The 144,179-nt window shown below is 42.5% G+C and overlaps 2 protein-coding genes across 6 annotated transcripts in view; both read right to left on the bottom strand.

Annotated features, from left to right (window-relative positions):
* Window positions 1–20,969: 20,969 nt before the first annotated feature.
* sema5a (sema domain, seven thrombospondin repeats (type 1 and type 1-like), transmembrane domain (TM) and short cytoplasmic domain, (semaphorin) 5A) lies at window positions 20,970–115,961 on the bottom strand. Of its 2 annotated transcripts, none has more exons than XM_048976480.1 (22): window positions 115,719–115,961; window positions 93,224–93,439; window positions 85,115–85,214; window positions 80,339–80,384; window positions 69,605–69,667; window positions 67,487–67,585; window positions 64,646–64,859; window positions 63,851–64,136; window positions 63,072–63,207; window positions 60,467–60,671; window positions 58,029–58,236; window positions 56,714–56,831; window positions 50,904–51,085; window positions 50,628–50,771; window positions 45,444–45,591; window positions 39,090–39,315; window positions 31,586–31,795; window positions 28,304–28,474; window positions 27,004–27,159; window positions 26,392–26,436; window positions 26,058–26,266; window positions 20,970–22,590 (listed from the first exon to the last, which is right to left on the bottom strand). In XM_048976480.1, exons 2-22 carry the CDS (start codon window positions 93,372–93,374, stop codon window positions 22,471–22,473), a joined length of 3,237 nt encoding a protein of 1,078 aa, XP_048832437.1. In that variant the 5' UTR covers window positions 93,375–93,439; window positions 115,719–115,961; the 3' UTR covers window positions 20,970–22,470. The 2 variants fall into 2 exon arrangements, with proteins under 2 accessions (XP_048832437.1, XP_048832438.1); XM_048976481.1 differs by lacking the exon at window positions 20,970–22,590 and adding an exon at window positions 23,377–24,086.
* A 13,228-nt stretch (window positions 115,962–129,189) lies between these two features.
* Window positions 129,190–144,179, bottom strand: part of atpsckmt (fATP synthase c subunit lysine N-methyltransferase) — a 22,171-nt gene continuing 7,181 nt past the window's right edge. For 2 of the 4 annotated variants that reach the window (XM_048976496.1, XM_048976498.1), the window contains 9 exons: window positions 142,592–142,651; window positions 141,992–142,151; window positions 139,272–139,401; window positions 134,570–138,002; window positions 133,858–133,966; window positions 131,677–133,771; window positions 131,112–131,249; window positions 130,097–130,147; window positions 129,190–129,833 (listed from right to left, as the gene is read on the bottom strand). In XM_048976496.1, coding sequence (XP_048832453.1) covers window positions 129,630–129,833; window positions 130,097–130,147; window positions 131,112–131,249; window positions 131,677–131,997 — 714 coding nt within the window. In that variant the 5' untranslated portion in view covers window positions 131,998–133,771; window positions 133,858–133,966; window positions 134,570–138,002; ... (1 more) ...; window positions 141,992–142,151; window positions 142,592–142,651 and the 3' untranslated portion in view covers window positions 129,190–129,629. The other 2 variants (XM_048976497.1, XM_048976499.1) reach the window with 2 other exon arrangements.

Genomic DNA, 144,179 nt, shown 5'->3' on the forward strand with positions numbered 1-144,179 from the left:
ATCTGCAGCCTGAATATGTTTGGGCATCTCGATTCAGTTCATTCAGGGAAAGATACGGTGTTCAAAAGAAACACTGGACCAGTCTCCCTAAGACACAACACCTACATCATACAACGGAAGCATTTCCACTCAAATATTTAAGGGTGCTTTTCCACTGCACCAGGTACAGTACAGTAAGTGCATTACTTCTTTGTGCTAGTTTCTCCCTGGTGTAAAAACTGGTACAGGCACTGAATGACATCACAGCGCAAGGAGGGGTATTTTGTACTGAATTCTAAAAATGGCTGTAGTATATTATATGGCTGGCAGACGTATGATATTAATACCAACATTGCGTATTATGCATAAATGCAGTTTATACATTGCAAAGATTGCAATAGTCAGCTTGGTTGATATCAGGGTCTTTTTATACCTTCATACTGTACAGACCTTATAGCGCGGTGGGGGGGTGGGGGGTGGTGTTTAAGTTACTTGGGTTTCTTGTCCACTTATCCATTGTTATTTTTATAGCTGTTTCCTGACTTTGTAACCTTTTTCAAGATGGTAGTTGTACTGTGGTTCAGAAACAGACTATTTCCATAACCAATCCTCAAGAAAGCGTTTTCATGTCCCACCCCGAAGAACTGAAAAAGTACCTGAAAAAGCTTGTTTGGTACTTTTGGTACTGGCAATGGACTGGAAGTCAGTGGAAAAGGGAAAGTACAGTGCATGAGTTTTTGGCCCATCTCTGGCACTTAACCATCTCTCTATTTGACTCTCCCTGCCGGCCCCTGGAGGATGGGCTCCCCCTTTGAGTCTGGTCCCTCCCAAGGTTTCTTCCTTCTAGGGAGTTTTTCCTTGCCACTGTCGCCTATGGCTTACTCACTGGGGGCTCTGGGTGAGGATGCTGTAAAGCGCTTTGAGACAATGTAATGTTGTGATAATGCGCTATATAAAAATAAATTTGTTTGTTGTTTGTTGTACAGAAATGTTAGTTCCGAAAATAGAGTAACTGATGCAATGAAAAAGCACCCTGAGATTCAGCCCTAGATTAACATAAGGATTAACATTCTCATTTTTGAAATTATTATAACTGCCTAAATTATATGTATTGAAATGTCCCCCCGCCCCTCAATTCAAGACCCAGAAAAAATTCTTTTCATTTTGGGATTTTATATATCAAAATAGTAAGTACATACCCCAAATATCCGATGTGTTTTGGTGACATTTGGAGCTTATATTGTACAGAGGGTATTAGGTGTTTAGGGACACGTATGAAGCACCAGAAATACATTATGATGACATGGTACAGAATAATGACATTTTATTAGAATTCTGTGGTGGTGGGCATGGAATGTGCATAAAAAACACTTTAACATGAGGTACCTGGGAACCATGGCAAAAAGACTGTATAATGCTGTATGTCCTGGATGCCAAAATGAAAAAAAGACCTGCAGAGCTACCTGCTAGTCACAAGCGGAGGAACTGTTCAGCCTGGTGCGCAGGTTCTCCTACTGTGAGATAGTTCTGGTAACTATCCCCCCAGCACTCATACGTACACACAAATATGAACAGGATATTCTGGATAAGGAACATGAATGAATAAGGCAAATGTATATAAGGAAAACGGAATAAGTTACATGGTTTGGCACTAACTATAACAGCCAAAATGTAAGCTCTTTAAAAACAAAAAATTAGAATTTTTATGCAAAATCGGATGTTAATTCCCTAAAGGCAACAACACAGGAATTTGCTTTATCTATAATCTTATTAAAAGCGACTTCTGGTTTAAACCATAACAATGTACTTTGTAACTCCGTAAACGTGTCATCATCCAAGGTCATGCTTATGAATTATAACCAATATATACCTGGGGACGTATGACATTTTTTGCCAATTGTTTCTTGTATAATAAAAAGGATTCCCTTTCTGGTTGGCCTGTATCTTTTCAGGCCAAAATATGTGCATTGCAGCATAAACAATACAAATAAATTTGAAATTTTGCTCATGCACATTGATGGAAGTACATTTAGCGAAGATCTTATCGCGTCCACCAGTCATCATCACTAAAGTAAAATGTTATGCTGAACCACAGAGAACTGTAGCTATTCAGAAGACAACCATATGTCAGTTTTATTTGGACTATTCGGCTATTAGTACAGTTGTATATGTAGTAGAGATGTTCCTCTGAATGTTTTTGTTTTTTATTGTTCCGAATATAAACTAGATAGTAACCTATTAACTCTGGAATAATCTGGCTGTCAAATAGCACAGAACTATGCAAAATAGCTAAGGTGCAATGTTTATCCTAATCACATTAACCCATTTGCCTAGATTTATTTTAATTTTGTGATTAAAGGAAAGTAATTTGTCCTGTACAGTAGTCTATGGTCAGGACTGACACCGACTAGCCATAACATTAAAATCACTGACAGATGAAATGAATAGCATTGACTATCTTGTTATAATGGCACCTGTCAAGGTTGCCATTATATATTAGACAAGCGAACAGTCAGTTGTTGAAGTTGATGTGTTGGAAGCAGGAAAAATGGGCAAGTGTGAGGATCTCAGTGACTATGATAAGTGCCGAAGTGTGATGGCTAGTTGACTGGGTCAGAGATTTTCCAAAATGGCAGGTGTTGTGGAGTGTTCCCTGTATGCAGTGGTCAGTACCTACTAAAAATGGCTTGAGGAAGACCAATCGGTCAACTGGCAGTGGGCTCTTGGGCGCCCAAGGCTCAGTGATGTACGTAGAGAATTAAGGCTAGCCCATCTGGTTCGATCTACTGTAGCAGAAATTGCTGAAAAAGTGAATGCTGACTATGATAGGAAGGTGTGTGGACACATAGCGCATCACAGCTTTCTGGGGCTGCAAAGGTGCAGGCTGGTCAGGGTGCCCATGCTGATCAAAAGTGCCTACAATGTAAGCATCAGAACTGGACCACGGAGCCATGGAAGAAGGTGGCCTGGTCTGAAGAGTCACATTCTCTGTCATCATGTGGACAGCCAGGTGCATGAGTCTTTTCTACCGGGTAAAGAGAAGGCACCACGATCCACTAAAGGAAGAAGGCAAGCTGGCAAAGGCAGTTTGATGTTCGGAACAAGGTTCTCCTGGGAAACCTTGGGTCCTGGCATTCATTTGGATGTTACTTTGACACATACCACCTACCTAAATATTGTTGCAGACCAAGTACACCCCTTCAAGGCAGTGACCTCTTTTAAGAGGATAATCCGCCCAGTCACACTTTTCAGGGATGGTTTGAAAAACATGAAAAAGAGTTCAAGGTTCATGTCAACAAGTCAGGCTTCCAAATTTCCCAGATCTTAATCCAATCAAGCATCTGTGGGATGTGCTGGACAATCCATGCATGCCCCAACTCACAACTTACAGGGCATTTGGGATCTGCTGCTGTCTTAGTACCAGGTACCACTGGACACCTTCAGAGGTCTTGTGGGGTTCATGTCTCAATGTGTCAGAGCTGTTTTGGTGGCATGAGGGGGACCTATAAAACATTAAGCGTTTGGTTTTAATGTTATATCTGATCGGTGTATAAACTAATATTAGTTAGTTGAAAATGAGACTGTACTGCAAGGAATAATCATCTGCACTGCCACAGATTCGTCTATATTAATTTTGTATTCCTGAAGTTTGCTGCATAGAGGAAATACTATATATGGCTAAAAGTATGTGGACATCCCTATTAATTAAGGGAATTGCCTAATTAAGCCAAACACGTTTTTGACACATGTGTATAACTATGCTCAGATCTTTGCATACCTGGCTGACATGGCAGCCTGCATGAGTGACCATTACCTCCATCTTCATTTCTCCAAGGCTTTTCATCTTCCCTGCCAGCCCCATCTTCATCAACAGACTCCTGAAGACCTTTGTATCTTCTCAGTTCCTTCACTCATCAAATAAACATCGCTTGGAGCTCCCTCCGCCACATAAGAAGTGTCACTCCAAGCCAGGGGCAGGCACCCTGATCCTGGGATGGTAGACCTACTGGATACCGACACGCCACAATCAGTGTTACCTACCCCTGCTCCAGACAGATCTTGTGTGGTTTTCCGATGGTGGAATAAGCCATCAAATCTTGTCTGGTCATCAGACTTCCTCTCCATCTTCAAGAAACACCTCAAGACCCATTTCTTCCGGGAATTCCTCTACTAACCTAATGCCTTTTCATGTTCTTTGAAAGTTGCCCTTCTGGCACTTATATAGTCTTATAAGGTTCTTATTTGTTAAAAGTTGTTGTATAATTGTGTTGTTGTGTAGCTGCAACACTGCTTACCTGGGCACTCAATGGAAGCTTAGCCTACCTCCACTTAATGTCAGATTTATGCGAAGTTTGTAGTTTGACATCAAAGTATAGACATTGCAAAATGCAGTTTGGAACACTTGCAGAAACATTATATAAATACATAGTAAGCAATGGTGGCAGTTTGTTTTGATCCCAGATATCTGATCACCAAAGTCTTGACTACATGAAGATGACTAAATGGTGTAGTTGCAACATTCAGCCTGATAAATAAATAAGAAAAACTTAACTCATGTCACTATTTCTGGCTCCTTTCATTGAATATGTAGCAACTTTCATGTGTATGCATGAGCCATTCACACCTGGCCACACCCCCCCCCCCCCTTTTATGGCGCTGATGGGGATGTATCTGGATCGCGTTTCACCGTTGCGTTGTTCATCAAATTACCATGCGAATGCGATTTGAATATGCGGAAGTATAACTATTTGCGAATAGTGATCTTCAAGGTGAGGCCGGTACTACACGCCCCCGATGGAGGTAAAATAAAGAAAGGTTTACTTTTTTGTCAATTTAACATCATTTAAAAAACTTTAATACTTCTGACAATGGACATTTTCAAAAGAAAACAGATTATGAATTTAGTCAGTGTTTTTTCATGTTTTACAATAAGATTTCAGCTAGTTATGAACTGAAATATACAAGAAAGATACGCGGCATTGCGGCGATGCCCTCGACCCCAGAGCGTTAAGCCTAATCGACTCCTGTGCAGCATGAATGTTTGCAATGTACTATTGGGCCTCACTTGTGGCAGCATAGCTAGAATTTTTGGGCCCCCGGACAAAATGCCACCATGGCCCCCCCTATAAATGCTTACATAGATCTTACACATTCAAGGGCTCCTGTACGGTGCCGGAACCCCCTGGATCTGCCAGGGTATTCATGTCCCTCCAAAACCTCTGCTTACTTATACCTTGCTTTGGACAAAAGCGTTTGCAAATACGTAAAAATATAAATACAACATCATTAGACACACAGTCACACAAGCTCCTGCAACAAACATTATCAGCAGAATACAGTACGTGGTTGTACAGAAGAGGTTAGTGACTTTCCATATGGTACCATCATAGGACGCCGTCTTTCTGACAAGTACATTTACCACATTTCTGCCCTGCTAGAGCTGCCTTGGTAAACCGTAAGTGAAGTGATTTTGAAGGTTAAAAAATATCTGGGAGTAGTGTGAAGTGGCAGGAGACAAAATCACAGAAAGGGATCCGATCACGGGGCGGCATGGTGGTGCAGTGGTTAGCACTGTTGTCTCACACCTTTAGGACCCGGGTTCAAATCTCCTCCTGGGTCACATGGGTGCGGAGTTTGCATGTTCTCCCCATGTCGTTGTGGGGTTTCCTCCAGGTTCTCTGGTTTCCCCCCACAGTTCAAAAACACACTGAGGCTAATTGGAGTTGCTAAATTGTGCATGTGTGAGTGAATGGTGTGTGAGTGTGCCCTGTGATGGGCTGGCCCCCCATCCCTACCTCATGTTATTGCTTTCAGGATAGGCTCCGGACCCCCCGCGTCGTATGACTGACTTCATTTTCCTTTGCGCCACATATTTATTGTCATTTCCTATATTGTCTTATCTCTTATTGCAATGTTGTTTGTCCTATTGTCCCTCTGTACTGTTTCCTGCCCTGTAATTCTATAAGCATTTCATTGAGTGCCTTGGACAACACATGAGAATAAAACTTGATAGTATTTAAATTATATATATATAATATATACAATAATATAACAATAGACAAAGAACAGTACCATAACAATATTAAAAATATTATACATAATACATTTATATATATAAATAATACATTTTATCAAAGGATGATCACAGAAGGACTAACAATGATTACTGCTTATGTAATCCAGCCAGCAGGGAAATGAAAGAAAGAATGTTAACCTTATCAGTTAAAGCCCAATGAGGACAGATAATCAGCCCAGGGCTAAGAGGCACCGTAGCTAATGAGATGCAGCTGGTCCCGAATAGGCTTCTGCTCTCTCCGGGATTTAGATGGGGTCAGCTGGGCAGAGTTCATGATGTGGGCCTGCTCCCGGCAAGGTGACACGCTCACAGGATTCTGGGGGACGTCACGCTCGCGGATCATGTTGGTTCTGTTATAGGGACTCTGTGTGATTTACCGCTATTTTTTCACTGTGATGATCGTTTCACTCAAACCACAATCCAGCACTCAAGTGTCACATTAGTATTCCGATACTTTTAAGGTATATCATCAATATTCTAAGGTGTTTTCAGTGAATTGAGGTGTTTTTTTGCTGGCATTTAATTTTAAATAAATGTATCCTCTGCAGGATGGATAGTGTAATAATCTGTCATTAGTGTTTTCCTCGTTCTTCATATTTGCATTAATGTACTAAACAGGTGATTAATGTGAAAAGTGTTATGTTAATATTAAAATGATATTGACCTAAATCAGTGCTAAAAGCCATAAGCTTTGGTGTAGTCAGTGCTTGGGTTTTTTTCTTCTTATTTCAATTTTTGGTTTAAACATTAAATGTGGAAAAATATAATTATGAGCTGTGATGCAGAAATTAGTCTTAAGTACTTGATTAAAATATTACTTATTCTGCCTGCCATATTTATAATTTTTGCATTTTTTTATTTTCCATGGCAAGTGGCGAGTGCTGCCTCACAGCTCCAGTGTTGGGGTTTGAAATCCCGCCTACGCCTTGTATGGGGTGGGTCTGTATGGGGAGGGTCTGCATGGGGTGAGTTTGTATGGGGAGGGTCTGTATGGGGTGGGTCTGCATGGGGTGGGTTTGTATGGGGAGGGTCTGCATGGGGTGGGTCTGTATGGGGAGGGTCTGCATGGGGTGAGTTTGTATGGGGAGGGTCTGTATGGGGTGGGTCTGTATGGGGAGGGTCTGCATGGGGTGAGTTTGTATGGGGAGGGTCTGTATGGGGTGGGTCTGCATGGGGTGGGTTTGTATGGGGAGGGTCTGCATGGGGTGGGTTTGTATGGGGAGTGTCTGCATGGGGTGGGTCTGCATGGGGGGGAGTTTGCGTACGCTTCCGTTTCTTGTGGGTTTCTTCGGATACTCGGTTTTCCATCCACAGTCCAAACACAAACACTTAGCCTAACGAGCATTTGGTGAGTGGCTAAGCAGCTCGGTCATTACGCCTGTGGGTGGAAGGTTCTTGGTTCAGTTTCCAGGGTGGGTAGCACAATTTTGCCATTTGAGCCCTTCAGCAAGACCTTGAATCCCCAGGTACCCCCAACACTGGCTGACCCTGCCTTATCAAAAATGTATGTTTGGATGAAGGCATCTGTTAAATTAATAAAAATGTAAAAAATATATAAATTGCCGCTAGAGTGTGGATTTGTGCATACACCTTGCAATGGACGAGCATCCCATCCTGTGCTTTCTGGGTTAAGCCCCTGGGCTCCTCTATGACCCTAACCAAGATAAGTGGTTAGAAGATGGATGGGTGGAGACACGGATGGATTGTTCATGGCTCCATTCCCGACAACAATATTAGCATTTACACAATATGACATGCATATTTTTTCAGGATGGTTTAGTGTTTTTTATCATTAAATAATTATACTGAGCTGTCAGTATAGTGTTTTTCTTTTTGGAGCTGAATAAAAAGTTACTCCGCACTCCCACGAGGAGTAATGCTGATCTGTTGCTGGCCAGGCTGCCGTGTCCTTGGATTCTGAGTTATAATAAGGCCGGAAGTCAAATGTTTCTCCCAGCTGAAACCGTCGAAAAGCATTTGGCAGGCCGGTGAAAAGTGGAAACTGAACGGCACACACAGGAGGAAAAAAATAAATCACATCCTTTTAGCAAAATTACTGGTGAAGACTCTGCTTCAGCTCTGCTTTCGGTGTATGTCCTTTGTGGCTATCAAAGGTAATTCCTACTAATTCTCTTTGCACCCCTCCCCCCAGCTCATATATTAAGAAAAGCCTTAGGAGTCTTCAGTCTTCAGAGCCCCTTGATTTTTTATAAACAGACTTTGAAGCTCGTCTACATTTCATACTCAGCATGCTGCATGCAATTCAACAGATATTTTAATTTATTTAGGAGATCCTCTTACACCCAGCCGCTGAGCTCAAAGGTGAAGGCAGTGATAGGAGAAGAGGCGTTATGGAAGGTCACAGTGGATGGGTTATGATTAAGTATGATGGAAAATACCAAGTGGAAATGTTTCCATTGGAACCTGCATTGCGCCCATCACTAACGGAATTTTGTGAAACTGATTTTTTTTATATATAAACACAGGATGCAATATGTATGATACGGGCAAGTTTAGTGGGAATGTACAACTGAAAACAGCCGTACCTAGAAATAAACACCCACAGAAAGATTAAAGCTCGTGGGAGAACATGAAAGCTAATTTTTCCACGCTATTTTGACAAAGTGTTAATGCAGAAAAATGATGATTATGTCATGCAGTATTAACTCAGTCACTTGGTTAACCCAATATATGTAGCACTTTGTTTTATTCATTTACTGCAATGTTTTGTCATATGGGAAATTAATTCCAGCAGAATAATTTTGCTTCTGAGCCAAAATGATAAAGTATAACATTTCAATAATGCAGTATGAGGTTTCATCTCTGAGCTACAATATATTGCACTGAGTCCACACAAAATAACAGAATTTTTCCATAGGACCAAATAAGGATTGTATTTATTCAAGAATTCTTATATAGTTCTTTTAGGTTTTATATAATGTGCAAATAGATTAGGGATCGGTAACTTTTTAGTTCTTATTTTAGATTTTAGAACATTACCTGCATGTACAGAATCAAAACCATTTCAATATTTAGACTTCAACCTTTAGTAATCTTACACTAAAGTGACCTTACATGATTGAAATATCGGATTTCTCAGCATCTCTAAGACCAAAAAAATGCTTCAAAACACTCCTGAATAAAATGCACGGCCCATAAGTGCATACAAACTTGGCTTTCTTATACAGGGTCATTTTTAAATCTGGCCTGTTGTGTTCCTCTTTTCATTTTCATACTTATTCATGAAGCATAGCGAAGAATTTCAAAACACTCTCACACAAGAGAATACTTTTTTGACTCTTCATTTCCTAGGGTAAAACATTGCCAGTTGCAAGAAGACCCTGTCCAGCCCCAAACCCTACCCTGAAATCTGTATTTCAGATTTTTTTTGCTATATTGTAAGTCAGTGGACATTCATCTAATCCAATAGGCAAGAGAAAGTATTTTACTGCAATAAATATAAGGCTGTTGGGAGCCCATAATATGCAACATTAGCAGTAAAAAAGTGCAAAAAGTTGCCGTTTGTGATTTAAATTTCTTTAGTTTCATTGTAGGGACTGATTTTATCTCATTCGAGAATGTTTATAATTTCACATATTTATTACAGTAATTTGTTGGTGAAGGATTAAGAGTTTTCAGTAGATGTCTCTCCTTAACATATGAACCTACTCCATTTTGATCAGCAGTCTTGTTACTCAGCCTGGTACCAAATTTTTACAAACCTTGGCAACTGAATACATGGTTCTGTGCGAGTAACAGCCTCTGAGTATAGGAACTGTGTGAGTACCAGTACTCATGTATACTGAATTGTTCAGGTAACAGTTCCTGAGTATACAGAATTGTGTAAGTGACAAAAGGCAGACTTTAAAACCAGCACTCCATCCTTACTGTTTTGTGGACAAATACAGGACAGAATGCTCATGACTCGGTGAGCAGAATCGTGGGATTGAGTTTTCTTTTATACAGTACAGGATTTCCTGATTCAGGGACAGATGGGACTAGAATTACAAGAGGAAAACAAAAAAGCTACAAGGAACTTGGGACAGGTGGAACAAACCGGGATGAATTGTCACGATCACCTGACTCCCTTTGGAGCCTAAAATACTGCTGTGTTATTGTATAATAGATACCCATGTAAAATTTTATAAACGTTCTAAGCACCCCTGATATTTTTTTATTGCCAATTTCACGCTTATCATTCTCTTGAGGTTTATTTGACCTCATCTGCAGGAAGAGGGCTCAGGTAATACAAAAATTACATTTTCTGATGTATGAACATAAAGAAGTGTGCCATTTTTGACAGGCAAGTGTAAAACCATAGTAAAAGAGGTCCACATATGAATGAACTTGAGACATTATCAAAGAGTAAATAATTGCATATAAATATCCTGGTTGGGGTCATAGCTGGAACTTATCCCAGGCAAGGGCACATGGCTGGGGTGCCTACCCATCACAGAGCCATAGTAATGCATTATGGGTAATGTAGAGGCACCAATTAGCTCATATTTGGACAGCAGGGGGAAATATGTGGCACAGAGAGAACATGCAACTCCACATGCAGAGCGAAGGCATTAGTCAATCCCCTAAACATCGAGGTTTGTGGTAACAGTGTCACCCACCAAGCCACTGTGCTGCTTCATATTAGTCCAGAATTTCATAAACTGAATCAGGCTTATGATACAGTATTATGCTACAATAAATAAATAAATCATGCAAAAATGGTTTAATGGTCAGTCTTTGAGAGTAAATAATGTGCATATCTCTAATTTAAGGTAAATGGTGCAAAGAGAGACCCAATTAAAAAGTGTCTTTTGAAGTGGGACCAAATGCAAGGCAGCCTTAGGCTATAAGCGCTGAGCATAAGATGCAGAGCATGCTGGCATCAGAGCCTGCTTTGGATATTAGTGATGATGACAGGCCCAGTTATCGCACCAGCCGGTCTTTCGTTATCTTGGCCCAGTTTACGCTGTCATTCCCACACTGGGCACTGTGAAACGGGGGTTTCCTGGTGGGGCGTATGACTGGCCGTGTGAATGCCGCTGTACCGAAGAAGCCTTATGGAAGATGGACTGATTGCTCAGTTCTTCCAGGCAAAGCTGAAAGCAACGGAGAAATCAATCAGCTAGTGCGACCACTCCCCAGTGCCGAAATCTACTACAATGGTTCACAACCTTTTTGCATTGCCACCCAATTTTTATCATGTCATTTCAGTCACAAACCTATGTCAAGTATTGGTTTAAATTAACACTGTGATCAAGCACGCAGTGCACCCTGCAATTTACGCCAATCAATGCCTATCACACAAATCTGATTGGATGTGCCAGTGAATTTTAAATTAAGCATCTGTGGTTCGCCTTCTTGGATTGGTTGAGTGTTCACTAATATTGCGATAAGCATTTGCAGACCCAAGACCCATTTATATAGGTTAATTCTAGGATGGGGGCTGGGAAATCTGATTGTGGATCAGCATAGGAGCTTGCTAGTTTTAAAATGGTGAAATTTCCAAAGTTGGGTCACGACCCATGGGTTGGGAATCGCTCATGTACAGCACACTATATTTACATTTTACTTATTTAGCAGATGCTTTTGTTAGGAGATAAAGGCATTTGAGAGATCAGGGTCAAATTTGGCTTTAAGTGCCTTGCTCAAGGGCCCAATGGTGAAATGACTCTGCCAGCCTGGGATTTGAAGTGGCGATCTCCTGATCATATAGGTCCACACACTGCCTCTTTGCTTGTATCTTTATATACCATTGTCAATAGTCCTGTACTTTGTACGAGACATCAAGTCAGTACTCTTTTAGTGGAAAAGAGAGGCTGAGTTATGTTGAATATATTGGGAATCACTGCTCTCACTCTCCAATCCAAAAGGCCACGTCTACCAATTGAGGTGTATCTAGAAATTATGAGCCCCCCTAATGAAATGTCATCTTGGGACCCCTTGCCCAATTTTACATAGAATTTTACATATTCAAGGGCCCCATTTGACTCCTGGATCCCCTGAGTCTTCCAGGATATCCATGACCCTCCAAAGCACCTATCTGGCTAATATTTATATTTTGTTTTGTTTTGTATTGAATTTTTTGTATTATTTTGTATTGCGTCTTATGTTTGATCTGTGTGAACTGTGCCCAGGATTTTCATTGTCTAGAATAACTGACTGTGCAGATGACTATACACTTCTTCATCTTAATTTTATCTCAGTGTCCAGTAAGTAATCTCATTCCACCTACTGAAAAGAGAAGCTTATTCGCAGGTGTGCGGATTTTACAAATTAATGTCTGTAGATTATTAACGGATTTTATGTGAGGTTTTTAGCACACAATGACTTTGACATCTTGCCCGCTACACCTATATCAGATAAACTTATTGTGTCTGTATACCAGGAAGACCGTAACAGCCATCGCACTACTTTCTCAGTATATTTTGTGTGACGTGAGATTGAAAAGAAACATACAAGAAGTCGACAGACTGCTGGTAAGAAATAGTGAGGAACCCAACAATTTTAAATATAGAGTGAAAACATTCAATATTTACCCAGTCTACAAATTCTACATGCAGATATTAAATATTTGTAAATACTACTGAGATCAAAAATGCTGGTGCTGCAGGTCCACACTGAGTGAGAGAGAAGCAGTATCTGTATTCCTAATTTAACTGAATGAATCGCAGTGTAAAACTGTTGGGTCTCATGTAAGGAGGAGAGCTTTGGTCTCAAAACATGCAAGCATTATCTTCAAAGCATCCCTTCCTGGAAAATTTACTTAATGTAAACCATCAAGTGATAATGCACTGGATCATTCATCAAGGCCCCCCCCACCCCCCCACACCCTTTTCGGTAAAGGACATCAGTCTGAGGATGCCAGCAAGCTTTCGGTTTTGTCCTCCACCTTTTCCCTAATGACCTTAAACCAGACGTGTGCCTTTTATTTTTAGTGCCAATAACTTCTCTTTTTCTGTTTGTTCCTGTTTTGAGGAACTAACACTTTCCCTGGACTTCTGATGTGACAAAGACCATGGAAGGATGAATCGCTCTTAATTTACCTCCGCCCCGATAAACTTGTTTACCGATGTAACGTTTTTGTGTCCCATTTAACAAGGAATGCATGCGATTCCGGTGAATTACCTGCCTTGCCGTTTTATAACTATATAAGACAAAAAAGAATGACTTCCACTCTTATTTATTAGATAACACTCTGATCATTTGTGTAGCTCACATTTTAGTTTAATCACCATTTTAATGCAGGGTCACGGGGTCTGGAGCCTATCCCAGAATCTATGGGTGCAAGGAGAGAGAGAGTGCCAAGCCATTGCACTCACACCTGCAGGCAACACCTTAGCATGTTTTTGGACTGTGGGGGGGCTACCAACGACCCCACAATTAGACAGAGAGGCAGAGACTGAGATGCAGAGACACAACCTCAATTTGCAGTCATTATCTTTACAATTTGTTAATTTCACAATTTCCCAAGCATGTATGAACATCAATGCCCCAAATGTACCAAAGTCAGCAAAAATACATCTTGCCCAGTATGAGAATTGTTTAAATAGTTTATAATAAGTCTTGTTGCCTTTATCTGCTATATTTTACATATAAGTTGAGCCAAAAAGGTTTTTTTGTTTGTTTCAAACATTAGCATGCTGAGATGGAAAAAACATCAGGACAGCTTAACGTTTGCTTGAAATCTTTTCTGGTTCCCAATTAGAATATGGCAGAAATAAGAAATGAATTTGGAATTCAGTGAAAAAAGGTTCATATTCCTGAATCTGCTTCATCTTCAGTTTACTGGGGGAGTGTTAGTGATGTCGACACCATTGTTTCATAACCCAGTCCTCAGGGACCCCCCAGACAGTCCACATTTTTCCTCCCTCCTAGCTCCCAACTCATAATTCCTGAGGGATTCTGTGTTCTTGACTGACTGGGAGCTGGGAGCGAACAAAAATCTGGACTGTCGGGGAGTCCCGGAGGACTGGGTTGGGAAACACTGGTCTACACCATAAGACTGATCTTTTGCTTTGCTGGAGATGGACAGTTCAAGAGAAGAAGAAGCGTGTAAGTGTGTGTGTTTATGATTTCAGGCGGGGAGTGTTTATGCTCTTGGTTTCTCTTTGCGACTGTGTGTGTTTCCACTGGGTGTGATGCAAATGGAAACAGCTCTTAAGTACAGACAGGCGATGTAATGAGAGTGAAATGGATAGTTTGAAAATATGAGTTTGTTTCAGTAGCCAGGAGATGGAGATTTCAGATAACTCATTCCAAAGTGACAACAGCGATTAAAAATTACTCCATACTACGAACCTAAAGCAAATGTTCATGGGAAATAGAAGCCATTACAAACTTTTGCTTGGCAGCAGTAGGTTACTAAATTCATGCTTACCATGGCATTCCATGTGATTCCCCCCCCCCACCCCGGAACAATTTGTCCTAATTTTCCTTGTGTTGTCATCTGATACCTGAGTTGCTGCTGATGGCGTCTGGAAGCTATACTTTGTGTCTGAGGAAATTCATCTTGCGTGGAATGAAGTGCCACGCAAATGAATACAGATGGGGGGGGCAGCCAGGCAACACCTTAACCCCCCCCCCCCCTTATTGGGCTGACTGGAAGCGAGTGACATACAAGACAATTCATTTTCTGCCCTGCGCCCATTTTGCTTCAGCCGGTCTCTGTGTGACTGAGCGCCATCACGGTCATCACTGTATCCATGGATACTTTGCTTTCAGATCACATTCCAAACACCCCGGTGAGTTTCTGTTCCTATGAGGGAAAATGCAGTGCTAATGACAGGTGTCCCACATACATACTGTAATCCCAGGGTCTGGACCATTTACCCATTTATTGATAATTATTGATAACGCATATGATGAATTACAACCATAAGCAATCTGTGCAGTAAGTCATTATCCAAAAACTCCAGTCCCCATTTAACTTAATATTCACAGCCGCATTGTGAGTGCTGTGGGAGTGAATACTAATGTATAATTGCTATAAAATGCCTTCTGAAGTGCGGCAGTATTTTGATAAGTCTGGGGACCAGAAAAGAGTTAATTGCTGGCAGTGTCAGAAGAGTTTTCCCTTTCAATGCAACACAGCAAACTTTCACTTGGAAATATGGCAGCATCCATTCTCACAAGCAAAGGGGAAGATTTAATGTTGGTGACACAACTGCTTATTGTGGGATAGAAATGACTCATGTCATGCTAAATACATGACAAATGAGATTGTTTGGTGTGGTGGATGGGTCATTTAGCTCACTCATAGTCGAGAGTGAGTCATTTAATAAATTAATCACAACATTAACCCCAGGATCCACCTAGACAGACAATAATAATAATTATCCAAGCTTCAACTCTAAAGGTAACACTGTTGAGTCAATCCTTTTAAATTATTTGTTATTCAAAGTATCGTGTTTGTTAGCTACATTAAGTATTACTCCATAAAACGTTTTTCTCAATCTAAGAACAGTGCATTGTGAGGCTTATTGTGGTGTAGTGTCATAGTCTATTTCACTGGTTGATCGGTACGTAAGGGAATCATGTGATATTCTGGTTCCAGTGGAAAATACGTCAATAAAATGCAGAAGATGGCTGGACAGAGTAGTTGCATATGTCCTCTGTGAGTCACTCAAGGCCTTGTTACAGTTTGAGGCAGAAGTTGATTTTGAAAATCTCAGATTACTCCACTGACCCTAATACTAGCTTCAACCTCAAAGGCAGCCCTAAGCACTGACGTGCACAGACTTTTTTTGAGGGCCAAGTGTATAATTACCTGGCTGGTAAATTTTCATGATCAGGAGAGCGGGGGGGAGGGGGGGGGTTTGGGCGGGGAATGGGCACTACGAATCTCAAAGGGAGGCACTACAGAGTTAGGGGGCAGCATGAGCAAGCCACTGTGCCTGTGATCAGAAGGTCATTGGTTCAAGCATCGCCTTGGCACGTCTGCGGATCCCTTAGCCCCCTGGGCGCCGTAACAGCTGGCTGCCTTTTGTGGCCAGCATGTTCTCACCTACAAAGAGCAAGATGAGGGAGGCATTTCCCCATGAGGATCAATAAAGTGACATTTATTATTGATAATAACCCTAACCCAAGATCTAAGCCTCTTCCCGCCCGTACATTCCTGACCCTAACCCTAAAGGCAACCCTAACCCTAACTACACTCCTCTGCCTACCACCAGTTATTGCCCTAATGGCAGCCCCCACTTTTAATTGGAGTTACCAAATGGCCCATATGTCTGCATGTGTGAGTGAGGGGTGTGTCAGTGTGCCCTGCCATGGGGTGGCGCCCCATCCTGGGTTGTTCCCTCCTTGCTCTGAATAGGACAAGCAGTTAGAAAATATGGATGGATGGACAACACGCACATCAATTCCGAAGGGATCAGAAGACACACACTGCAGCACTATATGCCAGAAAGGCTCCAGAAAATAAATGAAGAATCTCAGGATTTTGCCAGGCAAACAAGATATCAATCAACAGTTATTTGCACTCAGAATGAATAATCTTTAGAAATTTTTCACTACCTACATTAAAATTCTGATCACTACAGAAGTGATACATACATTTCAATACAAGTAGAATACAAATGAAAAATCACATATTTTATAAAAGAATATAACTGAAATAACAGCATTAAAGAAACAAGCGTCTGCAAGACTGCACAGCTGTTCCGTGTACCCCTCCCTATGCTTCAGCCTGTGATTTTGGGTCACATGACATACCTGCCTGCCAGAGGTCTGCTACCTGGCTGCTTTCCACAGATGGGGGGGGGGGGTGCTAATTAAGGCATCTCCCACAGACCTGTCAAGCACCTGCGGTTGTCAGTTTCCAGCAGTGATGGACTCGTAATGTGCAAAAAGCAGCAAACATATTTTTTCCCAGTTAGTAGAGGCCATAGCAATAGCACAACTGCCGAAACTGTAAACTTCCCGACCAGATGCAACAGTGTTGAACACTAGTGGGACCCTGGCTGCCGTGTTTTAGACTTGAGGGCTTCTCTTAACCGTGACGCATGCGAGTGTCTTACACGTGAATATGAAACAGATCGCCGGTGCCTGTAGTCGCACAAAAAACGTGAGTGAGACTCAAAACAGGTGCTCAGCTTCCGCATAGCCGCTGGGCATATTCAAATGCATGTTATGCCCCTATGCACACCAGCATCTAAAGGCATGCAAGCTCATGACCAGAGAAATACTATCATCATAACAGGCAGTATCCACTATATCTCTCTGTTTAAGGTATTTATTACAGTGGACAGAGATTACCTATAATTATAACAGAAGGAATTCCCTTTAATAATATGGTTCCTTTGTTGTGCATATTGCCGAAAAAGATGATGAACAGCAGCTGAATCTAAATGCAGCCGGAAGGTTCTATCCTCCAGGAGACAGATTTGCAGGCTCCCCGTGTGGTCTCGTTCAAAGGATTTTTCCTGAAAGTCAACGCTTGAGCTCAAGTCGCTGGACTGTGTTCTTCGTTGATCCCGCTATTAATGGCGCCACATAAATATACACTGGTTCATTGCTCGTGTTCCACCGTTGCGTTATTTTTCAAACGGAACGTTCAGACGAGGCCTCATACTTCAGCGAACTGCCAAGATGATCAATTAGGTAAATCAGAATGTTTTCACTTAAATGGGCTGTCGGTTCCGACCCGTTGTCGTTTGAAAAATTCTTCTTAAATGTACGTTTTGAGTTGTAGAATATTGGCCAGTGTACACAATGGGAAACAGGCTATTTTGTTTGCTTTCTTTTGGGTGAGATGGCGCCTCATTAAAACTAACTTTTATCCTCAGGGTCCAGGTCTCAGGTGGTAGTATGATGTAGATACATTTAACGAGAAATAATTAAGGCCAAGAAAACAAAGATGATTTAATTCAAATGTACATAGTTAATCTAAAGCTGAACTAAAACTATGCATAATGAAAGTCAGAGTACATCCCGTGTATGACAGATTATGTCCATGTAATTGAAACATTTTAATATTCGTATACATTTGTGTCAAGCCCCAAAGTATTGAGCTACATTTCATCCACTATCAGGCCACTTAGAAAACATGATGGTGAATTAGAGTTCAGTCCCTAAAAGGGGAAACCAGGCTTTAGAAACATTTTAAACATGCATCCTATCTAATTATTGCTGCTTTAACATGATTAAAATCATTTAATAGCCCTTTTAGATTCTTGTTTAAGTATTTCCCGCTGTCAAATGACTCATTTAGAGATATACAAGTGACACTTAATAACAATGTATCTTGGGGCTTAGACTTCTGATCTCCAGCCGTTCAGAATATGGATATTTTCAACAACTAATTTCTAATAATCCATCCACCTTCCAGCTACTGATCCTTGTTAGGCTTGCAGTGGCCGTGAGCCAATCCGAGGCAGCAGAGGGCACAAGGCTGGGGTAACACAGAATGCAATGCCAGTCCATCACAGGACACTTTACTTGGCAATTTAGAGATGGCAGTTAGCTGAACTGCATGCATTTGGACTGCGGGAGGAACCCAGAGTACCAGGATGACACCCACACGTCACGGAAAACTCCACATATACAGAGCCGAGGCCAGGATCAAATCCCCATCAATGTTTCAAAAGTGCTTCCCACTGTGCTACTGTCCCACCAAATAGTAATTTGAATGATACAACACTAAAATCCATCGCATTTTCTCAGACATAAGTATAACATATAGCAAAAAAATATACAGGCAATTCCAGTTTTATGCATGTGACATTTAGACTCATGTCAGCAAACAAATTGCCTCAGTGCTTGGACAAGCTTAATATCAATGAGCCGACCTCTTGGTCTGAATATGGACAAATCCACAAAATTCATATATTAATTTATATGTTAGAAATACATAATGCTGATAAAATGTTTTGTACGTGGCAACAGAGAGACCTGTATACTTTTTGGCTATAGTCTATAGACTTTTTGGCTTACAGCCTATTTCAATGGATCCAAGAGTGTTTTTCCACTGCAACAGGGATCATACTTTTGGTACTTCAAAACAGTACCAAAGTACTTGTTACTTTATGCTTTCCATTGGTGATTAACTGGTACCAAAGCAAGATGACATCATTTGCTATTATTTGTTTCTTGCGATTCTATCCAAGTCTTATTGAATCTTTTCTTCCGACCAGACCGCAATTAAATCTTGGGCCTCTTCATCCGTCCACACATCCATTATTATTTTTCTTTTTTTCTTCATTTATCGTCGTTTTCTGTGTTTGAAACTACAGTTTTTCCAACATGGTAATTGCATTTTGTGTAACCAAACTGACAAACATATTTTCATGTTTTCTGGTTTAAAGTATCGAACCAGTACCCCAGCTGGTTTCAGACTGCTTCTGGGATGCTAATCAATGAAAAAGGGCAGTACTGATTTTTTAGTAGCAAAAACTCGGAACCTGGTGCAGTGGAAAAGTGCCTTAACCAAACTGCACAATGTTGAAAACCGAGTCTAGAGAGTGCCGTGTGCCCCCCTATGCCCGTCCCTTAGCCAATATGGGCTTCCCCGTCCTCCCCCTCCTCCACAGCGGGGCGGCCAATCAGAGTGAGGAAGAGGGATCATTCACCCAGACGAGAACTGGATCACACTGGCCCCGTGATAAATGGACAATCTTAGTGGAGTTGTTGATGCTGGTCGGCCCAAAGTCACCCCTCTAATTCAGTGGCTTGATATACGAAGCTCTGGTTTAATTACACTACCTAATTACTCTCTCTGATACACACAATACAGGCCCGCAAGCCTCTCTCTGTAGCTCCCCAATTAAAAATTCTGAGAATGTTACATATGTCAGACTTCTGTACGCATATTATGTACATTATTATTCTGCATGGATTACACTGTTTTGATGTTTGTGAAAGCGGCACAATTAAGGGGGGTTTTGGTTCAAAGCTGAAGTGGATCAGACTTACAGTTACAAAGCTTGATTTCCACTTTCCTAACTTAAGTGTGTTTTCCTGAATCAAATTTACATTTATAAAGTAATGCATAATAAGAGTACATAACTGGAATTATATATATATATATATATATATATATATATATTAGTTATGTAACCTGCCAGTATTTATAAAAATTGACATACCAATTTCTGTAGAATATTTCATTTTCAGTAAGTTGAGTGATCATACATGTTCCTGTTGTATAATAAAATAGCCAGACAGTAATTGTTGTATTTTGTCTATTTTCCCTTGCAGATTTTTCCAGATGGTTTTGTGGGAGAAACTGACCTGGTACCACTAATAAATGCGTCTGACAACCTGAGTGGCATTAGCAGAATAAACTAATTATAAAGTCGATACATGGCAATGTTTATTGAACATCAGCTATTTTCCCTACAGCCCCTCTCAAAAAAATTAGACAAATTGCAGAGGGAAAAAGTTTTAAAACTGGTACAGCTAGAATAGCAAAAAGATAAACCTTTATTTTGGGCCTAGTTTTGTGATTATTGTGTAAAAACAACATGCAATTAAGTCACAATCACTATCATGCAGGGGATGTGATGTTTTTTATAGAATGGTACAGTAATGTATGGTAGTTTCACAGACACAGCATACTCTGTGGATAGTGCGTAGCCTATTGACAACATTGGAACATACAATTTTACCTTGCAATGAATAAATCCACTTTCCATACCAGCACAGCAGACACAGGGCTGTGGGTGGACCTGGAGCCAATAGAAGGGAAGAGTTCAAGGCAGCGGACAGCCTGGCCTGGATGCCAGGCCATCACAGGAGAAAAACTGCACAAGTACAGATAGAACATGCAACTTCCACAAAGAGAATTATTGCAGGGACCAACCCATAGCCCTGAAAGTCACAGAACCCCCTACTGATACCACCCTTTTGCAATGAGGGAGTCATTTTTTTTTTAATTGTGCAGTTTAGCCCTCAGCATAAAAGAAACAATTGTGAAAACAGTTCAATGTAACATTTATTTAATCTGATTACAGTACATATTTCAAACAAAGCTTTATGTATGAACAGGTAGGTTTAATAATAATAATAATAATAATAATACACAGAAACAGTACCTCTTTTTCCCACACGCACGCACACACACGCTCGCACGGACAGCCAGCCAAAAAGTGTTCGGGACAAAAACATAAGGTCACCTCTGGCTGGACTTTAACTCAAACTTGTCACCTCCCCCTTTGCAAGATCAGCACTCTTTCACAGAGGGAAGCCTGTTATCGTTAATCGTCGAGACTGAAATACCATTTCGCATGGGCGGCCCACTAGGTTAAAGGTGATGGGGAACACTGCTGTGGTTATACCGACTAAACAATTTCATAAACTCAATATCTACCATAAGCTACAACAGCTGAAAGACGTGAGACTTTTTCTTTAATTTATGCAAAATATAACTGCCAATGTTGGTAATAAAAAAATGAAAATGATTACAATAAAACACATACATGTTACTAAAACACTTGAAGAGCTCACTTCATTACTGGATAAAAAAATACTGAAGACATTTTTCATACATCCTAGAAATTCACATATGCTCATATGAAAAACATGTTTTTCATGCCACGCTTGGTCATCTTAGCAGGTACCAAGGCAAGTCACTGCTTGTTTCACAACAGAAAAACCGTGTGGGGATTCGTTTTTGCCAGCAGCCAATTTTATTTCCCTCTTAGGTTTTACATTTGCTGGATTTAAGTGTAAACCAGAACACAGAAATGAATGTTTTTCCTCAAAAATAAAAAGCAAAGCAACATAGCTGCAAAATGAGTTTCGCTTAAAACAAAATACTAACAGACTCACTAATTGACTCACTAAATGACATTTTAGCTGCTGGAGGGGATCATGTAGTGAACAAAGAGGATCGCGTCGGCCCATTGACTAAATATGTACATTATGATTGTCTGGCTTTGCCTGACAGCCAATCAGCTATTTTCCCCTTGATGGTGTGCGGAATAGGGCCGTGTGATTGGTTCACCTCTCTTATAGGGCCGCTTGACCGGCACTGCAGACAAAGCTGTCTGGACACTGCGGATTTTGGAAGGCAGCAACCATGCAAAACAAACGAAGTGACAGACGACAAGTTCTGATTTAACGCCATGCATCCGCCCTCCCGCAGTTCCTCGAAAAAGGCAGTTATGCTTCATTGTCTCTTCAATATCACTCCTCCCTTGGAGTTGGTGCGTTTTGTTGAATTGTCCATCCATTTTCTCCCCCAGCCAATCTAAAAGTTAGGGACAGAGAATGAAGGGTCTTTCCAAGACTGGATTTGCAAAGGGATCTCCAGCCTCACAAAGCTGGCTTTGTTCTCTTTGTAGGTTGACAGTGGATGATGAACTGAACTGAGGAAGTCCCACACAGAATGTTACAAAATGTCTTTATAAACCAGTACTGAAAAAGGCAGATTTACTCAACATAGAAGTTCATTCTTCAACTCCATCCAAGGACAGTCAATAGTCATCATAGGCGTTGAGATCTGAGAAGTAGCCATTGGTATAAGTTTTCCCTGCAAGGTTTGGATTGAAGTATTTATTCCTTTCTTCCAAAATCAGGTTATTTTTATTGAATGCCTGCAAATGAGATAAAACACATCGCTGTCAGAGGAATGATGAACACTAGGTGGTGACTTATTTAATATGGTTTACAGATTTATTTGTTGCTACAGTAGTAGGGCTGCAGTAAACATAACACAATATTTCACAGAGATGAAAAGTCTTGTGCAAAGAGCTCAGATGTAGAATGGAGAATGAAGATGGTATTTTTTTCTAGCTGGCCCCAATGCATTACGATGCATTTTTTTTGTAAAAAAATTAAATAAAAAAAATCTGTGAATTATTTTGAATTACTATCCTCTAGCACATTGTGTTCATAAATAATCCCTAATCACAGAGGTAACATAACTTGAATTAAACAAGTAATTAATTTGCTTTCCTCAATACCATCTGGTATACATCTGTGAAGATATCCACAGACCTAGTAAATTAAGGTTCTCTTGGGCGCTAATCTGATCCACCATTCCAGATTATGTTAAAGGTTGGCCTCAACACAAAAACTGTTTACACATGGTTCTACTGTTTTATATTCAAAAGCAAAACTTCATGTGGCATAAGCATATCATTCAATCTACCCATTAAATGAAAGCTGCAATTGTGCAGCTTTCATGAATTTAAACCTTCTGTCAAAAAAAAGACATTAAAAAAACAAATTAACATTATATATATTATATACACCCAGTGGAAACTACTGCAGACAGAAAAAAATCTATGGTAATGCTTTGGTGTGACATGGTGAATAAAATGTTTGTGACAGTTTTTTTTTTTTAATAATGCATGTGGTGACTGTCAACCAGCATAGCTCCAAAAAAATGCACCCTGTGTCAATATCAATTTTTCTTTCGGTTCTTAAGGGTACAATTTTTTTTTACACGCACAATGGTATTTGCACATTTGATACTGTGTAGAATATAAATCCAAGTATGGGAATCCTTGTAAATGTCAGTGCAATTCTTAAATTAAAAAGTGCAGTCTTTTCTTTTGAAAATAACAGCCATTATACAATAAAAGTCCAGCTTCACTGAGAAGTGACATTTCTTACTTGGATACGATTTCAGCTGAACTTGGCATTTATTATTTTGGAAAACCGAGGGTGTAATTAGACATGTGACTATATAAGAGCCTCTCAATGTACTGCAACATGGGAAAATGACCGTAAAAACTCATGTTCAAAGCAGGAGATGAAATGTACATGGAGTGATTCAAAAGGGAAACTGAGAAATAAATGATAAAAATAACACTGCCTTCTCACAAGCGTACGGCTGGGCAGGGCCGGGCCGGGCCCGTGATATGGGACATGAAAGATGGAGCCTGGCGAGAGCGCAAGCTCGTCAGCGCCGACCTGCCGCAACCGCGGAGCGGGACTGATTTTCGGAGGAGGTCGAATAGTTGGGGAGGCGCAAAGTTGGCGAGTGTTAGCAGAGAACCTCGGAGCCCCGCGACATCCCGGTGTTAGGAGACAAAGGCGGGCGAGAGCCGTGGTCATCCAGGGGCAAGAGCACGGACACACCGGGCTGTGAAGAGGAATGAGGGAGAGGGAACCTCAGCGTGGGGGGACGGCGGAGGGGGGGGGGGGGTCATGCACAGCAGGGCTGAGAGAGAGCATGGGTGGGGGGGGGGTTGTACGGCATGCCTTTATTCCCTTGTAACGGGAGGCACTTAAGGAGAGCAGAGTAGATAACATCAGTGAATTAGCTGGAAGCCACGGTGTGCCTGTGTTTGAGCGTATTAAGCTACGTTGGGGAGAAATGACGAATCATGTGGTGTTATGTGGTTTGGGGTTAGGAGTTGTTCATCATGAGGAAGAACCCACAAACAGAGCTATACCTACACTGTGTGGTTACATTATCCGGTACACCTAGCTGATACCCGGCATAACCCACTTTTTCCTCCAGAATTGCTTCACGGTTAGACCAGTGGCGTGTTCAGAGAAGCCATTAGGCATGCAGCTATTGTGTTCAGCTGTTATTTTTGTACTTTTAGTCTTCCTGTTAGCTTTAACAAGCCTTGCTGTTCTTCTCAGGACTCTTTCATTAACAGAACTGCTGCTGACTGGATGCTGTGTATTTTTTGCACACTTCCCTGTAATCTCTATGACACTGCGGGGTGTGTAAATCCCAGAAGGGCGGCTGCTTCTGTGTGCGGCACCAAACTGTCTCCCCATGTTTAAAATGGCTTAGATCAGGCGTCTCACACATTCTTCTGCTTAATCGAACACTAACTTAACTGTACGCATTGAGTTGCAGCCATAGGTTTTTCTTCCAGGGGGTGCAAAGTAGGAGAGCCCCAAAAGAGCCGTTAATCCAGATAAATACATTTGAATTAACAATAAATTATTACACAGTGACATGACTAACACAACCCACATTTTCATTACCTTACAAAGTAATTTAATTTTATTGGACTTAAGATGTTCAAACATCATTTCCATCTGATGAGTAGGGGGCGTACTTGCACCCCCTGGTAAATATTGCCTATTGCTGCAGCCACAAGATTGGCTGTTTGAAGGAGCAGGCTGCTTGCCTTGGTTGTCCCTATTAAACTGGCCACTGACAGTATATTATCGGTGTGTGTCCTGTTGGCCCCAGTGCTACGTGAATCACATCCAGCCTGCCATTGGATGGTGCCCCGTTTCCACCTCGGACACATTGTCAGTCACCTCCAGATCTCCTGGGGTGGCTCAGCTGACACCCTGCCTTCCAGCAGGCATCACTGATCAGGTCTGGCTCCCTAGCCAGCCAGCGGGTGGGGGATTGGAGGATTGGTTCATAAAGTGGGCCAGGGGCTGCTGGACCTCATCTGCATGCTTATCCTGCCACACCGAATCGATTCTGCTGGATGGAGGAGGCTGCGGGCTCCACGCTCATCTGCAGAGCTTAACCATGGAAGCTGCTGGCGGCCGTCAGGCTGTACATCTCTGCTTAATGTGAATCAGCGGCCTGGTCGCCTCCTTCCCCACAAGCTTCTAAAGAGCCCATTTTCATTTGAGCTACTGCCCAGAAAAAGTGTCCAGAAAAATGTCTCAGGCTCTAAAGTCATAATAAATCGCGGATAATTACATCGACTTCTATTACAAGTAAATTTTTCATGATGCCATTCGTGAACCGGGCGCAAAGCCGTAAAAGAAGCCTCAAAATCCACACCCAGTTCAATTCTTAACTGGAAGTTAAGTGGTTTGTTGTTTTGTATGAAGAACCAACAGTCCAAAGATATCCTCCATTTAATTTTAAACGGTGCACCCTAATTCTACACACAAATTCTGTCACAAAATGCAGTTTACAGTCATTCACATAGCAGAAAAATGTGTATGTAATAATTATAATCCCACTGTTACAACCCACCTCGTTTTTTATGGGAGATCAAAAACACTCAATCACTTATGAGAAAGCAGTGTATGGCCACTCAGAGTATGTTTTGTTCAAATTGGAGGACTCGTTCAAGCAACGTCTTCTTATGTCATGCAGAAGACAAGGCCTAACACTAACCTTAATTGCCTCCACAGTATCATATTTGTCCAGCTTGTTGATGTGGTTGGTGACGCTGGTGTTGAGCGCAGTGGATACAGGGTGGATGACTGTTGCATCATGGGATTGCTGCTGGTACCTCTGACAGTACGTGTAGACTAACAGGGTGATCAGGCAGCCCAGGATGGAACTGCTCAGACCCACTGCAATCATGTGGAACAAGTTGAAATCTGCAGAAAAACAACTTCATCTTGTCAAATGGCAAAATACATCCGTTTAATTAATAATTTAAACAGAAATTAATGCAATATTACTACACACCACAGATAAGCCTATAAGCCGAATTAAATATTACCTCCACATCGCCTGTCATCATGACTGGAACGAGCAATTGATATTTCTAAAGGGAGGAAAAAACACATAGATGACAGGAATTTACAGCAATTTATAATAAAATTTAAACAGATAAATCAAATTACCTCCTGCAGAACCTCACACTATATTTCAAGTCACACTAATAAAGGATAAATTACAGGATATTTAATAAGGCTTAATGAAACATTAGAGACTGATGTCATTGGATGCAAAACTGTAACGCAACAGTAATGTAATGTATATTCAGATCAGTCTTCCCATAATAACCTAATGAGGTTAATTTTTCTTTTAGGTCTTTGGGGACACCTTATAAGATCAGATTTCCTTTCTTGAACTATAATCCTACGTGACCCGTTTATGGAATCAGACTTGGCGATGCATTAAACATTCATCTGCTTATGAAAATGCTGACCTATGGGGAAAGGGGAAGATGAGAGACGAGGGTATTTCTGATGAGCGATAACGGGGGTGGCCGTTAGAGAGGATCTGACCACTGGGGCAGCCTGGATGGAGAATGGGTGCATGATCGCCTCCAGCAGGCGGCCAATGGGACTCACACGGGGTCGGAGCTGAGGCCCAATGGCTCGCTCACCTGGAATGAAGTTGGAGTCAGACGCACAGGACCTGACCTCCGACGAGTTTCCGGAACACTGGACTCCAGTAGGGAAGAGCACCTGGCAGTGACGGAGGCGACTCTGGACTCTGGAGGAGTCACAGCGCGTCCAGGCCGACCACTCTGACCAGCTCTCTGAAACACAGACCCGAAGCCCACGGGGACAGCTCAAGGACATCTCAAGGGCCGTCACGCTTCTTAAGGATTCAGAGATTCAGGGGTTTTATATGTCACATGCAGGGAACACCGGCGGGCTGTAACCTGAAGTGAAATGAAAAGTGGTGAACTCTGCCATAATAAAAACAGCGAAAGCCGTACAGACATAAAACGTAACGGTATAATAAATATGTTTGCGCCTGTAGCTTCTGGAATAAGCTCTGGACCCCCATGACCCTGAAAAGGATAAGTGGGTATAGAAAATGGATGGATGGATAGATGGATGGATGATCAACGTGCCATAAATAAGGAAATGAAAGATACTGAAAAAAGACCAGAAATGTGCAATATAGTTTAAATAGTCTGAAGACTGAAGTGGGCGGGGCAGGAGTAAGACACAAGCGTTACGTTATAACTGGTGATTAAGTATTAATTAATCTGATGGCTTGAGGGTAGAATCTCCTTCTGAGCCTCTCAGTTCTTGCTGAGAGACTGCAGAAGCTCTTTCGGGACCTCGGCCTGGTGAAGAGGTCATTGTTAGGGTGGGTTGTGTTCCTGCTGATTTTGACAGCTCTGGCCCTGCATCATCTGAAGTAAAATGTCCTGCGGGGAGGACAGATCAGCCTTGCTGATGCATTCAGCTGACTTATCGCGCGACACGCCAAACAGATGGGCACACAATATGTTACGGGTCGATTAATACCTGGGCGCTCTTCAGAAGCACGTCACGAAGACAGAAACCCCAATTCCCCAGAAGTTAGCTACCCACGGCAGCCCTAATCAGCCACCGACGGCTTCTTGCACCAAACTGTATCGTCCGTCTGCCCCAGCTCCTCGCAGACCACACACTAAAAAGTATCTCTGTCTCTCAGCCGCAATTTTAGCCAAGATTCACAGAATTATTTCCGGTACATAACACTCTGCTGCATGACAGGTTTTCAATTAAGCCTGCGAGAATTTCATTTCATTGAAGCAAAAAAGGTTATTGTGCGCAGACTGCGTGCCTTCATTCAGAAATAAATATGCCACACCTGAAGGTAGGTTGTGTATCTGATAATGAAGGACAGCCATGTAAAAAGCCCCAAATCATGGTGGTATCTGGGTAGCGGTGGGTGCCGGTTACCTGGGCAGGGCTGCGTGTTGCATAGGGCCTCCTCCGTGTGCAGTCCCAGGCAAATATCTCCGCCATAGGCCGGGGTGGGGCTGCTGCAGCTTCGTGTGCGTATGTAGTGACCTCCCCCGCAAGTGACGGAGCACTTGGACCAAGGTGACCAGCAGGACCAGCTCCCGTCCACTGAGAGGGTGGGAAGAGGGCGGTTCAGAAGAGGTGTGACGGCAGGGGGGAGGGGGGGGGGACTAAGTAATGTGGCTCAATGCCAAGAGCTGCCAAGCAACAGGATAGCCAGGAATGAGCCCCAGGCATCTCCAGGACAGGAGACCTTTGAACAATGAGGCATACTGAGATACAGGACTTGACAACAAGCTGAACAAAATCTAGAATTTCCCCTCTGTAATAAAAAGGTATTTCCAGGCCTTTATGCATACCTCGCTTTTTATATAAATTTTTAATTTCTGTCTAATGCATATCGTTTTGCTCATGAGATGCCCTTGAGGTTCGCGCACTTTACTCTGCATACGTCGCTTATGCTACACTCTGCTCCGCTAAAGTGAAATTATGAGATTATAAATCACTGCTCTTCTTGAATGTCCATTAGTCCTTGTCGAGCACACTGCTACCATGCGGCGGGTCTCCTGCTGGCCCGCTGTGGGGGGCTGAGCAGACGGCCCCCTGCCATGTGCCTCAGCAGAACTTCAGGTCTAATTCATTCAGGTACATATCTCTCACCCAGACCCTCCAACTAATGAGGGTACACAGACCATTACGGGTCTGTCGGCCCACCATGCAGATGTTAACTGCTAGGAGTAAGGGAGTGTGGCACTTATGAATGTTTATATGTCTTTGAAGCCATAATACACTGCATGTTCATGTCTCATAAACTCTTCAAATAGATCCTTATCAATCTCCTACCATGTAGCGGGTTACCAAGCAACCAGTTGCTATGATAGCTGACACAAACCTTTATTAATGTCCTTGTATAGCTTATGATTGTTCGGTATATAGGTTATAAAGAAATTATTTGGCTCTAAAAACTCTCATAAGGAGTTTTAACTACTTATGCATGGTCATGGACATAAACTTCTCAAATGTTTGTGTTCCTCGTGATGCCGTGATTCACAGCTGATACAGGTGCTGTAATAAAAGCTCTGCCTACCTTTCTGATGAGCATGAAATTTGAACAGTAAAGTATAAACAACGCCTCTCCTGGGAAGATAGCCCAGACAAATTTAACGATATCCTGAGAAGCATTGATTAAATTCATTTTAGAACTTATGTTTGTGGTGCTTTACAATCAATTCCACCACTACTGAATATCGAACTATGTGCCTCAGAATGAGGACAGTTTAGTCTTAGAGATTTTTTTGAAATGCAATGAACAGAAATGGTTCATTCTACAGCTAATGCCTAGTAATATCTTTGATGTTCTCTGGACCTGATTTAACCCTCTGTGAAACCTATAAGCCATACGTGTTTTTCTTAGTGGTTTCGAATGTCTGGAGAGGGTAAAGAACATGTCAACCAGGAACCATCTCATTTCTGAATGTCCGCACCTACCTTAATCTAATTTCAAGATTAACTTTAAGAGGTTTCGTAGAGGAATTACTGTGAGTGAAGGTGTAACTGAATTTCCCTGCTGTTTACGTCTCAGTGAAGAAACAGACTGGATCGCATATAACTTCATACGACATACTGTGCCATCTGAGGTAGGTATCCTGGGATGATTTCAAAACCCCAAAACTAAATCGACTGTATTATTAAATCCATCGGTTTTCCGATCGCTAATCCAAAATCACTGTATGTCTGGAACCTCAGGAAGGCAGGGAACTCACACGCAATACACATGCAATAACATGGTATAGGGATTCGAACCCACAACCCTGGATATGTGCAGCAAAACTGCCACCCAATTATATTACATTAAGTTACATTATGTTACACTAATTATTTAGCAGGTGTTTTTTTCTCCAAAACGACTTACGACTCACGAACAAGGTCGGCCAGCATCCCCACTGACCAACTGCGCAGCCCCTACAGACCCATCCTGATTTTCAAAATAAGTTTCTCTACAAACACACAGACTGATGACCAGCAGTCATCCAGGCACGTCACCCTTAGCAGTCATTCCGTCAACTTTAAATTCATGACACACACCCACACGACCTCGAGCTGGACTGCATCAGACGTGACGCAACCCTAACCAGCAAACAGTCAGCGGCCAATTTACTAGGAACACCTTCTCACTGATACAATCAGCACACTCCTCCTAACAGCGAATCCAGTGGCTGTAACAGAATATATCAGGAGACGGATTACAGGTTTGCCAAGAAAAACAAACGCACCGGGAGACAACGTGATTAATGGTCACTGTTACCATGAGAAAGTACAGCTGGCATCTCTGTGACAGACCCCGTCATTAATACCACCTCAGCAACGAAATAAATGAATAACCCCCCCCAACGTCTTTCCGTAGCGTGATCAGAGGTACATTAGCAAGGTCAGAGGTCCCTAGACTACTTGAGCTGTCAGAGTCCCCCCCCTACTTTTTCCAGGATGATGTAGTTGTCAACTAAGGGAGGAGGTGGCAATGACAAAAATTGTTGACTGGAGAGGGAGGTTAATTTATTAAATTAGCTCAGTTAAGGCTCCTTTTTAGAGGCAAGTCCCCGGGTAAGACTGCATTAGCGTCCCCCCCGATCACGATGGTTACTAGGTGCTGGCCTGGACACAGAGTGACGCATTTCAAGTCAGCTTGGCTTCCCTGAGATGCAGGATATGTCCTCCTTCAATGAGACGCTAAATTACCTGCTGGTATTAACATGGATGAAGCCTGTGGCTAAAAGCACCTGATATCTAGACGCCACATTCCCGCTGGAGAGGCGTTGTCCTTAGACATACTGCCGTAGATCACAGATGACTTAAAAATCCATAACCTGGCCTCGTTGCTTTTAACCTGGTTTTGAACCTGGTTTCTTTGAAACATATTTCCAATATTTACATTTTTGTTTCCACTAGTAACCATGCTAATGATTATTTGTGTGACTTCTATGGGGAAAACTCCAATCACAACATGACGAACTTAACCCCTACCCGGCCCTAATCTTACCCATAAGTGACCAAACAAAATATATTTTTAGTTTTTTGATTGCACAAAAATCACAGATCATAATGGGATCCTGGAAAATGGTCAACACAATGTTAAAAAAACAGGCTTTTATTACATTATGGGGGACTGGATTGGTCCGTGCTCCTGACCCACCGGCACACGCAGGCCATGGTCTCACTCACCGGGGCAGGGCGTGACATTGCACTCCTGGTACTCCAGGGCGGGCCCTGGACACGGCAGGCCTCCGTACTTGGGCTCAGGGTTCGTGCAGGAGCGCCTCCGGCTGCGGATCCCCCGGCCACAGTCCCGGCTACACTGGGACCAGGACGACCAGGCTGACCAGCCGCCGTTCACGGTGTGGGCCATCAGCCGGCCCGGACGGAGGAGGTCTCCTGGACGGCAAGGGGAAGACGGAAAGTAAAGAAACGCTCTGATACTTAAGGATGTGGGGATGAACAAATCAGTAAAATACCTAAACAGCAGCCAAACAAGTAAAGCATTGCACCAACAATGCAAAGGTTATGGGTTTAAGGCCCAGAAAACTCATATAAATTGAAACACTTCCCTCTACTGAAAGTTGCTTTGGATAAACGAGTCAGATAAATGAGTAAAAAGGCAGCTATCCGCTGTCTGACTTCACACAGTATGGGTTCACTATTCATCAGTTTCCCTTTAAGATCTTGCCTGATACAGCAAAGCAAACACATCAACAAATCACAAACTACAACACGGAAAACGTGATTTGCAAGTGCACCACCTTTAAAATGCTCAATCAAGAGAGGAGCAGCCAACAGTCCACATTCGTATTCATTCAGTAGGACGCCACGTCGGTCTGCACTCATAATTATGTGTGGTGACCTCTCTGTAGGTAAAGCTGACCTTGACGGTGCTGACAGAGCTCAGCCTGGCACCAGGGGCTCGACCACGCTGACCGCCAGCCAAGAGCGAACAATATCGCCCTTTGCATCGGTGATGAATGTGACTCATCTGTCAGCATTACTGAAGAGTTAAACTAGCGAAGGTTCAGACTATATTATATGCATAAATGAGCAAACTTAGTGAAGGCTGTAGAGGATGTAAAAAGAGTGTGGGGGGGGAGTGATCCAAAAACAGGCCCTTCAAAAAAAACTGACCATTTGTGGTGACAGTTGCTTGAAAGCCACGCTGTGAAAGGGTCTTCATCAACCTGCCTGCTGAAATGCGTGCCTTTGCAGGGCTCATAATGGTGAGGCTAATAGGGCTGTGTGCCGCCAACTAGCATCATGTTCTAGGTGTTCTGTCTGCTCATTCTGGGCGGAATTACCCCCCCACGCTGGGCTGCCTACACTCCTGGACAGACCACACGAAGGGAAAGTGTTTAAACAGAAACTTCACTGTTACAGGCCTATCTGTATAAACTACTAAGTTGCTATGTAGAGTCTTAACCTGAAGGTTGCTGGTTCCAAGCCCATGGAAGGGCCACGCTGCAGTATATTTCACCAAGGCACTTAACTTTGAACCACCTTCAGCATAATCAACCAGGTGGAAACATAACATGCAGTCATAACCCGAAGGTTGCTGGTTCCAAGCCCAAGGAAGGGCCACGCTGCAGTATATTTCACCAAGGCACTTAACCTTGAACCACCTTCAGCATGATAACCAGGCGGAAAAATGTGAAAACCTATAAGTCACTCTGGATAAAAGCTCAGCAAGTCATTCTAAATATATGTGGCTGTGCAGGAAGCGGATGGAAATTAGCAATGATGGATGGCTGTATGAGATCATACAGCGTGAAATACTTGAGCTGTTATTGATGAGACAGAAGAAGGAACAACAGTAATCTGGACTTTTACTAGCAGAGAGACACAATCGCAATTCATCATAAAGTCACCCAGCATTGCGTCTTTAGCGGGAGTGAGTCACACAACCCCATTCATAATACCTTCGGAATAATACAACAGTGAAAACTTCAAATTTACACCGTCTTCACAACATATCCGACTTATTTATCTACCACATACATTTTATTTTGTCATGAAATTATTTTATGATCACGTTCTCTTTTAACCATATTCTTGGGTCTACAGATAACACAGAACAAACGTGCGATTTGAGACGAACACATTGCGAGATTCATTTCGTGTTAATGGGAAACCGTCGATGAATAATGAATGAAGGGGGCAGGGATGCAGTGGGGTGTGTGATGAATCTTTGCATGTATGTAGCTATACATTTCCAGCCATTCTCCCAGTACTGCTTATCCAAAGCAGGACCAGGGCTCATTATAATGCAACATCAAGTACTCTGAGAAATTACAAATGAGCTAATCAAATACAACATTTCATAAATATGTTAGTTTACATCTGGAGTTGTTTGAAATTAAATGAGTAAAATCAAATAAATTATACTTCTGCAGGTGACTGTACTGAGCAGCACCTTTGCCAATAAACACCTAGATGCACTAATTGCGCAAATTAACACGATTTATGCCAATTACATGCGTGTTTTCCATCAGCGGCACAGTCAAAGCTACATTATCTACATCAGCATCTGCTCCATTGTTTCAGGAGAGAAAAATTACGATATAAAAATATAAAAAGGTGCAATTCAATAATAATCGCAATAAAAAAAATGCAAGCCAGTATTATTGAAATAATGAGATATGTGTAAAGTATTAAGAAGCACAGGCCAGATTGAACTTAAAAGGAGCTCTGTAACCATTACATTTTTCCTCATACAAACTCATAATCATATTTTGTATTACTGCAAGGCTCTTTTCTCTGTGAACATTAGCCGATCTCTGAGTGCAGGCATTGCGTGCTGATGGATGCGTGCAGAATCTACCCGCACACAGATGTACAGCGAGGGCCTCACAATAGGATAAAGAGCATGCTGCTGATAACGAGAGCCAACGTGGGCATTACAGCCTTTTCCCTTCAGCCAACGCACTGCATGTTGGAAGGAAGCACAAGGTGAGCAGAAGCTTAGGATGCCGCAGAGTCAATACAGGGTTCTGACTTAGGCTTTTACATACACGGAGAGTAAAGCAGAGCACTCAGGGCGCTACAGACACTCTGATGGAGTGCTGGGGGGGGGGGGGGGGGGGAATCTAAAGGGATCGGCCTATTGCTATTCACACCACAGACCCAACACTTAGCACAGCAACAAAGCAGAAGACGCCAGATATGTCAGATATGTGAAATATTTCAAAGTAGAAGAAACTTCTAGTAATCAACATATGTAAAGTGTTTAACATTTCGGTAACACTTTACTTAAGTCACATGTAATGTATGCATCATAGATGCCTTCATAATGCATTATCAAGCAGTATTATAACTATTTATAAAAAGGCATAGCACACTATAATCATTTTTATTATACATCATGAATGCTTTGTGAAGTTCTCATTTATAATGCACTATTAATAGCTTCATAATGCAGTACAAAGCATCCTTTATACCAACCATTATAATGCATTATAAAGGTATCTACAGTGGATTACAGTGAAGAACTTCATAAAGCATTCAAAATGCATAATAAATATGACAATAATGCGATATGCCTTTTTATAAATAGTTATAGTCGTGTTTATAATACTTGATGAATGCACTATAATCCATTATGAAGACATATATAATGCATTATGATGATTGCTTAAAGCGTTACCAAAATGTCTTTACCACACCTTACACAACTACACTCTCAAAGCCTTTGATCCTGGACAGGCTAATGATGAATCTTAAAAAAGGAGACAATATACTCTGGTATACTCTGGATGGGCTGCCAATCATCTGTGTCAATGAGCTGTATTTTGTCCATTACTGAATTTAGCCACAGATGTTTATGTTGGAGTCAAGGGAAGGTGATACACTCTGTGGTCATTCATAAGCATTCAATTTGCATCATACTTTACACACATCTATATGCACAAATAAAGGCAGATAACCTGTGATAAGGCCTGGTGATTTAAATTACCTGTGTATCATTTAAAATATTATTATATGTTTATTATATGTTGTATATAAATAAATACAGTTACTAGTGATTTTCACTAGTGATTTTAATTTGAGCCACAACTACATACTTGTGATAATGAAACTCTGTTTTGAGAGTCTGTGAACAGGTGGTAATGCATTTGTGATATTAAGTGTGCAGTTATAAAATATTGCGGCTGTTCTGGCAAAGAATATAAAACATTATGTAGATAGAATCATGCCGTATTTCATCCTCTGTCTAAAAACACTCAGCTGGCCGGCTCCACGCTTCCTACTTAGCGTGACATCAACAGCGAGGCACCGGTGCAATGAAGCGTTGTTATAGACGCAATAATGTTTGTAATGATTTTCTTGCATGGTATAAAATAAAATAAAACCGCCTGGACTGAGAAGCAGAGCGCCGAGGGAAATTATTTGCCTTTGATTTTCTGGATGTCGATTAAAAGATCATCAACCAAAAATGAAATGTGAAACAGCGAGAATAAAACGATGATGTCGTTATATACTAAAGAATGTTATGCGACACTCGATAGTTCGGGAACGGTAATCCGAGAATCTGCTAAGATTCGCTGCAGGCGGGCTGGGGAAAGGAGCCACGTGGCACAAGGATGGGTGAAAAAAATGGGAAGCGTATTTCGGAACAAGAGTGGAGGTAACAAAAGCCAGTGTAACAAAATAGTGAGGAAGAAGAAAAGACTGCAAAAAACTTGCAGGAAACGTGACAGGTCGACTGTCACCTCCTGCTTGTCGAAGCATTATTAGAACAGTCCGTGTAAGATTACGAGCAAGAACAAGGAGATAAAAGGTGTTTTTTTCCATAATAACGCTGATATCTTTGTGACCTAAATGCTTGTCCTGATATTCTGGTATATTTCATGAAGAAAAAAAAAATTCAATTTGTGTTCCTTCTTCTTATTCATTCTTGACAACTACAGTCGCCTCTCGATTACCACCGATTTGCTGAAACTGAACTCATCTAAAGCTGTCTGTCACACGTACCATTACTGTAAACCTCATCTGCGGCACAGCATTTTTCATTATTAAGTTGAGACAAGTGTTAAAACACCAAGACGTAAGAGCAAACCTAATACCACAAAACAGGGACCATCCATCCATTAGAAATGTTAACCATTTAAAATACTGCTTGCTAATCTGACACCAATGGATTAACTTTAAAATATGAGTCAAAGAAACAGCAAGATTTATAATACAAATTGGAAAATAACGTATACTATTGGGAAGAGGGGGTTATAAGTCCCTCAATAATCAAAACCAGTTATTACAATCCCCTGGACCCAGATAAATGGGTGGAGACATCAACCTCCCAATCTGCAGTGCCCCCTGCCCTATATACATCTCTAGAGATATACATTTCAGTCATTCACACTAAAAAATGTGCTCACAATTCACTTACTTTCAACTCTGGATTACAGTCATAGAATAACTGATATGGATGCACCACAAGCCTCCTGGAGAACAGAAAAGTTTTCTTTGTACCAGGGTGAACTACTTTATCTTACATTAAAGAATTGGAAGGGATAGTAAGTCTGCTTTGCTTGGTAGAAACTGAATTGAATATCATGATGATAACGATAATGAGCGGTTAATGAGAACTGCGAAGGTTTCAGACACTGCACAACCACCGGGTCTGCCAGACCCACCGGCGAGGAGGCGGCTTGTGAAAATGCAGGTTTTTCTGCATCTCATACAGCTGACCTGGTCCACAGGGACCCACAGACGGTCCATGTTTTGGTTCCCTCCCAGCTCCCTGCTAGACAGTCCACATTTTTGTTCCCTGCCGGGAGCTGGGAGGGAGCAAAAACATGGACTGTCTGCGGGTCCCCGAGGACTGGACTGGGAAACACTGGCATACAGCACACCACTTTGTGGAATACACTCACAGCTCAAGCATGAGGGCTGATGCAGACCACCTTTGAGTCTTGTGGGACTGCAGTCCTGTTTGATGGAATTCGACTGGCAGGAGAAATGAAGAAACTGCTGGTGTTTATATGCAAACTTCCCTTAGCCATGGGTAGACAGTGTGATAACTGCCATGTAGAGGCAGGACCCATCAACAGCAGGGGACCAAAATAACTGACGTACTGATCCCTTAAACCATTATTTAACCAGAGAAACTGCAAATAAAAATAGACCTAATGTAGGCCCCCACTCCACCAATGTGTCATCATATGAGCAACCAGGAACTAGAGTTGATACTATTTCTGTAATATTGTATTTTTCTGTCAATCTGCAATGTCTCCAGGACTCCCTCCCCCCAAACAACTATTTGGACCCCCAAAGGGTCTCAGATCCAATTTACTTATTTATAAACTTAAAAAACTGGGATTTTAGTCCAAGAAGAATACCAGACTCACACTGAAGGAAAAGGAATTAAAAGGCTACATGAAAATGAGCACTCATCTATAGGCATGAAGACATACAAAAGATGCACCTCACATATAACCAGCCAGTATCATTCACATGCCTGTAGAAGTAAAGAATGTCCATCACAATTACAGAAAAAGAAACCCATGAACAGCAGCTATTTTAGTCTGTGTTTTGTGTCAGAACTGCTGAGTCACCTTCTCTTTCCAATACAACCTGTCTGTCTAAACTTCATAAGCCCAATTACAGCAATATGTAACTGTTGGAGGCTGTGAGTCACAGGCCAGCCATTAGAGAGATGGTGCAAATGAGGGTTCAAGCAAACAAAAGCTAAAGAAATTAAGTCTGTTACAGTGAAGGACGCCGAACCTCCACAGAGCTATTAGAAAATGCACTATAGTCATTTGCATTCACATATTTACAGCGATGACAATGTCAGCCTCATTGCCTTGTCAGAATGTCAACTTTCTATGAAATAAAGCTTCATTACAACATGTAATAAAATACCATTAATAATGTTCTTCCTTCCTGTAATCATAAACTATTAATCAGTAATAAAACAAACACCCCAGTCTAATCTGCATCCATTTTTCGTTTACAAGGCAAAAAAATTTGCCACCACTTTTGTACCCATAACCTGGAGGCACTGAGATTAAGCCAAACAGAGGAAATTCTACATGTGATTTTCATCAAAGCAAAACATTATTGGTGTTTGTGTGGGAGCAGTAGGTTCTCTTCAGCCACTGTACATTCACATAGGTGGCAGGTACCAAAATACAGTAAGATATTTTTATTTGCTCCCAAGAATCTTAGCAAATGAGCCCAGGCTGTTTCTACATCACTGTTATCTGGGACATTGTCGGATCTCAGCTGCTGCAAATGAGTCAATTAGAGTCTTGTTTAAACAAATGTTTACATTCACCGTAAGGAGAACGCGATTAAATGGAGCTGTGATTCTTTTCCATTTTCTGAAAACGCATTTTTTTTGCCTGTTTCACACACTTGGGAGACAGTAGGTTTTGGTGAAAAACAGTGAACGGGGGACTTACCTACCAAGTGGACTTGTGAATGCAGTGTCTTATAGCAGCCTATGAATGTCTGTTTCTACTTGTTTAGACAAGTGTCACTTCTAACTAATGGTGACATCAACCTCAAAGCCTCACAACTTCATCCGCTTTTTCCGAAAAAGCGCAGATGCGTAGAAACCGTTTCGTTATTTTTATAACGAAGTTTATTTCTCAGTTTTGTTGATATTTCACTGCGTTAGTATGGGGGCAAAATAGCCAATCTCAACAAATGCGCTGAGAAGGTCGTAGAGGGAACTCACCATCAGTGGAGCAGTCCGTGGAACCATCATTGGAGCAGTAACGCATCTCGATCCTCTGCCGACCCACCTCCAGGAGACTGGGGTCAGCAATGCGGGCCTTGCAGGTGTATCTGAAGCGTTGCTCATAATGGCCGCCATTGTCGGAGATGTTGACCGGCGTCCATGGGGTCCAGGGTGTGGTCTTCTTCAGGTCTGGGCAGGGGAGTGTGTTACAGGCCTGAAACTCCTAAAGGTAAAGAAACCAGAGGCCTAATTTTACACCTCACTGTAGATGACCAGAGGGGTGGCTCCATGAAGCAGGATTTCTTAGCTGGATTAACGTCATTGTAATCCAATAACAATTTAGGTACGGAGCATTCCCATTGGACAATCATGACTCAGCTTAAGTTAACCCAGCTAACTGAGAAATCTGGCTTTGTGGAGCACTCCCCAGGGCCCTGCTGAGAATCAGATGAGCTACGGGCATTAAGCTCAGCGACATCCTCCCAGATCAGATGTCCACTTTGCTCGAGTGCATTTACCTTACTTGCTGAATATGGCATACAGTGAATGAGCAAAGCTAATGCCATCATTGATCAAGTTTCACTTACAACTGAGATCCAAAAGCAGATGCTGCAATATAATGTTGGGGGGAAAACATTACAGCACCTGTGCACGACTCAAAAATGACATTTTTAAATATTTCCTATTTAAAGCTGGACTTCATTGGTACAGATGAAAAAGGTCTCATTTCAGGGGTCACACCTTCTCATTTTTATTTGATATTTTTATTAAGACAATTATGATAATAATAATCATGAAATATCTTGATCCCAGATGTTCATCTGCTTCCTGAATCAAGGTTGTGCTGCACTTGCAACTTTTGTCCGGAGAGATTCATAATTACAGTTTTTGCCCCCTGTGATTGTACAATGGCTCATAAAACATCACAGGCACCAACTGACGCAGCAGAACACCTGCTTTTACAAGGAAAAAAAGGAAGAGGTGAATAAATTGCAAAATTACGTGTTCATTAGTCAGAGTGGATGATTTTGCTCCACTCCCTTTTTATTTATTTATGCTGAGCAAACCTTGAGTGACTGCCAGCCCTTGACAAAATAAGATAAGTCCCCTTTGTTCATCTGTCAAGTTGTCAAGCAGAGCAGATTTGAACACTTACCCCATGTCCCCCTACAGCAAAAAGCAGCCAGAGCAGGAGCCCAAGGTTAAAGGCACGGGGTTGGGGGGGGGGAGGGGGGGGGTCACATTGTGCTTTTTTTGGAAGAAAAATTAGCTTGTCATAAACCGCCGGCGTTCACACTGCATGACTTGGTAATCAATGCTGTTCATTAATATTTAACGACTTCAGACGTCAAGAAAACGACACGCTGCTTTTTGGTCCGTCCGATACCTTTCTAAGAAAAGCCAAAGGGGAGAGAAAAAACGACACAAACGGGAAAAAAAGCACAATTTCCAGTGTTACCTCTGGGGTATTTAAATTTCAACACATTTCAATACCCATAGCGTGAATATTTCAAAACCGAAAGCATTTTTCCTGAAGTTCTACAGGGAAATGGATATTTGTGTAGAAAACCACGATGCTAATTAAGGGCCTTAAGCATTGACCCTCCAATGTAACATGTTTACTGCTTTTCAAACAGCTGTTTTTCAAAAGAAAACTTTCTTTTTCCATACTTAAAAAAAATAAACTTGAGAAAGAACATTCTGCTACTCTGAAACCAACAAATTAGGCACTGACATTTAAAATATTTGAAGCAGTCTTGCAAGAAATCATGGCCTGGCTAAATTGTTACAAATGTGTTGCTTTGTACTTATATTCATCATGTTGATTCATACACAAATTAAAGGTCTGGCTAGCTGAAATGACACACAATTTAAAATCTAAATTGATACATACTGAAAAATTTCACTGGACACCCAACCAGATTGAGCAACACAATTATTGGGGTAATAATTTAAAATTTGTCACCTGTTTCACAAACGTCTTTGCTAAGCCATCTGTGTTCAGGAGGGACAAACAGGTTAATCAAACCACATTGGTTGTATAATATGGGGGTCATTACTACTTTTACACTCTGCTACTCCAAGATGTAATCTCTTTGCAATTTCTTAAAAAAAAAAAAAATAAATAAAAAAACATATCTAAGCCAAAATCTATGAAACATAACGAGGGTCATGGGGAACCAAGTTTCTATGTGCAATACGGGGCTTTTCAATTACACAATGGATGATGTACACAGGTTTCTGATGTGATGTATTTGCCACATTAGGGAACTCCGTTATCAACCAAGAAAGCCTGTCTCCAGTTTCATTCACCTCAAAGGATCATATGCATCACACAAGTACTACACGATTCCGATGAACGTGCCTTTCATTAGCAAGTGTACACAACTTCATGCACTCGCACAATGTCCTTCACAGAGCAAAGTGTTTTAGCAAGAAGTAAGAACCTCAAAGAAAAGATATCTGGGACTCAAACTAATACAATGATGCAAAGAGGTTGCATCTCAAACTACCACTGCTACTAGTCATAAGGCATAATAAATAACGCATATTTAAGAACAAAGTCCACGATTTAAAACCTCTCTACTTTGAAACAGCAGATGAATGCTGGGAAATATCCAAATAAAGGTTTTAAAAAGTTGAAATGCTACTTTTATGGCAAAAAAAATTAATTCAACAACATACAAGATTTATTTAGCCGAAGAAAAGACAATTCTACTGTAGATGTCATTGTAAATGCTGGAAATTGTCGAATTTCATTTTGTCATGTTTAAAATGGCCCATGAAAATTCCCCAACGTCTGGCAACAGGACAGCTGTTTGAAAATCAGGCCCTGAATATAACATCCCCAAGGCCTTGCAATACAATTAAACTGACCGCAGTAATCTGCACTAGCAGGGAGATGGCACCAATAAATATAGACAACCCTTATTTCAAAAGGTCCACACTTCGTTTGGTAAACAGAGACAATGAGATGAAGATCAAGCAAAGTCGATTATAGAGGTGCGCCTTCTCTTTCATTCATTTATTTGTTTATTTTGCTGCTGGGGAAAATAAAAAAGATCGAGCCCCTGGGATTAACAACCAAATGACAAAAGGGATTAAAGTGACAAAGCTATGAATGAAAACCCAAGGCTAATCCTCACCTTTGATGGCTCCGGCGTTGCGCGATACACTAGTTGATGCACTGCGTACAGCAGTGGTTTGGAAAGGAAAAAAAATCAATCATGGACAAACCCCCCCAAATAGGAATAAATTCAAAAAATGAAAGGTTTATATAAACTACATGCATACTTTGCTCTCATAAGTAAATGCCATAAAATACAATTTTCTTAACTTTTTTTGCATATGATTCACATTACTGCAATACATGCAAAAATGTATAACAATGGGTAGACACTCAGTGCAAATACAGGTTATTATTTATGATGTAGAAATATATTAATCCCAGAAGAGAATGGCTTTAAAATAACAACCTTAATACAGTTTTCCAAGGCTTTCTTACGCATAAATCACATTGCAGCAACCTATGAAATGAAACACTAACAAGCTGTAGTTCATGTGATGCTTTTAATTTGCTCAATACTTTTGATTAGATAAGCTGATCTAACCAGGTCCGTGGTCAATACCAATTTCAATGCACTGTACGAATATTCAGCAGCATTTACAATTATCCCAATTATTTTCATTTACATGGATTGCCTATAAAAAATATGTTATTCATTTGTCTGATTGTTTTATTCAAAGTGATTTACAGCAGAGAGAATGGCCACTATGTGTTTGTTGGTTTCAAAAAACATCATTTCAGTTCAGTAATTCTCAATCCAATTCATTTCCTACCTCTAATATCAAATAAATGTTCTCATCCATTTTTTTCAGGCAATACATCAGGCTACTATAAAATATTAATTCTAAGTGATTTCTCTTCATGACTACGCAATGAAAAATGTATTTTTAATATACTGCAAATGATTATCTTCCAAAAGATAAGCCATACTTGTCTTTGCCAATATAATTACATCTAGCCGTTCTTAATTAGCCTTTCTGTCTTGAATACAAAAAAAGTTAGCTCACAATTTCAGCGCCATAAAAAAGTTAATGTAATCATTATTTAAAGAGAAGCCATGCTTTTTACACTTTAGTAAACACAGGAAGCAGCAGTCAAAAACAAAAGTCTATTAACTGCAGCCTGTTTCAAGGACAGATCATCAGGCAGCACCTGGGACAGCTAAATTTAATGCACCATACATTCACCTGCATATTATCATGACAAGCTGTTGTCAATGTCGTTACCGCCATCATAACTCTTATTAGAGGAGGGAGGCTGAGGTAATTTACACAACCAGTCCTATAAATATTAGTCTAATTACATTGAGTATTTGCAGCCAATTAACATGTTGCTTTAAATAATAATAATAATAATAATAATAATAATAATAATAATAATGAAATGTGCACACCTCATTAAGTCAAGGCAAGATGATAATTGTAAAATTATGTAATTATCAAAACGGTTCAAGGAAAAGTCATCTTCATCAGCTGCAAAATGATGAAATTTAGGTGAGCTAAAAAAAACAATAATATCAAAGATGATAACTGCAGACAGGTACTTGTAGCATAAATGCGGCAGGAAGAGGTTGATGAATGGTTGCGTTCCAACGACTTTCCATGTCAAATACGGAATTTCTGATTCCTGATATGTATGGTACCTCAGAATGAGCCAACAGAACAGTCCGCAAAGTTTCTAGCTGGTGATGGCCAGAGATCCAAAGGAAACCATCAATGTTAAGCAAGACTGACTCCTATGTATTGAAAACACTCATCTATTCATAAAATTCATTTACATTTTAATGCCGGAAATTAATTACCATAACATTAGTTTTGTGGCTATTAACCCGTATTATATGAAATAAAGCAACTGCGTGATGCAGGCACAGGGAACACTGCACAGACATCCCGGAAAAGCTTATCCCCACTGCATAATTCCCAGAAGGATTCTTCTTCCCGCCTTCCAGTGTGCTGTGCAGGGCACGGTCATACCATGAAAGCATTAGCTTCTGCTGTCCTCAGCAATACTTCTGATCAACCAACTTTAAAAGCAGAAAATTTAATTAAGAAGGTACCATTGTTCTCATGCAAATTAAGCTATTCTGCTCAAGACTGAAGGCTTCTGATCTACAGTAGTAAGAATCTGTTTTTATGCCCCGAAGGGAGATACTTCCCTGTTTCTGTAAATAGCCTGCAGTTTGGAAGTCTAGATAGCAGAGAAACCTCAAAGAAAATCATATGGATTAAGTGGTTAGAAGTTTGTGTTTTGTCATTAAAAATGTCTCGATCCTGTGATGGGTTAGTAACCTATCCTGGGTTATTTCCTGCCTTGCACCTGTTGGTTCTAGCATAGGCTCCGGCACCTCAAGAACCTGTATAGGACAAGCAGGTACATGGACTGGATGGATGGATGGATGGATGGATTGCTTTGGGTCTTCAGTAAAATGCAAGTCACAGAACCACTCATATGTGAGAGAGCTCTGGCTGTCCATTTGTGAAATCGGAACCCCTTTGAGGTATCGACGCATGAACAGATGGTGTTTCCTACTTCTTCAAAGTGGCGACTCTTTTTGTTTACTTGTTAGGGACGTGTTGCTCAGAACACCTGAAGCTCGCCCCGGCAGACGCGCTCTCAGCAGCGGCGACACACACGCTGTGTAATTATTCCGGCAAACGCTTCTCTTCCAGGAGACACTGATGTCTCACAAGAGGCACCGGTCCATCAGACAGTCCCCTTCAGCTGTTTGTTAGGGGCAGTGAGTGACAGAGGTGTAATTACACTGCATGAGACGGTCAAAATTGAACTGGAAGCCCTGGTCAAGGGGGGGCTATCCCTTTTGATTTGTCGTTAATCAATTATGGGCTCAAGCCAGGCGGACAAAAAAAAACAGACGGATCTCTGAGGATTTCTCTGAATGACGGAAGGAATGTCGGTGAACGCTAATGCTAAAATGGAGTCAAAATCCTGCCAGATAGAAGAATATAAAATGATAACAGCATACAGCTGATTGCATTTTAGTATTTTTTTAATTAATATTTGTCATAGCATTTATAGCTTCCTCTACTTTTATGCAAATTAATCTCCAGGGGGAAGCTGATTAAATACTTCAGGTCCATTTCAACTTTAATGAATGGTTAAAATTAGTTACAAAGTTTAATTTAAAAAAGGCATGAACGAGATTAGGGTAACTGGGTGAAATTTATAGGCAGATGAATAGAAATACTCAGCATTTCAGGGATCATCACAAACGCGTCTGCAAGCATCCGTGACCCTCATAAGGGCATATAGACGAAGGGTCTCACCATGCTACATCCGGGACATTCGTTCCCGTTCTCACAGGTCCGATGTCGCGTCTGGATGCCTCCACCACAGGGCACGGGGCAGCGTTCCCACAGCGACCAGCTGGACCAGTAGATATGCGGTGGACAGGGAAGGTGCTCGTTGCAGTACCTGCGAGGGAACGGGACATTGCAGTGATATTCATGACATCGCTTGCAGAGATTATCTATGACTATTGGCCGAGGTATCAAAACACGGACTTATCAGGCGAATAAAATGCTTTATAGACACAGCTAACAATTTGCAGCACACTGGTAAAGCTGGAGAAGAACAATTACACAAAACACTCACTTCAGCAATTGTCACATTTAGGTCACATGATGGTAATAGCAACTATTTCAGCATGACTGGTCTTTCACAAAACTAAAACTTTGCCCTGACTGGAACAATCACTGAAGCGTTCCACCAAACACAAGTCTGATAAAAACTCTGTGATAAGCTTCCCGAAGCATCTGACATGGGCAACATACCAACTCTGTTGTCCTTTTGTTCACGGTTGTATGTGGCCAATAAAAAAAAAAACAACCTTCTCTCTAGAAACACAGCAGCCCACCTACAGGATAGATTGGATGAAACAGATATACTGGGTTGATGTCGAAGGCAGACTGACACTTTAAGTCTTCTGGGAGCTTCCAGTAAATTAGCAGGCTTCTTTGAGATAAAGCGCAAACACCAAACTAACGCTATAAACAGAATGTAATGAACCTCTGAAAAGTTTATCACGTTCAGCCTGTACTCTTTGACACTACGAGCCAAATCAGTTCAATGCACCACAAGACAGCAGGAACTAAATTAAAACCCGAGAAAACCAATGAAATGCCACTTTAATGAATAGACCGTCAGACAGGGAGCTTTGTTAGTTTAACAACCTCCCCTCCCCCCCCCCCCCCCCCCATTCTGCTTCTGTCAGATGGGGAGGTTTAACAAAACACACAGACCAGTTCAGTCTGTACCTATGCCACTTTACTGTGCTGCTTATGTGGAGAGTACAGGGAAGATTCAACCTTAAACACAGAGTTTATGAAAGGCCTCAAATTGCACTGTATAAATAAGTCCATAAAAATGTATTATAATACTTCTGATTATAAAAAGCAACATTTTTGAGACTCAAATGGGGAAGAATATGGCAAACATCATATTTCCCATATGTGATTACTTAAAACAGCCTACTCATAAGATTTATATAGGACAGCTCATAAAATCACCCTGTTAGGATTTATTGAACACATTTACGAACAGCACATGCCCATGAAAGACAAGCGCACCGTGTCCACAAAATTTTGTACTCTTCCCCAGAAGCTATAAATTATACAAGCAAGGCAGATTGAATATCACTGAGTAGCTTATTCATGAGGCTCCACTGTCCCGGTGCCACACTTTGCTTAGCGGACAACAGCTTTCAAATCATTGCTCCACATACTTTGGGAAGAGTTTTTTTTTTTTTGGAAGTGAATCTAAAAGTGAGTTGCACATCAGCAGACACAAATTTTACCCCTTAAAACATGATTTGGGGCTTGTATCTTGCTTGGGAGGCTGGAGTTATTACTGAAGTCAGTGGGAACCATTTCAATGGTACAATGGAGGCAGTAACAAGACCTGGAGCAGAGAGCTTTTGATCATGACGGCTGTCCGTCGCAGATCAAACTACAGACAAACCTCATGCACCTGAACCACATGTTCTGGGACTGTGAGAGAAAACCCACGCAATGCACATGGAGAAGCTGCAATTAGCACACCCACAGAACTGCCATCCCCGGAGTCGAACCCCCAACCCCGGAGTTTTAAGGCCACAGTCCGGCCTACCATCTCACCTTTAAATGCATCATAAATCCCTTTCAAAAAAGTCAATTTCAATCTGTTTTGTACAGTATAGAAAAAAAAACTATTTAAAAATATAGTTTGGAAAACTGATAGTTCAAATAGACACATTTCCCAATAAAGCATAAAAACGGCTTTCACTGTAATTATATTTGCTGCTGTAAATCAGTTTAAATTAAAATGCTGGGCAATAAGTCAGACAAAGAGACAGAAAATCAGTGCCTCCTGAGAGATTCTAGAGGCGACGGGAGTTACAAGACGAATGTGCATAAGGCCAGCCGGATCAGATCCGGACTGGGCCGGCAATGTAATTTCAGCCACTATGAAAACATTTGTTTTCCTCTTAAGCGCTCTCGGGGCTGAAGGATATTGGAAACACTTCCACTTTTGCTCTGGTACTGAAACATCCCCTCCCCAGACCTCCCTCCCTCTGACTGTGGGGGTGATATGAGACATGGCTCTGTGCTGGACTCTGGCAGACCCTCGCTGGGACTTGAGGTGGTCTTACGCAGCCTATTCCACTGCCAAAATCAACCTGCTCTTTGTCGGGCTGCCAACGAGCAGCACGCGACGACCTCCTTAGCCCCCGTCAGCCATCTGGTACCCGAGAGGCACGAGGAGAGTACATATTTAACAGGACGAGAACAGCAATGATGGAATAAATCTGTCCAGGCACTATAGGGTAAAACACGAGAGAGCAGGTCACCCCCGCAGCTATTCCTAGCAGAACAGTGACCTGGAACGATGCTGCCTTCCACAATTAATTGAGAGAAAGGAGCCAAACGAAAGACAAACTGCATCTCAGACGACTGCAGCTCATTAAGTCTTGTTTAGTCCACATATAATGATCTCAAACACCCCACTGAACTTCAGGTAGGCTTTCGCAGTCAACAGGCAGACATCCAAGCAGATGACAAAAGTTCTGGCTGCCTTCATAGTTCTTCTGTTCAAGCCCATCACACCCAAACACCGTAAACAACACCTCGGCTGGGCTTGACAGGCCCCGAGAGCAGAGGCTGTTCCGCACAACTTCTCCTCTTTATTAGGGTCCTCCACAGCTACAACACATCCACCGCCACTCTCACGTCTCCGCTCGGCATGTGTTTCCATGGAAACCCTCTGTAGCAGGAAGAGATCCGGGCATGCCGATGTCTCCTACCTGCAAGGTTTCCCGGGGAACACAGGTACTGCAAGGGTTAGGTGGCTGGCAGAAAATAAGCAGTAATAAGAGGCGACAAGTCAAAGCGCCAGGTCAATGCTGAAACGGAAGTCCTGCCAGCAAACCTACCTCTAAGGCTGCTTCTCTAACGATCGCGACGGCCTGTCACCACTGTGACTCCTTGCAAAATACATACCTAGGCAGCCAACTAGCAGGAAACCTATTATGACATAACAAAAGGAGTGTATAACTCTAACAACTTTATGAAAGCACAGATCTGGTTTTTTATTACACGCTTATCCGGCTACCAAAAAGAGCAAACACTACTTGATCTATTTCCCCAAAACGCCTACAGTATAGGAGACAGAGTAAACAGCTAGACTAATAATACCCAGACACAAAGCAAGTCTTAAGTATGAAAACAGCAGCTGCTTGCTCTACAGCTTTTTTTTTTTTTTGTTCCTTCACGGTCACTTGAATCTTCCAGTAAGGAAAAAATGAGTGTGCATTGTGTTCTTTAGATGATGTCAACATAATGTTTCCATTGCACTGTTATGACACTTTACAAAGGTTCCCAAACACCATAATTCAAGTATTAAATACCATATTTTATTCTTAATGTTATTTTATTAGTTATGCCTTTTGTGTGTTGACTACAAACTCTTCCGGTGTTTATCTTACGCTTATTTCTGCACTGAAAGGCATTTTGCCAAGTAACATCAGTGAGATTAAAACGTGAGATTTAAAAAGAAGGAAATTCATATGGGCTCATTAATTTTTACTTTGACTGCCATCTCAATGGGTTTGAAATGAAGAGCAGAGTCCCGGAAGACGCGATGGAGGCGATACCAAGAGCATTTCACTGAGACACTGGCATCTCTAATGTGTCCTGTATACACAAGCGATGTGGGGTATACGCAAGCAATGAGGGGTATACGCAAGCGATGTGGGGTATACGCAAGCGATGTGGGGTATACGCAAGCGATGAGGGGTATACGCAAGCGATGTGGGGTATATGCAAGCGATGTGGGGTATACGCAAGCGATATGGGGTATATGCAAGCGATGTGGGGTATACGCAAGCGATGTGGGGTATACGCAAGCGATGTGGACTATGCAAATTGATCTTATAATGGGAGACAAACACATTCATATGTTCAGTTTCAGTCTTTTTGTAACTGTTAAAATGCATTGACAGGGTTGTCTGAAGAGAGCAGAACATGTCCTCCTGTCTGCAGAAGTTCTGCCTTTGAAAGCGTATCCGGGGATCCTTGAATGCGTAGGGCAGCCGTGACGTTTTGCATGCAGGCTGGCCATCAGCCACGCAGGAAATGGCAAATGTAATTACCGACCCATGTGGCTCTGTCGCTCGTTAGAGCACCCGGGATGTGAATGTTCATATCCCTCCGGGCGTCTTAATAAACAACTTTTGCGATCTGCGGAGTTCCAATGAAACTGCTTTTTTCTCTTTGAGCGCATTTACACTAAATTTACAGAAGGCTGGTGATTCTGTAAGTGTTCTGCCATTTATATTCTAGCAGAGGAATATAGCGGCCCTTTAAAGACCCCCACAAAGGGGAATAATTTACCAACTGGGTCATTTATACCTCTTCACATATATGAAGTATCGTGCTTTAAATTTCTGCCTGTGTGGTGTATTCATGTACGTAAAATGCTTGATTGATATCCACATCTTATTTGCATCATACCAAAGCGGAATTCCATTCAGCAACCGCTGAGAACTGACTAGCCTTAAATGAATCACATACTGGTAACAGGTACAAGTATCGCTGCCAATTACATTTTAACATCCTGAGAAACATCTACATGAACTTTCATCAAGTTCATGCAGACTCAAAACCCAAAGTCTCCTCAATTTCTCAATGTATTTATTTAATTAAATTCAATTTGTATATCTATCTATCTATCTATCTATCTATCTATCTATCTATCTATCTATCTATCTGTTTTCTTTTTGATTTCAATATGTATTAATAAAACAGATAAATAAAATGCCATGCACTCGTATACATGCAGCATTCCTAACTGAGCCACTTTGATACTTCCTACCACTTCGTTTAATCAGCTGTAGACACATGAAATAAGTCGACATGAAAAGGTGGGCGGATTTCCGGCATGTTCCCTGCCGTGGCGGCGAGCTGGGGACTCACCTCTCCTCGCGGTTCTGGCCGACGCACACTCGGCCACCATGCCGGGGGGCGGGGTTGCTGCAGGAGCGCTGCCGCACCTGGAAGCCGACGCCGCAGCTGGTGCTGCACGGCGCCCACGCCGTCCACGGTGTCCAGGCGCCGTTCCTGGAGGGGCGGGAGTGCCAGCGAGGCTCAGCGGGACTGTTCCGTGCCATCTGTGCATCGCGGCAAAGGGCCGAGTGGCACGGCAATGGAATTAAGATGTGCGTTCCGCCGTGTGTCTCCCCCCCAGAATACCTGGAGCAGTTGGCGACCTCCACAATCGGACCCTGACACGGCCGCCCGCCACACTGGGGGGTGGGGTTGTCGCATGCTCGGGTCCGGCACGTGCAGAAGCCTAAAGCACCCCCATCCCTCTGACCGCATGGTTTCCACTGCGACCATGATCCAAACTGCCCATCCACCGTCACATTCCTGGCCTGCAAAAACAAAAGAAAAACAAGCAAGCAAAGTTTACCCACGAAGATTCACTACCAGCCAGCAACATGTCAAACACCTTTAAAAGATAAAGGAGGATGCTAAGGCTTACATTGCATGAATGCAGCAGGGAGCCCCCTGGTGGCAAAATAGTTAGACATTGTATTGCTGAGGGAGGGAGGGTCAACATCAGCCAGGACACATCAGCTGAGATCTGGTGCTGGGTTCCACCGGTGCATCCAATTAAAAACAATCCCACGGCACAACGTTAAGTGATGGATAATATGAGCGACTAGAGCTGAACTCAGAATGGCTCAAATCAACTGTCATTTGCTTCCTGGCAAACATGGTGGGGTTACAGTATGAGAAAATGTTGTTCACTGGATGTGTCTGGGGAAAATTGCAATAAATAATGCCAGAGAGATTCAACACATAAGTAAGGCTCATTTGACAAGATCGTCAATCAAGGCACACAGTAATAAACATTGTACTCTGTTTTTAGCATTTCATCAGCACGGTAAATGGTAGAGATCATTCCAAAGAAAGGCCTCCCTGTTATTCAGACCCACGATTCTCACGAATAAGAGTCCTACCTAATATCAGGCATGGGAGGCGTCTACGGCCAGCAGTAAGAAAGACCTCACATTTCAGGAGGACAGGATCCATCAACGTAACCTGTCAGGCGCAGCTCATGCAGCAGCTTGGAAAACGGCGCATGCGATTCTCCAAGACCCGGCATGGAAAAACTCTCTTGACTGGTCACTGAAAACCAACATGTATCAAAATTTGAGCACCGTTATAAAAAAAGCATCCAAAAGCTGTTAGCTGGAGCAGTGATTCCTGATCCGGTCCTCGGGGACCCACAGCCAGTCCGCGTTTTTCCCACCCAGCTCCTGCCAGAAATGTGGGATGTCTGACAGGGAGCTGGGAGGGAGCAAAAACATGGACTGACTGTGGGTCCCTGAGGACCGGATTGGGGAGCCCTGATCTGAAGGCTGTCAGCTTTGCTTACAAACCATGTATTTAGATCCAGTCTTCAAATTCCTTATAAGCTGTATGGCAGTTTCTGTACAATTTGTACTGATTTCATCCCAAGAAGAAAATCTTAAGTTTTTAGCAGCTTGGTGGACATTAAGCGGCACTTTCATTATCTAAATTCCATGGTAATTATATTAATGGTGATTATCAATCACAGAGACAAAAAACACAGTAATATATTGATATAAAATTACGCAACGCTGCACGTTTTTCAACCACTTCCAATTCTGGATAAATGGCACATCTGCAGTGATCTGTGAAGTATAATTTGTGGTAAATGTAGGTGGTATTGACCGCCTTGAGGGGGACTAAGGTATTACTGTGAGGGGTGTAGGCTGGTCAGAGGGTGGGGGCAGGATATGACAACACCCGGCTGCAGTGCAAATATTTGGTCCCCTGCCATGACCTTAGCAGCTGCAATTCTAGGATTTGACCCTTAGGGGGGATCAGCCCCTGAAGAAAAATGGGATGTCACCCCCCCCCCCCCCCCCGCTGCAAATGATTAAATTTGCCAAGAGAAGGCAGGGATGCCCGTGATAAAGGATGCCAAGCCGGGGGTACGAAATGTATATGAAAATGCAGGAGAAATCGCCGAATGGTTCCAGAAAAATTATTTGTCAGGTGGGCTGACACAAAGTGAGGAGGTTGAAGCTCCCCTGAATAGGGTCTAGAACCACCTTTGGCCCTTTGGACTTTTTGACTAGCAGGAAAAGCTCAAAGAAGTCTAAACGGGCACCAGCCTCATGGAAACGCAGAAAAAAAAAAACAAACAAAAAAAGACTAAAGCTACACTGTTCAGTTCTAGCTGGATCTGCCCCATCACACCCGTTAGGGGTCGTGGCTGGGGGGGGGGAGGGGGGGGTTACAGCTTCTCTGAATCTCAGACCCCCAGTGTCAGAGGGGTGTGCCAAGATCAAACCCTCCTGCTCTTCAAACCTCGATTGCAAAAAGGACCTCAGCCGGACATGACACCTTTCCGTGTCAGACTCTGCCCTGGCCGCCTCTCTGCAATCACCCAGCCTATTGCAGAATCACCCGGGCTCTTCTGGCTACCACCATTGGTCAGGCATGCCAAGTTCTGCCTTCCCATTCACTGCCACACCCACCCACTGCCATCCCTGCCTTCTGACACTGTACAGTAAGAAGCTCGATTGTTTAGCTGCTATTAAACTAAGGAGGGTAATTACCCTACCCTGCCTTAGCCCTAACATGTACTATCAGCACGTTTAACTAATCTTGCTCAATATTCCGCATGTCAAAATAACTGATTACTCCATTTGTAGCATGAGAAAGTCTGTTATAACGAATAAGGGAGATTTTAGAGTCGGTGTGAGACACGTTGCACCTTCTGGTGCTCTGTCTGTTTTCTATGGCTTTGTGTCACAGTAGCTTTAACATTTATTTCCACCATCTTATGATTATATGACACACTGGGGAAGTGTCACATAGTCTTCATATATAATATGGATTTCACAAAATTCAGAATGATTCTAGACTAGAGTTACTTCTATTGAAATTTCATATTAAATGTCATTTTCTTTGTAGTTCTATCTCGTCATTATCTATATTAGCTTACGTTATCTGATGACCGGAGTGGTTCCATGTTATTTTCTTTAGCGAACAGTAATATTCCAGCTAATACTGCCTGCATAATCGATGCCCTTTGTGAATCTTTTCTCCTACACATACTATGCCGTATTACCTACCCCTTGCTTCCTGTGAGGTGTTAATCCTAACTGTTCAATGACCCAGTAAACTTTCTCTGTGTTACAGTCATATTTTCTCCTGGACAGACTTTTGTACCTCAAGGTAATTTTATAACTATAAATATTCTTTAGGGGAGGGACAATATTCTGTAGTAGAATCATCCGGAATTCACAAAATCTATGTGCTATAACCTCACAGTGTCTCATGACTTATAACAGTTAGGCATATACAACACCAGGCAGACTGACCTATAGCTCATCTGGCTATTGGTGCGCGATTCAGTCACCTCTCGCTGAGACCACTCCAACTCCCCCTGGCTGGGATTCTGACCTGTCCTGTCAAAGATCTCACCTAGAACACAAGTGGAAAATAAGTTTTTGACTTCAAAAAAACACTTCTTGCTCTCCACTTTTGGTCTTTCTCCACCAGCTACCAGTTGGAGCTCAAGCCAAGTTCAAGGCCTTGGTGCTGCATTACACCACTGACAGGAGAACAGCACTGATCTGGCCAAAAAGATCTCATCAGACCCTACACGTCTTCAAGGTCACTGTGGTTCTCTGCATCAGGTCCTTTGACAGTTCTCAGTCTGAAAGGCCAGAAAGCAGAGTCCCATCTTTTATGACCTTAACAATGAAACAAGATTTCCATGAGCCTCAGTTCTACAAAATCTGTCAAAAAGACTGAGAGATGACCTCTTTCCACTATACTTCATTCTGAATCCCACAGTGAATTCATGCAGCTGCTTGTTGAAAATCTGTTTGGTCAGACCTTGACCTTGTTTGCAAACAGAATTCACAAATACTCCCTGTAATCATTTTTGCAAATATAATGAATCTACATTATTTTTCAAAATAATACCGAGTGTTTTGTCCGTACGCAAATTTAGGATTCTGTTAATGGCTGTATTATTACTTTGGAGAAATAAAAAAAAAAAACTATGCCAAATTATATAACATTTTCATGATCTATTATTCCATTCATTCAGAAGACACACCGTGAAAAGAATACAGTGCACTTTCCCCAAACGTCACCAGAGTGACATTTACACAGGACACATTTGCAGTTCTTTTCAAATGATGAAGTGGTTCTGAGTATGTTTGGAAATCACAACCTTCCCCGTTTTTTGGGAGGTTACTCACTGTGTGGATATAATAGCTCTGCGGGACACTGCAGCTCTGTGAGCTCCCAGCTCCCCCAGCGCTTTGATTAGAAGATTTAATGAACCTACAGAAGACCAGGACAGCTGAAGTTAAAGGAGACCCATCTTACATACAGGATAAGCCATTCCGGAAATGGAATGCACACTTACTGAAATTTAAGATTCCCTGCGCTATTCAAACCAGTATGTATAAATCTGAATCAAACGGCGTTATGGGACGAGCATTAGCATAATACACACGTTCTTCATTGAGCTTCTGCTGGTGAATGGCATCGGGGATCTCAGGCAGCCTAAACTGTCCACAGTGCAGCATTTAAACTGAGCCCTGTAAATTTTATTGACGCACTTAGAATGTAATTGCTAGGAGAGCCAAATTATACAGAAATAACAGTTTTACTTTGTAACAAAAATAAAAAACAGAGCCAAGCTCAAGAAAGCCAGAACATAGTACATCCCTCCCTCGCTCCCTCTCTCTCTTTCTCTGTCTCTCATGCAGACACACACGCACTCACATACAGAAAAAAAAAGTACTTTACATCATTGTCAACTGCTTACGTGCGAGTAGAGGGATTTGACCCCAACCTCCTCTGTCTACGCTCACCCCGCATCTTGCAAAACCTGGGATAAAATGGATCTCATTTCTATGGGATCAATAATTGGGGATGACGTAACGATGAGTCATTCCGGGCATCTCGTAAAACTATAAAAATATAACAGCCATATGCTAAGTTTCAAAGGAAGAAACAATGTGTGTTCTGGGGAACGGGGTGACCGGGGGGTCAAGCAAGCAGTGTGTTATTAATTTACCGAACATTACTTCACAAGACTGCTATTTATTCAAGAAAAATTAAAAATAATTACATTTCAATGCAACGCCCCCTAAAAAGGGACTGCAGAAAGATGGTTCTCTTCTTCTAACCCCGCTGCAGACCCGAAATATATCACCCTCAAGGCTGCGAATTGGTCCTCCCTTCCAAGGACCCTTTGTTCTTGACAGTTATCAACACTGCAGCACCCCTGACTAAACCGCAGGTCACAGAGATCTCAAAAGACTGACATTACACCTTAACTTTCAAACAGTTCCTTTCAAATTCATACGAGATTCCTTTTCAGAAGTTATCTCCCATCTTTTTGTTAATTATATTAATTAAGCATAAAACAGCTGAAACGACGGCACACAGTGCAGCTCTAGGACTCTTCTCTAGTAAGACACAAGACCGAATTTATGAAGTAACATTTCTCCCCTTGTTAAAAAACAGTCTGCAAAACGTTTTCATCTGCAATGCCCTAATATATTCAGAAGCACCAGGGTTGAAATAACTTCATGCAGGGTGCTAAATGATACCAGATATTCAAATAACAGTATTCGGGTAACCATGTCTAGATTAATAATCAGTTACACCTGATACTCAATCATCAGTGCACCCACTGTTGCTTTTCAGCCTGTGAGCTTTCGCCTTAGCTCACAGGGATACTCTAAAATAGCATGCTTCACACTCCGAGATATCATGAGCACAGATTTGTCAGGATGGATTTTTTGCACTTTGACACATGACAGAACGATATATCAACTTTTATAGGTGAGAAACATCAAGTTCTTTTTTTTTCCCATGGTGATTTCAATTTTATTGATTATTACGACATTTTATTTCCATTTGTCCTGCAACCAGGACAATCTATTACCATGCTGTGACGGCCCTGTGAGCGATGCAGGCTGGGAACCTACCGGACATCCCATGATGCTTTGCTCCCACTGGCTCATGCTGACGCTCTCCTCCAGAGTGGTACACTTCTTCAGAACCAGGTCCCAGCCGCAGTACGGGTCCCGGGCCCCCATGCACGCCCTGCAGGGTGGCAGGGGGGAAGTTCGCTAAGGACAACAGCCATGCTTCATTTACTGTTTCAGTCAACGAGCCTGGCTTAATGGGCGCTCCGCCGGCAGCGGCCGCCCGCGTTATACATTAAATTTATGCGCCGTTGCCTCCTTTCTGTAAGGCTTAACGAGCCAGAACACTCTCCCCCCACTGCCAAACTGACAAAGTCACATCGCCGTGACAGAAGATAAGCAAGGTGAGCCAATGTCACGCAACATATTTATGTCAAAAATGCGAAGCGGAGGAACGACACGATCCCCTTAGTTCCATGATCCTTTCAGGTCCCTGGAAGCATATTATTGGTCTCCATTTCCAATTGGTCTTTCTGACATGTCATTATTAGATATATTTATAAACTACAGAGTTTGGCAGGAAAATAATACAATTTTCTACTGCCGACCCAAAGTACCATGAAAATGACAGAATTATATAACATCCCCTGTAACGCACATATTGGCACATTTTCTCTGGCACCCATAATGCATTTTGGGGGCCCCCTGTCTTTTCTCATTGGACTACACAGAATACTAGCATTAGCCAGTGAAGACCACACCCAGTTGGTTTTTACTAGAACAACCAGAATCATTCATACCCAGTTCTCCGTTATGCATGGAGAAACACAAAGGAGAATTGAAGTGGGCTGTTTATGATGTGGATTCGGTGGGGGGGCAGGGGGGTTAAATAAATAATCTTTATTATTTAAGCAGTGAGACAAGAGAATGGGGGCAGCGTCTGTGAAGAAAATGATACCATCCTTTATCTAGCTGCCACTGGTCCTATATCTTCGAGATAACAAAAACGTAACGTTAAAGGGGCTTTTTAATTGCCAGAGAAATTAAGTTTCATGGTTTCGTCTGCATTCCCACCGGCCAAGTTCAATCTCCCTGTGAGCCGGATCAAACGAACGAAAACCACGTCTGTTTATAACTGTCACACTAGCGGCAAAAAACAAAGTGCGGGAAAAAAATGCATCTTTTACGAGAAAGGGCCAACAAAACGTTTTTTATGAGTGTATCTATTTCCGAATGGCGCCAAGCGCGCTATCACGATCGGTTGCGGCAAAGTGAATAAAGCTTCATGGGAATCTCCAACCAAACGACTGTTACTGCATCTCATAAACTAGGTGCCCGCAAGGACAGGGTGAACAGATGGGGGGGAGGCACTTACTCCTGGGTTCTGTGGAAGTTGCATCGCATGAGCGGTATCTTGATAACCTGGTCCCTGACGCCAACAAAAAGGATGCTGCGACTGTGCAGGATCAGCAGGCTTCTGATTGGCTGCTGCTTTCCACGGGGGAAAAGCTCTATCTCATCCAGCAGACAGCTGCCCATCTTCTGGTTCAGTGGGGAAAGCACTTTTCTGATGGTTCCGTAATCTGTTTGAGGGGGACAACATTTCTCAGTAGGGGGAGGAGGACAGGGAATTTTGATCCGGGAGTGTGATAAAACAGGATCCCATTAATGCTGGGACAGTTGTCTTTCCCAGATGATAATCTCCAGACAGATCAAGCTCCTATTGCCCCCGTTACAGACTGAAACATCGATCTGCTTCAGTTCTCTCAAAGTAAACCGGCTCGCTGTGTCACCTCCTTCTAATACGGGGTCGGCCTACAAGTCAAAGGGCGAGGTAGTTATTTCTGACAAACGCGGAGGTTCTTAAATCGTTTTAAAAGAAATGATCTTCGGTTAATTGAGAGATGTTCAAAGCCACCACAAATGCCACCTGATTCTATCTTCAGCTTTATTCGTTGCAATTTCGTTTGAAGATGTGGGGTGCACTGACTCGCGGCTATAACTGCAATTTCTCCAAAGATCCCGAGAGACCTACAGCAATTCAGCATGTCAAAGTTCTTCCATATGAGAAAACTGCCAAAGAACCGTTATTTTCGAAAATACGTCTAGTTAGAAATAATCTGGAGGAATTTGTCAGCCAGCGCATGCTTGCCATCCAGACGACATTGTATGGGGGCCTGCAAACAAAGCACCTGCCTTCTGTCCGCTTGGCAGAGAGGTGATGGATTGGCTTCAGGACCTGTGCTGGATCATTATGCCCAGAACGGTTCAGGTCTAGTGGATTCATGCTAGGGGATGCGGAACAATTAAGTGAACAAATAAGTGCTCTGGGCTTCAGCAGATAATTCAGGGATGCCATAAAATTATTGACTTGAATTATTGAGTGAAATACCAGAAAATGCTATGAAAAGAACGATTTATTAACCTGATTAGTACATGTTTCTACTCTGACTTTATGTGCCATTCTAGCAGACTTTAATATCATAATTTCAGGATCTGTCCAGCACCAAAAAATTCATTGCAAATGCTGGTAATTTCACTGGACATTAATTCTATGGGGGGGCATCATGATGAATATTCCATAACCTTAGCAAGAGTGACAACATAAATTCAAGCAACGCCTGCAGTAACCTGGAATAACAATGGCGAACAGAAATCTGCGGTTGGGGCTTAGCTTGTAGCCCTCACTGATCAAAAAAATAGGCTCTTCCGAAGGCGTTAAGCCCCAGAAATTGTTCGGTATATCAGTTTCAGCCTTATCTTCTTCAGACAGGCAACTGGCCCAGACTTCGACAGGTTTCGGTTGACGCTACAGTGGGTTCTACAAGTACAGGAGCAACGATGCATGTGGATCGCACATGTTCATATGTTAATGTTACATCTACATCAGTAGGAGAACGCTTTGAAGATTTCCTGTTGCCACATGGTTGCCCATTAAATATGTTCCTCCTAAATCATCGTCTTGAGATGAAACGGGTCAGTATAATGAAGAACGTACCTCATCCAAAAATTACCAACATTACATATTGTAACTGGTGTGACCAAGCCGGAATCCACTGAAGCTTACTCACCCGGATACGAGATCAATAAAAAAAATGTTGGGATAGTGGCACGTAATTATTCACCAGCTTTTGAGCAATTAATAATCCCCATATTTTCTTTTTTTCCCCTACTACATTTCCTCCTTACACAGCAACAGGGAAATTAATACGGAATCAACCATGGAATTTACTCATGCTTGAACTCAGCAATTCACCAGGGATGGCTACACAGACCAAGACGAAAGGGCAAGCTAATATCTCATATTCAAATCTCCACAATCCACTTGGGGGAAACAGCAGCCTTTGCTTTCTCTTAGTTCTCCTACAAATGAATGTTGTTGATATCGATTGTAGCCATTTCTCACGTGTGCTGTGACTAAGGTGACCACCTAATTTAGTTAGTTCTTGCTGTATGCCGATTGGTCAGTCTCCTATAATCATGCATGTGTCACAGATGTCAATCAAAGAACCAAACCAGCAAAAATCACAGGTTTTGAGCTAATTAACCAAGAACTAGAGCATTTCAGTTTTAAAATAGTACGTAAAACCTGAAGGTGCTCATACTGTCCCTCCTGACATGGATTAGTGGTCACCTTAGCTGTGACACGTCGCACTTTGATACATTCTGCTTTTGGCGTGCTCTGGGACAGAACTGACACACGAAAGGGCATTTTACCAAGGCAATAAATGGCAAATAAATGGCAAAAAACATATCATCAATCAAACGGAGTTTTTGAAAAACAAGACGCAAAAAGCAGGCAGGGGGTTGTACCTGTGGCCAGGTAGATGATGTGGAACAGCATGTCCTTGCCCTGCACCACGTCCACGGCCACATGGGAGAAACGAACATCGTCCTCCATGAAGTACGGCACGGGCACCACTGGCTGCACCACCTCGTGCATCAGGATGAACTTCTGAGCATCCTGGAGGTTCCTCTCGGTCAGGTTCACGTTGGAGCCATAATCTACGGTGCCGCACTACCGCAGTATACAAAAGGGGCCATAAAGACAGAAAACAAAAGTGAAAGAAAAAGAGAAGTGACATTAGCCACACCGAAACACAATTATGCAAGAGCTTACGTCAACCCTTTTTAATCAGTAGTCTAACGAGTGAAATTTTCAACATTATCAATTCAAGAAATTTGACATACTAATTATAGTGCTATTATACTGCAATTATTATCGTAACCAAACATTTTAATTTTATCCAATGTTTTGTTTTAATTCAACACTAACAATTCAAATGAGAATGACATTATATTCTCAATTATGCATTTTTTCCCCATTGGCTTACATTTCACATTTTAAAACTATTCATGACCACAACAGCACTCAAAATCGCAGAACTTATCTAGAGCGAATCGGTGCCTATCGACCTAAAGAGGAGGCAGAAGAGAACCTACTGGAGGATGCTGGTTTCTTGAGATTCAAAAGTGGAATTAAAAAGCAGCTCATTGGGCCATGGGACAATTTATGCCATGAGAGACTGAAGCAAGGTCCTGTTCTATCGATGCAACGGTAGAGTCAGGGCAGCATCAGAGGAGCTAATGCTGTTGTTCTCCACTACAGGCTGTCACGCTGTAATTGGACGTCCTCCAAAGGCACACGTCATGTTACCAGGGAAGCAACTTAATGCAATTGTCTTCATTTTACCCATCCTTGTCATGTCTTCTCTACTGATATTTTTATGTTCCTGTCAGCACATCTGTCCTCTATGAAGCTGATGCTTTTTAAGAGAAATATGCTGCAGTCCGGTCTGCACTTCATTGCATTGTAAATGAAGAGGGTGTGCATTTTACGTGAATCTAAATGTCCCATTAAAGCTAAATGGTTCTTTGAAGGTAAAAAGATAAAGTGAAACTCCTTTTTGTCAGGCAATACCAGAATTACCAGTTGCAGTGCATCAGCTTCAATCAGTTTTTAAAAAAGAGAAAATATTGACTGGCTGCTCTTAAACCAAAACCCAAGTTTGCATTCATTTCTATATTTTATATTTATATATTTTATATTTATATATTTAATATTTATATATTTGATATATATTTAATATATATATATATATATATATATATATATATATATATATATATATATATATATATATATATATATATATAAAATAAAAATAATATTGTCGTAACTTGGAAATACGCCAGTGCAATACCTAAGGGGGGGGGGTGGGGGGGGTGGAGAGACTATGTCACAAAACATTTACATCTTCATAGGAGACCATAAATCTCTGTCTGCTCAAACGAGTCGCATGGCACTGCCAAATTCGTGATGAAGATGTCAACCAAGGCTTTAAGCACCATGCTGTCAAATGGCGAGAATCCCCTTTCTCTGAGGTCAACTTTGAAAGGGGTGCTTTGACAATCCTTCAGCCAGTGACCATATAAATAGTGCTGTGCAAAAATCTTAAGCAAAAAAAATTATGTTTAAAGCTATTTATCTCAGTGGTAAGTGTATATTTGCTCAGAATGAAAGACAATTTAACATTTGAACCAAATAAAAAATTAAAAGCAATTTCAATTCGTCAAAAAGAATACCACTTCAGTTCCCAAACCTCTGTTCGGGGCACCTCCGCCATTCCACGCAATTTCACCAGCAAGTAGATTAATGAATTAATTTAATTAGCAAAACAACTCAATGTACCGATTAGCTATACAAGGTGTGCCAGTGTGACTCAAGGAAATACATGGAGATAGAGGCTGCAATCACTGGGGTGAAAGGTAACAATGACAGACATACAAAATCAGCTTTACACCAACATGGAAATCATTATACATCACTTACTTCTGTGTGTGTGAATACACAATATATACATATATATATATATATACACATATATATATACACACATACATACATACACACTCACACACACATAAATGAAATAACTGGGTTAATACTTTATTCTCCTGCTTTTTTTCCCACTTTTTCAGTCGGCTGATGCAGCCTGATACCAAAGTCCCTCTTGGACTCGTCCCAGAACACTCACACGCCATCACACTCTCTGAACCCAAGAGCGCACAGCTGTACCCAGTCCTCACACAGAATTAAATCACATTCAATGGCAGCGGTTTCAGCCCTACTGTCTCACTAAATCTGCAAATGGCTGAGCGGATGCACTCCCTGACACGGTCTGACAACTCGCGACACATACTAACGTGCTACTATATTTAATAGGAAAACATATTTTGAGACTATATGGCATTTAGCTTGTACTCCCAGGTAGCGGAGAAGGCTCATGTTAGTTCTAAGAGGAGGAAAATCAGTTAATTTGTGTGTATTGCACACCTAAAAGTGAGCTGGACTGCAGTTACATAATAAAATGCATAAAAGGCTTGACAGCATGCCAGGGTTCTTCAGAATTTTTACCTGGAAGTCGGGTTTTGGGTTTGGATAGGGCAACCAGGCTGACCGCGAGTTCTCCTGGTACTTGAAGGGCCCACTGAACACATGGGTGACGGCACTCAGGTTGAACACGCACACGGCAGACGCTGCGATGCTGTTCCTGCACAGAGTAAAGCACGGTATTAGCATCCCTCCCAGCTCTATAAAATATTAAGAAGCGGGACTTGCAAACAAAAGATGAAAGATTAAGATCTTGCTGTTACACAACTACCAGGTGATTAATATTCAACAGTATTAATCGACTGAGGCACACAACTTTATCCCTGTAACCGACACGATGCTTTGGAAAAGGCATCAGCCAAATGAATAAATGGAGACTTAAATGAAAATGTAAAACTGCGAGCTTCTCTGTTTGTTACTGGGGGCATTTGACAGGTTAAAAACTGGGAAGCAAAATTGTGTTTGACACAGTGTCTGGTTGGGCAGTGTTAGTAAGACTGCTGAGAAATTCTAACTGCCGGTAAAGTTTGCAGGTTTGGGCTGCTGGAAAGTTTTGTTGTGCCGCTAAATGAAGTACATATCCCATGGTGCTCCAGTGCAACAGCCACCTGAATAAACAGTTTAGCGGCATATGCATTTAAGCTTTAAGCAGCCTGCCAAGCAACTAAATTAGCAGAACGATGCAAGCTGGGTATGTTTGGTTAATGGCTGGCGAGTGACCTGATGTAGCGGGTCATGCAAGAGTTGGCTGCAGAACGGCAAACAGCCAAACGTGAGGTGGGACCGGGGGAGAGACCACTCACACGTTGGTGGTGAAAATGCCATAGAGCAGCTCCAGTTCGGGCAGGTAGAAGGTGCCCTGCAGCTCGCTGTACTCAAAGGGGATCTCGCCGGGCCGGGAGCAGTTGAGGCGCGCCTTCATGAAGGTGGTCCAAGTGTCCTCCAGCAGGAAGCGGCCGCCAATGTCATTCTTGCACACACGGGCCACGCGCGAGAACACCGTCATGCCACAATCGTGCTCCACAGCGTTCTCGCGGAAGAAGAAGTATGTGAAGTTCCCGATGTCGTAGGACGACACGAAGTTGGGCTCTGAATTTGGGCAGAATAAAGTATCACGCTGCATGCCGAAGTGTGACCTAATGGGTTTTACGTGATTAAATAAATTCCACTAAAAAATGTCTAACAAATTCTTTTTTAAAAAGCATGACCATGTACCTTAATCATCTATTGACCCATACATCCACATTCAATGGTAGCATGTCTAGGGACGTGGAACCAATGTCACAAAACCACAGGAGCATTTCAGAGTAGCCAGAGTGCAGTTTGTCTTTATGATGACGAAGATCAGCTCACTCGGTGACATTTACTTAGATTTCACTTGCCCCACCCATCCGTTCACTGGCTCCACCCCTTCCCTTCACTGGCTCCACCCATTCCTTTCACTGACTCAACCCCTTCCCTTCATTGGCTCCACCCATTCCTTTCATTGACCCCACCCATTCCTTTCATTGACCCCACCCATTCCTTTTACTAGGTCTGCCCCTTCCTTTCACTGACCCCCACCCCTTCCTTTCACTGGCCCTGCCCTCTCCTCTCACCATTGAGCCATTTTGAATTGTACTGGACGGTGCGTAGAGGGGGCAGGCCGCCCAGGCTGCGGTAGATGGCAGGGTCCCGGCCCGAGAAGTCCATGGCAGTGGCGGTGTAGAGCTCGCCAGTGGAGGTGATGAGGGCTGTGGAGTTGTGCTGGGGGCTGTAGGGGCACCGGGCCATACCACTGATCTGCTCATGGATCTCGGTCAGATTGGTCAGCTGCAGAGTGGGGGGTGTAAATGACCACAGTCAGAGCTCTGTATCCAGAATGAGCAATTGTCCAAAGAGGCCGGGGACTCCCCGCACTAAAATCCATATATAGAATTGAAAGTAAGAAAAAGCCGTATCTTAATTTAGCTTACTGGTGATGTAAGAATTTCAATTGCATAATAATGCGATTTTGGTATTAATATCGCACATCATCCACCCCTATATTATACTACAAGCATTTTTTGAATTCAGCACAAAATACCCCCTGCCTCACGCTATGATGTCATTCAGTGCCGGTGCCAGTTTTTACTGCAGTGAAAAACCAAAACCTTGAAGTACTTTCTTGAAGTACCAAAAGTATGCTACCTGGTGTGGTAGAAAAGCACCCAAAGGTGATTTTCTGGCATATGACCTTTAGTGACTGCACCTCCCCACTGTCTTCTCAAAACCACAAAATTAATGCATCAATGGTAATTTTTTTTAATGCACTGCAAGTGCACAGAGAGATGCATCTTCTTTGAACAAAAGACCTACTGCAAATGTTCCTTCTCTTCAGAAATTTTACCCCTCGGAAAACAAAACAGCTTTATAGCATATCAGCAGATGTCTGTCTTGTCCACTGGACAAAATGTGCCCATATCCATACAAGCACCCCGCTGAATTTCAAAGAAAACACATTGATTAAATTCCATCATTGCGTACCGTGCCATTTATCTCAATTGTCGGCATGTTGCCGAATCCAACTGTTAGAGGCAAAAATATTCAACAGCATGACTAAGAACTAAAAAATAATAAAAAAGAGGTGACTCAGACTCGGAAAAGGTAGGACATTTTCTTAGATAAAGCCCCACAGTGTTAGTATAAGGTGGGCCATGCGTCACTTAGAAGGTGTCCGCCTCTTTATTTTATTCTGGTGAACTAACACTGTAGCTCTCAGCAGAAGCTGATCCAGGTAGCGGGGAAGAAATGTGTCAGCCTTAATGTGCCTGCCTGTTCATGCTCGCAGTCATTATTCCCTCATTGTTGCTCTGCTACGTGGCTGATCAAATAAAAGTCACCCCTTTGATGGATGGACAGTTGTTTTGGCCTGCAGCGTGCGGTTTTAAATCTGCTCCATGCCATCTGTTAAAAGACGAACGGTTTTCATCAGGAACCCGCAAATAGGAGTGGCAGGTCCGTTTGGGGGGCTGATTTGCGCTAGAGTGAGGTGCGACTCAGAGACACGACAGCGGTTAGTGCTGTAGTCACGGTTACTCGGGTGGCGCATTCTACACAGAGAAAAAAAGAATTTTTTTGCAGGGGCGATTTCAGCTAAGTACCTCGTTCCTGAGCAGGGGCGACACAAGGATTTCACCCTTAGGGTGGCTTGTACAAAAATACAGGACAAATCGCTAAATGAAATTAAAGAAATACTTTTTCAGGTGGGCTAACACAAAGAACGGGGTGTCTGAAGCCCCTTATGAAGGGTCTAGTATGGATTCTAGATACTGGTTACTAGATCTACTCATGAGTACTACTGCGGTGAGACTCAAACCTACAAACTAGTGAGTCCATGTCGTTAAACAGCACCCCACCTGCTTACAGCTAGTAGATGGATCTTCACTAGTTCAGAGTGAAGGCTGCCAATGTGATATAACCTTTGGCTTTGAGTCTCCCAAACACGTAACATTCCCCACCAAACTAAACAAACAAGGCACGTTGCCTGCCGACAGCAGCTGAGAGTTAGTCATCCTTTAAAATAAAGGGCTCCATTGAGTCCTCACGGATGACAGGGCCGCGCTCGTCCCGCACGTTAATAACGGATGTTGAAAGGCTCCCTTTCAGGATGTGGGCAGCTGCACTTAAGCGATACACTCCGACTTTACTGCCTCGCTGCCCTTTTCTGTGAGCAATCGGCTTTATTGTCCGTAACATTAAGAGACACGCGCTGCCACGCTATTTACTCTGCCTGCCCGGCTGGCTCACATCCTGCCTTCCCACCAGTTCCTCACGCCGTAGACGAGCCACTTGCCGCCGGCACAGCGCAAACAGAAACCGCCGGCTCTCGGGGTGTGGATGACTGCCGCCGATGATCTGAGCAGTGCGGAGACGTAAGCACTGAGGTCTGCGCCTGATGTATGTACCGGGATTGCGAATGTCTCCCCTCCGTCTCTGTGAGATTACCAGCTACCTTAAACACACAGGGACAGAACACCAAGGCCTGTCATCGCTCTCAGCTAGACACTGCCATCTTCCAGAAGCAGATCATGATTTCTCCAGAGCTAACGCCTCTTACAAAAAAAACCAAAAGGTGCCTTCCCATTTTATCCTAGGCAAAGAAAAAAAAAAAGTTACTGGTTAACTTGGACTGAGAGCCAGAGGCACACTTGGAAATTCTGGGCCCCCCTGATAAAATGTCACTGACTCCCCCCCCCCCCCCCCCCCTCAAATTTTACGTATTCAAGGACCCCTGTTGGGCCCCCTGAATCTGTCAGGATATTCATGTCTGACTGATGCTGCCACTGAGAGCAATTAGATTTACAGCAGCATCACGACAGGCAGCAAGAGTGACTCAGATCCTGCCCCCGGTGCCCCTGACGCTGCTGATGCTGATCTGGAGATCAACAGGCAAACCAAATCAAGCCGGCATCTCCTACCGTGCGATTCGTGCAAATCGGGGTAAATGCATTGGTCCCACAGGCGAACAGACGGCCTCCGTTAACAAGCAGGACTCGGATGTAATTCTGGCACTCGTCCTGCAAGAAGGAAAAATAAAAACAAACAGAAAAAGTTTGAGCTATACCACGAGCACTCCGATGTTTACACAATTGTTGACGAGTAATAGACTGTTAGCAAAAGCAACAAGCTCACCACCAGACAACTCAAGACAGGCAATATTTTAAGCCTCTCTCTAGACAAGACAATGCTATATTTTACAAAAACCACTGAGCAAAAAAAAAATAAAAAAAATAATAATATATATATATATATATATATATATATATATATATATATATATATATATATATATATATATATATATATATAAATCTGCAATGCTGTATTTTAACAAAGTATAATTTTCCCAAGTGCTTTACTCATTCGATCCGCCTCCTGCACAGCATCCCTAACATTCACAGGGACTGCAAACTTTTCCTCACATCAGACTAAAAGTAAGAGAGCAGGTATAGGATTTAGCAATCGTGTTGTTAAACTGCAGGAGTTAAAACGAGAGGAATGCAGATCATCACAGCACATCGCTGAACTTCCAGAACTGTTACTTCATATTTATATTTCCCATGTGCCTCCATGGACAATTTTTACTTCGCAAATAGACAGACGTGGGCTAATCAGGATCCTACGACGGAGCCCATAAAGAAAAGCCTGTGACAGATGTTAAAGATCCATGGTTTAATGCAGCAGCTGCTCAATGCAATTTGTAGTACAAACAAAGTAATCCGAGGGACTTAATCTCATTTAGCCAGTGTGACGGGTCCTTCTCTGCTAAGCAGCTCAAATTACATTTAACCATCAAGGCAGACGCCACAGCTCCACAGGTGGCAAAACAACCAACAGTTTATCACTGATGCTTAGTAGCTTTGATCAAAGCTTAGGGTGTATTTATAAGATAAGGACCAAAATACGTGTTATTAAAAAAAGGAATAACCCACTTTGAGGAACATTTAACAGATACGTTAATCTGCTATTGAGTTGTACCATGAAAGTTAACGAAAAGCATGAAAGCTGACCGCAGTGAATGTTTAAAAGATATGTTACGCTGCTATTGAGTTGTAGCGTTAAAGTTGACGAAACGCATGAAAAGTGACGCACAAGAGAGCCAGAGGGAGTAATCGATTCTCTGGAGAAACATCACACTCCATATATCAAGAGTGAGGCTCACGCATTGGCCAGTGTGTCTGTGCTTCTTACAGGCCTTCTGTCGCTCAGACCCAGGCACTGGGAGCCAGACGGGGTCTGTACCGTTCTGGAACGTGCGCCACGTGGGGTCAGCAAAGGGTCAGGACACGCAGACCAGAAACCAGAGCCTCTTTTCCCAACGGTATGAAGTCTGAACGTAAACACACCGCCCGCTCGTCAATCTCGACCTCTAAACGGAGCGTTAAACGAAAAGGAGCCCGTAATATATCCAGAACTGCTGCGCCGTAAGCAATCAGTGACTGTAAAGAAGTAAACGTGCTTTGGCAAGTCACAGGCCGCTGACATAATACAGGCTACTGGGCCAGTAAAGGCCAGGGACCAACTACTCTCCTTGTAAACAGCCGGCACTGTAAACGCAGTCCCAAGTCAAAAAAAAGCTACCGCACTGGAGTAAAATGCAGCTTGTCTAAGGCTCCTGCACCGCCGCCCACCCGCCTCCAGCCACAAATTTAAAGATAACAGTGCTCTTCCTCTAGCCTCAAAGCACCCGAGTCACAAAGGCTGGCTCCACAAGCCGAGAACATTCCGCCATTTTTCTTTTTAAGTGTTTTTTTTTAAAAGAGCAGCACCAGCTAAACATACTTCAGTGTCAGGAGTGTTTCGTTCAGCAACTACACTTTGGTAGTCAAGAGAGAACACATGTGGAAAAAATGTGAGTGCTGTGCAAATTCACAGTCAGGGAAAAAAAAAAAAAAAAAAAAAAGAGAGAGAACATAGTCCAAATTCTCAAGGCTCAATAGTGAGAAATCGCACGCATCATCAAATAAAATTTATCAAGTTAAAACATACATTTTGAGCACTTCGAAATGACACAGACCCCAGTGCAAGTGACCCACCTCAGACTTGCCCCGACTGAAACAAGCCGCTTTGGTGAATTCATCACACTGCCATTCAACATCCTGTTGGGGATAAAAAGCACAGCATCAGGATTTACAGCTGTAGAGATAACCATCTTTACAGCAAAAATAGTTATTAGCTTTTATCAAACATACAAAAATGGCCGTAACGATAACGGCAACATTTATACGGATCGTAATGTGAATGTATGTGCCTAACGAATTATTGATCAAGGCATTACCTGCAGACTGGGATAAACAAACCAATTATGATCAAGGGCAGGGTGTGCTAAATTATTTAGTGTGGATATAGGCAGTTATCGATCCTTGCTATGCACTGGTAGCTAGTTTGCAGTAAATATACCATTCAGAGTGATGGTCCGCTTTGCTTCCAACACTTCGGAAAGAGTATCAACCTTGAAACACATTCTGAGCACATCTTCCTTGAAAAAGCTGAACACAGCAGCCAGTTTGCTCTTCTTAATCCACCCCAGATTAAAGTCCTTCAAGCCATTAGAGTTTTATTACAGTCGGGTGGTTGCAACGTGTTCGGGTGACGACAGAGTTAAAATGGCTCAAAAGCCGAAACTTAAGTATTATTAATTATGATTATGATTAATCACTCTGACCTATTAAAGCATGATTAATAACCTGACTGGTATACCAGTATACAGTTGCAGTAAAATCTAGTGAAAATCCAAGTAAAGCCCAGTTCATTACATCAACTTTAGGGATATTAACGTTAAATATTTAAACTGGTAACAATGTGCCTGTCCTCTGTGAATGACAATGGACGCAATCGCACAGTGAGCAGTACAGCAGCGGTGTCGATGGGGAAAACCTGCAAAGCCTTGAAAACATTTAAATTTCAAAATGGGCTCAGTGCTCATTTGTACCCAAATAGTATTTGCTCCTTTCTCTGTTGACCTCGTACTTCATTCTCTACTTGAGGTTTCTATGACACCCAGAGTCACTAAAGCTCTAACAAACAAACAGACCAATGCATACCAGTGCTGGGGCCATTCCGGAATGCATTCATCAAATCCATTCCAAATCAGGAAATGGAACTGGAGTTGGGACTGGAAAAAAAAACAATGGGGAACAGATTTGGAATTTGAATTTCACAAAGATTTGAATTCCAACTCCAGTTCCATTTCCTGATCCGGCTTGGAATTCATGAATGCATTCCGGAATGGTCCCAACCCTGATGCATCCCACGTTCTGGCTCATTTGTAAAAGAGGCGCCATATTTACAGAATCATCATTTTCTAATGTGTGCTATCATACACAAATGGGCACGGTCTTCAAAGGCCTTCTCTTATAATTTATCACCGCTGCTATTTTTGCAGAATACGGAATTCCTATTCCTCCCCAAAGCCGCTGGCAGGCCGGTTCGTGCCGGCAAGCGTTCATGTGTGACACGGGTCCCCAAACGGCCGCGCGGAGATGCAGACCGAGGTCTCTACCCAGCCCCCCAACTAATTTCCATCAAACTCTCCAAGGCTCTGCACACTTCCATTTACCTGCTTAGTACATGCATTTTCAGAGTGAGAAAAATACATGCAAATTCATTTGCACATCATTCGCACAGGAGAATTCCTTTACACCATCCTGCAAGGGCTAAGAAAACAACGGTTGCGTCTGAATGCATAACAGCCAATCACCAAGGCCGTCTCATTTCAAAGGGTCCTTCAGTTGTGGTCTAGAAATGTGTCCTCCTCTTGCAGAGTCGAGAAGGATCCACCCGATAGATCCTTCGCAGCGCAACATATCCCAAGATTCACTGCGCAGAGGTAAAGTGGGTGTGTCCCAGCTAGGCGATGGGAGCGGCGCTCCGTGACTCATGGGTAAGGGCGACCACAGCTGGTGGGGGTCAGGCCGTCCCATTTGACAACGCTTTCCGTTCAACCATCAAAGAACGTGGCTTACAAAGGTAATGCCTTTGTCCTTCGAAGGATGCAGCCCCTGAATTCGAAATGCTGAATTCTGTGTAAACATGGAGGAAGGCGGTGGCAGCTCTCCAGAGATTTTTAATGTTAATGTACATTCGATACAGTGCCAATATGTTTACTTAGCACATCGGCTATGCTATTATTTCAATGTTTATGCAAACAAAAAGGGCGTAGTTCTCATAATTTTATAATTTGGTGAAATGATTTGTCTATCAGTACTTTTTGAATATTTTCAGCTTATTTTAACAATGCCATGATAACATCGATATCCGTGATGATTTTGGTCACTTTAATCATAATATTAAAAATTTTCATATCGTTTCATCTCCAGTAAGTGCCTTACATGCAAAGACTAATCACCAGCTGAACTTTCCTGAAACCCCAGAGAAGCACATCGTCACTTTTGGGACCTTTTCATATTTAGTCACCCTCTGTACAAATTTCATACTCTTATTGACCTGATAAGCTTATTTGCACCCAAAAGCCAAAAAGTACACGACATCTACGTCCTGTTTCATGAAGCAGGATTTTTTGTTTAGCTAAATAACTTTAAGGTTATTTATTTAAGGTACCTTAATTTAAAAGGACTGTATCTTCGTTCACTTACATTTGGCCCAGACTACCTTAAATCCGTTATAAAATGCTAGCCAAGAAATCCTGTTTCATGAAACAAGGCCCTGGGGGTGTTCCATGAAGCAGGACTTCTCAGTTAGCCGAGCTGACTTAAGCTATTTGTCATGATTGTCCAATAGGAATGCTCCTACCTTACCGGACAATCATGACTTCTAGCTTAAGTTAACCCAGCTAACTAAGAAATCCGGCTTTGTGAAACACCCCGCTGGTTGTCTCACCTTTATTTATAAATATCACTTTTTGGTAAATAATTCAGGAGGGGAAAGCACAGAAGGGTGTAACAGAAGACCTGATAAGCCCCCCCCCCCCCAGTGTAATTAGTGTTAGAATGTACCCTGTCTTCACAATAAAACAATGAAGCTCTCAAAACGAAGGTCACTTCTTATACTTGACTTAAAAAGCATTTTATAGAAGCGATCCATCTAGGTTTGATAGTTAAAAAATAAGCTTACCCCAGCAGGCTAAAACCCCAAGAGGGCAGTGGCTGTACCCTCCAGCTAGACTCTTATCTTTTATTACTTCAATAGATATCCACCTGAACCAGCATATAGTTCCTCACGTGCAAGATGCTTTAAATAAAGGTATTAGTGAAATTGCTGCTTAAACAGTAATTAACCCAGTCTTTTGAATTATGTGGAATATAATCATTATAATGATTGTGAATCTTCTGAAATATTCAGCGTAATAAGACCACTAGCAAAGTCTGGGTATATTGCCCAAGACTGCCGAAGGGAGAACATTTTACTCCAAGGATTTGAGCTGCTGGAAATATATTTAACTCTGCTGACAAGACTCAGGGAGTCTGACAGAAACACAAGCAGGACAAAGGGCATGCAGCAGGGGAGAGTAACAGGCCGGGAACAGGCTGGCCCGTGAAGTGGGTGGCGGCATTTTTTATTTTTTTATTTTTACTATTTTTCTTTGACTTCGCTATGCCAGAAATCCCAAGGATGGGAATCTGAGAAATGTCAAACTGCCTCGGAGACCACTGCCAGAGCATTCCTGACTCCCTAAGAACTCCTCGCTGTCCCGCGATGTGGGCACCAGGCAGAAGGGGAAGAGGGCGTTCGAGAAAAGAGAAAAAAAAAATTGAAAAAATCGCAACATTGTTTCACTTCAGCTTTGCCTTCGGAATTCATCCACACAAATACCCGCACAGCTCAGAAAACACTGTCTTCCCTATGCGTGTGAACAATAAGCCTTTGACATGGATGCACTGGATAGAGCACAAATGTTTGCCTTGAATATTACTGTAACTTTTAAAGCCAATGTGTAACTTCCATGAATAAATGGTTCGTTACTAAATGATACTTTCATTTATTTTAATCCTGTCAAATGCAGCATCATATAATACAAATAAACACGGTAACCCTCAATCATTTGTGGTTTCAGTTATTCCTAAGTTGGCTGTGAACAATTAACATTTAATACTCATTCATATACTCATTCATAATAATACTCAAACGAATCTTGTATTACTAATGGCTGATGCATTATACATTCCCAAAGGGGTGCACAGGCAGGTTTCAGCATTAGGGAGAAGACATCTTAAATTTGGATTTATTTATCTGGCAGATACTTTTGACCAAAGTACCACACAATTCAGAAATACTTGGGGTGAGAGAGTAAGGTCAGCCAGCATGAAGTGCCCTTGGAGCAGTTAGGATTAAGACATTTTCTCAAGAGTCCAGTGATGATATGACCTCTGCCAGCCACAGGACTGAAACCCATAACCTTCCGGACCCAAGTACAGATCCCTAACCTACTGAGCTATACATCTCCCCCCTAGAGTGAGTGATAGACACATGGGAAACATCCTAAGACAGACAGACCTGGGTTTACATGGGTGCATAACGGATTCAAACTCACAAACATTCAGACCCAAGTACAGATGCCTGGCCTACTGAGTTACACACTGCCCCCAGGAGAGCGTTGTAGGCACCTAGTAAACATTCTAAGAAGACAGACCTGGGTTAACAGGAGTATCTAAGGGATTCAAACTCACAACCTTCCAGACCCAAGTACAGATCCCAAGCCTACTGAGCATCTTCCTCATGAACATTATGTGTGTAATGCTTCATTATGGATTGGCCCATGAGTTTCTAGACCGGGCTGTTCACAAGGGGACAACAGTCAGTAGATGTCCACAAGTTCCTGACTCGGGCGCTACACCGAGCCCGCATCGCGACTCCTCACTCAGTCCCTTATCAGCATCATCAAACATCCCCCTTCGGCCAAAATCGTTCTCCTAATTAAATGCGTAAGGGGCGAGCAATTAACTTGCGTTTACGGGAGACGGGGAGGAAACTGATTAGCCGAACGCTAAGCGCTGCCACAGACTAAGGAACAGGGATTTTATCTGATCAGCTCCTTGCGACGCTGCCATCACTGCCGTTATTTAGCGCATTGTCCCACCGATTAATTTTTTCCTCATTCCATGCATTTAAATGACCGAGTTATTCCATGCAATTCAATTAGCGGGCTGCGGGAATTAGCGGAAGCGCTCTGGCGTCTGCTGATTAGCGCATGCTAATTGTTTCCCCACTAGCCTGTAACTGTGAGATGGAAACAAAATGAAATGCAGAACAGGACCGAGACTTTATGCTATCAGTCCTCTTTAGACCACACAGAAAACCGAAGAATGAAGAATCTGAAAGCCTTTTCCATTCAAAGGAATATCAAGACACCAAAAAAAAGAGGGATTAATGAATACTTAAAACAAGAATCTAATTTAGCCTTTTTTAATGACTACAAATCCCTCTACAGCCAAACGGAGCTGTTTTATTATCATTTAAAAAAGGAATTGCCCACAAATACAAAAATATCACTTAGGTTCGCAGCACTGGGCACCCTCAATACGAGAACATTACTCAAACTGTCAGAGAACCTTGAACACAAAGCGGAGGAGTGAATGGATATCTCCTTGGCTGTGTGTCACTTGAAACGGTAAGAACTCAAAGCGGGTTACCTGTCTTACTCTGGAAATGAGGGGCAGTGTGTGGTTTAGTGGGTGGGGACTTCATGCCTGTGATTCGAAGGTCGCTGATACAAGCCCCGTGTCCGGCAGAGCGATTTCAGTGTGAGGCCCTTAACCCCTATTTGCCGTCACCCTGCCTTTGCAATAGTGCATCACTTTGCTAAATTAAGTGTTGGAGCAGTGTGTGGTTCAGGGGATTGGGAGACAGTGGCTTAAAATGCCCTCCAGAAGCTACGCTAATTTAAAAAATTCCGGCAGCAATTAGCTCAGGGTGTAAAACTTAGCCGGTCGACCACCCGCCAGTGCAGAAGTGTGAATTCACAGGTGCCAACAGGGAGGGTGCGGAATCAGAGCCTGGGCCGAAAACAGACTGCAACCCCACTCTCCGAGGACAGGGGGCGACGGCAGCGGAGGTAAGGGGGACCGAGAACGCCCCTCATTACCGTCGTATCCCTCAGGGCTGGTGAAACGTCTTGGCAATTTGTCTGCGCCGTGCCGCACCGCCGTTTACCCTCCGGGGAACTCGACCCGCTTCCCAGTGGTCCTTTGAGGCTCCGGAGAAAATTGGTTTTCAACACCTTGAACTTCTCCTGTGTTCATTTAACTGGGTAATAGAGGCGGTACATCAGTTGATCTCACTCTTGCAGAGTGACGCTGCTCCCCAGTTATTAGTGCTGTTGCTGCGTCTGAATGGCACAAGTGAACCTCCTGTTAAAAGGCCTTCATTCAGAGCTCGGATTGGAAGCAGGCGGAGGTCCTCGTTACATTCCTTGCAGCTGCCTTCTGACTCCCGGCAGAGAAGGGAAAGCTCTCCTCTCTTTAACTCCTTTTTAATGTGATTCTGAAGCACCGATTTCTCCATATTTGATGGAATCCCAGAATCGCGTCATTATAAACGGAGCTTAAAAAGGCCCCTGGGAATGAAATGTATTAACTCAAATTGATAACATGAGGTGGTGCCAATGCTAAAATCCTCAAAAGGTTCATCAATGCCCATGAGCTCAAGTGTGCCGAGTAATGACTCATCGGGGAGCCGTGTATTCTGGGAAAGTGTAGCCAAGCTTGGTCAACCGTGAGCGGTACCCCCGAGACCCATCAGATGGGATGGCAGGGCCAGTTTTTTTTCTGCACTCCAACTCTGGAATGGGTTTTTCCTGCAATTAGCCTCCCATAACACACTCCAACAAGCAGGCAGAGGTTTGGATCATGTGACCCCTTCAGGGATCACTATAGGCACTTATCAGCTCTGCCAGGCACAGCTAGCGCTGCTACCCACAGACAGACACCACTGGCAGCCTGTCCCGCCCGGTTGCCAGGCACCGAGGGAGCGGGACAACAACCGAGAGCAATTGTGAGATTCAGAATTCACCCCGCATTCACATCATGACTTTGGCATTAACAGTTATTAAATGCCAGGATTAAATATGGCTGTCATCGCCAGACTGAACGCTATTTAATTTCCAGACATGCAGTATGATGACGTTTGACCCCTTCCGCTACCACCAGCCCGAGTCCGACACTCTGCTTATTCATTCTGCAGTGCTGCCTACCTGCCGGTCGTCGGCAGAGTCGTCGTCGGGAAGAGGCTGCGCTTACTTCCTTTGGTTAAAATACGATTGATCTTAGGCAAGATTATATCTTACTTTGCACCCGCCAGCCCGCGTCTGAATATTCATGAGGACCCCTTAACAAGGGTTATGAATCTGAAGACTGTCAGGAGTGTGTCAAAATCGCGAATGAAAGGATGTTTGCCCCGAGGCTTTTTGCAGTTATCGGGGGGGTCACAGTGTGTGAAATGGCATTTCTTTGTTTATTACCCCACAACAAATGCTTCTATGCTAGGGATGGGTTCAGCTCATTTATATTACAAGACCATGTTACATAAAAAAAACACAAGTAAAAACCCTCGCAGACACATACACAAGTCACAGTCAGCCATACTCGTGCCATCGATTCATCTTGTTGGGTTTAACTACGCTATACTGAAGCTGTAAACGTTTATTTTGCGACAGATAAACTAATAAACATAAAACGAGGCAACAGAGGAGCAGATATGATGGCTTGCGAAGCCAGTGCCCATGATTTCGTTTCATTTGAAGGTACGTAGAGAATCACAACAGCCCATAATGATGCAGGGGGTAGGTGCTGACCTGAGAATTCAAAACAGTCATATTAATTAAATGTTATTTTCCAACTTGCTAGATGTTTTAACTATGTAATGAAAGGAATATCTGAAAGTCTATGTCCTCACAAAACAGTATGAGGAATTCCTCGCACATTCTGTGTTTGAGTGAGCATCTCTGAATGTTTGTATCCATTTGTTAATCAGTGCATTTCCTGAAAAAATGCTTTTTCCCACAAATCTGCCCTCCCCTCCACAAATGTAATTATTTCCTAAAGTACCAAGCTACAAGTAAATCAATATGTTTAAACATAACCATTTCAGCATCTATTTGAGTTAGTGGTGTTCAGGTTTTGAACACTGCTCCCTCAAACGACAGTTTGATCGGTAAAGCTCATATAATCAGTTTGATGTCTAGCAGGAATTGCAAATGTAGCAAATGGTTTCCTGGAATAAAGGGGGTAAAAATGTCTTGTTTTGTTGATCTTTTGGTTTTATTTCTAAGTAATGTGTTTAAATAACTTTCAAGGACAAGTCATATAAACAAAAATGAGGGAGAAAATCTGCTATATCCATACAACTCGGACTTTAAAAAAAAAAGTTAACTCAAATTGATTTTGTAAATGCAAAACAAAAAGGATCCCGCTAGCATGTTCAACAATTCCATTTGTTTCCATAGAAAGATCTTCAACATGTGACAGGAGGGCATATCTGATAGGAATCCAAGATGATGATGACGGATGATGTCATCCCAGTAGCATTCGGCACTGGGCTGCTCTCGGCTACACCTGAGAGAATATTACACTAGAGGCCGCAGGTCCCATAATGCAAAGTGCCCTTTTCAGGTATGCATCCTCAAATGTAAGGAAATAATAAAACAGGATCATGAAACATGGATCTCACTGATTAAATGCTGTCAACTCATGCTAGGTTCTTGCTTGGCAGCACATGAGCAACTTATTGCATGGGTTTATCTAACCAGATCTATGCAAACACACACACACACACACACACACACACACACACACACACACACACGTGCACACGTGCACACATACGCACACGGTGATTCAGATACAACACTTCAACTAATGACACATCTTTGGGCTGTGGGAGGAAACCAGAGTACCTGGAAAATCCCACACACATACCGCTGGGGTGGGATTCAAACCCACATCCTAGTGGTGCTATTGAGCCTCCACACTTCATTTCTTCATCTTTTATCCCTGATCAGTAGTACTGATGGAAAAAACTAGCCATCTGTCACTGTAGAGAACCATGCTACTTTCATCATAAAGACAGCGCTTAAACTCGGTCCAACAAAAACTTTGGCAGTGCTGTCGCTGCCGCACGCGGGGCGTCCCGGCTGCCTGCTGCGTCTGTACCTCCGAGGGACCCGCGAGGCGCTGGCGCAGTGCCTCGGCGCATCACTGCCGCTAATCAATGCCAGCTGTTGTTCGTGATTCAGGGCGACCGGCACCGCGTAAAGTTAGCGAGCAGCTCAATAATATACAGAGTCGGGAAAACAGCCCAAAGGCCTTTAAATCATCCTTCCTGTAGGCACTCCTATCGATTCTGGGGTGCTCCAAAGGCTTTGAAGATACAAATAAATTCAAGGATAAAACTTCCATCAAGTTCTACTGATATACATGAGTCTTCAAAACAGTATTAAAAACCACCTCAGGCCTAAACGATTTTGAGTGCATTGAATGAGTCTGAGCGCTGTTTACTTCTGTTGGTTGGAGTAGTTGTGCTTAGCTACCAGAAAGAGTATGTCCTTCCAGAACAGCAGGAAGCCAAAAGGTATGGAAGGCAGGGGGACACCGTGTGTATGCATTAACTGAGGCTGACCAAGTAACATGCGCTACCCAGCCAACCTGACTATCGTCCGTCACAAACATGCAGAAACCATCCAAAGCCCAAAACGAATTTAACAGAAAAACCCAGAAACTTTGTTTACATTTCCCCAGAATTTACAGTACACAGATAAAAGCATTTTTCTTCCTGGCATAAGCTGGGTCCAGAGATGGAACAGCTGATGTGGCATATTGTGGAACTGGGAAATTTTCTCAAACTACAAGTTGCCTTTTCTTGCTTGCTGCGACTCCAGCCCACAGCAAATCGCAGGGGTTCGAAAAAGACGCACTCAGACCCCTCCTTTGTGGTCTTTTCAACTGCAGGAGAGTGATATTACAGCGCATTTGTGGGACATCGTGGAGCACTGCCACTGACTGTGGTTTCACCATCACACTTGCCAATGAACGCTGAGGGACATTCCAGGGAAGGAACAGCGAGACATCACACCGCAAGCCACCCATCCCCCGGCTGCCGGCAGGCCACGTCACCCACATGACTTCCGACCAATCGTAGCAGGCCTAATACTGCATAGTGGCTTATTCTCCACTTCATCATGTGATTAATGTCAGCGATACTTCTGAGAGAAACGCAGGAACAATGACACTTGCTAAGCTATCATTTAAAGTAACAAGGTCGCTTCTCCAATAAGTGACGTCTCTGACTATACTTGCTTATAAAATGGCTGATTCTGAAGGTACACATGTCCAAAGAAGAATTAATGAGACAGATTTTCTGTTTTTTTGTAATATAAACATAATTAAAAATCCCATAAATTTATCTGTCATTCTTAGTTAAAATGACGAAAACCTCATTTCAAAGAGACATATTTGGATCACTAGAAGTCGTAATTTCATACTGGTAACAAATGCAAATAAATTCACCATTTTTCCTTACTGATGTCAATATAGTACGAGAACAGTAATATATTTGGTGAAGCTGACATCAGTTCAGATGGATTATATTAAGGTAAAAGAAAACCTGCAGAATGCTGCCATCCACATGCAAGCTGCTTAGGTAACATCTGTGGCTTTGGGGCACCTTAAGTTTGCAGGGGGCCGAGGTGTGACAGGTGCTCTGCTACTCTCCCCCCGCAGTGAAACTCCTCTCGGCGCCAAACTGCTTCGGGCAGCTCGTGACACCACTGAAAATCGCTGTGTCAGCATCTCATCAGCTCAGGCAGATGGTGCACACACCTGGATTATGGAAAGGTCCTCCAAATGTAGCCTGAAGAGATGATTTCTGGGGGGAGACATAAACAAATCAAATAAATAAATATCACTGGAAAATATTGAACAAACATGCAAAATAGCTGTGATTTGTTTGGGTTTTTTTTTTGCAATAGTAATGAGCACCATTGAAACATTCATTTTGATGTTTAAAATAAGATAATTATCCCCATTGGCTGCACACCTGGGAGCAGCACGAGCTCTGACACCGAGGCATGTTGGGACTGGGGCAATCCCACATGTTTACTCGCCTGTGGGACATGCCACACCTCTCTGGGAGGCCGGCAAAAGTACTTCAGAGGCATATCAGGCCAGGGGGGACCTTATGGACTTGCGAGAGCTGCACGGCTGGGCGATAGGTAACCGTGCAGGAGAGAGAGAGAACAAGAGAGCGAGCGAGAGGGAAAGGCGAGATGAGATGAGGGAGTCGCGGAGGAGGGGGGGGCAGTGGCACACCCAGATGGAGCAGCGGACTCGAGCAGCACGTCTGCGAGTGAGACGGGACACACAAAACCCCACCCTGCTGTTCCTACTTAATAACCACCCCCTACACCTTCGTCACGGGGATTCATCGTTGGAGGAGGTGAATAATGTGTGACATAGCAGGTTAGGACACCATGCTTGTCCACAGAAGGTCACCACTTTAAATCCAAGAGTCAGCAGAGTGATTTCACCATTGGGCCCCAAAGCAAGGCCCCCAGTGGTGCAATTTCAGGTAACATTTGACCCCACATTGAAATGTACATCAAGCGTCCGCTAAACAAATAAATTGCAATTAGTAAAGCCAGGTTACAAAGGGTCTATGCCGTCCACTTATCACCACCAAAAGTTTTTTTCCCCCACTTTTTATTTCATATATAATTTTACATGATCAGATTATCCTGTTCTCAGGATTCTATAAGTGCTTTTTGCAATTTTCACTACGTGACTTTTATTGCTTGCACTATGTGTATCCTCTTGCATCTTTTGCACTGAGTGCATGTTCGTTCGTGTTCAACTTGCTCGCTGCTGCATGCACCAGAATTTCGCTCCATGAAATTAATAAAGTTAAAACTTCTAGAATCAGAATTCGAATTAACAACAGACCTTGATATGAAGGGTTACGGATCAAGCGGTCAGGCAAAGCCCAGCTGGTCAGATCAGACCAAAGTGACCAGGGACCAACAACACACTGAATTTCCCTGCAGCGACACAGCGGGTGAAAAGCGTGTAGGATGTTCTAAAGGCATTCAGCTCAAATCCTCATAGAAAAGAGCCGGAAGCAATTCCATGTGACAGCTGAAGGCATATTAAATTTGTTTGGTGCATTGAACTGTCTAAGGAACGAGGATATTATCCGTCATCGTATATTAACACTAATCTGTGTGCGCTAAGCGTGGTTAAATACAGGTGCGTGATTCTAAGACGACACTTAGATTGCTCTACCTTGCGCAGTGCCGTGGAAATCTGCCTTTGTCAGTGACATCAGAAAATATTATCCGATAAAACTGAACTGAGACTTGCAAGAAACCACGAGCGCCATAACATCCCAAAGAGAGAGGACTGAAGGTTCGGGGCGCGCTTATCTGGATGAGTAACTGTGACACTATCGTGGAAAAGTGCTTCCTCTAAGGTAAACATGCACTGAAAATCCATATCAGTGCTCAATTAAAAAGTGAATGCGAAAAAAAATACTACTCCCATCCTTGCTTATTTAATATGCTGTGTGTTACATACCAGTACATAATTCTCAGACTACCATGTTCAAAAAAAAAGATTCTGCTCGTTTGAACAATTTTCCCCAAGCACAAATACCATGTTTCCCTTTTTTAAAAATCATGTTATTTTTACACAAAATAGTATTAAGATATAAAGTATTTTGTCATCTTTGTACGTCAGTCACTTATAATCGGGCTGATACACAAGAAAACAAAACGCGTTTAAAGTCTGATGATCTTGCTCTTGTTTAGGTTTTACTATAAGGGTATATTTTTCTCCTCCGAAGCCCTCGTATGACATCCCCTCTGCTTCGTTGCCGGTATCGGGGAAATCAGAGGGTATTGAGCCACACTGATCTCCCGTCCAGCGTGAAACGCAGCACCGGCCACAGTCAGGTGCTCGCTAAAGTGCTGTTTGATAAAAATGGATGACAACAGCAATAACGTACTGTATCCATTCAAATGCATTTACTGTTACACCCCCTTGCCCCCCGCCCCGAATTAAATCATTTGTCTTGATTTCCCTGGGGAAATGCATTGTTTGTGAGGTTTTTAAGTAAAATCCAAAGCTCCCTTAACCTTCTTTAGTTTTGGTATTTTTTTCTACCATTCAATCCTTATATGCCGATCTGTCTTGATTAAATTCAACTTAAAAATGCACGTCGATTTTGCCCGTTTGGGTCGCCTCTGTCGGACCACCCCCCCGGTGCCCCAGAAAAGTGAGGACATGCCATCTGGGGGGCAACAGGGAGGGCTTACCCTCCCAAGAAAACTGCGGCGATCGAGGCAAGGCGGAGCAGCTGCGGCAGAACGTGGGGGGCTGTTCCGAACGGATGCCCTTACGCCTCGCCGTGACAACGGCTGTCAAGGTTCCAACTGCACCAAGGTCACATGACTCTGACAGCACAAGGGGAGCCTGGTCACTCAGTGATATGGCAGCAAAAGCCGATTGCTGATAAACAGCTCTGATGTTTAATGCAAAGAGGCTGGTAGCTCAATCGCTAGAGCATCAGAGTTTAATCTGAGGGTCCAGAGTTCAAGCCCCCGTTTGGGGGGTGGAGTGTTGCCCTTTCAGAGGGCAGGTTAGGATGCTGCGCCTGTGATCAGAAGGCAGGTCATGTGTTTGAATCCTAAGGCCAGTAGACTGATACAAGGCCCTTACTCCCCAAGCCCCAGAGATGCCCTGTGCTGGCTGCCCCTGTGCTGTGAGCACAGTAGTATAATTCAGGTGCAGAGAGTAAAAGTCCAGACCGAAATTTTGTTTCAACCAACCAGTTGAGCATAAGGAGTCACAGTCAGAGTGTATTTAACTGGTTGGTTGAAACAAAATCCCGGTCTGGACTTATACTCTCTGGACCTCAATTACCCAACTCTGGCTGTGACTCCCCCCAAGCCGTCACCTGTCTGCATGTCTCATGGAGAACAAGATGGGATAAGCAGATGAATGAAATTCCACTATTATTTCATAAATCTGCGGAGATATGCCATTATGCACTGCACAAAAACAGTTCTGTTCCTAAGCTTTCCATCTAGAAAAGCAAACTGCAGGATTTCTTCTTCTATTGGTAATGGTTTCTGAGGTTATGATTCAGAAAAATAAACATATCTGTAAGCATCAACTTACACAGAGAAAATTGTTGGAAGTCACTCCTAACTTCCTTTTTTCCCCATTTTTGCCAATTTCCTCGTGTTCAAAGAGTATCTTTCAGAAATACTTTAGTCGAAAAATGTACTGGCCCATGAATTCAACATTTCAACCATTTATATGTGCATTTAAACAAAACTGATGATATTTGGTTATACTTCAGCATGTACAGCACTGCAGTGCTACATTCCCCGTCATCGTAAATGTCAAAAGGCCTCAGTCATACACAGCCTTTTGGAGACAGAAGTTTTCTTGCATAGATCGAGTCTGATATATAACAAATGATTTGTCTTGAAATTGTCCGCGATAGTAGGTGCACTGCTCTACGCAAAGCAGTGTTTCTGTGTGAGGTGTCAGGTTAGATAGGTCAGAGATGAAAGATAGGAAACAGGCAGTCCTAGAGGAAAAGAAATGGTCTTTATTTAAATTAACTAAATTAACTTTTGAAAACTTCAAAATCCTTATGAGAAATCAATGGTGGTCAACAGCTCATGCAAATCCACTGGTGAGAAAATGAAAAATAGGCAATTGTGTTGTACAGACATTTTGATTACGTATTTATACTTTTCTCCTGATGCACAAATAAGTACGCTTCATTGCAAATGCACTTCAGACACAAAAATAAACCCACAGAAAGGGTATTTACCTCAACCGTTAGACCACATGCGGCTTGTTCTCACAATAGAGCCACACAGTGAGATTCAACACCAAAACAGCAGGAATTATCGTTCTTTTTTCTGCATAACCCTCTTTGAGCGCTTACTACAGAAACATTCATCACGTGTCAGCTGGTACATGATGAGAGTTATCCCTGCATGTCAACTTGACAGAATGACTCCAGCAATACCTTCTAAGACCTTTATAGTCACCCCAGGATATTACGCACGTCTCTCTTATTCCTTGTTCCCCGACAGGCATGGAGAAGCTACTTACAACAGCTCTGTTTTAACAGTCAACATTATCCATTATCCTTTTTATCCTTAACTGACAGCACGTTTGTAAACAAGAAAATTTCTCGTGTGTGTGTGTATATATATATATACACACACACACATATACATATACATACATATATACATTTTTTTTTTGTCCATATGTAATACCAGCTAGCATCACGTACTTTGCTAAAGAAAGTTCCCACATTTGACTTACATTAGGATACTAATATCAGAGAATTAATAAAAAAAATTGCATAGAACTGAATAACTATCTAGTTAAATTGACATATCCAAAGAATATTCAGCACAAATCACTGTACAGGGAACTGCCTTTTCACGCTTGTTCACATTTAGAACATTTACGCATTTCTGTACAAAACAACTTGAATTTCATACACACTAAATGTAGAAAAGCAGTCTTCTAATATGTTCATTTTTTTTGGGGGGAGGAGTAATGTTTTACCTGGCTCCCACAATCAGCTCCTTTTGTCCTGGGTCGAACGTCAGCTGGGAATAATCCACGGCTCCCTCTTTCCTGAATCTGTGGATCCACGGCTCGATCTCTGCATGTCAGGAGGAAAGTAAAAAACACAATGAAACAAAATGAATGGACACTTTAGCCAGAACACGAAAAGCATGTGGAGAGGACCAGGACCACGCTGAGGCTGTTTGGGGCACTGCCAGGGATCGGACATCGTGAAGCACATTTTTACCTAACAATTAATGATTTTTCCATGCCAAAAATTTCTCATATGGGGCCTTGGTGTGGCAACACACCAGACAACCCTTGGCAAAACCTTCAAAGCCCCAGAATTCTATGTAACCAGAAAGCGTGAAGTAAATCAATGGCAGAGGTGGAAAGTTCACATCCAGACCAAGATTTTGTTTCGACCAAGCAGTTGACTATTCTGTGAATGAGACTCTTCATATCCAACTGGTTGGTTGAAACAAAATCTTGGTCAGGATTTATACGGTCCAGAACTTTCCACCTCTAAGCAATACCTTACAGCAGCATCTCCCAATCCAGTCATTGTGGACTCAGATAGTCCATGTTTTTGCTGCCTCCCAGCTCCCGAGCAAAAAAGTGGACTGTCTGGCAGGGAGCTTGGAGAGAGCAAAAAAGTGGACTGACTGTGGGTCGCCAAGGACCGGACTGGGAAACACTACCATAGTCACTATTCTGTAGACCAGGGAATTCGAACCAGTGACCTGATCAGTCCTAACCAGCTAAACCACAAACTGCCACTGCACTGCACTGAATAAGCTGTACACTTCTGGGCAAAAAAATAAATGAGCTAAAGCTTAGTGTTTGGTTTTGGCCCACATAATATTTCATATATAAATTGAAATTATGACTGAAAACTCTTTGCAAAAATGATTTTGTTTGGATATGCATGACATCTCATATACACACATGTGCAATATGTTTAAACACAGTTTACAAGTTTTCTAATCCTTGTTAATGGCAGGCATGTCACGGCGCTTAATTACACTGATTCTTCACCTGCCAGAAGCCATCCATCGCAACACTTGTTCATTCACTAAAGTATTTAGTGCATTGATATACGCGAGTTAGTAACGCTGAACCTTCATGCGTAATATCCTTGGGTTTAGGGCCAATGATGTTTCATGAAAATCACAATATTAATATTCATGAAATCACTGAGTGATTACAACAAGATAACTCACATTGCCTGATGACTCCTCGCAATGCAAAACCAAAATAATCTTTGGATTTATTTCCCATTGCAAGAGATGGGGCCATTTTTCAAGTTGAGGAAAGGATTCGGAGTATACAAATGCAGAAGGAACCCCAAAGGATACCCAGCGTGAGTTAGAGAGCCTTCCCTCCATAAATCTTCCAAATCCCATCAGGAAATCCCCCTGCTTTAGATAAGCATTCAGCTTTTAGGCGAATGAGGGGCAGGCACTGGGATTTATTGTGTTTTCGCAGAGCTTCATAGCAATTCGCAGCAAATCTTTTTCCCAAGGCCCGAAAAAAAAAAAACTATTTTTATAATGCGCTTGAAATTGACTGAGAAGGCGATGACGTTTGAATGTTAACAAGTCTAATTTTGGTTTATGGCAAATTCTGGCCCATGTAAGAAACCAGGTTTACACCAAAAGGGGTGAACTACTAGTTAAGCAACAATCTGCATTTTGGTTAACTGAATAAGCTCCACGGATGACCTCCATCCATTCATCCATGCATCGATTTTATGAAACTACTTGTTTGATTCAGAGTCATGGGGGGTCTGGATCCTATCCTGGACACTAAGGGCGCATAGCAGGGAACAACTTAGGATGGGGCACCAACCCATCGCAGGCCACACTCACGCACTAGTCTAGATGACATCGAGGGAAGCGATTCCTCATTGATAAACTTCAAGTCCCAAATTATGCCACTGATTAACAGTGCTAATTATTAAAGTAGACCATCAAATGAGCGATTGCAGGAGTGTGGGTGCAATAATAGCTAATTATAGCTAATTGTCACCACACAATGTGCTCCACAGCAGCTCAAAGTGACACGAGCGTCATACGTCAATATTTACAACGCGAAGAGATTTATTGTGTGCACTGTGTAGACCAGCGACATCTGTTCTCTGAGTTCTCAGAGTGCCAGCGTGAGGCGGCGCAGACCCGTCAACACCTGAACACCACAAATCGGGCCCTATATCGGGCAGCTCAGGGCCAGGCATTTCCAAGCTGCCACCACTGCATGGGAGAGCAGCCAAAAAACACTTCACCTGAAATAGAACTGCGCGACTGCAACCTGGCTGCTTGCTCACGGGGCGGTTTGCGAGGTTTCAACTCAATTTGAAAGAGCAAGAGTAAAACATCTCAAATATTTACACAAGGCTTTGAGAGAACATAAAAAGACCAACTGTTCGCATGACTTAATTATGTTTTTGCAGACAACTTATACGTTCTAAGACATCACATATGTCATAACTAATGGCAGGAGAGGTAAAACAGAGGAAAGACTTAGGCTATTTCATCTGAGAAAAGTGGTTCCAGACGGACATTCTAAATATACTCAATGAGCTGGTCCTCGTCACATTTTCGTGATTGTTATGTGGGAGAAGGGAGGACTCCGGCTGCCGTAAACAGCGTTCATTTTGGTAAAGTCAAGATGAGAGATGGACACTAAAACCTTCTGAGCTCAAAGACTAAAGTATACATTCCACACCGTTCCCACTGCACCGATACTTTCAATTTAAGCAATTTAAATTTAGAAAAAAGTACAGCATTAAGCGTACGTATCAGAAAAACATTTGCTTACAACACCAGGGGAAAAAAATATTTGTCGATCATTAACAGAACAAAGTATATTTACATAAATACCATAAAATGCTACATAAAAACTCTATGCGGAACAAATACAAAACGAAACTTTCTTTGTATTTTACGAACAAAATCCAATAATGATTAAAGAACGATGCAGACCTGCATACATTAATAGGATAAGAACTGGAAACCCCAGCACTTAGAAGGTATCTGCAGGACTCACTTTGCAAATCATCACACGCTGGCTGCACCCCAAGCCAACAACAAAAACTAGCGCCGAACAAAGCCAACCAAGAATTGGGAAAAAATTTGTGCTGGAACACAGCGGTACGACTAGAGGTGATGGCTGACATACAGCTCAAGTAGAGAACTCAGTTTCACCAACGAGCTTCAACGTAATTCACCTTGCTCATTTGGCCAAAACGGCATGGTTGGTGACCAACCGTATGTGACTGCGTCACAAAACACCAGCCCCGACAGGCAGACAGCTGTCACCGTCTTTCACCAGCAGCCCAGCAGCTTTCCATGGCCAAAAAACGGTTCGGCGTGTTCCAGGCTTCAAATGCAGAACAAAGAAAAACTGAGCAGGAAGATACTTGACAAAGCGACAAGCAAGTTACCGTGAACAAGCCACCTGAAAAGTGTGAGGGCTTACAGAGGACAGCCCATGCAAGCATGGCAGATAAAAGAATTAGGGCTAAATAAGCAAATTTGAGTGTGATCGTGGGCGGCCCTTGTTCTTTAAGAAGCAAGGTGAGTAGGGTTGAGAAAGGAACAGCTGGGAGTGCCAGACACACAAATAAGAGAAATTGGGTATATTTAAGTGATTAATAAAAAAGAAATAAAACTTCACTCAGAGGGTCAATTAAGGTTGCCTTTGTTTTCCTCTTCCAGAGCTCCTGATAATAGAAGCTGACAGACCAGTTTGTTTATGCTTTCTTTTGTCCCGTTTTCTTACTAATTAACAGGCCTTTCAGTCACAGTTGGCCCAGGGAACAATACTCCATGAAAGGAAAGGTCTCGCTTCATCGGGGTGGGTTTGCGGCTCTCTGGCTTAGGACTCTGCGCACGCAATAGCAAGGTCACCAGTTCAAATCCTGTAGTTGGCAGAGTGATTTCACCTCGAGCCCCCGAGCAAGGCGCTTAACCCCAATTTCTCCAGAGACTGGCCAACACTGCTCTCTCAACTGTATGCCGTTTTGGATAAAAGTGCAGGAGCCTCCCAGGAATACATTCCACTGCGGAACCACCACTACCAAGCCTTCAGCTACAGGCAACTGAGGTTCCGTCAAGTCCAGGTTCAAAGCTTGATAATTGACTGAAGTTTCAACTCTACTATGAGGGAAACATCAAAATGGGAACCACTTTATACTGGCTAATCTGGATTTCAGTGGCATTTGTTTTCCTCGATGTATCATTTGTTGCATGTGGAACTGGGTCAAAATGAACAAATATTTTGTGACACGACTCAGCAGAAGGCCAACGGGAAAGCATCAGAGCCAAAAGACACAGCTAACACACATCCAGCACAAACATATGGGAAAGAAAACGTAAACGAATCCTGTTACAAATCATAACCTCAATACTGTGCAGGTAAAATCAGCATGGGAAGTGAAAAATGGAAAGAGCGCAACTGTACTGTACATCTACAATGTAAAACATTTACAGCGGAAAATATACTACTAATACAAAAATAAATAGCCCACACTGAAGAGAATTTCTTGAAGACACGTTTAATTACATAATAAAATGTAATTTCTGTCATAATGAAAACGAGTCAGTCAACCAGAAAGCTTACGAACACTTATCAGTGCATTTTATAGATTATTTTTTTAGGATCCTAGGTCACTTGCTCATATTATTCCATTTTTAGGTTAGAAACCCATTGTCATCCTGAATTACCAAATCTGCCAGGCAATTTTATTCAAATATCTCCCACTTCGCGCCACCCTGCCGACTCCAGGGAGAAGGTGCTGGCTGGAGCCGATTCCTGCTGTAGCCACGTGGGCCGAGGAGAGCCGGAAAGCCCACATGGGCTCGGACTCTGGCCAGGCGGGTCAGCCGGGAGCCTGGCAGGGATTCTGAGCTGAAGTGAGGAAACGCCATCCTCCTCCAGCTGCCTTACGCCACTTTACCTAAACGCAGAAGATACCCACCTTGGCAGAGGTTATCCTGAACGCCTCTTATTTTCCTTACAACATGACAGCCTGTCCAGTAGCTTCCAAGCGTTTTCTATTTTAGTTTGCAAGTCAAAATTAAACTTGTGGGCTTCACTCATTTGTATTTTTTTAAATACACATTTTAATTTTGTTTTTTGTTGAGTATGGGTGGTACCACGATGACTTGGCCAAAATTGCCCAATGTGACCCTATCAGATCTGGCCTCCTAATCATCCTCTCTGTCTAACTGGTGAATTCTCTCCTGGCCCTTCACCACCTTAGCTGCAGGGTGGTGAGCGTACTGGCGCTGAATGGCTGCCGTGGCATCAGTCAGGTGGGTGTTGCACAGTGCCGGTGGTTGAAGTGGCTCCCCATTGCTTCTGCAAAGTGCTTTGGGCGTCTTGAAAAGCTCTATATACAATGTGACTTTCATTCATTCATTTATACTGAAATTTTCCTTTGTTGCATTTCTCCCTTTTACAACACAAGACAAAGAAATTTCCCCTCATTGGGATCAATACAGTTCTTATCTTTGCAGTCCACTCTGTGCATAGAACATCGAAACTTTCCAGAACCGAGTCGTCTGAGTGAAGTGGCATATGGACACGCTCCAACTCCACCGACAGACTGCGGGTCGCATGTTTCACATCCCACCTTGAGTTCACTTCACATGCGTCGCTGCTTAATTGGGGCAGATTTATTTATTTTAACTGTGTGTACTGTATTCCCATTAATTCCGCTTCACTGGTCTTGCGTTGCCATTGTTCATGCAGAAGTAGCGACTGTCTTTCCCTTCCAAAGCGGCTTCTGTTTACACTGAAGTCAATGTCACTCGATAGACACTCGGCTTACAAGGACACTGCCTGTCCAGCACTGACAGCTGCCGTCTGGCTAATCAATTTAACACATTTGCATTTGTCTGAATCGCTCACTTGCACAAGACCACAGGGGATACCAGGTTGGGGGGGGGGCACTTGCTTTAAATAATACAGGTCATAAAAATTCATGTGCATTTTATATGCACGAGAATGTGAAAGTGACTAATTAACGATCCTGATGGGATGCACAGTGGCTAGCACTTAAAGCGGTCAATTCGGGAAATAAGCCAAACTAAAAAACAAACAAATAAAAAAAATGCAGAACTTATTTCCCTTTTAGGTGCTATGAAGATATTCCTTAGGTGCCCGAGTAGCACGTCCTCTGAGGCTAGGCCTCGAACCGTAGGTCCATAACGTTCCCATTTCCTTCCTCATTTGACCTGGTCGGGTAGTAGCATCTGCGTCACCTATGGTCACCTATGGTTGAGATGGTAAGATTTCATCGGAGTGGACAGCAGGACTGATTCCCGGCAAGCTGGCAGTGACGGAGCAGACAAGCCCTCTCACTGCAATACTGATGAGTTTGTCCCTAAAGCTCAACATATTATATCTAAATAGACCACAAGCACAATGCTCTCCACTAACACATTAAACAGAACCACTAGGGAAAAATAGCCAGAATTTAGAGGACACTGCCTCTCCCCAAACAGTTCCAACACCTCTAAGTATACCAGAGAAATTTTTTTATTTTTGTAGGCATTAACATTTAATATTTTTCATACAAAGTACAGCTGGACTGGCTTTCCACTGCATGTCAGATTTGTTTTGTCATAACAAGCAAACAAATGTTTTGTATCACTCGGAGCACAGCGGGCATCACCGGGCATCACTGTTGTCATCCTACAAATGGCAAGAAACAGCTGCGAATAAAAATATGACTCGATATAAGTAAATAAACTGGAGTCAGCAAAAGACCCACGAAATACACGACCGCCTTCGAGGGGGTATTCAATATTCATTTCCTCCCAACGCAGGCAGAACTATCCCAGAATAAATATGGACATAACCACGTCTGTTATTTCAACAAGTGCGGATGACGCCGATGCAGACAAGGGCTCTTTCAGGCAGGCGGCCCGCTTCTGACTCGCCAAGACGTGGGCCTCTGCTGAACTGGGAGCCCCCATAAACCAGGGAGCCAAAATGAGATTTTTAAATGTGTCCCATGCTATCAGAATGAAAAGTCACTGCTGTCATGAAGCGGCTGGGAAGGGCCACAGGGGGCAGTGTGGGGGGGGGGGGGGGGATTTCCCCAGAGATCGTGGCTCCCATTCTTCTGCTCGATATCAATACACCGCCGCTGTCCTGCAATGTTTCTCAGACATCACAGGTCACAAACAACAGCGGAGACCTGGTTAACAAAGGCGCCCCCCCCCAGGAAGCCACTGTGCTTACAGGCTTTTATAGAGAGGGATGAGGTAGGTCCCCCACATAATACAGATACCTCCTGTTTGCAAAAACAAAAAAAAATGACAGGACTTCAGTGTTTTATGCAATGTGTCAAGTTACAAAACCAATGCATGCATCTTCCAAACACTTTTCCTGATGAGGGTCATCAAGGGGCCTGGAACTGGCCTGAAGCAAAGCACACAAAGCAGGGGCACACACAACACACACACACACACACACACACACACACACACACACACACACACACACACACACACACACACACACACACACACACACACACACACACACACACACACACACACACACTATACAGGGAAATTAGAAAGGCAATTTCACTTAACCATATGTCTTTGGACTGCAGGTTTGACATGAAACATACACACATGCAGAGCAGTGGCAAGCTCTAATAATCAGAACCCTCCCAGTAGAAGACAAAACTACCACCAGCCCAGGACCTACCATGCGCTCAAACCCTCCCCCAGTCATATTGTACAACATCGATGAAAAATGTTTTTTTTTTTTCCCCCTTGATCACCATGTTCTGTACAGTATCAAGGAGTGTAATATTTTAAATGATTTGGAAAAGTACAATTGGTTTACTGTGTTATTAAAAACATAGTATTAACTTTGGGGGCGGCATGGTGGTGCAGTGGTTAGCACTGTTGCCTCACACCTCTGGGACCCGGGTTTGAGTCTCCGCCTGGGTCACATGTGTGTGGAGTTTGCATGTTCTCCCCATGTCGTCGTGGGGTTTCCTCCGGGTTCTCCGGTTTCCCCCCACAGTCCAAAAACATGCGGAGGCTAATTGGACTAAACGTAACCGTGGCAGAGTACCTGTGTGTGACACGAGGGGGTGTCCAGCTCGGTGACACAATGAGTCCGCAGTCCAGCCGTGCTCCCTGCTGGTGGCGCACCTGAGCCACAGGACCAGCATGCCCTGCAGGAGCAGGCGGAGGGTCGCGGCTCGTCCCGCGATGGGGGCCATGGACGTCGGGGTGCTGCTCCTCCTCAGACCCGAGGGAGGCGCTCACGGCCTCGGCGACAGGGGACCTGGGAAGCAGAGATGGTTTCGGTCAGGGTTCGAGCATCTCCTGTGGTCATGTTACACTGGGGCAGTGCCCACATCAGCTACGCATACCAGCACTGGGGCGCAGAGGGATTTAAAGGGACCGAAAGCAACATCAGCTACCGGCAGCTGTCAGTCGAGTGCTTTCAATCAGCTGCGGTATGTCGTCTTCTTTCGTGAACTAGACAGGATTTTCTCTGCGCTGACAGGGCGCCCAGAAACAGCCCCAGCCCCCAACAAACAATACCTCATTGTTGTCAATAACTCACTGAACTTGTATTGTTTTGTACATATGTATTTACTAAAGCATTCCTTCCACAGACATGCACTCTTGCACTTTTTATATATTTATCAACCTCCCATCCGCACTGTATGTGTCGACCCTATAACCATGTTACCATGGTCTATTCCTAACTCTGTATGTCGGGAGAGTTACTTTCGAAATGTAGACTATGAGTTACATTACTCATTAGATTTCTGACAGGGTAACTACTTTGATTGCTTCATTAAAAGTAGCTTATTACATGTTAGTACTTTCTCATTGTTTTCTAACAAATGTTTTAAACTGGGCGATAAAGCTGAAAAGCTATATATAAGCCTTTTACCAAAACAATATATTCGGATGTAACCCTCGTTGGAATTACCAACTAATTTTGATTAGCAATTAGTAATTCAATTACATTTTTTTTCTCAATAATTAACAGATTGCAATTACATTTATTTTAGATTCATTACGTAAAGCTGATACATGTAACTAACAACCAACACTAGTATCTACTCTATGTCAGACAGCCACTGACTAGTAGAGAACAATCCCCTGTGTGTGTGAATATTTTTGGCCAACGGACCTGATTTCGATTTTGAAGCCAGCAAAGGAACCCAGTTTCCATTGCTGTCCTGTGAACTTTTGATGAAATATCCATAACTTTCATTACACTCACCCTGCATGCACTGATGATAAGAATCATCATTATAACATTTTTTCTTTTATAAATCTCAGCCCAGATTAACGATATTTTAAAAGGAAGATACATCACAAGCACTTCCTTATGTTTGAACCCGGAGGCCCAAACCCTCAAGTCCCATCCTATCAAAACTGTAAGATGATTAACCATTGGGCACGTCTAACAATCCAGGACATGAAAGAAGAGTGTAAATCAATTGAGTTCAGTACAGGAGTCCAAAAGGATCATCCAGACTGCAGACTGCCTGGGGGCAGAAGCGGTACAAAGTGTGCAGCGTAATAGAGCTGTACCCTGACCTGTAAGCACATTGCTCATGGGGTGTGGGTATATAATATATATATAGACCCTCCCAAATAGATCCCCTGACCTTTGGAAACAGATACCAGTGAAAATGGTAAGACTGAAAGTGTTAGACACTCATTTCATTTGAAACTTTGCCCTCTGGGGAATATGCAGTGCTGGTAAGCCCATTAGGCGACATGGGGGCTGTCGAGAGCGCCATCTTCTGAGGAGGGGCCGAGTTAGTGAGGCATCTTCTCGGAGACCCTACATCAGTGAATCTAAAATGGTTTAGACTCACGACCCACATTTTCCTTGGTGTGTAAGTGCTGATCCAAATTCACCAGACAACTTGACCACCTTTTGCCACCCCCCCAGGTTGACAACTTGGGAAGGGGGAGGGATAATTCATCCTGGGAGCCCATTTAGAAAAACCTCTAATATTCTGAAGGAGTCTAGGTTAGATGGGAGGGCCATCTTCAAATGGAAATCAGAACTGAGTCAACTAATGCCATAGATGCTACTAATGAGGTGGCCACAGAAGGGTCACCCTAAAATAAAAATAAAATAAATAAACATGCTGACTGGCAAGGTTGCTAGAGTCTGCTGGATTGGGGGGGGGGAGCAGGGCACAGGCTGTCCCTCCCCCTTTCTCCCAGATGGAAGTTAAGGCACACCCATCTATAGCCTCCGCATGCCAGACGCGCATCACAGGCAGCGGGGGGCCTTTAATACGTCTCGCACGCATCTCCTAGCGAGTGATTTAAGGCGCTTAAGCATCAGGGAGCAGCGATGGCGCATGGTGATTCCCAGAACCCCCCTCCAGGACATACCATGCCCCAATCCCTCCCTCCACAAACCGTGCCCAGGCAAAGGAAATCTGAGCTTGTAGCGAGTACAACTCCAAGCGACCTCCAAATACAAGCTCGGAGGTGTGATAATTGAAAAAGAACGCTTATCGCTGAGCTGGGTCGCGTGGCTTCCCGGAGCCCCAGCCCCAACGCGGGGGCCATCTTAGTGGTGCCACATTCCTGGCATGTCACACGCAGGCTTAATTGCTGCTGGCGAGTTGGGACACGTCTCTGTGTCTAATCGGCGTGGGGGAACTTTCGGAGCTCGCCATTCAAAGAGCTACTGCCCTTTTTACCCGAGCTGTGATCTTTTAATAAAAATCACACCATTTCAGTTTTACGTCCCACCATTTTCATTTAAAGGACCTCAGTGATAAACGTCACCGTTAACCCTAAAGCTGACATGAAAAAAAAACTGCAATCAGAAGACCACACACCAGCTGGCCCCCTCCAAGGCTAACCTCGTCGTAAACACAAATGTTAATCGTTTACGAGATTTCCCAGAATCAGTTGGGCCCTGTCTAAACAAGTCTGAGTAATAGCCCATTTTACCACACATGCAAGGCGGCAGTGGAGAGTCGCAAAAGATGGCAGATGGGGATGGGGGCCGAGAGGAACATCAGGAAGAGAAGGCGATTCGCGTGTGTGAAGAGAGGTTGGAGAATCTTCTGGACATCATGCCCTCTCCAAAACAAAGAGAAACGCCAGAAATAACAATACTTAAGCCATGTTAATAAAATTTTACCTGCTGAGACATTCGTTTAAAAAAACTGTGTGCTTGTCGTTTTTGGCCTCCTTGACATACCGTCATGGCTAGATCATGTGATTAATGTCAGAAACTGGAGGCACCTGAGATTCTCAGAAATACTGCATCACTCCCCCCCCCACAACCCCAATATGGACTTAAAAAGTCTGTTCTCACACCCCAGCATGACAGGCTGCCTCCTCACCCAATGGCAAGATACAAGATTGGAGCTGAGCAAAATAATGGCAGGGTATCACACCCCCAGTAAAAATATCAAAAAGCCACTACAACTCATCTGTTTGTTCCTGCCTTGTAGCCTGAGGTGGTCTGGCTGAAGAAGCAAAAGCCAGCACAGAAAGATCCATCATACGCAGAGCGTCCGTACTGAAGAGGAGGGGAAGGAGGAGGAGGAGGAGAAATGTGTAAGGTCAACACAAGCAGTGATCCGCTGCTCAAAAAGCTGGCGGTTAGCACAAAAAATAAAAATCAAGACCAACATTATTAAGTGTTTATTAGAAGATGGGGGGAAGAGTCTACGCAGATGCTCCCTGGGATACGACACTTCAACTTTATCGATGGGTAAATGTTTCTCACTTTCAGTACATTATTCAGAAAATTACATGAGATATTCAACTTTTTTTTTTTTTTTAAATAAATTAGGCTTTGTGTTAATGATTTTGCTCAGCTGCAGGCTAATGCAAGTGTTCCATAAATGTTTAGGGCTATAGGCTATAGGCTAGGCTAGGCTATGATATTTGTTTTGTTAGGTGTACTGTATTAAAATGCATTTTCGCCTTACGATATTTTTATCTTGTGATTTATCGGAAAGTAGCCCCACTACAGCCTGGGGAGAGGCTGCATTGATAAGTCTCCGACATCTGGTTTTTGGTACAGGTTCATCCAGGTATGGGTACAGGTTCCAGCTACAGTTTGTGAACCAGAAAACAAAAGACAGATACTGCTTTTCAGTAAAACAAGTATGAATTTATCCATCCACCCAGATCGTTTATCCAGTACAAGACCAGGGTGAGTCTGGATCTCATCCTAGAAAGCATGCACAACACAGGGGACACCCGGGATGGGATCCCAGTACAATGCAGGGGACACGCTCATATACCACCCCCGCCCCCTCCCACACACACACAGGCACATGCACAGAGAGATGGGAGGGGGGAGAATTTCCTTTTGTGAATCAGTTTAAATCCCATGGCTTGTTAGGGTTTAATACAAAGGGCCAAAAAAAACTCCTCCAATAGACTGCATATTAGATGAGTAAATATTTCATCACTTTAACGGCAATAAACCGCTTCCCTGTTAGTCAGTTATAACCACTGCTACGAGGGCTCCACTGCGGGAAGCCCTCATCGACGATGAGCCTAACAAACAGCCTCCCAGAGGAAGGCGTTTTATAGCAGAAACCGTTTACTGGGGAACGGTAAGAACAGAGGGACTCGGAAATTGTTACTGATCTTATGCATTGAAACCCCACGGCACCACTAACAGCCAAGCATTGTCCAGACAGAAATTACCACACATTCATTATTGCACCTTCCTGTTCCTACAACTCACTGCCCATTAGCACAACTCTGTGCATACACAAATTTGTTTGTTTGTACTTTTAAACTGTATTTTTGATCATATTTCTCTGTATGCCATGTCCATATCTCAGTAGGTTGTGTTTAAACTGCGAGACTGTTCGTGTTTAATGTCTCATATTCACATTTATATCCAATTTATCGCTGCGTCTTGCACTGTGACCAACAAGATCGTAATTTCGTCTCAGTGTATGACCCATGCGTACGATGACAGAGACACTTCGGCTTGACTGGGACTTGAAACAGGAACCTAAGAGACGACTTGAAGGCCGAATACGAAAATCATTAGTAGTCAAAATGTTGATAGGGATGCTGCCTGCTGTACTGCCACAGAAAGAAGCTGTAGGCCAGAATACGCAGAAGTGCACGAATTAAAAACACGGTATCCAGCACCAGTCTTACTCGGACCAGAATATGGAAAAGCACAACCAGCGACTCAATCCAGTTCCACCAGACTCTCCAGAGGTTCGTGAGTCAGCCTTATTTATAACCTCCCCAATTACCTCCGAAGTCGTGGGGGATCGTTTTACTCCTGTCACATCCGACTAGCATGATGTGTGACACGAGGGGGGGGGGAAGAGGCTCCACTCCAACATCCGGAAGCTTCAGAAATGGGTTAGGGGATATCACTCAGAATCTGAGGCCTCTCTGCTCCACCAGACCCAGGGTGACCGGATTGAGGCTGGCGTGAGGTCGGTCACATGGCTCCAAGACAAAAAAATAACCACATTTAGCTCAAAAAAGAAAAATAACACCACCACCGATGAACTTTGTGCTTGGCAGAAGGTATATTCGTCAAAGTAACAACATAAGCTAAAAATCCACGTAGGGGGAAAAAAATAAATCCTGTTGGTTAAAAAAAAAAAAAAAAGCGAACACACAGGGTAGCATTTATTCAAAGCAAAAAATACAATACAAAAATATATCTGAGCAGGTTTTCATATTTAACCTGTATTTTGGTGTCCACTGACGATAGAACAGTAAAGACCAGCCACAATTTACGCATCTGCACTCTGTCTATGAAGGCCACAAAACAGGGTTAGGGGACACGCCCCACGTCCGAAAGATAAATGATTTGATGTAAACAACCCAGACGGCAGTCACCTAAAATAAGCAGCGTCTTCAACCCCTGTAAGAGACCTGGTTTCTGTCAAATGGCAGGAAGTGGGAAAGCCGAGCTCAGCTGACAGCATGGTGACATTTGAAAAAGGGGAATTGAGCGCGAATGCTGCTCTCTGAGTCGTAGCTCAAAGGCCACCGTTAATTAAATAAGCTTGGCCAGTAATGAATATAGTAGGTATTTCTCATAGCGCGACACACTTGCTTACTTCCCGCCCCAACATGTTTAGGGATGATTCTTATACAAGTTACAGAGAGCTTTTCTTTACTGTATTTAGATATTTCTAGTGGAAGAATGACATTTGTTTCCCTCACTACCTGACAAAAATTGAATTCAGAGAATGTACTTTGTTCAGAAATCCAGTTAGGAAATGGTTACGTTTCTGGCGCCAAAGTTATAACGAGGGCTGAACTGTGTGGCATGTGTGGGTCTGTAGGGAAGGTCAACAAGACATCATGGTGCACATTTGTGGGTCCATCACCCATCACGGGCCTTTACACAGAGCCCTGACATGGCAGAAGAGAAGAAGCGGGCTGTCTGGTGAGGAGACGTGACATGGCGTGGGCCATGAGAAGGTAAACAAAGGTGGATGATGGAAAAATAAAAAAATAATAAAATAAATCACTGGAAGGGAGAGAGAAAGATCAGCCGTATACATCTGTGTCCAAAGACCAACATCACGTACAGCCCCGACGTAACTGAAAGGAGCCAGGCTGCAGAATCAGCTACCGCCTACAAGCCAGATGAGAAAACTATAGATGGTTCTTAGAATTCCAGAGAGGCTACCAAAAAGGTGATCTGACTTTGTAAACCAGTGCATTCAGCATTCAATAAATGTCCTTAGTTTCACTTTAAGAGCCAGTATTTGCGGGTAAAGGAGCACATGTGTTTCCATGTATCGCGTGAGTTAGAGCAGTGATTCCCAACCGGGGGTACGCGTACCCCTAGTGGTACGCGAGCACATTACAGGGGGTACGTGGAAAAAATTTTTATATTTAATTTCCCTGATGATGGGTAAATATTATCAGCCATTCCATTAGCTGTGCCCTGGTATAGAAAGAAAATCTATCTGGGATGTGTTGCTTAATGAATAACAAACCCAGCTTTTATCAATGAAAAGAGCAAAAAAAGACATAAACTATTGAATCATCAACACATTTGACAAAGGGGGTACTTGTGGTATGAGAAAATCTCTCAGGGGGTACACAATTCAAAAAAGGTTGGGAAACACTGAGTTAGAGCACATCTGAGTACAGTCCACACCAAGAAAAAATATAATAAACAACACAAAAGTGTATAAATGAAATTCAGGATAGATCTGCTACATCAAGGCCGTACTTGTTTATGGAAAATGTAGACTATTAGTTTTAGACGGAACAGAGTGATATCATGGCTGACATCGGCTAGCTTTTCAAAAAAAAGTATGTGCCTGTTACTCTTTGATCGTTCGAGGTATTATCGGTATATTAACAGCGTCTTTCACGCAAAGTGCTTCACGTTGTAGTACTCAAACTGCACTGCACCTTGACCAAAGCTGTGAAAACCGTTATGTTAGCCCAGCTGCAGATACTGAGGATATTCAAGCAGCCTGTCACCCAGCTGCTGAGAAAGAGAGAGGGAGAGAGAGAGAGAGAGAGAGAGAGAGAACCACATTTGTCTGTGAAAGCTACAGCAGAAAACATCAGTCCTGAAAGGAGACATTTTTAAGATAAAAAGTCACAGGCCAAGCTATTAATCCTGGAGAATTATGTGTCAAGAATGGCTGAGAGTTTTTTTCCACCCAACAGAATGATTCAATGTCAAGTTAAGTCAGACAGATAGCGATATATATCACTATTATATAACAAATAATCTAGCCTATTTCTATTGTGGGGCAGATGGTGCTTAATTCAACATATAATCCCTCTTTTTAAATAATCATTGTTCTAAAACAGTACATGAAACATCTGTATATAAATAAGAAATGCTGACGCAGTGCAACTGGATTGGAAAATACAGTGATGGACGATCACTGTCATGGGGACGGTGAGGGTTTGGAGACAGATACAGAAGTTTGCAGGGAAAGTGCGAAATGCCGTTAAATCAGCCATGCGTTTAACTGGAGCTGCAGACCTACGGAGCAGAAGATGATAAATAATCGCTTGGAAACCGATTAATTGTGAGACGGGCTGCGGGGGCAGGAAAATAGCTCCTGGGGAGGGCGGCAGGGATGTAACCACATATTAAAATTAGGGGTCTGACCCCCTGAAATTTGTTTGCTCCTGATTAGGCATGTTGCCAGGTATTAAAAATACATGTGCTGACCCCTCCTCCCTCCCACAACAAAACGCTCTGGCCCAGTCGTCGGTGAAATCTACCGGATAGGACTTATCGGTAGAGCTGTTGGACTCCCCTGTTTTTGTTTCTGGCCTGACCAGCATGGCTGCTTCAACTGCAACTAATGTAATGCCTTGGGATGGCACAGGCTGCCGCATTTGAACTGTGCCCCCTCCAGGACCGCGATGCAGCCAGCCCTGCCCCCCAGGCAGCCACTCACGTCGCAGCCAGATGAGGAATCAGACACAGCTCTCCGCTTACAGTCCCAGAGTCTCCTCTGATTGTTTTCCATTGACACTCTGCCTCCAGCTACAGAGCGAAAGGTTCAGCGAAAGTGCACAGTGTACATTTCAGCACAGAGCACATACTGCCGCCATTTCAGCGGCTCTCAGTCCGCAAGTTACGGAGCGCATAGCAATAAACTGTGAAATTGATAATCCAGGAAAGGGTTTTCAGAGGTGATTTATCTAGGCTGTGTGTGTATATGGTATGATTATGGTATTTTCATGGTATTTTGGTGACCGTGCCTACATTTGGGTGTGCATACATCAAAATCTTGAAGCATATGATGGGAACAGGGGGGCGATATTCAGGACAGCAAGTCAGTGCTTTGTATAGTGTATTTACAGAAGGCTATGGACATTAAGTGCAAAAATAAATAATAAAAAAACAACATTCTGCTATGCACAAAAGGCACAGAATTTTCTGACTTTAAATATATGGACTAACTTCATGTTCGAAACAGAAATTCCCACATATTTAACTTCAAGAGGCTGAAGGGGAACCTGTCAATTCACAAAAATTGTCACTCTTAGTTCAATGTTTTCTGGAGGAAAGAGAAAGATGACAGAAGCTTATTTTAGTGACACAGCACATCATGAACTGGGCATTGGGTTAGTATCCGAATGAAGTTCGGGCAGCCGATTAGATTTTTATGCCTCTTATAAGCACCAATGAAGCAGTTCTCCCCTCTGTTCATCCCTTGTCGACCTTTAATATGGCATAAAATTAACGGCTGTTATGTTTGTCTATGAACCTTTTTGTCAAGCACTTTTGGGAAATTATGCTGGGAATAGCACTATATAAAATGTGAACTTTTCTTCTGAGTAATCCGCACCAAAGCTCTGCGTGAGGAATCTGCATGCTTTTCCTGTGGTTTCTTTAGGGTATTCTTGTTTTTGCCCATGCGGTACCTGGTGCGTGCGTGTATGACAAACTGGGACCACGTGCTATGGAAAATGGATGGACAACATTACAAGCAGGCTGAGGTACAACCAAAATTCACACATTCTATTTTGATCTCAAATTTCACAAATTGTTATCCAATGGGAATTTCACAACGAAAACTAAGGAACCTCAGGCAAAAGTGTACATGAAACTTGTGTGTTTGTGTGTGTGTGAGGGGGGGTGGGGTGGAGTTCATAATTTAAATAAAGGTCTATTCATTGGGGGGGGGGGGGGTGAAGCCACATTAAAAATATCGGAGGGTACACGTTCCTTCCCTGGACTCTGATGCCCCCCATGAGGCAAAACAGATAGCAAAAGATCTTTATAAACAAGTCGAGTAGCATTAAAGCATCGTTATTTAACATATTTTCAAAATCTATATCATCTGTCCTGTAAGCCTGGTAGCACTCAAACATCTGTGACTCACAGTCCCTTTCATCTTTTATTATTTATAGTGATTATTCCAGAGGTGGGTCTTTTGCATTTTTAAAAAGCCAGTCTAATAACCTTGTTTACTTCCCAAAAGGCAAGTAAATAAATCACATTTTAAAGCTGCCTCTTTGAAATCCACATTTTTCTCCATGAATAAAGGTGCAAATTAAGGTGTTAACCTGGACAAATACATAACTGCATTCGCATTAAATGGGGAGTTCCCAGTAAAAAAAAATAAATAAAATAATAAAATACTTTTTGCTCAGAGAACCATTCATTTGAAACAAAAAATTAATCACGAGAAACAAATCTGAACAACACAACACTTTATTTGTCGTGATAACTATCATACATATTTTTAAACCTTGGTACACTGGTTATAAAATCATCTTTCAGTGTTGCAGCAACTATAACGTTTATATGTTTAACACAAACAATCCAAATCATTGGAAAAATCATTTACTGTATTTAGAACGTATTTTAAACCTAGCTACATCTTGTTTTCAAATTAAAATAGCATATTAAATTCCCCTTACGTTAATTCACTATCGCCCATAAGACCAGAAGGTTGCCGGATGTTAACTGCATGTATTCTTCTGCAGTGTAAAAACTCAATCGCTTGGGACTGGAAACCACAGTACTAATGGATTTCTGGCTTTTATTCAGCCACAGGTCATGAATCATTATTATGAATGAAAAGCTCACTCGACGTGCCCCAAAGGCCCTTGAATAAGGTATTAAGGCAATTATTCTGCTATCTTTAAGAATCAGTAGAGCTTATCCAGGTTGCACCTCATGTGGTCTTCAGACTGTGTGTTAATATATGTTCAGATCTCACAGCTGGGCGTGCAGACTGACTAATTAGAGGATTCCCATACAGAAATGGCAATGGAGCGACAAAGCATTCGTCTGGTCATGTGCTCCGTAATTATTCTTGACATACCCTGCATAAACACATGTAATGAGGGTCATTATTGGTTTCCCAAGGTCGACCACACGAACTGGTCTGCGAACGCTCATCGAACATGACTCTGAAGGCAACGTCGAACCATCAGCAGTCCGTGCCAAATTAGCCCGATGGACAATCTCACGGGCTCAGTCTTTTCGAAGTAGAGTACAAAACACTCCTTTCTTAAAAATGGAAGGATGTTTTCTGCAGATTTTCCCAGCCACTGTGCAGTATATACACCCCCAGGGTATTCAAGGGAGCCTGGCAAAACGAACTACACAAATTAAATGATCAGACTATGATAAATTCTAAGTATATGGCTACAACATGGGAATGGCAACTTTGGACTAGCAGAGTTTGCGATCTAAGAGATTGAATGACGTTACATCACCTCTGGTGCTAATAATTTTGAATATTTATACAGTGTAGATATTAATCAGCAATATCAGCCAAGACTGACACATCAGACTGATGCCAGTATCTTAATGTTTAACAAAAATCTCTAATCTCCAGTTAATAGTTTAGAAAGTATGAAAAAAAAAGATAAAGGTCAAAATGAATTAAAATAGCTTGCAAATATCAAGCGCTAAACTTTTATCAAAAGTAAATGGCGTGATTGTGAGCTGTATCAAAATGCTTCGAGCTCCCCAACCACAACACCCACGTTTTGTTGAAAGAGAAAAAGTTTCCATCTTCCTTGAAATGCTAAACAAGGGAGGGGGGGAAAAACATCTTCACATCTTGTCAAGCCACAGGAGAACCATGGTCTGGAAGCTCGGATGGAAATGCCTCCCATCAGCGGAGCAGGCTAATCTGTTTAACTTAAAGTGATTTTTGAAATGTTATCATGAGAGTTTCTGACACAGCTGGAGAGTGGGCTGACCAAAACAGTCCGAACTCTCCGGTGCCTCAGACTGGGCCAGGGGTCTACAGCCTCATTCCAAACGAGAGACCTGCTACAAGACCCAAGTAGGAGCCTTCCCAGAGTGCAACAGTCATCTCCATTCAACCAGGCCATGGGGATGACTTCCTGGGAGCCTAGAGACCACTTGACTTGCTGTTTTATAACGCTGTCAGGACTGTAACCTCCCCATCCATCCAAACGACCGCCCACCCATGTCGAGCAACCAATTTCCACAGCTTGCAGTAACCGCCCCAATAAAGTCGCAAATAACTGCCAATATTTGGACAGTATTTACTTCTTTCCTAGTTCTTTCATAGAATCCCACAAGAAATAAAGTTTTCCATTTTAAAACACTGTCTTTAACATTAAATATAAGTTAATATAGAAATATGCGCCCATGTGACTGCCTGCACATGCCTGCCTCGATAGTGACATGCGAGGATCTCAGCGATGTAAACTGCAGCAGAGAGCTGACCTCCAGCTCCTCCTCCCCCAGTTTTGGGGGGGGGGGGGCCTGGGCAGAGAGCGTCGGTGGCTATAAAGAGCACCTGGGACGGCCGTAAATAACTAACTGGGACCACATGCTGAAACACGGCAAGGCCCCTCAGATCCCTGCCAATGGAGGCTGTGCCAGGGAAGGAAAGAGAGCCCAGTGCGGGGAGCAGGACCAGGTCAGAGGGGGTGAGGGGCTTCAAACTTTGCATCACTTATACTTAAGATACGCTCATTTGTCTAATACTCCCCATACTCATACCAAACCAGCCAGGTGAAGGGCGGAAATGACTTTATAATGCCAGGGGTGACTGTCAACTTATCCGGCAGTGCCTCATAAAACCGGACCTCAAGTGACTTTCAAAAGGAATGGGAAACGTTACGTGATGTGAAGTTCATGCTAGGACAGTTCATATCAGGCTCCTACAAGAAATGAAAAAGTCCTTCATCAATGAGAGGCAGGGAAGGACCAGGATGCAGTTCCAAAAAAATGTATATCTTCCACAGACGCAGACACATTCTCATACAGTGTTCTGCCGTCCCAGAACTTAATTTACATATTGCTGCATTGTAATAGATATTAAGAGGGAAATATTTCGTCCTCAAACCGACTATGCTGCGTATCTACTGAGGGTTTCATGTCAGAAAACAGAACGATCTGCATTTTTCTTTAAGTAACAGTGTGAGTAAACCTGTCAGTTATAATTGAAGTCAATAGAAATTTGAGATTGACGCATTCTTAGCTTGTAAGCAGGGAAGTCGCAGAAGTACTTCTCAGAGAGATACATCAAGGAGTTGTTCACAGCATCTTATATCGACACTGACAAGAACAATCTCTCCAAGCCAAAGAGATATTCACCTCACTCAAAGGAGTCCTGCTTAGTTCTAAAATGGAGCAAAACCATTATGACCACTAACAGCAACAATTTATACATCTACATTGCATCATATTTGCTGGAGAAGAAAAAAAAAACAAATCCTTTTATAGACTGACTGCCTATAGGACAAACGTAAAACGAATCACCTTCAATTTTTTTTTATTTTTTTTTTTTTACGAACACGAAATTACCAGCAAAAACTTCTATATTAATTCAGCTGAGCTCATAAAACTAGAAGCATTTTAATCAAAATGAGCATTAAAAGCCTAAAACAGGTGCGAGTGATAGCATAAAGCCAGCATGCCATATACCTTCATCTAGAGCAGATATGGGTCAAGCGGCAGCACAGCGAAGAAGAAGCAGAAGGAAAATTTCAAGTACTTAAGCAGTAAATATAAGCACCTGTGAAAATGAACGTGAGTGTTTGCACTGGTTTTGCCGATACTGTAAGCTAAGCTAGTGCCACATAAATAAAAATTGCCTTGGTGAGCTAAGTGTTTCAATCCATGCAAACAACATAGGGGTTTTGATTCGTTACTGGAACGGCAGTGAAGTGGGGAGAGCTACCTATTCACCCACTGGCGCCTTTTTTTGATCACTCATTTACAGCCTCTCCTGCTCGCCAGTAAAGCGAGGAGGAGACATGTGGGTTCCAGGTGTGGCAGACAAAAAGTTTTGCGGTGTAGGATTACAGCAAAGATCATTAAAATAAATAAATAGATAATGGCTGCCTAACCCCATAGCCATACTCCCCAAAACCACAGACTCTCAAGTAGGTGATTTGTGTTTTGGTAACACCATGGGAAGGCTTGTGCCCACAGGAAACATACATCAAAGGTTTATTTCAAAGCTGGTATAACTCATGAAGGAGCCTAATTGGCCCAGTCAGCATTCCACTGATGTATAACTGAGGTCTTTGTGAGCTCTCAAGCCATTATTCCACCTGCTCATTTCCAGCGTAGAACTTTTACCTGCCCAACACATCCACATATGGCCGTGTTTGGGCTGGGATATGGCAGCGTAGTTGAAGCAAGTCTGCAAAATCTTAACAGACTAATGACCCGGAAAAAAAAAAGTTGGGACGTGTTCACACGGGGTTTTAAAAACCTGCCACTGACTTAAACATACTTTTCCAATGACCACAGCAAACCTGCATTTGTCAAGAAACAGACCCCAAAAGTGTGCTATTTGAGAACAGAGAAACATTTGCATACATCTGGAAAAACCAAGTTGTCCATCTCTGTACTTTGATGACTCCTGATTGCTACAAACAATGATGGCAGGTGGCTCAGTCAGTTAGTATGCTGTGCGTTTGATCAGAATGTTGCTGGTTCAAATCCCCAGATTAGTAGAATGATTTCAGTGTTGGGCCCCTGAGCAAGCAGTGGTTGAAATTTCAGGTCCAGAAAGCTAAAATCCAGACCAAGATTTTGTTCCAACCAACCAGCTGAGAACTCTGGCTGTGACTCTTTAAATCGCAATGCGTTGGTTGAAACATAATCTTGGCCTGGATTTTTTACTTTCTGGACCTGAAATTTCAATTTCTTTGAGCAAGGCCCTTAACCCCAATCGCTCTAGGGCAGCGGTGGCAAATCTTACCCAGAGAGTGCCGCTGTGTGTGCAGGTCTTCGCTGTGACTCCCGAATTAGATTACTAATTAGAGGACTGATTGGCTGAAGAGTCCTCACTCCTGGGTATGAACAGCTGACCTAAAGGTTATTCAAAAAACCCACATACACACCGCCCCTTTGCGGATAAGATTGGCCACCTCTGCTCTAGGGACTGTCTGACCCAGATTTCCCAAAAAAATGTATGTTTCTTTGGATAAAAGACTCTGCTAAATAAAGCTAAATCAGATGCCTATGCGCCTTTAACAATAAAAAACATCTAAATCCCATTTAAAAAATTGAAGGTTTCCAAGTACCAGTTTCTTGTAGTGGTTCTTTCCACATCTATCATTGTAGACGGCATAAAGGCCTAGGAAGTTATTGAGGAAAGACACCTCAATACTAGCTTTCATGCTTATTAAACCAGGCATTAGTTAGATAACACTGTGGAATACAGTGTTTATGAGGCTTTGGGATGTTCGGAAGTCCTCCTTGTGGGGGGGGGGGGCACCACAGAATGAACAGGGACAGCTTCCCATTACCCAAGCTATAACTGAGACTCAGATACACCGCTGACTCCGGGGTGGCAGCCGACGATGGCTAATTATGTACGTCTTGCCATTAAAAATCGATCAGCTCAATCGTAGAGTACGTGCTGCCCTAGCGATGGCATTTGCTGTACCACATAAAGGGCATATTGGCCATTTACAATTACGGGAGATAACCTGAAATGGGCCCTTGTATTACTGAAACAATGCAGCTAATTATGGACTTTAATTAATTAGACACAGATGTATCAAAGTTGATATCACTATCATTAAACACCATTGAAAGCAAAGGATTTATAAGATTAAGTCATTGGGATCTTTTAGAATACTGAGTACATTAAATAAAATGAACATATAGACAATCAATAATTGGACAAATTGATTCAATAATAATAAAAAACGTGAAATATTTTGGCATCAGTTTATGATGTGGGGGGGGTGGGGGGGGACTATAAATTGACGCAAGAATGTCTTGGTCTAGTCGTAAAGTTTATACTGTCCCTGCAGATACTGTTTGTAACCAATAAGGCCCATCGAACTCTTCACGTACGCTGGCCTGCTCAACTGTCTTGAGACATCAACACCTTCACAGCTGAAGAGCTGCAGGCTCCCTGAGGGACAGGAGTAGCTCCGGGCCCACAAACGTCTCCCTAATGAAGGAAGTGCCACAAAACCCATGGCGCGTGGGATGAGCGAACGTCATCAATCTCAGAATTGCAGTAACCTGTCTTCCCATTAGTTCCTCGTCTCCATGGTGGATCACCCGTGTGCTGATTGACAGTGCGTGGTAATCCTGACTACCACGGCTTTCAAAGCCTCACCACACCTGACCCTGTACTGAATGAAAGACAGATATATGGATGGATGGCATCTCTACCACCGCCGCTCTCAACCTGCACAAGAGGCACACACTTGAGATTAAATTAAGCTTTCTGTAGTGGAGGCACAAATGTGAAAAGATTAATATTGAAGATGAATATAAAAGGTTTTTATAGTTATTCACACATGGGCGCCAACATATCCTTAATACATCGGTATAAAACCTTGCCGTGAGGATTACAAACCACTGCAAAAGCTCCAACTCATTTAAAACAAGTGGCCCTTGGCGGTTCTCTGTTCATCCGCTTATTTTGGTTGCACTGGCTCTTGCTTTTGTTTATTTTAGCCTGGCAGCCATTAAGTGCTTTTTTAAAGGATTCGAGGTGTTCAGAAGTTTGGAGAAAGGTATGCAGAACCGCATAATACAGAGCACCCTGCCCTGCTCTGTAAACACAGCACACCACTCAACTGACTCCATCTCATTCTAGCCAATCCTCTGCATGGGGCACTGACCACTGTACGGGGAAACTGTATCCCCTCTGACCAGAACTGACCCTGCATACGCTCTCTCTCTCGCTCTCTCAGTGCTATGCTTCTTAAGTAAAAAAAAAATAAATAAAAATTTTAATCAAACCACTACCTATTTTATGGGGAAAACAACCTGTAGACTTTTTGCTCAATCCTGTAATCAGCATTTCAAATGAGCAAAGTAGAACACCTTATTTATAGCAATGCATTTGCTGACACAATATTCACTTTCCATTAAGTTCTGATGCATATCTCTGTGCATCCATCAAATCCAGATAAGCACAGAAGGATTTGGGGTCTTGCCCTTATCAGTATGATCGCCATCATTCTTTGGCAGAATTCCAGTCTGTAGGGTAGATCAAGGGATTATAGCATCCTCATTTTGTAAAATAACTCAATCCCATCTCTGGGGCACAAGTCACTACGAGAACACACACCCAAAAATTGGTGTTTACCCCACGTGTGTGTTACATATTTATTGGTCACTTGCTGGTCTGGCTTGTGTGTCTCATTGGAAAATGCAGAACTAAGCCTTATATGTAAGAAGTGTATAAATGGAAAGGAAGATTAATATGAAGAAGATAAAGACAAAGATTAAACGACAAAAATGAGAAGAGAGCTTACAAGAATTAATAATAAAGGAGAACAAAGAAATGGAACAATGGAAGAAGACAAAATGGTATCTTAAGGAGGCATCTCCAAAGCATCCAGGAGGCAGAATGCATGCGAAGGAAGCAGAGTTCCTGGGCTGTGGGCTCAGACCACCCTCACGCGGCTGCCTCACATCCGGTCTCACCTGTGCGGAGCCCCATAAAAGCGTGACGAGCTCCAACACACACGCGGCGCGAGCACCCCGCTGGTGGACTGCCTGCCCGCCACACTCATTAAGAGTTTCTGTAGACGTGGACCCAACTCTCACCACAGGTCTGAACTCAAGAAAGAAAAAAAAAAGCAACCTCAATCTCAAGAACCAGCCTGGCTCCTTCCTCTGCATTCCTCACGAAATCTGGACCTGTGACAGTGATGGATGGAGCCCACGGACGGAGACGTGCAGTGGGCCACGGGGTTCTTCAAAGAACAGCCAACGGCTGCATCCCCGGAACGAACATATTGAGCACCGATTCGGCTGAGTGGCAGCGACGTGGGCAGGGGTGACCCCGACGCCTGAGGGGAACCTGAGGGGTGCACATTTAACCAGAAACCACTTTCCGTTGCGGCCGTGCTTTTATTATCACAGGTGAGGCAAAACCAAGAAGCTCACTCCGATTCTTCTTGGTTTTAATATTTCACCTGCAGAGAGATTTACAAATGTGGTCTTTATTTCCTTACTGAAATTGCACTCAAAATACTGAACGTCTGGTGCAAGATGATTTTCACAACGAGCACAAGACGGGCAGTAATAAGATAGGCACACAACTGTAAAGAATTTGGCGCAGAACACATGGTCACTAATGCCTCTGATTTACTGGTGGAATGGGGAATTTCTGCCTTACCTTTCTGAGTAATTCATGTACTCTAAAGACTGATGGTAACAGCAGCCATTTACTTTGCTTGGATCAAAGTAGAATTAATGTTCTGTATCTATACAAAATCTATAAATCAGCTCTCTCCAGTAAAACAATATAGTACATATGCACATATATTACTCATTCAAGTCTCCGAGTGTGAGCACAAAAGTGTTTTTACAACTTCAAATTAAAACTCTTGCACGAGCTTTCCAGCGTGGCTGCATGGCCTCCAGGTGACCTCGCGCTGGAAAAATGGTTATGGAAGATGAATGAATGGATATTAAAGCTCTTTCTGCAAATTACAGTTTTAGCCCAACTCCACACCAGAAATCATCAGAACTACAAACGACGTCTGAAATTACTCTTATAGGTAATAAAGATCCAGGACCCGTCTGGGCCCCCAGTTATACTAAGTTTAATTTAATTCCATCCATCTATCTATCTATTTCCAGTTCCCACTTATCCTATGCAAGGTCGCAGGGGTGCAGAACCAATCCTGGTAGCTATGGGTGCAAGGCAAGCAACATCCCAAGATGGAGCGCCAACCCATCGCAGGGCCCACTCACACACCGTTCACACACACACATTCACATCTATGGATGTTTTGGCAACTGCTGTTCACCTTAGCATGCTTTTGGACTGTTGAGGGAAACCAGAGTATCTGAAGGAAACCCCACGATGACACGGGGAGAACATACAAACTCCACATATGCGAAGCTGGGTTTAATTTGGTTCATACTTCTAAATCAAGATACTATCTGCTTTATCCACTACTAAGATTCTCATCCATTGTTTTATTAAGCACTTATAAGATAATGCAGCACTGAAGAGACTAAGCATTTTCACTAGGCTGGTCTTCTTAGCCTTTGTCTCCAGTACATTGCATCACACTGCTATAGAAAAATTTATTAATGCAGCCTAGTTGTGCCTCATTTGGGTGTGTTCCTGCTCATATCATATAAGCAAAATAGCAGTGGTGTTTCTTTCAGTAAGAGACTCATTTATACAAAGGAAAAAGCCGGTGGGGGGTCCACTTTTCTGAACAGATGCTGGAACACCCTGGAAACTTAATTAAACCTCAGTCAGTGACCCATAAGTACCGAAATCGCTGACCTAGTCTGCAAATGAAATCTCTGACTACGTCTCTCTCCGTGCAGTTTAGCCTGGATCACTGTCATCAAATGACCAAATATGAAAAAGTATTACTTGCCAAGACATAATATACAGCCCTTAAATCCCCCCCCCTCCCCGCCACGACAAAACGGCAACCGGCAGAATGCTCTGAAAACGACCCCACAGAAACGATGCTGCAGAGTCATTCGTCTCACTGAAAAATACGGAGGACTCGGAGCAGAAGAGAGTGTCATCAGAAAGTGTGACAAGCAATAGCTCAAATCCAAGGAGATGCACTGTAGCAGTGGCATCCCATTAGAAACCCGGTGTTAGCAGTGAAACCCCGCTTTTATCAAGCATGGCAGAGCGGACAGCACGAGCGGACGAGGGACTCGTATTTCACGTCCAATGCAGATTCTGCATAGCTGCTGCCAACGAGAAACTTCCTCTGCTGTGTCAGTGAGGTCTGGGGTTTTTGCTCCAAATAGCTACGCTTGAGTGGTCTTGTGCTGAAAGATCTCACAAGATTCTCAGCAGCCACATTCATATTTCAAGCCAACCTCAGCTGTTAGTGGATGATTTTCATAAAATGATCTGACCCAGGTGTCAAGGCTGTGCTCTCTCTCGTACTGAGTCATTCACTGGTTAACTGGACGCAAGCATTGGACTGTTAGAAATTCATGTTTTCAAAATAATGAAAGAAAACCCAGCATTGTCTATTCAATTAACGAATGTACAGCTGGAAGAAGAAATTTTATGAATTTCAGCAAAACTGCCCAACTGGCCACAGCTTGTGAAAAAAGCACTGGTGAAATAGATATCCAGAACTTAGTGAAAATCCGATAGAGACATTTAAGAGCTCATCGGAGGCATCCAGTGAAAGTACGTATTAGAAGAAAATGCATTTCAGTTCAGCAAAATAAATAAATTAATTAAATAAATAACGGGGGTTTTTAAACTGAGACTTCTTGTTAAACTGTTTGCTAAAAAAAACAATAAGCATTTTCTCCAATTATCACGATTCACAAGTGAGGTGCACTGCACAGTAAGTTACTACCCAGGTTTCTCCATTGTTCTCTGGTAGCAAAGGGGAAGTCAGTCACAAGAGTAAGACACCCTGCAGCCCATTTTAGTTTCTAGGTAACCAAATAAAAACATATGCTACCCACCATACAAAAAAACTAACAAAAGCAGGTGACAAACTTTCTTTGCAGAGATGTTTTTATTTGCCATCTCCACGGTGCATCATGCATACTCAAATTTACCATGGGGGGGGGGAACATGGAGGTAACCATGGTAACATCCATAGCTCAGGGTGTGAACAAGGGGAAAGAAGCTCATTAGCGCCTGCAGAAGATTTTGTTGCATGCAAACAAAAGTCACCGCTTGGTTTCATCCAATCACAACTCTACCTGTAGCCAAAGGGCCCAGCCCTCAATTCTAGCTTTGCCCGCCAGGAGAGACCACATGCACTAGTGTAATAAGGGGAGAAAAACCCTCACAAATTTTAACTCTAGGCTTGGTGATAACAAGGATTCATGGCAGGATTCTGTTCTCCTAATTAGTCAGTCAATGGGGACACTTCATATACGAAGACTGGAAAAATTCAGTGTCTAAAAGAAATCAAGACAAGTGGCAGGGACCATTTAAAATGGGAAATGGTTTTTTAGTAATGAATAAATCAGGGAAAAATACAAGTAACTTCAAATAACCTGAAGCAAAGCGGTAAACCACTTCAGTTCATAAAGCCATTATGTTCCAACAGTTTTGATATTTCCCCTGCAATATAAAGGAGTAGCACTGCCCAAAGGTATGTCACTAGATCATTATTCACCTCTGACATGCTGTTGCTTATGCCCCCGCCCCGTATCTAGTAGCTGCTGGGTGTTTAATCATGACGCCGCCGAAGCTCAGGATTCGCTCTCAAGTTGAATTTCACTCTCCTGTAATTTCGGGATTGCCGGAGCTCCAGCCTGAACGCGCCCAGATGGCGCGCATCGGGGGTGTCACTTCAGCAAGTAAACACGCCATGCACGCACAGCTCACTCCTTCAAACAACTTGTTAGACATCAGTAGAAAAAATGAGTATTCTTCGAATACATAATATTTTTGTTTTTCCATTTAACACCACATCAATTTCTTTTTAACTGCAGGAAATAAAAATGGAACCGCAACTTAACATTCAATTAAAAGTTGAAATAACCCACACTGGACCTTACTTTTGTTGATTCCGTTTTTTTAGTCAAGTCATGTACAGCAGCACTGGATTTTTATGAATCATTTTGCGTTTTGTTACATGACTTTCACTCGAAAACCGCATGAATCGGCGCATCAGCTGCTTGCCTGCAACAGGGTACGGACTGTCAAAAACTCACCTTATTAAACTAATTCATACCTAACCGAAACGTAAAACTGTCCCGTGTACCATTCCCTAATATAAACTAAGGTGTTTAGCACACACCGAAAAAGCCTACACCATGACAATAAAATAAAAAAGCTTGCAAAACAAACACACATAAAAGTAGGATTGCTATCTTCAAGGCAGTGAAAAAATAATCAATCAATTATTATAAATAATCAACAATCAATAATGAAACGGATACACTAGAATGCATTTCCTTATAAGAGCTCTGAACCTGATCCCTACAGCAAATTAAATAAAGCAATGACAAAATTCAATGACACGCCATTCGTTATAGTGAGCAGATTTCCACCAACGATCATTTACATCGTTTAAAAGTTCACAAATTGATAGAAAATATGAATTCATACTATTACATATTAATGTGCAACTGAATTGCTGTAAATAAGTTTCAGGGGGAAAACGTGAAACGCAACGGTACCTAAACATCAGCAGCTATGTTTAAAAAGCACAACTTTGCGACAGTCGACTGTCGACTAGCGCCACCAGGTGGCGAATATTTCAGAGCGCTACGTGACAACGAAAAAAAAACTTGTGCGGTACTAATATACCAGTACTGCTTTAAACAGACGAACCGACTTATTTATACATAACAAATAGTCTTCTCTGTGCATAATTACGCTGTAGCGTTTCCAATACCTTTGTTAAACTATTCATTTACTGAGATATTTATTTGAAGGCAAGAACTTAATCAGAAAACGCAAACTGTCTGAAGAAGCTTTCGTGAATGGCGTAATCTTAAAACTATAAAAACTACTTTACTTCAGCTGTGCCTTTAGAAACCTGTGAAGCACAGCCTGCGTAGTTGCAGACAATCAACACAATACTGTTCTCTTCGGCGCCACCTACTACACTTAATGTAATTGAAGAAATAGTGCAGGGATATTTATTATAAGGTGACGCATTAAGCCGAGCACATACTGGTCCGCTGTCGAATAAATAAATCACAGTAAGGGGTAACTCACCAAGCAAAATCTCAAACTATCCCTGTGCATCTAGTTGGGACGACGCAGCATGTAAACCGGTATAGGAGACGCGACGGATGCTGATATGCGCTGCCAGAAAAGTTGCGGTAATCCCAGCTTCAGTGCGCTATGCTCTGCACGGAGGCAGCGACGCCGCTGGCTCGCAATCGCACCCATAAATTTCGGAAGTCACCGCCTCCCCCTGGACTCGGGAGCGGCGCCTATACCTCCCTTCATCCCTCCTTCACTTTGCGCTCCGTAATAAGAAACCACACACCCACTTTACTACAAACGACGGATGAGGCCAGATAGTAGGGGTGGCAGACCCGAGCCAAGCAGGAATAACTGTTATAAATTAATATTAAATTCCACACGACTACGTATTAGCGATCACCGCAGAAAGGGCCAGATTTTATCAGTGTTTTTACTTGGAACGGGAGGTTGCATGAAGTAGCAGACCAGGTCATTTATTTGCCTACGGCATGAGCCACCGATGGTCTGTTCCAGCATGACGGATGTGGCATTTGGGGTTAGTTGAGGGGATTAAAATGAAGTGGCGTAAATTAAACACATAACATATAAGTATTTGTTATGTATAGTTTTATTATTATTATGACTATTTTGCATATGACTTTTATTCATTAGCATCCAAAAGTTTATGTTTTTGCTCATGTCAGTAATTTAGCAGCATGCAAAACATTTTTTTTCAGAATTTCAAGTTCCACACAAGTGAATTTGAAATTGTACATCAATATTTAGACCAGTAAGATACTCATACACGATAATAAAAAAAAGTAGCGTAAGCATTTTAAGGCTTTTTACCCAATACCCAAGTTTAGCTATATTTAGAAAAAAAAACTCATACTACGGAATATTAGAGTATGAAATATGTAACAGCTTTGGGATTTTATACAGCATAAATAATTGCATCATGAAGTAAGGATATACAGCTATATTGCAAAACAGCGACAGACAAAAGGTAAAATGTCTGTAGTGCAATTTCAGATTTATATCATGTTGCACATTGCTCATCGTGGTGTTAAACTGAGTGAGCGCTACTACCGTGCAGTGTGACACAAGCACTTGTTATGCTAAATTTTTTGCGTAATTTGTAACTATTAGGTACAAATGAAATACTACTAGCGAATAGTGACAGAAGTTTCAGTTTGAGTCCAAAATGAGACGCGAGTATAAGAAGCTGATAATGCTATCAAATCGAAACGGCCAGTGTCGTTGGAGAGGCGCTAAGCAAGTTTGAAGAGTTGCCGGATGTACCCGCGATTTATATTTTATTAATAAAGTAACAACATGATTATCGTATAAGTTTTAGTGGCCCTCAGTTAAGTCTTTGCAGGTTTTTCAATAACAATAACAGGTTTCAAATTCAATAACATGGTGATATTTCTAGTAAGATCTTTACCATTTCTTCAGATCAGGGGCACTGTGAAGGGGGGTAGTGGGGTAGGATGATTTCAAGGGCCCCCATGTGACAGAGGCCCTAAAAAAATTGGAACGTAAGTGGATTGGTCTGGGATGGGGCCCAATGTGATGTGCTGTTGCAGGGCCAAAAATCTCTAGCGGTGGCTTCACTTCAGACTTGGGATATTTTACTGAGGATAATGTGATCCGAAAGATGGGCTCTCCAAAGGATCGGTTTTGGTGCACGGAGACAGCGCTTCTCATATTCACACCCACCTATCCATTTCATCCAGGGTCGCTGTGACATTTTCACATATTAACTGCAATATAGTATTGAAAAGCACAGATGGGAGTCCACTGGCCACCACATTTTTTCTGATTTTCATTTTCAAAAAGACAACGACACATGTTCTTATATAGAGTGCAGATCCCCATTCAAGTGGCCTGAGAGCAGCCACTTCCACTGTGGAGGATTTTAACAGTGCATCAGCGCAGATATCCATCCAGCTGGAATGTGACACAGGTAATGAGGTCATTGTCATAGGTAATTTACTGCTCTGTGACAGTTGTTCTGCTCCATGTGGCCATGGAAACCTTACTTATTAGATCCAAAATGTGCTCCGCAGCGTTTGTTGGTTATTGTTGATAATACGAGGCCGTAGTGTCAGATTCGGTGGCGTCGCATGTTCCTAGGAGCCAAACACTCCATAACTAAACTTTATACAGTAACATTTATCGCCTTCACCCTCTCACTGCCGGATTGTTGCAGGCACAATGATTTCATTTTCAGATTTTCTGCTGTGCGTCAGCGCTACAGTCATACTTTATTCAGAGCAGCACAACTTTAAAAAGGTCATACTAATCAAAGGCATCTTGAAATTTACATTTAGCAATCTCTGCAGTCAGTATTATACAGTAATACACTGGGAAATTATGCCATTCCAAAAAGAACACAAGTAAGAGATGCAGATAATTGCAACGATAGTACGAATATTTAAATACTGTGTTTACCTGGCACTTGATAAGTTATATTGTCTGAATTTAGAAAATTCTGTGAAAGTGTGTTTTGGGACAGGTGTGTGGAAATGGGTGTGGTTTTCTTTTGCCTTGTCTCATCATCTCAGCACGTGGAGACCTAGTCTGGTTCTACACACTCAGTACTGCTTGTCCCACCATGCATCACCAGCCAGCAAAGCTGTGACTGGTGCCTATAAGTCTCTGACCTCTTTGCCCAGGTCCGAGGCCCTTGCATTTCTTACCCATCATGCACCACTGGCCGTTGGCACCAGAGAACTGTAGCATCTATGCTCCCTTTATAAATGGCTTCTTCAATTGACAGTAGTTCCTGAGGTTGGTCTGTTCAAGAAGCACAGGTTGGCTGAACGAGGTGGGTCTTTCTGTGGAGCCTGGGGGGTGGGTGGGGTTGGGAGGAGCCTAACTTGTTCTTTGCTGTCCTCTTCAGATTGTTTTGCAGGGTCACTTGGGATTCAGGCATGGAGCTACCAAAATAACCCTTATATGCCCTGTGTTGACCTGGAATAAACAAACAGCCAGTTTGACATACAAAACAGCGAATATGCCTATTAATTACTCACACGTGATCCCATTCACCTTGCATGTGACGTTTGGCTGCAGTACCTGTCACTGTCTCCCATTTCTGGAATGACAGATGGCAATAAGGACGTATTCGTCAACCGTTAAAAACTTTGCTTAATTAAAAATAGACTGAATAGAATATTTTTAACTAATGAATATGTGTCATGCTCAAACCTCTGAACTCTAAAGAATGATGTTAAAATATATATTTTTTTCAAATTAAATTTGTTCAAAACTTAATAATGCATTATATTTGAGCAAAGAAAGTTTAGAAAATGAGTCTTCTGATTTTCAACTGAGAATTTTTCTGCTACCGTATTAATCTGATAGGTGCTTAGTTGAAAAATAAACACTGGATTAATACCGATAGTAGAACATGCCTTGATTTGCTAAATAATGACACCAATTTGGAGGTGTGCAGCAGGACACAAGGCTGCAATGATTCTGCACATATAGGTTCACCTGAGCAAAGACCACGATTGAGGGATTATGATTGTATTAGTAAACTCTTGATTACATTGCAGCACCTTTTGACTCAGCTACCTTAGACTCTCTTAAACTCAGAGAAGCTCTAAAGTACAGGTCCAAATATCAGGGCGACTGCTTTCAGACTGTCTGGCTGGATAATAAGCAGCCTTTCTCTCTTTGTGTTGTGTGTACTGGGTAGTGGAAATATAAAGAAGATTAATTTGCCACGGTTAGATTAAAAATTCAAAGTGCTATTGTGGCCATCTTTTTTGCTTATTTTGTCATTCAATCCAGTTTCCTCAAGGGTTGTTCTAAAAACCAATGTACCACTTGAAGTAAATACAGATGCTACTCTACTTACGAATGAGATATGTTCCGAATGGCCGTTCGTAATTTGAAATGTTCGTAAATCATTATTCGACATCATCCATCCATCCATTTTCCAAACCGCTTATCCTACTGGGTTGCGTGGGGTCCGGAGCCTATCCCGGAAGCAATGGGCACGAGGCAGGGAACAACCCTGGATAGGGGGCCAGCCCATCGCAGGGCACACTCACATACCATTCACTCACACATGCACACCTATGGGCAATTCAGTAACTCCAATTAGCCTCAGCATGTTTTTGGACTGTGGGGGGAAACCGGAGTACCCGGAGGAAACCCCACAACGACATGGGGAGAATATGGCACAATGACTTGGAATATTGAGGTGCAGAGAAAAAAACAATGTTAGGATTTTACCGGCAATTGATTGTGCTGTTCTGGCTTGATTGAAGGTTGATGATTTAACCTAGAGGAAGGGGCTGCCTGTTAAATACCTGAGGATGGATGTTACCTGATATCCGTCAGCGAAAATCTACCTGTATAATTGTGAAAATTCATTCTGTGGATTAGTGGTGTGAAAAATCGCCCCGTATCAGCAGTTTCGGTAACCATGGTTTCAGTTATCCGCGGTTTACTGGGATCCAAAAGAAAATGCACAGTGGGTAAGAGCACCTTTTTTTCATTGTTCCTTCATCCTTTGAAGGTTATAAAAAAGCATGATTTTCATTGCTCCGTCACCCTTTGATTGATGGTATATTTCCAGTGCTCTATCATCTCTTGAGAATAAGGCTAAAATATCAGATTCCTGCAGCAGATACTTGGTCATTTCCAGAGGGTGGGACTGGACCACATGTTGGCCTGGGGGGGTCGCGAGGGCCTGGGATCCCAAGGTCTTTAGTGCTATGGTGGGTGCAGAAATGTGCTGGACCAGTACCTGCTTCCCAACCTGACCTGACCTGACCTAACCTGACCTGATTATATAGAAGACACAGTGCAAGACATCTTAAGACATTAAATTATACATTAGAAATAGTGCATGAATTAACCATTGTAATGTAAGTTAAAAGGATATTGCACGTATGATATGAAGGGAAGATGTCAGACAAGGGGAAGAACGTAATTGTCCCTGGGTGTTGAATTACTGAAGTACTAGGCGGGTTTATTTAAGAGCTGAACGGCTACAGGGAAGAAGCTGCGGAGAGGGTGTGAGGTGTGGGTCATGATGCACTTGAACCTCCTCTATGATGGCAGTTTGATGAAGAGGTGACTGCCAGGGGGAGTAGAACCAGCAGCAATCTTCCCAGCTCTCCTCTTTGCCCTGGTTATCCGAAACAATGAACTGTTGAGAGAGCAGAGCCTGTCAGTCCCTGGGGCAACTGAGGGCTAAAGGCCTTGCTCAGCGGCCCAACTATGAAACCACTCTGCCGATTATAGGATTTGAACCTATGACCTTCAGAGCATGGGCAAAGAGTTCGCCCTCACAGAGATGCACACCATATTGGTTTATATGCCCTACTAAAAGGCACTCTTAAAACAATATAATATTATGGGAATATTTTTATATCCCATAATTTTGACAGCCCACCCAAGAAGTGTTTGGTTGAACACTTCACTATAAAGGTCCTGGCACTATGAAAATCTTTGTAGCTATTAATACATTTTAATGATCATTTATATGTATTAATGTTTGTTTAATAAATAATAAATAAAAACAACCTCCACTGCACTTCCAGAGGGGGCAGCATGGGGAACACGCTCATTAAAAGTGAACTGCTGCTTTAAGAGGAAACATCCATCATCTTTCAGGGCTGGCAGCAGAGGTCAGCCAGTCTGCATTTTAACAAGTCGTCTGCATTTTTCACACGAGAAGCATTTTGTTGACAAGCTAGTGTATACTTAGGTAATTGGTTTCAGCGGCGCCCCAGACAAGTTAATTAATTCTAATTACTCTCAGGACACCGCATGGGTCAAGCAAATTTGCCTGACAAAGGAGCCAGGGACTGTGGTTTGTCACTGCGGTGCTCTGGAGACATAAACAACCTGGAATAAGTACAGCAGCGCTCGCAACGGTCCAGACCCACCTTGACCTCATATTCAATAAGAATATAAACAGGCACACAGGGCCAAACTTACGTGATCGCAATTAATACCTATTCCGATTATACCTGGTGCTTATTTTTTGCATAATGACAGATTATGGAGGAGTTGTAAACTGTGTGACAGGTATCCGTGGGTCTGGGAAGGAACTACACGTACTTTTTGGTGCCTGTGATTTAAACATGACTGATTTCCCAAAGGAAAAGCAACATTGTTTGTGGTTCCTTCTGCACCCAACAGTGAAATAAACCAACAGGCATTCAGCACTCAGCAGCACAACTGGACAATTTACGCTCGGTCATCAAAGTGTCAGATAAGAATCAGTGGAAATTTAAAGGGGTGGGGGGGACACTGGCAGGGAACAAAGAACAAAATTGGTTGGGTGAACTTTCATTATTTGTATGTGTGGGAGGGGGTTGTAATCCTAGGCCTGGTTCATAACCTTTAGTAAGCACTAAATACTCATAAAATAAATGCCCCCTATTCTAAGTCTTGTGACTTAAACGGGAGGATTGAAGAAGCAAAGATGGTGAGTGACTGGTTGCTGTACTTGCAAAATTGGGACATATGAGGTGAAAAAACCACAATCAGTGTACAATAGATCCCGAGATTGATTGCGGTTTTGTTGCGTTATTGACTGTTGTAATTTATTCATTGTAGCCCCTGTATGCATGTAAATAAAGCTGATATGTTATGCCAGTAAAGGAAAGTGATGTATATTGAATATATATTGCCATGGTTGCCTTACTTGATATACTCTAGATTGCTGCTTAAGGGTGAAAGGCAATTTCGGCAAAATAATTGTCAATAAGATGCCTGGCACATGACAGCCAAACACCCGTTTAGGTTTATGATCGCGTATGAATTTCAGGGGTCGACGGTGCCATTTAATAAAGCCTCTCTTTTTAATCAAATGACATGTATGCGATTAAGGAGTTTCAGTCGGTCGCTGACATCAGCCGCACCCTAGGCAGTGCTGTCGATTCATCACGCACGCTGGGATCAGGCTCTGTAAAATCGCGGGGAATAAGGGGCTTATGATGAAGCATTCAATATGCACGATGAGAGTTTCCACATGTTTATGGAATGTTTTATGTGATTCCTATTGTGTTTGAAGTCAGTCGAGCTTTATCGATACATCACATGACAATCAAATGATGATGTTTTTAAACAATATTACTATATGATCCTTACCTTAAGGGGATTGTAAACAACAGGACACTTTTAATCCATGTATGAAGTCTCTCTTCGGGGTTCTCTTGCTCTGTTATACCTCTTATAAATTCAGTCCCATCAAAGGTCATAAAAACTGACCATCAGCCAGTCTGTAAATTGCATAAAATAAAAAATGAAACATAGCTATTGGTTAAAAAAAGTCAATGACTTATTGCTGATCAAATGGAAGTATTTCCTGAATTTTGATGGTTAAATATTTTAGCGATTGTGTAGCCATGGCATTGCGATCTGCCAAACACAAATACGCAGGCAGCACTTTTACATTTTGGCTTATTTCATTGTGTGCTAATTTGACACTGATTTTATTTCAGTTTAAAGGAGGTGAGATGGACAAAATGTGGAGGCTTTTTTCAGCTCTTTCTCCTGCATGTTCTCCCAGAGACGGCACTCTCTGCAAGTTTCCCCGGGCATGGTAGTCAGCCGTCTCGGGGGCGATGAAGAGTGGGCCGCCTGCCCTCCCACCACCGCGTGTGAGCCGCTGGGTTACAGCCGCTCCGCTCACCCCAACCCAGCCGGCTGACAGCGGCTACCACTGCCGAATGATAAGCTAGCGGTGTCACCCACGCCAGCATCCGAAATCCCCGGCCCCCCAGCTACCGAGGGCTAATTCTGCAGCAGGGAGCGAAGCTGCTTCAGGCCTGGGGGGCAGACCTTAGGGCATCCTCTCACCAGCGTTTCCAAAGAAGAAAAAAATCATTTATTCACATCCAAATCCTGCAACAAAAGTCATTCAACTAAACATTCTTTCTCAAGTGTTTTAGTGTGTGTGTGTATATATATATATATATATATATATATATATATATATATATGCTGAATAAGGATTTACTGGAAATAGTGCTGAATTTCAGTGTCATCAATTTTTTTGGAGTTCGATATATTTCAGGTAGATCTGAGTCACTATAATGTTCCAGGCACAAAAAGTAACCAAGGTGCAGAAATATCTGTAATATTAGCATCTACTTATAGGAGTACAGAAATACCTATAACATTAGCACCTAGCTGTAGGAGTGAGTTTAAATAGTTCAATTACGTAGGCTGGTTTACATCAATGTGTCTGTTAAGGAAATAATATGATTAACCTGTTAAGGGGTTGACTTTCTTCAGCTGGTGGTTCAGAAGCGGTAGGTATTGCATGTGGGTTTCCATAAAGTAAAGACGCTGCTGGTCGGCAATGAGACACAAGTGAAGGGGAGACAATCCCCACATTCTCTGGTTCATGACAAGCAGATGATGATGACAGCTGCTTCACCCTTCGTAGCCACATATACAGGCAAAGAATGAGCATGTATTGATGATACCTTATTGACTTTTTCCAGAGAAGACGTCACATTACAATATCAGGACTAAATGAAACCGAGGAAGTGTGATATATTTTCTTTTTAAAATCTTATTACGGTACAAGCCCACAGCTGTGATTGATATCATATGCAATGGCCTGTGCAGACATTTTCCCTCTCAAACGCCCTTGAGATTCCTCGAAGAAAAGTCTGACAGCAGGAGTAAATTCGTGGCCTGCTACCACGAATGAAGTTGACTGCTTGTCATCTTGGGGAGACATGTTACTGGAATCTGGAACACCTCCTTTATTCTCAAAGGAGAGTCCGGCCAAAAGTGGAGCACCAAGAGTGGAGACACAAGTCTATATCATTCAATTAAAATGTAAATTCACATACTATTAATAAACCAGAATGGAGGCCTCGAGCACTACATATATCAATGCAGCATAACTCCCACAGGGTCTGTAGATATTAATAACGACAATATCATACCTGCCGTTGTAAAAGTTAATCAACACCTGATCAATAGGATTAAAGCTACTGACTCAGAGTAATAGATTAGCTTTGCAAACCAAAGGGACCTTATCCTGTTTGCTACTGTCTGAAACAACTGACAGTTACCAGGTGAGCATTTTTCCAGTTGCTCTCAGTGCTTTGCATGAGTGCCAGAGCACATGTTTAATTTCCCAGGGAAATATCAATATGTGGAATGGGAATATCATACTGTTTTTGGTTTTTACAAACTAGATCACAACAAAAATAAAAAAAGTTCAAGCCTTGACTGGCAAGGATTGAGTCCTACTCGATAGATACACTAGTGGCCAAAACTGTGGGAACACCTAGCATTTTTGGCATTATGTTTTTAAAATATGTACACATATATTGCAGATAAGTCAAGTCAAGTCAAGTAGGTTTTATTGTCATTTCAACCATACACACAGTATATAGAGAAATGAGATAACGTTCCTCCAGGACCATGGTGCAACACAGAGCAGGACAGAGACAGAACAACATCATAAGTTAACATCATAATGTTTATAAACAATCAAATGTTTCAAATGTCATACACTGGACGATTAAATAAGTAACTGGAGTAACAGGAAAAGTCCTCCCTGAAAACTGGAACTGTTTCCACAGTTTTGACCTCTAGTCTAGGCCTAATAGACAAAGAAAGAACTTCAGAATGTACTGGTCTTTAAATCATCCGCTTATGATGGTTCTAGACCTACTGTGTGCTTCCTAGTTTGGAAATACTACAGCACATTTCCCACTAGACAATGGAGCCATTATTTCTAAAGCTGACAATCACAATTGTCTCAATCAAAACAGTTAAAAACCAATAACCCCAACCATAACCTTGCATTGCCACTTTAATCATAGCATTAAAGACTGCGATAAGTGTATATGATCTCTCTAGTTGGTAGTGCAAAGAGAGCATGATCCCAAGCTGTATCAGCCTGTCCCTCATCCACCGACTATAATGCACATTGTTTCCTACTTTAACCCCTCATGTCATGTCTCATGTGGTTATTTGTTTCGTTCCAGCAATAACATCTGCCAATGTTTGTTTTGCCAGTGCATTGAAATTGTTCTACTTTTTATACCCAGTCATGACTTCAATTAAACCAATTCACCAAAATACTAATTTAATGATCCCATCCCATCACCCAAATAATCAAATTTATGCTTAAGGAATGTAATTTGGTTGACTTAAAATGAATTTCTGTTTTAGTTGATCTATGATTTTTTTTCCGACATCATTCCTGACCAGCGTCAGTCCTTTTAATGTGAGATGGCCACTTTAAGTTTTACCACGGTAATGCAAAATCTGCCCTTCGATGCAGAGTCCTTACAAATTACGGGATATGGAAGCACGATGGATTTAAGGTTAGGGCGCGTCGTCCCAGAAAGCTGACGGTGCCGTGAAATTTCTATCCCTCATCTCAGCTGCAGTCAGTGCAAGGGCCACGATGCATTCCATGCATATACAATCAGCCCTAATTAATCTCCTTCTCATTAACACAAATGGTTTTTTTAACGGCACTAATAACCTACTGCACTGCTGTCCAGTAACACAGGCTCAGCAGTAATAACTTCGGCTCAAAATCTACGCCACAAGCACTACAAAACAGATGCTTCACAACTGTGTGTTGATGCAGATTTCTAAGATCAAGCAAATTTAGCTGATGACAAGATTGCAGAATATTCCTCTTTCTCAACATGAAATGACACATCCTTTGAATTTTGCCCCAATGTATAGGCCTACCAAAATTAGTTCAAGATAACAGCTCCCAGTGTGATTAAAATTGCTTCTATAACATACAATTTGTAGCCTAATCACTAAATTACTCCTTTCTTTAAAATGCATCTGGAGTGCTACATGTTGTAGAGAATACATTATCAGGGAGTTATCTTCATTGCTGAAAAGGGGAGTTATACCCTTTAATTAAGCAATATAGGCCTGACCATTATGTTATAATTCCATGTCAGGTCTGTAAGTCTCTCGAAGACTAGTATTGAGCTCAACTCATTTCCTGCTCTGTTCGATGTCTAGAAAACATGTTAGATAACAGGGTATTCTCCATGAAGAAAGTCACTCTCAGCCAGGGACTTGTCCTGTGGGGTGTGGTAGTTACATGCAGTGGGATTGGGGTACCTGCCTGGGAAACACAAGGTAATCCCAGACCACACGTCCATCACTTGTATCACCTCCAGCCCTAACCGTGGTGATAAGGACAAACCATACATACCAAGAAACTACATGCTACCTTCAAAGAGCCTTTCCATGCATCTCCACGAAACTTAGACGGGGCTCAGATGTAATCTACAGAGAGTCATGTGCATGCAGATGTCTGCTAGCAATGAATAATTATCACTATTATTATAATCAGCGCGTACTTCAGAAAAAGGCTTGAGAATCACGTGTGTATTTATGGGGGTGGGGGCTTCAGGGCAGATCCCTACCAATGTTGAAACCTAACCAACACCCAAACTGACAATGACAATTTTCATGACCGATTTGGTCAAGGTCTTCGATCAGGAAAACTTGCCTTCCACTTCACCTTCGATATTCCCACCTGTTTCTCATTTCATTTTTTTCTACCGTGTTTCTGTTTGTTCTTCAATCATCGGTTGAAACAAGCTGAATAAAAGTGACGTCCACCAAGACCTCCCTGTGTCATGTGACTGCTAGACCCATAGCCCTAGCTTACTTTTCCAAAATGGAACTGATGCATTGCATTTGCACATTTTAAAAGACAGCACATATTACAGTATATGAAATGTTCAGTGCGCCAAGTGAATTATTCTTTATATAGATAGAACACAAAAGATTCAATCATTAATGCCTCAAAGCAATTAACTTAGATGGACTCTAGAGAATATGTCCATGGTGGATGGCAATATTTATATCCACGGCATTTCTCTTGTGTGACATAGGTTCTTTAGAGACAAATTCAGATAGGACGTTTTTTTAAATCCTTTAATCCTCACCCTAATGAACACTTGATAACTGCACACTCATGGCTGAGATAAGCAGTTGCTTCAAGGAAGGCAGTCTCTGAAACTTCAAAGGATGTACGAGATATGACACACTCACTGGAATTAACAAGGCACCTTAACACCTCCCAATCTTCTGGCCTAGCCTTACAACAAGTCTATTGATATGGATTTGATCCCTCCTAATAAAACAGGCCACGCCCTCACCGTAACCCAGCACCGAAGAATCAGTGTGAGTCACCTAGACTATAGAGGGTACTCGCTGTGAAATAGGGAGAGCAGCATAAAAGCCTCATACCATCAAGGCAATGCTCCCAAAACACGTCACATGCGTCATTCTGTTTTACCTAAGGCAGCTTTAATCAACAGGAAAAACAAACACTCCCCCCCCCCGGTGAATTTTTAAAACCAGCAGAATTATATCAGTGGCAGTGGCCCTTCGCTTGGTGTCCTTAATAGATTTTACTGCTGAGGGAAAAATAATTGTGGACCCCTGTAGTCTGACAAGCATGCTACACCATCCTGCCCTGCACAAGATGTAAAGCATTAAGAACCACTTTCTCACAGTGTGTTTAAGCGCCGAAAGGGAATTTATTTGCGCTAAACGACACAGACTCTGGCAAAAACAACCAGCCACTGTGGTTTAAGAAAAATAACGCAAACTCGCACGGATGGCACACAATCGTGAGGGCAGCACGTTGAGAATAGTGAGCCAGCAGATTCCTAAGATTCTGTCTTCAGGTAATATCCTCTATTTGTGTTTGCTTTTGTTGGAGCAGGTTTTAAAATGCCTGTTATGAGTGGCATCACTACATAGAGATGCACGCAGTGATACCAGTTGATAGATGGAAATCATGGCAAGGGATGAAAAACCACAATATGATTACAGCATTATATCAGTCTCAATGCAAATGAGTACCACACACCTGCCACAACACATAAATCAACAGTTTACAAAGTACTGGCACCTGGTTTTGTGTGATTACACCTGCTGTGTCAGCTGCTTGACAAACAATATATCCATCTACCTCCCTTCAAAAGCTAACATTTTAAATTCAGAAAGTAAAAAGATTTTGTTTTAACCAACTAGTTGAGTATAAAGACTCACAGTTACAGAGTACTCAACTAGCTTGGTTTAATCAAAATCGTGGTCGGGATTTTTACTTTCTGGACCTGAAATGTCCTCTCCTGGAGCCAACACCTTATGGTGGTGGAGGGGTTTGCATGTTCCAGTGATCCCAGGAGCTAAGTTGCCAGGGGCTTTATGCCCCTGGTAGGGTCACCTAAGCCAAACAGGTCCTGGGTGAGGAACCAGACTAAGTGAGGACTGCCTGTACTATATACAAGCCATGTAATTAACAGTGCAATACAGACAGCTTGCTGAGCTTGCGCTAAGGTTTGTATGCATCTTAGTTCAATCCCCGAATAATTTAAAGATAGTATTATGAACATTCATCTTTCATCAGAAAATTGCAATTAAAATGAGGAGTGTTTTCTGTTTGATGATGTTTATCAACATGGCGCATGGAGCACAGAATAGACAGTCACAAATATCACAGGCGATGTCATTTATTACTTTTCTCCTTCTGTGTAGCTCTTCAAAAATGAAACGTACTTGGTGTCAGAGAAGGTGATCAACAGCTACTCCTGGATGGTATCATGGATCTTTGGCCCAATGAATCAAAGAGCTTCTTTCCAGGCTTCAGAAATGCAATGTGTCAAGTATTTGAAGCGGGGTATTTTGGTCAGTTTGGATGAGGGACACGACTGACTGGCGCTCAAACTGATCGGGGGGGGGGGGGCTGTCCCAGGGAGCATTTACTGACATTGTCTACACGCTCCCCAGAGCAGAATTTGTGTCTGCTGTTAGATAAGCCCTATAGGGAGTGATCTGATGCTCACTCTTAATGTTTTATCAAGGATTACTGTCGTACAAGTCAAGGTAACTTTCAATGGATGAGCCAGGTTTTAGCTGCTTGCCAGGGAAGCACAATTAGGATTTTAGGTCCCCGCAGCCCTTGGCAGCTCCCATCGCTGCCCGTGGCTCTCTGAAGGACTTGGAGTCGTACGCCCACACGGCGTCTATCCCCTCCCCGGTTACGGCATCGGGCTCCCACGTAGGGAAGGGGAAGCGACAGGCCACCACCCTGGCGGCACCCGACAGGTCCAACTGCAGCTTGTTCTCCAACGGCACCATCTGTTGAGGTCAAATATAGGAACCTGTTACTTCGAGTGGAAGCCTTCTCACAATAACGCCGCCGACTGGAAATCTGTGGCATAACATGTACTGCTTGCATGAAAACTCAAGACGGCAAATCAAAACTTCTATTTATGGTAGCAGGAAAAAAATGTTAATGGATATTATTCACTTTATTTTCACTGCATATGCGTAGTCTTGTGTCTATATACACACACATACACACACACACACCATACATAATCATTTTGATTTAAACTTACCATCTGTGGGACGCCAAATATCACAATATTGGAGTACTGAGAAAAATTTACCTAAATAGAGAAAAAAGACATTTATGCATTTATAACTGACTTATCTGACATTATGCCGTTACGTAGAATATAAATGCACAATTATCACACACACTGATTTTAAGTATGATTTATACACACACACATGTGTGTGTGTATGCTTATGAAATACTACTTTGATACAGTTTTACATGACAAGTGATATCACTTACATATATATACACAGACACAGATGGGAGTGAACCTGGAAATATGACTATTCTGCTAAGAACAGCATTCAAACCTGTAACATTCCGGTCACAGGCACAGCAGTTTAACCTGTTGTGCCACATATTGACCCCCCCCCCGTGGTCGGAATTTTTGATGTTATGTTTTGTTGACAATAAAACATATGGATCAATTTTAATGAACAAGTACAAGAACAAGTTTGAAAACAATGCCTCAGCGCAGGATTGAAATACGAAATATATGCCAATACCTCCCCCTGCCGACAGAAACAGTATCTACACAAAATTACTCAGAAATCGGTCCAATCTGGCTATACGGAGTTTTTTGCGTGTTTGAGATGTGTAGTCCTTAAAGGGACTGTAATGGGAGTCCGGAATGTATCGTGAACATTCTTAGAGTGCCCCCACCTTCCATATTGTTCGTTGCTGTTTGGACCACACATCACGGTCTGTAAAGGCTGCACTTATAGCTTCTACATAGCCTGGATCTTCCCATAACTGCACACATATTCACAATTCTAGATCATATTTTAAAAATAAATCGGGAGGTGACATTAAATGCATCGTATTACTCTTTATATTAATTTTAATGCTATATTTTAACTACCTCTTTAAGAATGTACTAGTATAAACTACTATATCTGAGGTTAAAAAGCACTTACATTAGCTACCTTTATCTTAATACTGTACCAAAGAGTGGGGCATCTCCTCCTATAAAATGGACTATCTGTGTCGGGATTGTTGATTCAAAGCCGTACCTTCCATAAATCCGTTCTGTAGAAGGCGGTGTTGTGATGGACCCCCTCCCTCCATGCCCTGTACCTTGAGTACCAAACCAGCCACGGATTTAACTCGAAGCCAACTGCCTGAAAGCCTTGCTTGGCAGCTGCTATCACCTATGAGAAACGGTGATACTGTGCACATTAGTGGCTGATATGCATGCAGTGGCTTACCACACAACAGAACACGTTTACATGGAAAAATGAACATATCACTATGCTTATTTTTACCAAATGTATTTGATTTTTGGTAAAAATCACCACAACAATGTGATCGAACTGTGTTTGAATATAAATTCCAATTTGGTTCTGGTGTTAATGCTATTCCTGATTTATATGTACTCATTAAATGCTTTGCATCATATATATCAGACAATATAAGCGGGAGTATCGATAGACCCCTAACTGGGGTTAGTTTCTGTTCTTACTTCCGGACATAAATAATAATGAGATCATCGGTTTTGCTGCTTGCGCAGTCACGGCAACGTCATTCAATAAGCAGTTCAAGCACTAGGTGGCAGTAATAAATCATCCAACTACTTACAATTCTGCCGTCTCCACTTCCTATGTCCACCAGCGTACCAGTCCGGTATCGGAGGAGCTTCAGGACGTTATTGATTTGGGCCGGCGTGGCCGGCACGAAGGGAAGGCACACTTTTCGGAATGCGGGCGTTACAAACGGCGTTGCGATGGCGTACAGCGCAACGAGGGTTCCTCCGACGAAGCCTGTTACAACCAAGCCCCAGCGGTGTCTGCTGCTGCCATCGATCGGCGCTATGTCCTCCTTGACAGAACTTGCGTCTCGACTGAGCCGTGGCATAGCCGTTAAGTTGAGAGCTCGTTGACATTCACCGCTGGTTTTCATTAATACTGTTTCCCAAAAAAGGAATCCCCATAATACAACAGTTGCACATATAACAATTCATCTGTGATTCAATCCTATACAATTGTAAAGTTTTGAGGATTGAGAAACAACGGGGCAAAACTGAAAAATTCCTATTCCCAATAACAAAAAATCTTAGATGTCAAACTACTCGGCTAGCACATGTAGCTCTTGAGTCCAGCAACAAAATTCGTCCGTATTGAAAGCGATGTAACTGTATAATAGTTCCGCCGAATTGTTGTCTAGACAACAATATACTTGCTGTACAAGGTTGTATCATTGGATCGACAAAAACAGGAAACAGTATTCACAGTGTTAAATATTTTTATTTTTAAATAAGTGCGATAATAATACGTAACAGCCATAAAAGTTTGAATATAGACCATTATATTCGAATAGTTGTATAAGCCGACGTATGAATTACACTCCTATCAATGTGATACATAGAATAAAGTAATAAATAATCACAATGGGGCAATTACGTAACTGCCTCGTCAGCATACACAATAAATAATCAAAATGGCTATTACAAATTGCTAAATAAAGCTTCTTATATGCCCCTGTTATAAAAAAAATAAAACTTTTATGTATTTTCAAGTTATCAGCAACAGCACAAATGTTTTAACTCGTCACCCAAACGTCAGAAACATGCGAGTACAATTATCCACCCACGCTCTCCGATTAAAAAAATGCACAGAATAAAATTAAGCAATAAATAACCACGAGTGTAACAATTTAAAACTGTAAACCCCGATAATTTTTTTACAATTTTAAAATCATAGAATATTTGAAATAACAATTATACTTAAAAATATTCCAAATACGACACAAAACTTGTACATTTTAACAATTTTTCATCAAAAATACTAGAACAGCAACAGTCATTCGTCGCAGTCACGTTTGGGGTGTACATTTCGCACATGGTACCAGTCTATCGTAGGGCAACAACAAAATTATGGTAAAGAGAAATGCCAAAATGAGTTTTAAAAACAAAAATGAAAACTGGTCGAGGTAGCTACTTGGAGCTACGTTTGGAAACAGAAACGGTTTCTTTCCTTAAATATTTCCAACGTAAACATTAACATTAGAATGGTGTGTGAGTGCACCCTGCGATGGGCTGCCCCCCGTCCTGGGTTGTTCCCTGCCTTGTGCCCATCGCTTCCGGGATAGGCTCCGGACCCCCCGCGACCCAGTAGGATAAGCGGTTTGGGAGATGGATGAAAAATGTTCGAGGTAGCTACTTGGAGCTACGTTTGGAAACAGAAACGGATTCTTTCATTGAAAGCGTAAATTTACAACGTAAACATTAATATTAGAATGGTTTTGAGTGCGCCCTGCGATGGGCTGGCCCCCCGTCCTGGGCTGTTCCCTGCCTTGTGCCCATCGCTTCCGGGATAGGGTCCGGACCCCCCGCGACCCAGTAGGATAAGCTGTTTGGAAAATGGATGGATGAGCATTAATATTAATCCAGTGTAGTTCATGTTGGTTCCGACAGTACAGTTGTTTGCACCAAAAACTCCACATTTTACGTTTAGTTCTTCTGACCAAAGTCGAGTAATTATACGAAAGCACTTATGTCATTTTAAGGTGGCATGTCATTGCTCTGCAGAATCGTTCGTTTTCACGTTTATCCTCGGTTTCGCTTCATGATCTTCTTTTGCAGATTTTCCTCTTAAAACAAGATTGGCGATCTTGCACTTCAGGTCGATAAGGTCTCCGATAGTTCGCAGCTCTAATCCAATCGCGATAACCTCCTCTGTAAAAGAAATGTGTCGTAAGCCATATTTAAATCAATGTAATTTCATATCTCGTTAAAAATGTATTTCAAACCACACAACTTACTTTTAGCCATTTTCTTAGGGTTTTCTTGTCCGTTCAGATCTCTCAGCGGGCGACGATGCCTGCAAGTCGTGATTCTTTTTAATGGCGGTGCTATTTCCTTTTCAGGTTCCTGTATAAGTACAACGTAAGTTATGGCAGGGAAATCCCAGAGTCACGAGAGCCCCTCTTGCGAAACGCCGTGCAACACGGCATGCACGAAAGCCAAACACCTTTCATTTTAAAAGGGTGCTACAAGTGATCAACCATGCACAACACAGTGCTCAGTAAATATGTGCGTTCAATTAAAACAAATAAAAAAAAAAAAAAAAACACGCAGAAAAACAACGCGCACTTACACAAAACTCGAACACCACAGGTCAATTCGCCAAAAGTGAAAGCTGTCTATTAACTGGTCGTTGCATAGGTATAACAGAAGGGGATTCCGACGCCGAGAATGAAAATTTTATATGGTGGATGTGGTAAAATACCATCCAAATGTTAAAAAAAAAACATAAAAGCATTACTGGGTGCGCAAGAACTGGGCTTAAGTTAATAGAGCACAGAGGCATAAACATATACAGTAACAAGTGTCTCAGTTTTCATCCTTACTATATGAACATTTCACAGCTTGCCCCTGCTGAGTTATTGTGTTGTTGTGTGCGTGAGTTTGCCAGGGTATTGTGTGAACTCTCTCCGATCCTCGCGTTCCCTTAGCCTTGTATAAATTACCTACCGTGTGTCTGTGTACCTGAAGGTCCAGCGTCTGTCTTCCCCGTGTTTCGAGCTTCTGGATGATCAGCTTTCGTTTTGATATTTGTATTGCGACATGAACAGCCCACACGATTTTTTTTGTCACAAAAATGATTATGTCATTTAAAAATGATTACGCTCGAAACTGCTTGTAATATGTCGAGCTGTTGTTTGTTTCAGGGAATAAAACAGGCAATCAAGTATCGTTACCTCTGTAGAGTTCTTTTGGAACTTTAGCTCGATTTATACATATTAGTGACTATGGGAAAACCGACTTTGACACCAGAATTGATTCAAGGGTTCATTATTCTAGACTGTGGTCAGAATATAATGGCATAAAATGAAATTTATGTGACTTTAAGGACAAGTTGAGACGAGTGTAAAATTTAAAACGAGCAAATATGTGTTTTATACCATGTCGAGTCTATTTGAATAGGTGTCATATGATGCCACTATCTGTTGTTGTATGTCAGTGGTTTACGGGAAATTCTGGAATATTTATTAAAGAGGCGCCACCCGATTGGCTTGTGAACGTGAAAACTCATTAATATTCTTATCACCAAACACGTCATATTTTCCGTCTCACAATTATAATAAAATATGGTAACCCTGGTTTGGGGAGAAGGCAACTAATAGCGTAAAGTTAAAATCGTAACGATGTCTGATTTAAAGAAACCCAAGGTTTTAGTTTGCCCCACACTAACAGGAAGACTATTTCACACTCTACGCCGTGTGTCTTCACAAATCCAGTTTAAAATGTTCTTCCGCGAATTTCCACCTATGGCCATGGCTTCCCGTGTTTGAATTAATATCGAAACAACTATTTGGTTGAACAGTATCCAGACCTGTTAGAATCTTATAAAACCTGGGTCACGCCATTTGTCTCCTTTACTCCAGGCTGAACAGCTTCAGCTCAGCTAACGTCTCAAAGCAATGACGTCATTCACTTGATGTACGTCTTGCTAAACGGCATAAGCTGACCGTTGTTTTTTCGCGTAGTCCAAGGACAACCAGCTGGAGAAGTCTGGACAAACATACAATTTTTGTATTTAATTTGGATTCACTGATCACCCCAAGAAATAGACCGTTGTCTTTAAATTATTAAATTGTGCCCCCAAGTATCACACTCTTTGGTCCTCTGAGAGAAATAGTTGGGGACTAGTGTGCCCTGTGATGGGTTGGCGCCCTATCCTGGCTTGTTCCCTGCCTTGCACCCGTAGCCTCCGGGATAGGATTCAGACACCCTGCCACCCGGAGTAGGACAACTGGTTACAGAAAATGGATGGAGGGATGGATGGATGGACTACTGGTGTAGCCTATGCATGGGTACAGAAGCTCTAAAAATTTACATATCACCTTTTGAATTTTGTGCTGAAAAGTAGAGACCTTGGTCTTATTTCCGTAAAGATTTTAATATAAAGATGCTTTTTTTTTTTTCCCAAGCCTCATGAATTGTACGCATATACTGACCACTTCTCCAACTTAACAGCCATTGTGGCTGCAAAAGATACATATCTTCTGATATGTATCTTTTGCATTGTATTATATGCAACAGGAAGAAAACACTTCAAAAAGTGCATATACTTCTGTGTGGGGGCTGCAACTTCATAAAATAGCAGGGTGGCCCAAGGTTAAAACAAGTTATCAGCAGCCTTTAATTCAGCCTGAAGTGGATATACATACAGAATTCAAACAGCTGGAACATGGCTGATCAAACTGTGGCCTTCTGACAGTCTACTAAAACACTACTGCTACTTTGACATGCTTAGATACTACTGTAAGCTTGGAAAAAGGGGTGTAGATGTAATTATGCTGAATTATTGCCAAAACAAAGACGAATGGAATTGGTAGCCCCCTCTTATTTCGTAAAGGAAGACAATTATGTTTTACATATTGTTCAACAGTTATTGTGCAAGCGACATGAATGCACTAACAAATACTAAATGCAAGTTTACAAATGATAAAAATATATCCAAGTAAGTTGGCTTTGTTAGAATTCAGGTTAAATATTTAAAAATTCCCCATTACTGCAATTTTGATATGAAATATGACCTCAGGAGTTAAACCACCAATTCACATTGTACATTGTGTTACAGCAATCAACCCATGTAACTGACTGACTTTTTTTTTAAATAAAATAAAATAAAAAAACAGAATGACCCACATGCTTTTGTAAGATACCTAAAGATATAACTACATTCGTTAGCAACTTCCAAACTGTCTATGTAATATAACACACCAGTCTATTACGTCTCCAAAATGCGTCTACAAGCATAATGCAATGTAATGTAATGCATGACAAGCCATCCGTACACCAGCTTGATCCCTGTGTCATTTCCCCCAGACGCAAGACATCTCAGATTTATGAGCTAATTTCACGGGACAGCTTCCAAATCATACCACTATTATTACTGAGCACATGAATATATTATTCAAAATACTACAGTGAAACGTCAAGTTATCCTCTTATATTCAAAATGTACGATCCATAGAGCACAGGACTGTCCACTTCAGAGATCACAGGAGTTTACTATTGTCGTTTTGGTACACAAGATGGCATTACACTCTCCCAAAAACAGTGTCGTTAGCCAGGCCTTCCTCACTGAAGGAAAGCGCAGGGTAGAGTGTGCACACCCGATGTCCACAGATACCAACAGGCTACTTATAGACAGGATTCATACAAGCCTATAGGCACGATTCAGCACAAACTGCATTCAGAAGGTATTATTTCTTCTCTGGTTCAGATTGTTTCTCCATGGCAAACACGTACAAGAAACTGCATTATATTTTGATAATCTTAAACATAATGATGATTGCATGAGGCAAAACACAGTATACACAAATTAAGAAAGAAAAAAAAAATCAAACTAGAAATTCAGTAAGAGACATAATTACATGACGTTCACTTGGGGGGGAGAGGGGGCATAAAAGCATGGAGGGGTTTTTTTGTTTGTTTTTTTTTTTTTTTTTGTAAAAACACTGCTTTGAAAAATGTGACTGACATCTGAATCCCCCACTGCCCCCCTTCCCAAAAGCTTGGTAGTATTCCTTTGGCAAAGGCCAGCATTCCAGGAAAACAACTCTGCAAAATCTAGCGGTCGTCTTTTCGACATGGTCTGAAGGGAACAGGATCCAGGCCGTACGCATGTGGCACGTATCTGCCAGGCAGTCACTAGTGCAAAGAACAGCGGCCTAGTGATGCGAGCCTGCCGTTTGAGGGCCCTCTTCTGTCTGCAGGTCCCGGGTCGACGCGTTCTCTTGTGGTGCAGCGCTGGCGCTAGCGCTGAGCGAGTATGGAGGGGGCGCGTCACAGATGCTGCCGGGCTCGCAGCTCTCGGGGATGAGAATGGCTCGCGATTCGCCCACGGCATCGCTCTGGGCATACTCACTGTATGGTGGAGGCTTCAGGTCGTCGCCTGTCGAATCAGAACAGAGAAACAAGCTGAAAATATTATCACATGTTCTAGCCAATCAGAGCACAACAACTACAACTTTAAGCATAAATGACATTGGTGGAAAGACCTCTGAAGAGCTCAACAAGTAGCTCGTTGCCCTAACAATGCAAAGGTTGTTGGTTCAGATCGCAAAGAGAACACACAAAAATAGTAACACTTCCCTCTACTATAACTTGCTTAGAATAAAACCATCAAATACTATAATAATAAATATAACAAATAAGCAATTATACCTAGTCATTCATGTGCATGATGAAGTAGCGTATAGTGTTATGTGCTGAAATCCATAATGCATTCTGTGGAGGAGCTACGAGGGACCTAATTAGGTAGATTATTATAAGGATGTGTATCACCACCATATGTCCGACGTCCCTTTGTTATTGCTGTGAGCCCTAAAATAACTTCCAAGCAAATGATGTCAGATAACCATTTATTTAATCGGAAGGGACAAGTGGTAGGTTTGGGGCGGAAAATAAGCATCGTCTGAATATCTTCCTGGGCACCAGATCCTGTGATTTACGAGCTGTGAGATTGAGCTCCAACACGCAAGATGCTGCCTGACCGCCACTGTCTATCCGTGTCCTTCATCTGACCTCGGATGGTTAGATACATCCGGGGGTAACGCGAGGCATCTCCGCGACCAAAAATATCGAGATGGGGGATTGGCGGCACATCTCCCTTTTTAGGAGAACATGACCTCAGGGAGAACTCAGGTTCATTTGTATTTTGAATAATACCTGCAGAGTAACTTAGCGACAATGATTGATTTGTCTTCAAAAAAAAAAATGTGGCTGAAGACTGACCCCCATCAACCAGGAAATATCGGTATGTTTTACAGGTCACTTAAAACTAAGGAGCTGCCTGCCCACAGTCAATTCTTAAGCTTTTTATGGCATTCATGCTAATTCTACCCCAGGTGTATTTCCACAATACAATTTATATCGTTCATTAGATGGATTAAATTGTACCATCTCATTTTTACATGACCTCTCTAAAATCTTCGATAATAGATATTTATAAAGGCCTAATTTACGGTGGGTTTCTCCCATCACGGATGAAAAACAGCTGCTGGTTTCCAGCCTGCCAGTCAGAGCTGATCTGTTACAGGGGAAGTACTGAACAGACATGAAGAACAAGGAGGAAGGTGTGTGTCTGACAGATGGCTGGAGAATGCGGCCGGCGACAGACTGACATGTGTAAGTAAGCGCGGAGTGAGGAGCGCTCCCTTACTTCCCAAGACGGCTTCGTATGGAGGAGGCACGTCCAGATGAGTGTACGACGGCGCGGGCGGCAGCGATGCGGAAGGCTCGCCGACGGAGCTGTCATCCTGGACACCGTACCAGCTGGGCCAGATCGACGTCTGTGAATAAGAATGGAGGTGGGAGTTGAACACCCACTGCAGCGCCGCGGCAACAGCAGGAGAGGCGGCTGCGCTGGCGGGCCACCAGCGCACGGACACGGCCGCGGGGCCAAGGCAGATTTTCCTGCTCATTGCAGTCTCCTTCGTCCAGATCTGCCTGGACTGATTCATACTCTGCCTTCATCACACTCCCTTATGAAAGTAGTAACTGCAGAAGAAATTTATGTGGGCGAACCAGCATCTTCACGAAACCAACCCTGTGCAAATTATTTGCCTGGAAAATACACTCTGCAAAAATATTTTAAAAAATTAATAAATAAACCTCTGCTCCTGTTTGTAGCTATTTAAAGCCTTAGTTATCCACACAGACAAGGAAAGTTGTGATTATTTCGTGTCATTTACAATAACGAAACAATTCAAAGCCACTACTGCTTAGAAAATTGTTTTCTTTTACAGTGACGATACACTGGGTTTCCTTTCGCCTGTTTTCTTCAGGCATTTCCTGTTTGCTGTCAGTGAAAATTACGGCACGCATGACGAATGCCTGGCTTTGCAGACCATTTAAAGCAGATGAGCCTAACAGTGACTTTCATAGCATTCAAAGGAGTTCCTGCTTCCTCTTACCAAGGAAAACCCACCTTGTAGTAATCACACCAGCTTCCTTGCAAAGCACTGGCCTGTCCCGTCACCACTAACCGAGACCTAAGATTCTGATCTCATTTTCATTTCTGCTTTTATTTACATACAGCTACAAAACCGGACTGACTATGTTTCAATTCAACTGATGCCAAAATTTTTCCCCAATGTAACATGTATGAGCCGTAACAATCACAGCTCTTGTTTACAGCTAAATCGTAACATTGGGGCCTTGCCTTAACAAAGCAAAGTTATTTTGAGTGTATTAGAGCTTCCTGCCACTACTAGGATCACCATTTCCATGCATTCAGCTGGATGCTCACAGAGAACCTATTACAGGCCTATTAAAGACTCAGCGAGCCCCTGAAGCCAAATCACAAGAGGTCCAGGGACACACACAAGAGGTACTTTCACTTTAATGAACAATAACTACTTTCCCAGTGCTGGTAAAGGCTCTCTGCATCAGTAGTCATCACGCGTAATGAGTTTTGGCTCATGCTGAAATACCTGCGGTTTCAGTTATGGCAGCTTAAACTGTGAAAGAACATTAAAGGGAAAGAGAGCATAGACGGAGGATGTGCCCACCCCATCTTATGCATGGGGGCCCCTTACCCGAAAGTGCTTTTTTTTTTAAAGACCACAAAACTGTGCCGTAAAACCACAGCATCAATAAGTGGGGACTGACTTTCCCCTATCAGAAACATGTCTTACGCCACGGTATCGTACTCAGCATGCCTGCAGAAGCAGGAAGAGGAACGGCCACGAAAAAAGCTACAGCTGCAATAACTTGTATTTATAATCTGAAAGATGAAGACCACAATTATTTCGCTTTAATAGCTATGCGTGTACTTAATCACAATAAAACCAGTAGGGCAAATAAATATATCCATAAAACAAACAACGAATTACGCTTTAAAAGAGTCAATTAAAAAAGCAAACAATAATTTTCAGCTGTTTTTGGAGATCAAAACTGACTTTCTATAATATTTTCCATCACCCTGTATTACCAGGAAAAGAAAGACGACCTGCAAGCCTGTAGTGAATAAGTGCCATAAGAGTGGCCTGGACGCCCCCCCCCCCCCCCCGTTTCCTTTTGGTTTGAGGGGCTGGACCATGTAAACTGAGCTGATAATGCGAATGACGGAAATGGAAGGCGATGGGACCTTAAATACTCATGCGAAAGGGTCACATGGTTAGAGGATCACACATACACACACCACATAAGTACAGGGGAGATGTCAAATGGTGCTTTTCCACTGTCATACAGGAACCGACCGCACTGCGAAGAGAGACTACTCACTTTGTTTTTACACTGCAGAAGGGTCAGCTCAGTAAAGGCATTGCCAGGTTTGGAGAGCGATAGCGATGAAAAACTGAAGAGATGTTTGTTTACTGTTCACATGGTGTACGTCATCATTTACTACAATATGCGCAATTTTTTTTTTTTACTGTGTGCCAATGTCCGCTAGCATGTCCGTGAGAATCACCTTCAAGTAGCAAATGCTAACAGAATTAGCATCATTTGTGTTCAGCTGTTCTACAGAACTTTCTTTCTTAAGTAGAAGGTTTCTCAAGTTCCGAGTTTTCGGAAATGCATCAATACATATCGATGTACTGTATGCTAAAAATTAATAATATATAGAATATAACCTTTTTCCTTTAGATAATCTGTGCACAGAACACTGGTATCTCAGTGTATTTCTACCAGATGGATAGCAGTGATGCAACCAGCTCGGTTTGGTTACGCTTTCGGTCAGCATGGATGTAGCTTGGGTACCGCTCACATACAATGGAAAACCGCCAGTTCGCGGTACGGCTCGGTTCATGGAAGCAGTGGGAAAATGCCAAAAAAAAGCTGAGGGCTGGCCCATTTAAAGAGGGCGGAAGCCCCCTCCCCATGACATTCGGCCATTCAGCTGGAGCTGGTGGTGGCGTGTGGCTGAGGTATACTCACATTTTGGCTTTCGCACATCTGGTGCAGGTAGGCTCTGCCTCCAACGATGACGATCTGCGCATTGCGGGGGTTGCTAAGGTAGGCTGCCAGCTGCCTCTGCCGCGATCGGTACCAGCAGATGTAGAAGAAAATCTTTATGATGATGAAAATAATGACGATTCTACGTGGAAACAGTTACAGTGACATCAGCGAGGCATTTCCTCAAAAAGCACCCTGGAAACAAACTCCAAGGAGGATAATGCAGGAAAATCAGCACAGAAAAACATTCGCAGCTGTGGACACAGACCTCATGGGACTATCATTTGGCCTAAAATTGCCATATCTCTCACTAACAGACCTTTATGTAAACCTTCCCTGTAAGAGTTTGGTGTTCACAGAACTGAGGATTGCGAAACTCAAGGGCGGAAAAAAAACCAAGGGATGCTAATTTCTAACAGCCGATGTGTCTGTCGCAGCTAGCAAAGTACAGCACCCTTAACAGCATCTCTTAACTTCCAGCCACACAAACTTGCAGGCCTTCCACTTAGCTTGACTGTTGTCAAGGCTTACATTCACTGCGTAAAGTTAAAATTGAGTTTTAACTCAAAAACTCATACTTACATGTACCAGTAAATCTCCATACTGGGATCAGCGAAAACCAGTCCTCATTATTCAAAGTCCCTGAAAAATAATTTTAAAAAAGCATGTGAAAAACGGTTTCGACATCAGTGCCATCAATATCCACATGTAACATAGTTGTTTACACAAAGTTCTCTATCGTTCATTAAACTGCCTTGAGAGTCGTCGCGTTGGCCGCATTATCAGCGAATTTCCTCGTTGCTCAAAATGGAAACGGCGACTCAAGGCTGCTTTTCTGTTATCCTCTGATGTAAATCAAGTTTATCGAACTCCACCCCTGTGCCATATATGCCAAAAAAAGGGGCCTTTGAGCATCAATTATATTAATTCTGATTTTAATTACCAAGCAGGACAAGCCATGTGCTATTCGACTGAGATGGATGTGACAAAGACTTTGCCGGAATGTAAGCGTGTTCAGTAATGTCGCCCCACCCACCCCATTTCCGTGTCAAAGAACACTGAGCCAAGAGAGGAAACTCTGCCTAATCTCTGCCGCAGTGCTGTTACCATTCGAGCAAATACTTGACACTAGTCATATAGTCTTGACACTAGCCCTAGTCCGCTTAAAAAGCAAAAAAACAGAACAATGTGCAAGAGAGAAAAACTTTCCTATGTCTGCCTTTAACATGAGCCGTTTTTTTTCCTCATTCAACACAGAGTAAGACTTCAGATTCACTACAAAAGTAAGGTTTATCCACCCATCTATCTTCCAGCTACTCATTCTGGACTGGGTGAGGGAGGACCTGGAGCTTCGCCCAGAGAGCAAAGGGTACAAAGCATGCTGAGATGCCAGCCTACCAGTGGGCAGGCACGCACTACTGGCAACATAGACACCAATTAGCCAAGGTAAAAGCCTTTGGACTGAAAGTTGCAGCCAGAGTACCTGGTGGAAATCCATGTAACAAGTGGCATGTGCAAATTCTCTCTCTCTCACATGGGGACCGTCCATTCATTTCTATGGGGAAAAACCCTAATCCCAATCACGACACCCTTAACTTCTACCCAGCCCTAACCTTAACCATAAGTAACCAACCCAAACACAAGACTTTGGCATTTTTACTTTTTCGACTACATTCACAGATTTTTATAAAACTGAGGTTATCCAAATGGGGACCTCAAAGATGTCAGCCCTGAGCCACTGTACCATCCATACTGCATTCATAAGAATGCATTTCAGATACAAACAAAAATAAACGAATTAAAGATCAGGTCACCATTGTACAAAGAAGAACTTGAAACAAGTAAAAACCTACTAATGAGCCAGATTCTTGTATGTCACATGTCTGGCACAGTTGCAGGATATGAGTAATCAGAGGTTGTCAAAATAAGCATCGGTAAGATACAAGTAAACAAAGACCTTTCTACAGAGCTGCAGTTAAACCAGTCCTGATGAGCAACCACTAATCATACTGTGTATGCATACTGATAAGGAACTAAATTTTACAGTTATATGGCAAGTCCGGTAAACCAACAAAGAACTGATTCTGGATCAGCATCATGAACAGAGTTAGTAAGCAGGGGCAGTCCCAATCTCACATGCAGCTTTCGAGAGTGCGTGGGCACGAAGGCC

This window comes from Brienomyrus brachyistius, chromosome 15 (genome assembly GCF_023856365.1).
Source record: "Brienomyrus brachyistius isolate T26 chromosome 15, BBRACH_0.4, whole genome shotgun sequence".
NCBI classification, from domain to species: Eukaryota; Metazoa; Chordata; class Actinopteri; order Osteoglossiformes; family Mormyridae; genus Brienomyrus; species Brienomyrus brachyistius.

Excerpts from the sequence above, each read along its gene's own strand:
- sema5a (XM_048976480.1), bottom strand. The coding sequence starts at position 93,374 with ATGGCCCCCATCGCGGGACGAGCCGCGACCCTCCGCCTGCTCCTGCAG. Across the intron at positions 69,668-80,338 it reads AGGACCTTTCCATAATCCAG|GATGTTGAATGGCAGTGTGA; the intron begins GTGTGTGCACCA and ends TATCCCCAACAG. Across the intron at positions 26,267-26,391 it reads TGATGACAGGCGATGTGGAG|ATTTCAACTTGTTCCACATG; the intron begins GTAATATTTAAT and ends GTTTTTCTGCAG.